This window comes from Hippopotamus amphibius, chromosome 4 (assembly GCF_030028045.1).
Source record: "Hippopotamus amphibius kiboko isolate mHipAmp2 chromosome 4, mHipAmp2.hap2, whole genome shotgun sequence".
In the NCBI taxonomy this organism is placed as follows: domain Eukaryota; kingdom Metazoa; phylum Chordata; class Mammalia; order Artiodactyla; family Hippopotamidae; genus Hippopotamus; species Hippopotamus amphibius.
Window position 1 is genome coordinate 19,553,021 of NC_080189.1, and position 144,179 is coordinate 19,697,199.

At 40.4% G+C, this 144,179-nt stretch overlaps 1 protein-coding gene across 2 annotated transcripts; it reads right to left on the reverse strand.

The window, feature by feature from the left end:
* Window positions 1–16,905: 16,905 nt before the first annotated feature.
* LRGUK (leucine rich repeats and guanylate kinase domain containing) lies at window positions 16,906–118,089 on the reverse strand. Of its 2 annotated transcripts, none has more exons than XM_057733039.1 (20): window positions 117,769–118,089; window positions 110,191–110,298; window positions 107,817–107,898; window positions 103,160–103,260; window positions 99,474–99,555; window positions 89,980–90,104; window positions 85,331–85,474; window positions 80,244–80,324; window positions 78,542–78,628; window positions 77,108–77,214; window positions 72,300–72,419; window positions 64,694–64,790; window positions 60,648–60,761; window positions 58,318–58,519; window positions 57,587–57,682; window positions 38,435–38,574; window positions 30,264–30,352; window positions 28,306–28,413; window positions 22,240–22,385; window positions 16,906–17,135 (listed from the first exon to the last, which is right to left on the reverse strand). In XM_057733039.1, the coding sequence occupies exons 1-20, from the start codon at window positions 118,087–118,089 to the stop codon at window positions 17,005–17,007; spliced, it is 2,481 nt and encodes an 826-aa protein (XP_057589022.1). In that variant the 3' UTR covers window positions 16,906–17,004. The 2 variants fall into 2 exon arrangements, with proteins under 2 accessions (XP_057589022.1, XP_057589021.1); XM_057733038.1 differs by having other exon boundaries at window positions 38,435–38,577.
* Window positions 118,090–144,179: the final 26,090 nt, after the last annotated feature.

Consider the following 144,179-nt stretch of genomic DNA (forward strand, 5'->3'; position numbering starts at 1 on the left):
GTTCTAAACACATAGATATTCTGAGGGAAAGCGTAACAAGGAAGGGAAGGAGGAAAGAGGAAAGGAGAAATATTAAGCTATGAAATAGGACAACATAATTGTCATATATATATCATATATATAGAATTAATATCCAGCATTTATAGAGAACTCCTAAAGTCAATAAGGAAAAGACAAACAACAGAACAACAAGGAAAAAAAGACATGAATACTATTATACAGAATAAAAAATATCCAATGGCCGCTAAGTATGAAAGGATGCTCAATCTCATTAATAATTAGGGAAATACATCCTAAAACCAGAGTGATGTATCATGTTACAGTCATCAGATTGGCCAATATTGAAAAGTCAGAAAATGGCAAGTGTGGGCAAGAAGTGTATCAATAGGAAGTTTTTGTATACTGATGTGAAGTATAAATTGGTACAGCTGAATTGGAAAGGAATTTGATCTTTTAAAGCTGAAAACATGTCTGTTCTGGGACCAGAAATTCCACTCCTGGCTCTACCCAATGAGAAGCTCTTGCACATGTGTACCAGCTGACAAATCAAGACTGTTCATAATAGTGCTATTTGCTTTGCAAAATAAAAATAAATGGAAAGGACCGAAATTGTCATTGACAAGACAATGAAAAAATGGAAAAGTAATGAATGAATGAACTATAGCTTTACCCATCAACAAAGATGAATCTTAAATACATACGGTTGAATGAGAAAAGCAAATCTCAGAAGATGACAAACAGAATGATAGCATGTGCGTAAAGTTCAAAAATTAGCAACATCAAGCAATATGTACTATTGAAAAAAACACAAGGTAATGGTAAATTGAAAATTGAGAACTGTGGTTATCTCTGCCCCCTGGGGCTTACATTTTAATAAGGGAATAAAAAATAAACAAGATAAATAATGAAAATGAATGTTAGATGGTGAGAGTGCCAGGGAGAGAAATGAAGCAGGGAAAGGGGGTGAGGGTTGGGTGGAAGGGATGCGGGCTTTAGACAGAGAGATTTTACATGGGATGATCAGAAAGACCTAAGACAGTGATGTGTAAGCAAAGACCTGGAAAGGTGAGGGAGCAAGGTGTGTGGTTATCTGGCAGAAGAGTGTCCGAGATAGGGTTACAGTGAGTTCTCATCAGTAGCCTAACTTTATGTGTGCATGAGAACCAACCAACATCCTTCACCCTAAAGCTACCTTGCCTTTCCTGTTTTTCCTTCTTTTGTCTTCAGCTTTCTGAATCATATGTTGATTGGGTTTTTAAGGACCCGTCCCCCAAACAAGGAAGTGGAGTTATTATTTAGGTAAAATTAGCGCCCTCCCCCAAAGTCTTTATTTGGCAGATCATAGTTAGATCAGGAATTCTACTACAACTTACAAGTACTGCAATTTCTGGAAAAATAGATTGGATCTCTGTACCTAAGCTCAATGATCCAGTAAAGAAAGAATTTAAATATTCCACAGTGGCAACTGAGAATACTTTTGACTTTACAATTGGGAGAAAGTACTATTTCTTATAGGAGTTAGAGAATTAGAGGTATGCATTAGGATAATAGAATTTTCAAGAGAATCTTATAAACTAGGGTGAAAATTAGATTTAGGGCTTTAATGTCTGGGATTCCAATTTAACATGCTGTGGAATTCACCTCATCAAATTGCTGAACTAATCTCTCATGCCAACAACTGCCTGGGTTAATAAAAAACCTGGAGCTTTTCACATGTTAATAAATAAGAGAAAATATAAAACTGTAGACCTTTCTCCTTTTGAAATGCTAGGAGGAAGTACATGACCTTAGCTGAGCCACTTTAATTGCATGGAGGCATTCTAATTAGTGGATCAAATTGCTCTCATCTTTCATAGTTCTTGTTCAACAAAACTTGCTACATATGCTTTTTAAAAGCAGTGATACCACAGATTCTGTCTGGTATTCAGCTGATTATTATACCGAGGAGCTATTATTTATGTGTTGATTTCATCATCTTTTTAAACAACACCCTTTGCTATCAATACAACTTGGGATTGGAGTGTTTTCATTAATCAGGTACTTTAGGAAAGAGATTTTACACATGACCACTTCTCCAAAAAATATGAACATGATAATATATGATGCTTATGCACTTGGAACTCTGAATGGCAAAAAATGCAGCATCTCACCAACACTGCCATGAGAAGTCTTTGTATAGGGGGTTTGATGTGTTTTGGGAGAAGAGGGTCAGGTCATTTTCTGGGTGTCCTCACACCTCTCTTCCCCACGCGGACCCTGCTTGGGTTCTGCTTGGGTCCCACACTGAGAGAAAGCACCTGAGTGCAGAATTCTAAGTGCTGTTGGTGTTCAATGGCTTTCAGTCACAGCCCAGGTTTCATTTTTTCCCCTCATTTCTCTTTTAATAGTTTTTGGCTTATTTGTTTTATTAAGGAGATAAATATTGTGTATATATAACTATTCTGTAAATATAAGCATATCTGTGTGTATTATATACAGAGATATGTATTATTTCAGTGAGTTTTTCCTCACTATTATTTTGGTTTGGCTTATATTCTTATCCTATTTTACAATTTAATCTCTGTGTTCTCTATTTTGTCTTTTAAAATGTATCATTACACGTCCTAATGTAACACTTTTAACATACTTATTTTGAGCTTTTAATAGTTTAAATAGTTGTTTCACTTTCTCAAATGTTTTTCATTTAATGAGTCCCAAATGGACATTTTTTAACTATGGAAATTTTTTTCTTAGCGTTTTTAATTAATTCTTGACTTCTTGGTTTTTAAGCTTTTATGTATCTCACTAATTCATTGTTTTACTCTTTCTATATTTATGTTGTGTCTCACATTGTATGAATAGGAGTGGAAAGACTGACTCCACATGACCTACACATAGAATGAGTGTAACAATTATAATTTACATTAGGACGCTTTTGAGAGTGAAAGGGAGTCCCGTTAACAATTTTGCTGGGGGCTTCCCTGGTGGCCCAGTGGTTAAGAATCCTCCTTCCAATGCAGGGGACACAGGTTCGACCCCTGCTCCAGGAAGATCCCACATGCCACTGAGCAACTAAGCCCGTGCACCACAACTACTGAGCCTGCGCTCTAGAGCCCGTGAGCCACAACTACTGAAGCCCACGCGCCTAGAGCCTGTGCTCCACAACAAGAGAAGCCACTGCAATGAGAAGCCCTCGCACCACAACGAAGAGTAGCCCTCACTCACCGCAATGATTGCTCAATAGTCCTGGCTGACTTGGTGAAATAATACATGACCATAGGGAAGTGGCATAGGAGGGGGCCCTAGCAGGCTGTCCACTTACTCTCTACCTTTTTCTAATAGCGTATTCTTATGCATCTTTGTAGTCTGATGCTTCTCCCTGTTGACAAAAGGAATTTCCTGGTACATGCAGTTCTTTCCTCTCATTATAAGGGACCTGGGAGAGATGGCTAAGGCAAGAGTTAGCCCTGGTAGGGCTCCTTTTTAAAGTGGGAGAACCGTATTTCTGCTGACCACCTTCTCTGACAGCCCTGACTGGACAGCCATGGCCCTCTTAGGTGGCCAGAAGTTCGGAGGAATCCATCCTACCTCTGCAAACAGAACTTGGCTGCCCCTGAGGAAAAGCTGGTCAGTAATTACCACTATCATATTTTATTGAATCTAAGGTGTTATAAATTGTAACATACACCATCATTTTATATTCCACCAAGAAAGAAAAACAATGCTGCCAATTCAGCTATGGCATGCCATCAATTTTAAAATGTGCCCTGATTTTTTAAATATTAAAATGTGAAAAATGTGTCTCAGGATTGATGAAATACTTGCTTTTTCCTTCAATTTTCTACTGCTTGATTATTAATTCTCCACCAAGACCCACCACAGGGGGTTGGAGACTTGAGGCTGGAGACCTGATTCATTACAACGTGACTCATTACACCTCTACCCCACTCCCAGGTCTGTGAAATGACATCTCCATCAGTCCCTCCATGACTGAGCCTGGCAGTGGAATAAACAGAGACTTGAGTAAGTTACCTACGGTCAGACTCCAAGCTAATGGCTGAATCTGGGTTTGAACTCAAGAACTCTGACAGCAGCCTCACATAGTTAATAACCATTGTCATAGTGTCTCTCTACATATTTAGACAGGGCCTCTCAAAACATTGCTTTTTGGGGGGTGGGGTGAGGTGGGTAGGGATTGTGATTTTATATCCTGTAGTCTACATTGCAGGACATTATAAGAAATGGCTGTGTCAAACTCAAGATTATTCAAGGCCCGTAAGGTATGGAGAATGTTGTCCACATGTTCAGACAGCAACGCTTTTGGGAGAACTAGGAAAGAAATGCCCCCCAATTCTCATTATCAAGAAAGGCTAAGCTGCTCCTGGGCAACTACTTGTCTTTATCTTAAGGTCACCATGAATCTTGAAACTATAGAACTGATCATGCTTCCTTCTTTACTGTGACTACTAGGAAGCTTAATTTTGCAACCCTCCTCTAACAGTTAAGGCTTGCACTTGACATATTAAAGCATCATCTTTTTTCTCTTTGCCTCAATAGCCTTACTTTTTCATGTGTTACCTGACTGAACTGAGTGCACCACTGTACATGTGCTCTAACCTTTTTGGAAAGCAGGGGTAGACCATACATGCATACATAAATACATCTTTATTTTGTGCTTCCTAGAAACTGAAATGTCCATGTCCAGGTTAACATGGCAGCATAGCAGCAGCTACCTGTCCTAAATTCCCATTCAACAAATGATGAAAGACACTCCCTTATAAAATCCAAACAAAATAACAGTAATAAAAGTAACCGGTACTAGGAATGAAATCTAAAGTTAAGTTCATACATAAGGTCTTGGAATATCTATTGAGTGCAGGATCCTGGGAGAGCAGAAAGAAAATGTATCCCGGGAAAAGTAGAATAAATATTTTAAAAATGTAAAAAGAGTTCAGTCAGCTCTCACCTCTTGTTTTTCCTACTAGAATACAGAAGTCAGTTTCCTCCATTACTGTAGAACTATCTTCTGAAATGATTCCTTTCCCTCACTCTCCCTTCACACTTTTAGATTAAGAGTTTGACAATAAGAAAGTAATCATATAAAAGAATTGGTAGTAAACACTAACATTACTGAAAAATTCAGAGAGAAATAAAATAAGTATTGAATATAAAGCCAAAACAACTCTTAAAAATTTAGGTATTTGGGGAAAATAGAAAGAGGGGTGAGGTTCTATAAACTGAGTCTAAAATTCCTAATTAAATTTATAATTGTGGGAATGGGAAAGGCAGGGAAAACTACAAACATTTTAAATTCCATGATATACATCAGAATAGGTGAAAATATACCTTCCAAATTACTATAAATGAAAAGAACAAAATATATAGCAAAAGACACAAACCACTAAGTAAAATGGTCAAAAAAGCTTCAAACTGTCAAAATATAAGATGAAATGATAGTAAAAGGACTGAACTCATCAGTATAAAAAAGAAATAAAAATAATTTTGCTCCACAACTGAAGTAAAAGGCAGAAACTCGGACTGAGTTAAAGAAGAACATCCAACTGCATGTTTCATACAACAGTGAGACCAAAATCAGAACACATAGAAAGAATAAAATTAAGAGGATAGACAAATCAGACAAATAGATATAAGCAGAGATGGTACTGATATTATCAAAGGAAAGTTCAAAGCAAGAAGGATTCAGTGAAACAAAAAGGACGTTTTTAGGACCCCTTCAAATTGAAACAAGGTGAAATCCATAATTATGAAATAATAGTCCTGAGCATTTATGAGCTGATTAACATCAAAATCTGAATAGCAAGAAAACTAAAAAACTATAAAAAAGCAAACAAAATAAAGGAAAAATGTTTATATAGCAAAAACTACTTGATGTATAAGAAGAAAGAGACAGAAACATAACTACAGTGAGATACTATAATGCCAATATTTATGATAGAGCAAGTTGATAAAAAATAAGAGGATATATTTAGGTAGTTTGAATAATGTAATTAGAAAAGTTGAATTAGTAGATGTAGCAAAATTTTATACCATAGACTTTCTTTTCAATCCTATTGATGGTTTTTTAAAATTCAGCACATGCCAAGGCATAAAGAACATGAACAAAGCTTATAAAATATAAATTACAAAAGCCATATTTTCATTTTTTCATTATAATCCACCAAAACTAGAACTTATAAGAAAAAAGAACTCTCAAAATAACTGTCAGGCAAAAAAAAAGAAATCCTAAGACTACAATGATAAACCCTTTAGAATTGTACTGTTTAATGTAGTAGCCACTAGTAACATATAGCTAATTACACCTAAATTAATTAAAAGTAAGTAAAATTAAAAATTCAGTTCCCCAGTCACACTAGCTACATTTTTTAAAGCTCTTTATTGGAATATAATTGCTTTACATTCTTGTACCAGCTTTTGAGGTACACCAAAGAGAATCAGCTGTATTTATACATATATCCCCATATGCCCTCCCTCCCGCAACTCCCCCCTACCCTCCCTGTCCTGGTCCTCTAAGGCATCACCCATCATTGAGTTGATCTCCCTTTGTTATACAGCAACTTCCCACTAGCTATCTATTTTACAGTTGGTAGTGTAAATATGTCTATGCTACTCTCTCACTTCATCCCAGGTTCCCCTTTGCTCCCCACCCCCCAACCCTGTGTCCTCCAGTCCATTCTTTGCATCTGCATCCTTATTCTTGCCCTGTCACTGGGTTCATCAGTACCATTTTTTTTTTTTTTTTTTTTTTTTTTTAGATTCCGTATATATGAGTTAGCATACAGTATTTGTTTTTCTCTTTCTGGCTTACTTCACTCTGTATGACAGACTCTAGGTCTATCCACCTCATTACATATAGCTCCATTTCATTGCTTTTTATGGCTGAGTAATATTCCATTCTATATATGTGCCACATCTTCTTTATCCATTCATCTGTTGATGGGCATTTAGGTTGCTTCCATGTCCTGGCTATTGTAAATAGTGCTGCAGTGAACATTATGGTACATGTTTCTTTTTGGATCATGGTTTTCTCTGGGTATATGCCCAGTAGTGGGATTACTGGATCATATGGTAGTTCTATTTTTAGTTTTTTAAGGAATCTCCAAACTGTTTTCCATTGTGGCTATACCAACTTACAGTCCCACCAACAGTGCAGGAGAGTTCCCTTTTCTCCACACCCTCTCCAACATTTATTGTTTCTAGATTTTTTGATGATGGCCATTCTGACCTGTGTGAGATGATACCTCATTGTACACTAGCCACATTTTAACTGCTCAACAGCCTCACAGAGCTAGTAGCTGCCATACTGGACAATGTAGACATTTTTACATATTTCCACCATCACTCAAAATTTTTTTAAAAAGTTCTATTAAGCACTGCTTTTAGAGAATAGATTATACAAAAGCAAATGCTTTATAAGAAAACACAGAGTTAAAGACTTCTCTACTTAAAATAAATACAGGACTTCCCTGGTGGCACAGTGGTTAAGAATCCACCTGCCAATGCAGGGGACACAGTTTCAAGCCCTGCTCTGGGAAGGTCCCACATGCCGCAGAGCAGCTAAGCCCAGTGAGCCACAACTACTAAGCCTGCGTGCTGCAACTACTGAAGCCCATGCTCTGCAACAAGAGAAGCCACTGCACTGAGAAGCCTGAGCACTGCATTGAAGAGTATTCCCTGCTCGCCACAACTAGAGAAAGCCCTCGAGCAGCAATGAAGACTCAATGCAGCCAATAAATAAATAATTTTTTTAAAAATAATAAAAAATAAATACAGACCAATGACAAATTGGGATGGATATTTAAAACAAATGGGGACCACATAGTTAATATTTAATAGACAAAGCTCTCACAAAAATGTAAAACATTGATATCCCAAGATAAAAATGCAACAAAGATATGAACGAACAATTCACTAGGACAGAAATACTAATAAAAAATAAGCATATGAAAAATATTAAACCTAATCAATAAAATAACATTTTTCAACTATCAAATTAGTAATGATAAACAATTATGTGGGAATATAAATTGCTGCAGCCACTATGGAGAATAGTATGGAGGTTCCTTAAAAAACTAAAAATAGAGTTATCATATGATCCAGAAATCCCACTGGTGGGCATATATAAGGAGAAAACTCTAATTTGAAAAGATACATGTACCCCAATATTCAAAGAAGCACTATTTACAATAGCCAAGACATACATGGAAACAACCTAAATGCCCACTGATGGACGAATGGATAAAGAGGACGTGGTACACACATACAATGCAATATGACTCAGCCATAAAAAAAGAATGAAATACTGCCATTTGCAGCTACATGGATGGATCTAGAGATTATTATACTAAGTGAAGTCAGACAGAGAAAGACAAATATCATATGATATCATTTATGTGTGGAATCTAAAAAAAATGATACAAATGAACTTATTTACAAAACAGAAATAGACTCAGACATAGAAAACAAACCTATGGTTACCAAAGGGGAAAGTGGGGGGAGGGGCAAATTTGGAATTTGGGATTAACAGATACATGCTACTATATATAAAATAAAAAACAAGGACCTACTCTATAGCACAGGGAACTATATTCAATATCTTGTAATAACCTACAACAGAAAAGAACCTGAGAGAGAATACACATATTTTTAATATGTATAACTGAATCACTTTGCTGTATACCTGGAACGTTGTAAATCAACTATACTTCAATAAAATAAAATTTTAAAAACATAAACAGTAAAAAAAATTATAATATAGTTTATGCTAACAAGAGTGTGGTGAGATGGTCAGTGATCTGCTGAAGACAAAAAATAAAAACATTTGATAAAATCATTCTAGAAAAGCCCCGCCTGGCTATCCAATGGAATTTTTAAAAAATAGAATGCCTTATCCCCTGTCCCCACAGATCCATATTTAATTGGCTTGGGATGGAGCCAATGGTGGAATGGACACTGGTGTTTTTTAAACTTGTGAAAAGAATAATTTGTCAATCAAGTTGAGAACCATTACTCCAGGGACAACTCCAAGGTCTCAGATACAATAGAAATCCTATTTGAATGCAGGACTTGAAGAGCAGAGGCCCATTGCTTGGCTTCCCATATGGAGCTCTGCCAGGCAGCCAGCTGACTGAGTTTCCAATATATTCATGTTCTGGGAACTCCGCAAAGAAAGAAAACTGCAAGGGCTTCCAGGCAGAGAGGGCCTAAGACAGACCCCTTGCCCCAGACTGGCCCAGCAGAGCAGTTGGTTTATTATGTGCTTTCACAAAGAGTATCAAAATTACATTAAAAAAAAAGTTGACAGGGGCTTCCTAGGTGGTGCAGTGGTTGAGAATCTGCCTGTCAACGCAGGGGACATGGGTTCGAGCCCTGCCCTGGGAAGATCTCACATGCTGCAGAGCAACTAAGCCCATGCGCCACAACTATTGAGCCTGCACTTTAGAGCCCGTGAGCCACAACTATTGAGCCCATGTGCTGCAACTACTGAAGCCCATGTGCCTAGAGCCCAAGCTCCGCAACAAGAGAAGCCATGGCCATGAGGAGCCCACGCACCACAATGAAGAGTAGCTCCCACTCACTGCAACTAAAGAAAGTCTGCGCACAGCAAAAAAGACCCAACACAGCCAATAAAATAAATATAAATAAATAAATAAACAAAAAAGTTGACATACCTGTAGTGGTCAAAATAATAGGGATGTGTCAGCAGCTACAGGCATGGTCCCTGGAGAGTAGGCAACACCCAGACTTTCTCGTTAATGCAGAAACCATATGCCTCCTGCTGATGCCTTAAAACTCCATAAACCCCTAGAAGTTGGATGAAATCCCAGGTGAAAAGCAAGAGAGAGGCAATAGAATTGATTGAGATTGTCCTGACTTGACAGAGAACAAGATTAAGTTCCCTTCACTTTGGATTTGAACTTAAAATTAAGTTTGTGGCCTGAGGTATTTGTATTCACTACACATGCATCATCTAGCTCAATCATCAAAAAAATTCTAACAGGCAATCCTGTTATAATCCTAGGTTTATGGATGAGAACACTTTGATTTGGATAGAAGGCAATTTACATTTTTTACATTTTTTTTGCTTTATATACTTTGATGTTATATGACTCAATTCCTAAGCCTTTATGACTGATATACCTTAGTAATAGGATGCACCTGTTTTAATGTAAAAGGATGTTTTATGTATCATTTAATGATCTTATCTTTTTTGTGTGTCTGATTATAAAATCACTACCCTGCTTGCTTTTTTATTTGTTTACTTTTGATGCTTCTGTAAGCATGTCTTTTGTGTACCACTAACTTTCCTACAGTCAGCAGGTAATCCAGGAAGGGAGGGAGGGAGGGAAGGAGGAAGGAGAAAGAAGAAAGGAAAGAATGAAGGAGGAAAGGGGAGGAGAGGGAAGGGAAACCCAATCATAGTAAGAGGGTGTTTTTTTTTAATGTTTCAGTATGAGTAAGCAGAAAAAAAAAAAACTAAGAAAATAATCCTTTGAAAAATACACTTAATGTGATTGAATTAATACATACCTCAAATTTTTGTACCCTACAAAGAAAACACGTTCTTTTCAATACTCATTCATGGTAAAACTCACAGTAAGCCATGAATTAAGTGAAAATCCTTTTTCCAAAGAAGATTATCTGCCAAAAATCTACAACAAATTTCACACTTAATAGTGAAACATTAGAAATAGTCTTTTTAAAATCAGAAGTGAGACAAGGATGTCCACTATCATTGTTTCTACTCAACATTGTATTTGAGGTTCTCTCAAGGGAAATTTTTAAAAGAAAAAATAATGAAATGAGATTTTAAAAAGAGAATAATAATAGGAATGTAAAGAAAGGGGAAAATTGTCATTTTTTATGACATCTGCATGGAAATTCTGAAATAATCTGCAAATATATTGTTAGAATAAATAATACACATGATAATTATAGAAATGAATTGCATTCCATACACCAGTCACAGAAAATATAATCTTAAAGACTATGCCACTTAACCAAAATAAAAGGTACCTAGGAATAAACCTCACTAAACATACGTATATCCTTTATGGAGAAAAGTATACAACTTTATTAAAGGAATTAAAGAAAACCTACCAAAGGGAACACGTTTATAGAAAGGGAGATTCAATACCATAAAGAAAACAAGTTTCCCCAAATTTATGAATTAAATGTAATTCTAATTAACTTCAAATAAGGTATTTGCAAGTTTAATAAATTCTAAAATTACTTGGAAAAGCAAAATGTGAAGAATAATCAAGATAATTTTGAAGAAAACCAAAGTGCACAACTTGTCCTGCCAGGTTGTCAGTCTTATTATAAATGTGCAGTAAATAAAACAGTAACACAGAGAACCCAGAAACATACCCGAACATTTATAAAAATAATATTAGAGACATGGTCTTACAGAGTAGAGAGAAAAAGAGGTGGAACAACTGGAAAAAAATTAAGTCCTACCTCACACCATACACAAAAATCCACTGCAGGTAGAGTAGAGACCTAAATAGCAAAGGCCAAACTTTTTTGAAAAAAGCACTCTAAATAATGTCTAAGAGACTCTAGTTATGACTATGGCACAGGGAAGGACCATATAAGATATAAAAAAGCACAAGCTATCAAGAAAAAGGTTGAAAATTCTGGCCATGTTAAAAACTTTTATTCACTAAAATATAACATTGTTAAAAGGCAAAAAGATAAGACAGCCTTTGAAAAGACATGTAATTCATGTAACTAAAGAATTAATAACCAGAATATATAAGTAAATCCTGCATATTGATAAGAAAAAGATAATCCAGCTTAAAACTAGACAAAACATATAAGCAGGCAATTCACAGAAAATGAGCCATAAATGGCCACTAAACTTATAAAAAATGTTCAACTTTGGAGAAAGCCAAAGCACCACAATGAATTTACATTAACATCTATTGGATTAGCAGCGAAAAGACTGTCAATTCTAATTGTTATTGAAGATGTGGAAAAATAAAAACTCTCTTACATAGTTGTGAGGGGGGCGTATTAGAGTAACCAGCGTAGCCATATCTGGTAGAGTTAAAGATTTGTATACCTATAACACTGCAATTCCACTCCTAGAGAAGAATTGTTTCAGGTGCACCTTTATAGTAAGAAAAAAAAAAAGTGAAAACAAATTTACCATTCATCAATAGGAAAGTGAGTACATTGTGGTACATTCTTACAATGGAATATTATATGGCAGTGAGAAAACTTAAAACCAAAGCAACACAATATTCATGGATTAAACCCATAAACATAAGGTTGAGAGAAAGTTAATTGATGAATATATACAGTATAAAATAAAGTTTAAAGTCAGGGTGAACAAAAGTGTGTATTGTTTAGGGATAGAGACGTACCAAATCTTTATCAAATAGAAGAAGGTCTCCTCTATTCCTAGATTTTTATCATGAATGGGTGTTAATCTTTGTTAACTGTTTTTTCTGCATTAATTGATCTGATCATGTAAATTTTTCTTGTGTAGCCTGTTATTATGGTAGATTACATTGGTCGATTTCAACTATTGAATCAGCCTTGCATCCCTGGGTTAAACTCTACTTGGTCGTGGTGTATAATTCTATTTATGCAGTTCTGAATTTTATTTGCTAAAAAAAATATTAAGGATTTTTGCACCTATTCATGAGTGATATTGGTTTGTAGTTTTCTTTTTTGTACCATCCGTCTGACTTTGGCATCAGGGTAATATTTGCCTCAGAAAATAAGTTGGGATTTGTTCCTTCCTTTTTCATTTTCTGAAAGAGATTATGTAGAATTGGTATGAATTCTTTTGTAAACATTTGGTAAAATTCTCCAGTGAAAGCATCTGGGCCTGGAGATTTCTTTTTCATAATTCAATTATCAATTCTTTAATTCAATTTATTCAATTCCTGTAATATATCAATATTTATGGGGTTATTCAAATGACCTAATATTGTGTGAGTTGCGGTAGTTTGTTTTTGAGGAATTGGTCCATTCCAAGTTATCAAATTTATGCATGTAGAATTGTTTGTACTATTTCCTTATTATCCTTTTCATGTCTGCAGAATCTGAAGTTTCATCCCATTTCACTACTAATATTGGCAATCTGTGTCTTTCTCTCTTTTCTGTCAGTTTAACCACATAGAGAGGTTGTCAATTTTACTGATCTTTTCTAAGAACCAGCTTTTTGTTTTATTGCTTTTTCTCTACTATTTTTATGTTTCCATTTTCAATGATTTTTGCTCTTTATTGTTTCTTTCTGCTTATCTTGGGTTTATTTTTATTGTTCTTGAGGTAGGAGCTTATTGATTTAAGAATCCTCCTCTTCTCTAAGGTAATGCTGTAACTTTTCCTTTCAGCATTGTTTTGGCTGCATCCTATAAATTTTGATATGGTATATTTTCATTTTTCTTTCAGTTCCATGTATTTTTTTAATTCCCTTGAGACTTTCTCCTAGGTTCATAGATTATTTAAGACTGTGTTGTTTCATTTCCAGATGTTTGAAGACTTTTCTATTATCCGTTATTAATTTCTAGTTTGACTCCATTGTGGTCAGAGAATATACTTTGTATGACTCGAATTCTTTTAAATTTGTCACGTTTTTTTCAGAGTCCAGGATATGGTCTATCTTGGTAAATGTTCCATGAGAACATTCACGAAACACTCTTGAGAAGAATGTTTATTGGGCTGTCATTGGAATGGAATGTTCTGTAAATGTCAGTTAAATCCTATTCGTTGAGGATGTTGTTGAATTATTATATACTCTTGGTGATTTTGTCTAATTGTTCTATCAATCTCTCCTTTCAGTTCTGTCAGTTTTTGTCTCACATATTCTGTAGCTCTGTTCTTTAGTGTATGCATAGTGAATTATGTTATGTCTTCTTGGTGGACTGACTCTTTTATCCTTATGTAATATATCTCTATGTCTCTGGTAACTTTTTTTTTCTCTGAAGCCTACTTTACCTGCTACAAATATTGACACTCTTCCTTTCTTTTGATAATGGTTGCATGATATATGTAAACTCTTTTTCATTCTTTTATTTTCAACCCGTCTATGTTAAGTTTCAAGTGAATTTCTTGTAGACACAATATAACTCAGTCATGTTTTTTTAATCCATTCTGCTAACCTCTGCCTTTTAATTGGTGTATTTAGACCATTTACTCTAATGTAATTGTTGGCATAATAGGGCTTAAGGCTGCTTTTGGTATTTTGTTTAGTTTTTTGATTCTTTGTTTTCTATTTCCTGACTTCTTATATGTCATTTGAACACTTTCAAAACTCGATTTTTACTTCTTTCAGTTATTGCATTTTCAATTCTAAAAGTTCCATTTGGTTTTTCTTTTTTTTAATTAAATTTTATTTATTTTATTGGCTGCATTGGGTCTTCGTTGCTGTGCACAGACTTTTCTCTAGTTGCGATAAGCAAGGGCTTCTCTTCATTGTGCTGTGCAGGCTTCTCATTGCAGTGGCTTCTCTTGTTGCAGAGCACAGGCTCTAGGTGGGTGGACTTCAATAGTTGCAGCATGTGGGCTCAGTAGTTATGGCTCATGGGCCCTAGAGCACAGGCTCAGTAGTTGTGGTGCACGGGCTTAGTTGCTCCACAGCATGTGGGATCCTCCTGGGCCAGGGATTGAACCCGTGTCTCCTGCATTGGCAGGTGAATTCTCAACCACTGTGCCATCAAGGAAGCCCCCATTTGGTTCTTCTTTATATCTTCTCTTTCTTTGCAAGATTTTCTATTTCTTTGCTAAGATTGTCTCTCTTGTTCAATTGCTTCAGTCATGCGCATAATTGCTTGTTGAAATATTTTTATCATAGCTGCTTTAAAATCCTTGTCAGATAATTCCAAGATCTGTTTCATCTCAGTGTTGGCATATGTTGATTGACTTTTATCATTTAAGTTAAGGTTTTCCTGATTCTTGATGAGTATTTTTTTTATTATTCTATTCTGGACATTTTGGATAGTATGTTGTGAGACTCTGGTTCTTATTTAAATCTTCTGTCTTAGTTGACCCTCTTTGACACCATGCCAGCTGGGGAGAGAGCACTGAGTCATCACTGCCAGGTAGAGGTGGAAGTTTAAGTTCTCCACTTGGCCTCTCTTGACCCTTAGTGGGGGAAAAGTGGGAATGATGCTATATTAATGTTGGATGGGGGTGGACGTTTAGGTCCTCACATTGACACTGCAAGGAAATGGGTCAGTGATGAAGGTGCTGGACCTCCACAAGACCTTCTCTGACACCACTTGATGGGAAGGGGAAAAGGTGCCTCATTACTACAAGGTGAGGAATGGCAGTCTAGGTGGCCTAGTGGCCTTTAATGATACTCTGAGAGGGGGTTCTTATTAACACTGCATGGTGGTAAATGTCCTGGCTCTCCACAAAAATTTTTCCGATACTAGCACAGCAGGGAGGAGAAGGGGAACATTGTTAACCTAGAAAAGGGGTAGAAGCCTTTGCTGACAAGGGTGAGAATAAGGATGGGGCCACAATTTTATTCACAGTGTTTAGCTGGAGTGAAGCAGCCCTTGTCTAAAAGGTTTCTGTGTTGCTAGTCTGCTCCTTTCCTAGTCTTTTAGCTAGAGAGAGCAGGATCTTTGTTGGAAATTTTGTTGTCTGTATTATTAGTGTTTTGGGGTTGTAGCTTCTCCAGCACCCAGTTTAGGATATCTAAAGCAAAAGGAAACCCAGGGAAATTACCACTATGTCATTACTCAGGTCCCAAGGTCCTCAGGTGGTCTGCCCTCTTCCTTCTACCTCTTAATCTTATGTTTGTTTTATATATAGTTTCTATGAGTTTAGTTGTGCTTAGTAGGAGAAATTTTTAAAAAGGCATCTCTCTCTTCCATGTTGTCTGAAATTGAAACTATTATTTTTATATCTTCCAGTGTGTCTAAAATATTTCAAAATAACTTTTAAAAATATTAGATGATGCTGGTGAATCTTATTCTTTAAGATTCTTGGGGCACAGCGACCTACTCTCTGCACCCCTACTTCTCCAAAGAGCATTGCCTCCCTTCTCCAGCTCAGCCTTGTACTCTCCTCCACGTTCCCCCTCCCATCCTCTCCCACCCGCCCCAAGAAAAGAACTTTAACCAGCTCCTGTTGAGAATAGGGCTAGGTGGAAGAGAGGTGGAACAAATCCTGTTACATCCAAATTTGAGTTACGGGAAAGGGGGTTATCCAAGGAGGTCTTGATATTTTTTAAAAAGGAAAGCATTAGAGGATCTTGATATTTAAAATATTTAACAATTAGTACAGTACTGTGTGAAGGATCTTGTTCCCATGAATCATCATGCACAGAGGAGAGAACATTTACCAATCCAAAGGGATGCATTTCAGTGTTTTAACAACCAGGATAGTCTTACTCGCACATATCAGTTGAATACCAGCCTCATCTATAACTACTCACCTTTTTTTCTGCAGATAGCAGGAATTTAAACCACAAAGATGATGAAAATTGCTTATAAACCTATCATAATCAGAGTCCAAAAAAAGGGTGAAATAAAAGAAATACCTGATAATCTTTATTCCTTCATATTGCTAAAGCAAGTTGAGGTATCATGTTGGTCAGAAGTTAAATGAAACTCTATAATTTTTTCATAATGAAAAGAATAAAATATTTCAATCCTGTAAAGTATACACTAATGCTATAAATGGACACACTGAAATTTTAAGAGTACAATCTCCACTGGCTTTACCCCCAAATCACTATGTATGTAGCAAGGCAGAGATCTTGGGAGATTTTGCCATCTGATATTTCGTTGCAGGAAGCAGCTGGAAAATTCATTCATAGCTATGGGAAAAACGCTAAGAATAACTTACATTTTTAAAAAGATAGACACTACTCAGAGAATCACAAAAGAAATTGATGGAGAGAATTAAGGCATATAGAATATTCTTTTGTAGGTAGTTGGTTGAGTGAGAAATAGCCAGGATCCATGGAGAGGTAAGACAAAGGGACTGGACATGATCAGAGCGAGTTTTCCACAATAAGATTAAACGTCAAGTACTAGTCTACTTGCGGCCCTGAGGGATTGGAGGGAGAGTGGGTTTCGTGTTGGAACCTGGGCAGCTGATGCCTGAGATCGTGTGTCTTCTGTGTTGCAGAGCCCCTTTTTCACATGGAAATGCCTGTTTATGTAGTGCTGTAAAACATTAAGAAAAAAAGACACAGTATGTATAGTTAACCCCTTGGTACACTAAACGAAGAAAATAAGCACTGCATGATGTAAGAACCAGGATAATTTTTAGAATTCATTCATAACAAACTATAAGAAATAAATGAGGGACTTCCCTGGTGGTACAGTGGTTAAGGACCCACCTGCCAATGCAGGGGACATGGATTTGAACCCTGGTCTGGGAAGATCCCACCTGCCGTGGAGCAACTAAACTCGTGTGCCACAACTACTGAGCCACCACAACTACTGAAGCCCTGCAATAAGAGAAGCCACTGCAATGAGAAGCCTGCACGCTACAATGAAGAGTAGCCCCCACTCACTGCAACTAGAGAAAGCCCATGTGTAGCAACGAAGACACAATGCAACCAATGAATAAGTAAATAATTTATATAAAAAAAGAAATAAATGACACCCAAATAAGAAAAATAAGGGATGAGACTGAGAATATATCATGTGTGTGGTTGGACAAACCTTGGGCTATGTAGACTTACCCAATGACAGAAGGATGCTACAGCAAACAATTCCTATGCTACTCTTTTACCCTGTTCACATCCTCTGTAATAATGCCCTGCACCATATTCCTTTCCAATTATATGTGAGCAGACTGAGCACGCCTACACACCCTGAAGTCCTTCCTGGAAAAACCTCATGTAACGCCCTTTAAGATTGGATTGTTCACCAAGGATAAAGACACCAAGGATGAACCACAGAGCTAGGTTTCTTTGGGGACCGGGGAAGCAAGAGGAGTTTGGAAGATAGAGACTGTAGGTAGAAGCAGAGTTGTCAGAGTCGAAGCCGGGTTCTCAGTGGGGAGAAGGCAGTGTAGGAGGGATTGAGAGTGAGACAGAGGATTCTACAGGAAGTGAGCAAAATGGAGCGACCTGTAAGATGAGATCGGGAAGACCCAGCTTATTAGACAAACCAATGCAATCCAAAACATTAAAGGCAAAATGGACCTTTCTAAGGGATATGTGGAGCAAGAACGGCATATTCCTTGAGAAGATGATATCGTGTTAACAGAGGACAAAAAAAAGAAAAAAGGGACTTCCCTGGTGGTCCAGTGATTGGAACTCCCCACTTGCACTGCAGGGGGTGCGGGTTCCATCCCGGATTGGGGAACTAAGATCCCACGTGTGGCGCGGCCAAAAAAAGAAAAAGAAAAAGAAAAAAGAAAAGGCTCCTTGTTTTCTTCTCTTTTTTTTTTTCATCATGGAGATATTTTTTTTAAGCTGGAAAGGGTAACAAAAACATCTAAAGCAAACAAAGGCCCCAAAGAAGAAAGAAGACAGTAGAAGAGCAGGCCTCCCTTCTGCGTCAGTTCATTTGTCCACACCCAGGTAAGCTACATCCCAGGGTGCGGAAGTAACTTACAGAAGTAATTTTAGAGTGTCTGGTCTTTGAGAAATCATTGCGATGAGAAAAGTACTGGAGGCAAATAAGATTGCCATTTAAAAAATGGAAATAAAGATCTACAAGCCAGCACAACTGACTTTAAACCTTAGCAAATTCGAGTTTATTAAAGAAATGGTTTGTACATTCAGAAAGTACTGTAGTGAGTGATAAGTGTTGGAAGGGATTTTCAAAGAAAAATTATTTCAAATTAACTTAATTTCCCTTTTACTCAGACAGGGTCAACAACCTATAGCCCCTGGGCCAAATCTGGTCTGCAGCCCCTTTTAGTAAATAAAGTTTAATGGAAATCAGCCCCCACCCATTCATTTACATACTGCTTATGGCTGTACTCACACTGCAATGGTAGGGTTGAGTAGTTGCAAAAAAGTCTTTGTGATCCACAAAGCCAAAAGCATTTACCATCTGGCCCTTTACAGAAAGCTTGCTGACCTCTGAGTCAGAAAATATGACTGATCTAGCATAAGGCACGCATCAAAGTTTCTTGTGTGACTGCACTAGAGAGATGTGAGTGAGAGTTGCAAAGCAGGTAGACACTCCCTGGAAGTCAGTGTCCAGAGAATTGTCACAGGATGTTACTCCTGACCAAGTCCTGGGTCCCAATGACAATGACAAAGGCATAGGTGGCATGCTTGCTGGCTGAATAGAAATCTATAAAGTAGTAAATACGGAAGATGACTCAAGACCCCAAATGATCTAATCAAGTTTGGGAATGTGGGGCTGAAAGCAAAAGGATAAAAAGCTTAAAGTAGAAGTTGCATTTATGTAAAAAAACAAAAATCAACAGCACATATATTGGATGATAAAACCTTGGTTTGGTAGTTTGTGGGGAAAAAAAAAATATATGAGGGTTTAACTGACCCAGAGCCAGGAGTGTGATGTGATTTCTAAGAAAATCACCACAGAGCAATGATGGCAAGATGGCAGGTTAGGAAGCGGCAGGCCCTTGTTCTCCCAGGGAAACATTAAATGAAAAACTAGAGACTAGCTAAAATAACTTCACAGGAGCTCTGGAAATCAGTCAGTGATCTACAGCAACCAAGTGAACGCCCAATCACGAAAAAAACACATTAACGAGGGTAGGAAACTTCATGACGTTTTTACTCACCTTTGCCCCTCTCCCTCCCAGGGGCCTGAAGTACAGTGTGAGGGGAGAGGGGCCTGGCTCCCAGTTCCCTCCTGAGAACCCATCTAGGGGCAGCCTGATTGGTCTCTGGGCCACCTAACTCAGAGCCCAGATGGCCAGAAGCGGCACACCTGGGATCTCAGGTTAGAGGAAGCCACAGGAAGCAGTGGGCAGGGCTCCTGAAAAACCTCGAGGGGAGGGGGCACAGACCCAAAGACGCCTGGGAGAAGAGATTCCTACGTGGAGAACACCATAGAACAAAGAAGGCCCCAAGAAAAAGCAGGCGTAAGACGCTTAGGGAAATTAATACAGTCATTTAAAAGCATCTGTGTATACTGGGGAACTGGAAAAAAGCACACACAGAGGTCAGGGAAAGGGCGTGCCCGGAAAGGGACTGAAAAGATCTTGAGCCTTCACACTGGGCTGATTCTGGGCTCAGAACATGCCCCACCAATTCGCGAAGGGCTTCCCCTGCACAGAGCCAGTCTACGTACTGGGAGAGGTAGCTGCTTTTTCAAATGCCCAATTTTTAACACAAGACCACAATGCACATAAAGAAACAGGAAAACTTGGCCCATTCAAATGAAACAAATCTCCAAAAACCATCCCAGCAGAAAACCACAATCGTCCATGTGTATAAAAATTTACAGTCATAACACCTAGCAGATATCTAGTACTTTACTTCTCACTTACACCATACCCATCTTGCTGGTCCTGTATTATTATATCATGTACTACATTATAATATATGTATATATTACAGTAATACAGGGTATTACTATACTATTGTGGGACAGATATTATTATTCCTAAGGCTCAGACATTAACTGATTTGCCCAACACTGTACACAGCCAGACAATAGTAGAAAGGGAACCAGAACCCAGGTCTTCTGATTCGTGACGCAATATTCTTTCCACAGCTCCACCCCACAGGTAACAGCCTCGCTTTGCTCTGGCCAGACTATGTTTGGAATGTAGTTTTCATTTCTAAGTATCCAACTTATAAGGAAGGATACAGGTAGAGTAGAGAAAATGAGATGGGAAAGGTCTGGGGACAAGTCCTATGGGAAGCCAGAACCATGATGAGCCTTGGTCCAAGGCTTCTGGGTTCCCTCGGGCTCTGAAATAGCAGCTCACAGCCTTTAAGGGGTTCCCAGAACACTTCCTGCATCCTGTGAGATGACATAGTATGTCTACTTGAGAATGTGGGATTATTTCCTGGAACTTGAGTCTTGGGACTTAGAAAAAATTAATAAACAGAAACCTCAGTGAAATGGAGTTGGGAGACCAGAAGGGAGAGCTCTCGTGCCCTGCGACCATAGCAGAGCCCAACAGGAAGAAGAAAGTCTCCTCTTCTTTCCTGGCAAGGACTCAGTCAATGAAAAGCCATGGACTCTTTGTTTACTAAAGCTCTCTCAATTCCTTTCCCTCCCTATAAAAAGCTTTCTCCTTTCTTTGCCTTGGGGGGCTTTGCGTGTGGCTCTCTGTGGTTGTAGACCCCAAACTGCAAATCTCTGCTTGATCCCTAATAAACCCATCTTTGCTGGAGAAATACCTGGCAGTCTATTTGTTTCAGGCCAAAAGATTCTAATTTATTGCTTGTGTCCTCCCTTATGAGTAAAATGCTTGAAAATATCCTATCAGTCAGCTGACCTGAATACAACTACACCTGAAGAGGGAGTCCACCTTTGAAATGGTTAGAAGGTGCCTGATTCAGGACCTTCCTTCTGGAGATGCCACTTACCTAACACATCTGTACTCTCTGGCTTCCATGATCACCTGAGCAAGCAGGGGATCCTCCAGTCTTCTGGGCTCATGCAGACCACCCCACCCCACCTCAGGCTACTAATGGTGGCTCCTCCTAACCCTCAGATCCTAGACCATATCCCCCAATGTATTCATTCCTCTATCAGTTGCTCACAGAGCCCCATACTGGGGTACCCTCTCCCTTTTCTATTTTTCTCTCTGGCCCGTCACTCTCCCCACACCGTTTAAGGTCTTCACTCAATGTCCTTTTGAACACTGCCAGACACAAAAATGCAATGGCCATCCTGTCTGCTCCAGGAGATATGCATTCACAAGTCTGTTGCGGAGCAAGGTGTAAAAAGGAGGTGAAGGGGAGGGGCTGACCTGATCCTTCAAACCCAAAGCCGTCAGGATTCCACTGGACCCCCAGAGTAATGTGAGAGCTTCCCTGCTTTTCTTTACCTTCACTGAATGGAGCCCAAGTTGTTCTCCTTCAGAAAGCACGTGCCGCTCACCCCAGAACACCCCTGCAGGTAGTGTGGCCACATGGGCAGAGTAGTAGAGTCCACTCTAAGTAGCCAAGTAACCTTGGGCACAGTCCTGATCTTTTGGAACTTTGTTTCTTATCTATTACAACAGGGGGGTAAATAACCCATCCTGCCTCAAAGGAGAGATTCTCACTTTAAACACTCATTTAATTTGAAAAAATCAGAAACAGAAAGACAGCGGGAAATAGATATAATTATAATATTCATATTCATATGAGAACCATATGTAAATGACTCATACCTTTTAGGGCCTGATCCTCAATATCACCTATTGATTCTGGGTGTGAATAAATACTGTCTTCTGGAGGCTGAAAAGGCAAATCTTTGGACCATGGACAAGACTCAAATAATGCAGAGCATTTCATGGAATCATTGGAATCCATGCCACTGAAAAATGAAAAAAGAATGATATCTTTGAGTGCAAAACCATTAATGGCCATATGATCATTGAGTTATCTCTGTTAAATTATTCAATAGTTTGCAAACATATCTCTATTGAGCTAAAGTTTTCAATGATACGTAGGTACCAAGACCTATTAGCAGCTGACATATTAAGTACTATATACATTCGCATAAACTTCTCATCCATTATACAAAGCATCACTGAATATTTGCTAAGAGCAAGGCATTGTGAGAGGTGCTGGAGTCTAGTATAAAACAAGATGAGTCAGGCACGGATCCTAATTCCTAGGACTTTAGAATCAAGTGCAATTATATAGGGCAGTCGCTGCTATTTCAAGGACAGAGAAAATGAAAGTGTGTTAGGGCGCCTGATTTGGACCACACAGTGGGCATACCTAGTGCTAGTCTTTTGTCCCCCTTTTAGGACAAGGTTGGGGTGTGATCTGGGAGCCTGAAGCCTCTGCATCTGGGCCAGTGTGCTTCCTACCCGCAGGCTGCTCTCCTCTGGGCTCCACCTGCTTCCTGGCTTCCTCTCAGGGAGGCAGCTCCACCAAAGGGGAGTTCACCCCGCAGAAAGAGCACCACGAACAGCTCAGCTTTGTTCATGTCAGCATTAGAATTATTTCTTGTATTTATTAAATAGCTTTTGTGAACTATTTACCTCTTTTCTTCATTTCTCTTTTGAGGATCTAAATGTTTTCCATATCAATTGATGTGAATATATATGTTATATATTATATATTGAATTGAATATATTTTATACTGAATTGTGTATTATAAATTGAAAATATAACGTTATAGTGAATGTTATATTCAATATTATATGTTAGATGTTACATATGCTGTATAGCACATATATTATACTATATATGTTATTAATATGTTTTATATAGCTTCCTGTTTTCTAATTTTTTTTTGGACCTAGAGCAACTTAATCAAATGTCATCAAAATATAGTCATCTTTTCTTCTGCAATTTTTATCATTTCTTCTTAAACATTTCATTAGCACTCTAATCAGCCTACTAAATACATGTAGTTAAAAGTAAGTCATATTATATAGAAGAGCTTAAAATAGAAAGTAACAGTGACCTAATTTCATTCTCCTGAGATCCAACCACTAACTGTCTGTTTTTAGATATTCTGACAATAATCTTTTTATTTCTAAATAATATGTCACTGACTTTTATTGACTTACCAGTTTTAAATGTATCTTTGATAGAGGTTTCTGCTATGACTAGAAGAGATTTAGCTCACTTAATAACACTGCCCGCATTTTTCTCCCCACAAACAGTTCTATCACTATTTTCAGTTCCTCCATCGGTCAGATCTACACCTTCATGTCTTATATTTAAAATCCCCATTTCTTGTTCCAGCAACAGCATATCATATACACTGACTTGCCATCTCCGCCTCGTAAATTTTGTCATCGGAACTTTTCACTGTCAAAGTTGATTGTATTAAATTTTGTATTTATAGTTATGTCTTTTCATCATTTAGCCAAAGGTTGATTTAAGATGTTGCAAATCGATAATTGTTTACTGCAGAGCCTAGTAGTTGGCTATGATTATGCTTTCTTCTCGGTACTTCCAATGTAACGATTCCCATCTCAGCAAAGAAGTACGAGTCGGATCAAGTTCAAGTTGACCTCCACCTGTTCATACTCCACATTTAACTTCAGTTCATATGCAGCAGTAGCAAAGGCTGATGCAAATTGGGTCTATTCAAGTTAAAGCCTGTTATTTAAATGAGGGTGTCCTCGCTACCACAATGATGTTATGGCCACCAGAGATGTAAAGGGTAGAAGCAAGCCTTTATATATATATATATATTTATTTATTTATTTATTTATTTACTTTTTTATTGGCTCTGGTGGGTCTTTGTTGCTACCTGCAGGCTTTCACTAGTTGCAGCAAGCAGCGGCTACTCTTGGTTGTGGTGCGTGGGCTTCTCATTGCTGTGGCTTCTCTTGTTGCGGAGCACAGGCTCTAGGCCTGCATCATTAGTTGTGGCACATGGGCTCAACACTTGTGGCTCGAGGGCTCTAGAGCGCAGGCTCAGAAGTTGTGGTGCACGGGCTTAGTTGCTCCATGGCATGTGGGATCTTCCTGGACCAGGGCTCGAACCTGTGTCCCCTGCATTGGCAGGCAGATTTTTAACCACTGCGCCACCAGGAAAGTCCCAGAAACAAGTCTTAATGAGGTGTCCCCAGGAGCTCTATCACTGCAAACACAGTCCAATTAGCTCTCTGCCCGTCCTTGACCCAGGATGAAATACTGTGGGTGGTGTAAGCGTATTAAGGGGACACGTCCAATGTGGTTGAATGGCAAGCAGAGGTTGCAGCTCCTGGGTGGTAGTTCGTGGCTGGAATCCAGAACCAGCTCTCCTGGAAGTCTCCCATGCTGCTGAGCATGGACACTGGCCGCTCGCTGGACCAAAGCTTCCTATCAACTACGGCCAGGGCCAGATGGCACCAACATTCCCAGGCAGAGATACTCCAGGATGGGACAATCTCCCTGGGCCTATGGGTTCTGCTGAGAGGTTTTGACTACTTGTTGTCAACTAGAGAAGTCTGACGGCTTGCTGGAAGGCAGGATTCCCTCTTGGTAGGTTGGACGGAGTTCTTGGGTCTGTCTTCTTGTTGCTAGACAACGGCTTTTGGGCCCCCTCACAGAATGCTAGCCAGCCTCCTTCAGGCAGAACACCCACGCTCCTAGAAGATGTTGTTTCCCAATCTTGTGCTCCCACGTGAGGTAAGTGAGCTTGTCCAAGAAGCACTTCCTAGAGAAGTATATAAACTGAGGCCAGTTCTGCCAACATCTGGACTTTCCAGTCACTGAACAACTCTTCCCTCTATCCTTGCAGTGGAAAAGGGCCATGATTAACCCATGCTTGGGATCTTCTCTCTAGAAGTATAACTAAACTGAGTCTTTTTCCCCTGAACACAGCCTTAGATGCATTTACATTTTATGGGCTAGATCTTTTATTCCAAATTATAGAAGCACAAAGATGTTCTTCCTTCTTTTAGTGAAAAACATAATAACCCACAGATTTTATGGCCAAGTCTCTAAAGTGATATAAATAGAGCATGTTGAAGGGAACTTAGAAAGAAAATGGCACTAAAAATTTCACTGGATTTTTAAAATACGTATTGTATTTGTTCGCTATGGTTGCCGTAACAAAGTACTGTGGACTGAATGGTGGAAAGTCATTGTCTCACAGTTCCGGAGTCTAAAAGCCTGAGATCAATGTCAGTACGGTTGGTTCCTTCTGAGACTGTGAGGGAGAGTCTATTCCAGGCCTCTCCACTAGCTTCTGGTGGTTTGCTGGCCATCTCTGCGCATCCTTGGCTTCTGCATCACCCTAAGCTGTGTGTGTGTCTATGTCCAATTTTCAAAGGTTCACCCTTCCCAAGTATGACCTCATCTTAACTAAATATAATACATCTGCAATGACCCTACTTCCAAATAAGGTCACAAACTGAGGTACTGGGGTCAGGACTCCAATATGTACATTTGTGGGGAGTCACAATTCAACCCAAAACACATATGTTTTGGTCTCTTATTAGAAAATAATACTTCTTCATTTAAAATACACACCAAAAAAGGGATCACAGAGCAAGTTCTGCCTTTCAAACAATTACTTTTCCTTTGTATCAAAGGAAGTATTAATAGTAAATGAAAATGCTTTGAAAGTCAGGAGTCAAAAAGTGGCCGGGTTGAAAGGCACATGTGTTACCACATAGGAAGGGTCAGACTTGAGTGAAGCTCTGACCCACCCTTTTCACTGTAGGAACAGATGATAGATAAGCCCATTGCAGCCTAGTAGGCATTTTTTCTTTCTTTCTTTCTTTTTTTTTATTATGCTATGGACTGAATGTTTGTGTTCTTCCCCTGCCCCACCCCACCCAAATTTATATGTTGAAATCCTAACCCCCAATGTGATGGTATAAGGAGGTGAGACCTTTGAGAGGTAATTAGTTCAGGAGGTAAAGCCTTCATGAATGGGATTAGTGCCAGTATAAGAAAAGACAAAAAGACAGCTTGCTTCTTCTCTCTGTTTTCCACCATGTGGGGACACAGCCTGTCTGCAAACCACAAAGAGGACCCGCCTCAGAACCTGGCCATACCGGCCTCCGATCTCAGACGTCTCAGCCTCCAGAAGTGTGAGAAATAACTGTCTGTTGGTTAAGCCACTCAGCCTACAGTAATTTGTTTTAACAGCCTAAACTAAGACATTCTTTCACTATATTCCCATCAAACTACCTAACTGTACTAAAAATTCAGAGTATGAATAAATCCTCAGAGACCTACAGTTTCAACATTGTCACTATAATTAGTCAACTAATTGTAATCTAGAGTCTCTAGTATCCAGTGAGATGTGCAGATTTGGGTGGACCATTTAGCGGAGTCTGTTGTTTTTATCATCAAATTTATGAAAGCAAAGCCAAAGTGTTACAATAATAAAACTCAGAAATAAAAGCATTATTCATTTTTTAAATTGACATTCTCATTATGACACATCACTGTCATAAAACATCCCTTTGCTGTGGCAGACTTTTGAAATGACATTTTAAAGTTATATTAATACTTCAAAAATTATAAAATGCTCATTGTTGAAAATATGGGGAAGAACAAAGAAAATAAAAATTGGCCATAGCCCACAACTAGAAGATAATAACTGATAATATTTTAGTATATATCCTTTTAGTGTTTTTTTTTTTATACATACACATAAATACTTTTAAACCTACATTTTTCTGGATATACATTTGCACCTGACGTTTAACAAACCATTTATATTATAAGCATTGATTTTACTTAACTCTTTATAATTTACCTAAAATTTGTCTTAACATATAGAGTGATACGAGAAACTTAATTGTATCTATAGGACCAATTTTTCCCATTTACTAAATGTTTCATCAAATTCTCATGGAGTTTTAATAGTTTTTTTAGGATATAAAAATAAAACATATATATCCTATGAAGATGATTTAGAAGTTACAGAAAAAAGATAAAGAAGAAAATAAAATTAACTGATAATTCTAGAGGAATACCCACTGCTAATGTTTTAGTGTGCTTGCAAAAAAGAGACACTTCTTGTCTATTTTGTTGCCATGCATTCAGACAGACCAAACTCACTGACCCCTTCCGAAGAGTTCTTCACTTGGTTCTCTGTCACTGCTCTGGCCACAGATGACTGGATAAAGGATGGTTGCTTGACATAAAGGCAACCAACCTAGAGACCAGCTTGTAACCTGCGAGGGCTCTGGCTAGAGATTCTACCCAAGAGTGGCACCCGTAGTAGATGGTGATTGACTCAGATATTTGCTTGGGAAGTGTGGATTCAAGACCTACAGAGAGGTAGTGAATGGTAATGGCAGGCACAGCTGCAGTAGAAATGGAATAGAACAGAATACCCACAAAAGCCAAGCACTAAAATCAGTGGCGGAGGGTCTGATCTAGTCTGTATGGGGCTCTCGACCTAAGCACATTCAGGCTTTGAATCACACTTTGACATATTAAGCCTTGGGACCCAGGAATAATGGCCTTTTGCAATACAGGAAGAGATTGGCAGACGTCACTGCTTGCGCTCCACAATGGATTCTCGATTCTTCCACCAATGGTGACTCGAATGATCTCTAACTGCCCCTGCATCGGTGTGTCACTCCCTCACGTTTCAAAGTCCCAAAGAGAAGCTTCTTAGGTTCCTGTTAACCTAGGTTATAAGCCCGTGCCCCCCCCCCCCACCCCAGAGGGCCAGGATCTATTCTATTCGAATTCCATGGTGGTAGTTGGGGCCTTATTCCCCAGCTTTAGGAATTCTCTGAAATCTAGGAATGAGTGCCACCATTTTAACTAACCAGCAGAAAATAACTTATTCTGCCCAACAAAACTCAACTCACCTCTTTTCAGAAGATCCATAATAATCTCCATAAAGCTGGAAACTTTTCTTTAATTCTAAAGCTGTAAAATAATGTAGACTTTTGATGATGGGTGCTGGTACTAGCCCCCTGAAATCAGAAATAAAAAAAAAATCTACGGGATTTTGTAGTGATACCAAGCATACACACATGTAATATCTAAATTCTGACTTTTACATCCCAAGTAAATGCATATGCCAATAAAATCTATTTGGAGTAATATAATGTATACACTCATAAACATTCACATCAGAGCTTATCTTAGACACTGGCATTATTACATTCTAATTTGTAGATTAAGCAAGTCTGTATTTTTCTGAATAGTCCTTATCCATTAAGACATTAATATAGGCAGGTTATCCTCCTACTGCTTAGTACATATTCTATTGTAAACCCTCATTCATTTGTTATGTGAAGTCCATATATTTATCAACTGTTATAAAAACTGAAACAGATTTTCCAGTTTTGTTTATAATGTACTGCTTTGAAATAATACCAGAATAAAATATTTACAAAAATTCTAATATTGTACTTTCAACTGAACTCTAGTATAAAATATTTTTTTTTCATCTATACTAGCCTATTTCCCCAGAGTGACTTGAAAGAATCATTAACTATTTTTAGTGAATAAAGCCTACTGGTATTCACTCTAGATTTGCTAAAAAGAGTTGCTATGTGCAAAGTAGCCCAATTGCATATAAATGCATGCAAATTCAAAGCATCCTTCTGCCCTAGTATAACCCATTTGGAGCTCAGATTTAAAACGGCTCAGTGTCCACAGTGTTTCAATAAGCATAGCCACTCTTCTGGTCTGAGGTCACACAGGCCCCAGCTTTAGCTGCTCTGGGGTACACTGCCCATCTCCTGGCCACCACCTCCCATTCCCTCACCCCCTCCCTAGAACTCTGTATATTCCACACAGCCTGCCTTTGAATCAAACGATTCAAAGATAGGTTACCAATGTGGAGAAAATTAATCACACTTTTTTGGCTATATAGCAGACAAAGACAAAACTTACATTGGTTAAAGATTTTTAACAGATAGCTTAAAATTACAGACAATAAAGAGAAATGAAATTGAAAAACATTTTTAAATGGCTTTTCTATTCTGCTTCCTTGAATCACTGCACTTTTAAAAAGCTCTTTAAAACACTATAATTAAGGTCTTGCCAGTGCTCTTAGTAACTTTCTGAAAACAAGGACTTCACTTTATGACTCAAATTTTCCAAAAGGTCACACAGAAAAGAGAATTCAGAATACTGAAGCCTATAACATTCATGAGAAAATAAAACACAAACATTTCATAAGCATCATGGTTATTCATTTTTAGTAAATTTTAAGTCTAAATGTGCCTCTTCACATGTAATAATTAATAGTACAATAATTATTATAGCCACTAATATCTATGAAGCCTCTACTAAGTGTCAGGGACTAAGTGAAACATTGCATACTAAGGACTAAGAATTCATGGATTAATAAAGATACAATGATCCCTATTCTCACGGAATTTACACTTTAATGTGGAAAGGAGACATTAAACAAATGATTCCACAAATCATTAACTACTATTGTTTTGAGATTCATGAAGGACAAGTACAGGATATTCAACACGATATAATTAAATACCTTCCATCATCAAAGCCTTCGCAAAGGCTGATACTTATATTCAAACACCACCAGAAATATCATTTTTTGCAATCTTCAAAGACTGCAAAAAATCATCAGCTTCTAGTAGCTGTGAGTATATTGTGCCTTTAAAAATATATATAAATGAAAAGAAAATACAACTTCTAGAACTAGGTTTACTTTTGAATCACTGGGTCTGTTTTAGTACAAAGGTCCCTATTTATGTTCATGATTTAGGATTCATTTGGTATATTTGGATACTGAAAAAATCAATCTAAAAGTGCTCAGGAGTAAATAAATGTGACAAATCACTACCTTTGAAATAGGAATGTGTGATGAGGAGGTGTCTTTCCCATTAGAGCCTGCCGGGCTGTCTCATACTGTCTCGCCATAGACACTCTTTCCTAGGCAAGAAATATGATCTAAAATTATATTGATGTTTTAAAATAGCTATAATCATTCTCTTCTTGCTAGAGATGGCCAAATGTGAAGAAAGAAAAAGGAAGAAAAGATAGGCCTACAACCTAATATTTGTTCAGTGGAAAGAAAGAAAACTTTATAAATAAAATAAAAATATTTTTATGAAGACAGCAATTTAATATGTAAACTTTGACATCTAAATAATAATGTGGCAATTTTTTATTAAGATATCATGTTTATATACATTTTTTACCTTTCTAACGAGATTCTCTCTCCAGGATACAGACTATTATTGTCTTTTTAGTTTTACCAGATCTTAGCACACATAGTAACTAGCTGATTGAATAGATCCAATGATGTTAAGTGAGATCCTGAAATAGGACAGATTGGGAGGTCACCCTCCTGTGTTTCACCAACACCCCATCACCATCACTAAATACTTGGTGAGCATTTGATGATGTACAAAGATACCAAAAACTCTGCATTCAAAAGATTTATAATCTGGTGGCAAAAGGCAATTAAAAAGAAGAAAAAAGGGACGTCCCTGGTTGTGCAGTGGTTAAAAATTCACCTGCCAAAGCAGGGGACATGGGTTCAATCCCTGGTCTGGGAAGATCCCACATGCTGCAGAGCAGCTAAGCGCGTGCGTCACAACTGCTGAAGCCTGCACGCCTAGGGCCTGTGCTCTGCAACAAGAGCAGCCACCGCAAAGAGAAGCCTGCTCGCCACAATGAAGAGTAGCCCCCTGCTTGCCCAGCTAGAGAAAGCCCGCATATAGCAATGAAGACCCAATGCAGCCAAAAAAAAAATAAATATTTTTTAAAAAAAGAAGAAAAATACAAGATAGCACATGCTGTTTTATAACTATACATGCGGTTAAGAAATTCTAGGTCAAGCTTTCAAAATTGTTCCTACATGATACGAGAGCTAACATGTGGACTCACGGAACACAGCCTCTCAGGTGGATATGCAGCTGTCAAAACCACTTTACTGTTCCTCTGCCCCTTAGCTCTGTGGTTCTGTGTAAGCCTAATGAGGAGAAAATATCTGCTGGGTGGGAGGGAGGGGATTTATAACGGGACAAGGAAGGAAGAAACAAACTCTACTTAAATTTTACCACTTAAAAACTGTATAACTTCATAAACACATTTAAATCATCTCATATTACTATAAGAGTACTAAGTATCAGCTAAATCTGCTGTCTTATTCTCATGTTGATTTGTTATTATTTTCCCCCAAATCTCTCTATACTAGTATATACATTCTCTATTGTGATTTTACTTTATTATCCTTATTTTTTTCCTATATTTATCCTTGATTTAAATTATATCATGACTGGAAAGATGACACTGGTAGTGGAAGCATAGTTTTTGGACCTTCCAGAATTTCCACATGAAAATAGATATAGTGACTAAATAGCAAAATGAAAACATATCAAATATTTACAAGAAAACTACCTGACAAATTCCCCTCAAACCCCCCAATGCAGATGGTAATAGCCACAACACCTTCATGGTATTGGTGTCTATGCAAGAGGAAGCCAAAGAAAGCAACAGGGTGACTAAAAGACCTGAGAACAGGAGAACCCCAAGATAGCTAAAAAGTATTCACTGGAAAGCATAGCAGGACAATCTGGGAACCACAGCTGAAATGTAGGAGGGGTTATTTCCATTCTAACAGAAGGTAAAAATAAGGGGTCCACAGTAAGTCCTGAGGGAGCTGGATCAACTGTGAATTCCTGAAACTGATCCACTAGGGCCCCCTTCTAAGATGGGGTTTTACACCAAAAAAAAAAAAAAAAAAAAGCTGATGGGAGTGGAATAAAAATTAATTAGGAAAGAGCAAACAGAGTCATAGGAAAGAGAAAATCTAGACCAAAGTGGGAGAGGGAAATAGCCAGGAAATCTTAGGAAGGAAATTGCCGTATATTCTAATACTATTTGGGGAAAAAAATCTTCCTTCTAAATGTTTGAGAAAATGAATTTCACATAAAAATGAGATATTTTCTAGTCAAATCCCATACAAAGTTATCATAAGAAATAAAAGGAAAAGGAGAATAACACTTCTATATACAATGAAGGGAAAACAGATAAAATCTGTAATCTACTATTTCAAAATGAACTAAAAGACATTAAGAAAATGACACAAAGCATTGAGGAACAAATAAATTACAATTTTTACAAACTCACAAATCAGGTGATGAGGAAAGAATTAGAATATAAGGGGGAAAGTCACTGAGGAAATGAAAACTAAACTGGAATAAATACAGGAGTGAATAAACACAACAAATAATGACCCAAGAGAAATAGAAAATGAAGGAAAAACTTTAACCTCAAAAAGAAATGAAGAAGTAAAGAGATTCAAGAGAAAGTGATAAATATTTACGATAGACAAAGAAGATCCAACATATCAACAATAAGAAATCTTGATAAACCAAAACAAAGAAACAGGATAGATGATAAAAACTACAATTCAAGTGTAAAGTGTATCGACAGAAACAAACGCAGGGAATATTTTTCCCACAGCCCTTTCTGTATCTAGTAGACAATAAGCTTAGGCAGTACAACAACTAGAGAGACACTGACCTGAGCTCTAATGATGAGTGTGAAGTATGAACATATTTGATAACTAAGAAAAAATGAGAGTTAAAAGGAAGAGAGTATCTGTGGGCATGCTCTGATAGTATAGCTATGACACAATCATAAACAATGGCAGGGGAACATTTGTGGAAAAAAAATAACCTTTTTTAAACTGTTTTCAGTTTTTATAATGGATGCTGCTAGTATTTAGTACTGTTATGCTGAGTCTCTTCTTTATGTAATGTGGTTAAAACAAATGAGAAATTTAGGGAGATATTATCATTCTATCATCACTTATGTCTTTGAGAAGCAGGACTCTCAGTGTGGAGAAAAGAAAAATATGTAATAGGGAAGTTAAGTGAAAATCTTGAAGTTTTGAATCTGAATTGGAAATATTAACTTGAACTCATGAAATATTTTATCCATCCACAGAATTGGCCTAGAAACAATACCTCGCACCCCCTTATCCCCAACAGCAATGAGCATTCCTAGCAACCATGATGTGTTCTTGTACAACCATCTCCAACTTAAAGAAACCAAGACTTCTTGGAGAAAGGACTGATTCCAGGTCTAGGAGAGGTAATGAACGAAAGAGCGTAGAATATCTTGTCACACCAACTAGCAAGAGGGCTACAAAGAGTATATGGGCCATGTCAAAAGGACACAGGTGCCAACCTGCAGAGGCTCTAGCTGGCCAAAGGTAGAATAATTTGAGTTTCAATAAGGATAAAAAAATGCAGTGGGTGCGGCTTCCCTGGTGGCGCAGTGGTTAAGAATCCGCCTGCCAGTGCAGGGGACACAGGTTCGATCCCTGGTCCAGGAAGATCCCACATGCTGCGGAGCAACTAAGCCTGTGCACCACAACTACTGAGCCCGCGAGCCACAACTACTGAAGCCTGCACGCCTAGAGCCAGTGCTCCGCAATGAGAAGCCACTGCAATAAGAAGCCTGCACACTGCAACGAAGAGTAGCCTCCGCTCTCCAGACCTACAGAAAGCCTGTGTGTGCAGCAAGGAAGACCCAACGCAGCCAATAAATAAAAATAAATAAATAAATAAAAATTTTTAAAAATGCAGTGGGTGGATACTCTTCAATATGCATACATCAAAATCATAATGATTATAAACGATATTTAAAAATTAGTTGGTCACCTTCAGAGAATAATAGGAAACCAAATCACTATCTTAAAAAAGGCACTTAGACTGCTGATCCTACATGAACTGTACCACTTGGAAACTAGGTGGCAGATACGCAAAGTATCTCTTTATAGGGTTATTGCAGCTAATAAATACGGGGTTGAACACCATGCCCTGAAAAAGGTACTGGGTAGAAGAAAGCACTTTTCTTTTGGAGTCAAAATAGACACGGCTAAGCTGCATAGTCTTAGACAAGCCTCCTAAGCCTCCTGCACTGACCTGCCTCACAGTATTGAAAGAAAACAGTGCTTAGTAGGTAGAGGGCCCAATATTTTGCCATGACAGGTCCACGTTCTCACTGGCCTTCGTATCTCTGGGTGCTTTTCTGGATTGTCCTGGCCTCGTCTGTCACATACATACATTTACTACATTGGCTTTGAATGACGTGGTCGTTCAGCAATTTTTTTTTCTAGAGAAATGGCTTTCAGTAATTTGGCCTGCCTCAGGAGGAAGGCTGTCCCCCAGGGAGGTCAGAGGAGCTGCTTGGAGAAACAGAGACAACTGAAGTTCTGAAAATCAAGCTTCTCCTCGGAAGGCAAAGATCTAGTCCCCATAATTCCAGAGCAAGAAATCTTCACATAAACACACACATAAACATACACTTACCCAACTGGTTATGACATGTGGATAGGCGACTAGCCAGGAATAGGACTGGTTTCCAGAAGACACACACAAAACCAGCTCCTTTATTTTGTAATCACACCTTGACGCGCACGTCGTTACAAACCACACCCAAGGAAAGAGTGGAATATCAGAATAGAGGGGTTAAACTGAAAGATCTCCCACATGCAGTGAGCTTAAGGTAGGTTTGAGGAGAATGTAGTGGTCAGTCAACAGAAGCGGAAAAGGAGCTTTTGAAAGAAAGAGAACCAAAAAAGCATTGACAATGGGAATCCCTATTTAGTCCGTCACTGTTAAATGGCTCTCTTGCTAGTTTCTACAGGTAAATATGAACACATTAAATCTATAGTTAAAACACCAAAAAAGCACAAACATTTCTTTCTTTCTTTTTTTTTTTTGGAAGATTTATGATATAGGTTTTTGACAGAGAAAGCTGCAATTACTTTCCTCAATCCATTAAAAAGTTCCAAAAATACACAGGGATTTATGTTGGGAAAGTAAAATGAGTAAAAACATCTTCTCCTAAGGGTTGCGATGAGTGGTCCATGAGATAATTTACATGAAATTATAAGTGACATATAAAGGCTCTTTTTGGTCTCCAATATAACATCATAATATCTCATTAAAGCTTCCTTTGTGATGATCTTAAAAAGTTTGTTGCTCATTTTGCAGCATTATAACAGCTGTGCAAAAGGTTAGTAACATGAAATATCTTAAAATTTGATAAATACTTAAAATTTCAAAATAGCATTGAATTCATGATCTTTACAGGAAAACAAGGCACTAAAAATAATCTTCGGCAAGTTCACCCCATAGATATGACAGTGGCAATTAAGTAGTACCTTTGCTCTAATTTCTGAGGAGTGAATCTGTTGGTTCTTGGGGGATTTGATTTGCTTTTCTATGAAATGACTCTGTTACATTGTATCTCCACCAGCAGCAGGCAGGCAAAATTATCAGAACCCCAGGCTGCAAGAGGTTTGAGCAGGGCTGACAACCTGGATGAGAAACTGCCCACCCTCTAACACAGGACACAGGAGATTTCTACACTAGGCTCTAGCTGCCCTGGACTACGGGGGCCGAAGAGTTTCTCAGGGAGGTGACTGCAGATAAGGAGGGACACTGGGTATGTCCAAAGTTCATGAGAATTTTTGACACCACGTGGTCTGCATACCTGCTCCCCTCGGGCCACCAAGGTGGCCCCTCTACTCTCACATTTCCTTTTTCTCATACCCTCCACTCTCCAGTTCCTCCATACTGTTCATTAGTCTCATATTGAGATGTTGGAGATGAATTACAGCTGAGAATCCATTGTGCCCGCCCGCGTGTTTCGTCTCTGTTCCTCTATTCTCACTCCTGGGTACCTGAATGCCCTTGACCAGAGAAAAACGATCTTTACGGACACCTTCCAATGAAGTCGGTTCAAGAGCAATCCCTGGTTGCGGGAACTAAGATCTCACATGTGCTTCGCAGCCAAAAAACCAAAACACAAAACAGAAGCAATATTGTAACAAATTCAATAAAGACTTAAAAAAAAAAAATGGTACACATTAAAAAAAAATCTTGAAAAAGAAAAGCCATCTTTAATTAGGCCTGAAATTTTTCTAACAGGTAATATTCAGATTGGTCATATTTAAATAAATCATGGATAATAATAGGCAGAAGGTGTGAATTAATGGTGTTTCTCATTGGTATGTATGAGGTTATGTAGCAGGACAATCTAACTGGGACATGAGCTGGTTCTAGTTGTTAAGACACAGACCTATCATTAAGGAATAAAGGTGGCCAAGGAAGTGTGTTCTGGAGTTTACAGTCTGCTTATGCTATGTCCTGGGAGATTAAAAAAAGAACTTATATTTGAAAGTCTAAGCTCCAAGAAGCATAAAGCTGTACGGGACAGCAGGTGCAGGGAGAAAGTGGTAGACTGACCTGAAAAGAGCTGGGTTTCCCAGGACTGCAAGGACAGAGGCTGATGGGCTCCTTGTGTCGAGGGTGCTCCCAGGGTGTGGCAAGATCTTGGGGTCGGCACTGGGCAAAGTTTCTAGTAGGAGAGGATCTAGAGGATACCAGAGCCACTGGCTCAGAATGGAACTCGGTTTCAGCCGAGAAGCAGCTCCGTGGTAACCATGACAGTCTAGAGACCAGAGGCCCTCCCCTAAGTTTCTAGGATGGTGTAAACCTCAGGATTCTTGAACTAAATTCAAAGAATGGGAGTGGTCCCCACTCCTCATGACTGATACTTGATTTCCCACAGATCCTGGTAGGTGGGAACAATTCCAGGTTTAATTTATTTTGGATAAATAGGACATTTCCTGTACTCCAGTATCATGATACAGATTTATATTATTTTTAGATGTTTAGAGGGCACACATCCGCTGCTCCTTCTAAGAAGCTAGAATCTATACCAAGTGGCCCTGCCCTTCACCCTGCCATAGGTGACTGGACAAGCAGTCTAATTTGATCTGCGTGGTATGGCTTAAAAAGTCCAGCCATGCTGATTAGATTGCTTTGCCTTCTTTAGTATGAATTAAAGACAGAGAGAACTGGCCAAGAATTGCGGGCACAGAGCCACGGGGTCATGGTGAGTCAGGACTGGCACGCGTGTGAATGAGTTCAAATTATGTGGGAGGGAAGCTGAGGGAGTGGAGGAGGCCAGCCAGGAAAAGCAGAAGCAGAGGTGAGAGGAACTTGACGCCTCTGAGATGCACTTTTCAATCCTATTTCCGGTTCCTGTGAGATCTGTACTTCATCCCTGCACCCAATTCACTGTGAATCCATTCATCATGTTTTTTTAATAATGGAACTACCTCTTACTTAAGCTGCCTTTAATGGGTATCTGTTCCTTGTACCTCAAACACCCCATTCTTATGACTTAATCAGAGCAGAATGTATAGCTATGCCCGTGTACACCACGGCCCTAGACTTTTGCTCTGAAAGTAACCAGTCTGATTCTTGTGACCACTGCCTATAGTTCTGACGTTAGAAGATAAAGTGATTATTTGCTTGGAACAGGCAAGGCTTAGGGAAACACGACCAAGGAGTGGACAACCAAATTGGAAGTTCTGTTGCTTTGGTGGCAATGGCAACGATTTAGGTCTCTGTATTCCCAGACCATCACAGAGACCCCATCACAAACAGGAAAAGAGAATGACCTAATAAGAGTGCAGGGCCAACTCCCACACATCCTGACTTCTCTGAGCTCTCGAAGAACGGGATCAGAAATACGTTATAGGATGATGGTCTAAGTGCTGCAAGGTTATGAGACATGGACTCCGAGTGGATTTGCTTTGAAGGCGCAGTACAAGATACTCAAAATTATGTCCCAACAGCAAAGCAAGCTTTCCCTTGAAAACATATTCTACAGTATTCATTCTATGTAGTGCTTTCCTATGCTTGTTAAATAGAAGAACTGAGTGTCAGAGTTTTGACTAGGAGCCTGGGGGAAAGGTACTCAAAAAAAAAAATCTACACTGAATATTCTATGTTTAGAACCCATGTCTATTCTTAGAGGTGTAGAAAGAGGGGAGAGAAACTTGTCTTCAGCTGACAGCCACCAGAGGACAGTTTTGGTGAAACTCATTGGTCTTGAGATATGCAGTGCCCTTTTTGTCTGAATTGTGTAATACTTAGCTGCAGCTCCCTGCCCCCACCCCCGCCTATCCCTTCTTACCACTGGCATTTTTTTGCCTGAAAGTTTGGCCCATAATTTCACAAAGTAGTTTCTGTCTGCAAAATCCAGGGACTCAGACTCACTCGGAGCGCTAAACTTCCTAGAAGTTTTTTCAGGTTTCAGCTGAGGCTTCTTAATATCTGCTAGGGAGAAAAAATAAAGTTTAAAAATAAAAGGCATAAAATAGGATAAAGTAACTTTCTGAAGTGAAAGAAATGTTTTACATCTGGATTTGCCCAAACACGACAAAGGGTATACTTAAAGTCTGTGCATTTCACCTTGAAAGTAAGATAACTAAAAATATGTCTTAGACTACGATAATAATAATTATCATTGAAAATTATAACGTCAGCCTGCAGTACCTAGTAGACACATCCTGGGAGTATACTTAATGCTCAATCAATACAGACTTATGAATGGAATTAAAGGAAGTAAAACTTGGCAAAAACAATGGCTTCCAGATACTTAACTGAAAAGTCCCCTTTACAATTACTTTCCATTTGACAGAATTGTCCTAAAAGGCTAAAGTAATAATAATAATAATAATAAAAAACATGTAATGCTAAGAAAAAACTTTTAAAAAGCACAGAGTGGGTGATGAGGTCACTATTTAACAGAATTTATACATAAATAATGTCTAATGGTCCTTGTAAAACATTAGAATGTCCAGAGACCTAGAATATAAAGAATCTAAATTTCTATCACTGCTCACGTATAGCGGACCCAGGTGTACATACCTTTGGATATATTAAGAACATCAATACTTTCAGTATTCCTATAAAAATGCCAAAATAAATAATCTCCACATGTATGCTAGCCAATATGGCTGACTGAGCAGATGTGGGAAGCTATCCCCACCCAAGACAAAATAAATAGTGGATAATATATAATAGAAGTTTGTTTTTATCACACAGCAAAACTGAAACCAAGAAAGAAAATTTTCCAGGTGCTGGAAGTGAAGATTCCAAGTCAGAGGAGTGGAAATTGATGCCAAGAGGTGAGAGTGTCTCAGGGGCTAAGGTTTCTGGACTGAGAGGCAAGGCCAGTCCCTGTGCGCTTAATGTATGAGACCTGCGCTCTTTATTAGGTGAGAAGTTGGAAAGGGAGTGTCTGGAAACCTCAGCCAACAGACCTCAGAACTTAGCCTGGGAAATCAGACCTCTACTCCTGTGCTGTGTGTTGGTATGGCATCTGAAATTGAACTCCTACCAAATTGTGTGGCAATTCCCAGCTGATAAAAAGAAGGTAAATGCTGTTGCAGACAAGTACAAGTATTTAACCATGGTATGGAAGCCTAAGACTGCACAACCCAGCACCTGTCTTGAGAAAGGGCGAGAAACTCAAAAGATGCAACAAATGGGCAAATCCACACCCAAGGAATTCCAGGTGATAGAGCATTCTGGAAAGGAACATTGAAGTAATTATGTTTATAACAACCACAGAGGTAAAAGGAGACAATTGTTATGTGGAAACATCCTCTGTTAAATCTTCATACTGGAAAAGCCATTCAACCCATATTGGTTGAGCACCTACTATGTGCCCAACAGTGCTCTGGGTTTTGGGATAGAGAAGTCAATAAAACATCCTTGATCTGTGGAACTCACATTCTAATGTTGGAGACAGGCAGATAACACCAGATAATGTCAGGTAGTAGAGATAAATGCGATGAAGGACCAGGAAGGCAGATAAGGAGACAGAGTCCGACAGACAGCATGATGGTCAAAGGATGTCCTCCCTAAAGTGGTGATATCTGCACAGTGATCTAAAGTCATAAAGAAGGAAGGCACTTGAATATTTGGCAAAAAAGCACATCGGGCAGAGAGAGTGGCTTTGTGTAAAGACCCAGAAGCATGCTTAACACAACTGAATGACAGTAAAGAATTCAGCATGACTGAAGCAAGGCCCACAAACAAACAAAAAAGAGATGGAAGGGCTGAATCCTATGCTCATTAAAAAACAAACAAAATCAGTCCTCCTGATGGGACTCTTAAGAACACAGTACTGTGAAAAAGACCAGATGAAGTTGAAAAAAAAGATAAAATTTAAAGAAATAGAAGCTATATTTATATAATTTCCATAAAAATGACCATCTCTATATATAAAAGCTTATTTAAAATATGGTATATATTTGTGTCAGAGTTCCTTCTTCCAGCTTTCTCAGACATAAGCCAATTGTACTATGATGTAAACAAACCAAGTTCTGTCTGATGATACAATGCAGCTGTAATTCAACAGTTTAATGTCTTAATGTTTTCTCGGCAACAAAATATTTTGGGTAAAAATAATGTGTTTAGATTCCTGTTAAACTACATTGTAATGCCACCACTGTAGGGACTTGGACTCCTATAATAAAGAGTTTCATACAGTGCTTAATAGAGTTTCAAATGTCTTAATGTGTTAATGGATAAGAGATCTTACTTCTCAATTAACAAAAAAACATAATTACCAAGGCTATAATACCCTGCAACAAAGTTTCTTAAAGTGATCTTATTCAAAGTATCTAAATTAAAGTCAACCTTGAGGCAACATTAAATTAGATATATAAATTACTGTACAGTCCACAAAAATTACCAAGTTCTTCAGTATATAAGCTAGTTACCTTCACTTAAACACCTATGATGAAGCTTAAATGAATTTAATGATGCGTGACAGGTTTCAGGTTACTTCATGGCTTGGTAAGCCTCCCAAATGTAGGAAACTACAAGTGAAATATCTGGAACAACCAGAAATACATCTCCAATTCATTCAAAATAACTTAGATCTCTCATTTAAAATTATATCCCTTTGCAGTCAAGTGAATTAAAATAATATTCATATAAAACATTTTAAAAGAATAAGCACAGAATCCAACCAAAACTACAAATGCAGTAGAAGCCATGTACCTAAGATAAAACATTTGTGTGTCTTTCGTAACACATTATCACACAGACTAAATGGGGCCCTTCACTGCAAAAAAGAAAGGAGAAAAGCTGTTGATAATCTGATATTATAGGCACACAGCCATTTCAATAACTAGTAATAAAATTAGAATTTGGGGGTCAGATTGTGACTATTTTGAAAAATAAAAATCCCTATTTTGATAACCAATTTTTCTACAGCAGGAAGATTACTTGTATAGCAAAGCAACTAAGTCAATCTCCTGTCTAAAAACATGAGACCAAACACCTTTAAGTATTTTTTTTAACATTTAAATAAAATTTTGCCAAAAAAAAAAAAAAAAAAAAAGAATCAGCACCAGAATTTGTCCCTCTTTGAAAACACTTGGAAACATACAACTTGGAAGCTTGGAAGTAGGCTTTAATTTTCACACAACAGTTCTCAGACAGCCAGAGTCATTCATTTTTTCCCCACTCAAATGGGGCTTAAAAACACGTTTATTTTGGTAGTAGTGAGATTTTTATAAATTAGCAACAGTAATTTATACCTACCATGATTAAATACATATACATATATAAAACGTAAATAGTTATAAAAATCCTTGTAAAAGTCTCATTGCTGAAACATGTAACCATAAAAAGGACCAAAAGCAAATTAAAGCACAATAATCTGCTACACAATTTAAAATATTTATTTATTTTTAACAGGATAGCTACATAATTTGCAGTGGAAAATTAAGGGAAACGCTCAGTTCATTAAAAAGTATTATCACAAAACTGAAGGTGCCAAAAGAAGCCATTTTTTTTCCAGGACAGAATTAAATCTTAGAAGTCTTAACTATCTGTGCTTCTGAGAAAGGAATAATAGCAACCAGAAAAATAATCATTTCACATAATATCCACTGTAATTTTCCATAGCAAAATAACCTTTTATAGCAGAAAGCTATCATGAGTCCAAAAATATAGTAATAATGTTCATGCTATACATGATAAAAATGAAAGTACACACTAGACTATTCTAACAGTTAAGTGCTAAATTCTTGAGTGCCCGGTCAAAGGAATAATCAGTTACTTAAACAGAGAACAGATTCTATATCAGGACAAAGGAAGCATGTGAATGTGTCTTCTCACACAGAAAGAATGAGGTATAAAAAGAGTGCTTCTTTCCAATGAACTTCATACTTGGAAATGTCTTCAGTAGAGTGGAATTCATGGGTTAACTATTTGGACACTGTATCCAGGATGTCCTAAATAAAACATGTAACAATAGTACCCTGAATTTCAGTTTTTTTTTTAAACGGATGAGTTTATCATGAAGTCGTTAACTGACACTTTGAAGGAGAGAGGATGTAGGACAGATAAATTTTAAGAGTGGAAACAATGCATAAGATCTGGATGTGCACAGAATCTGGGATAGGGAGAGAAGAAAAGGGTAGCTATGGCTGGCAAGAAATAGGATAGGAACCCCCAGGGAGTTTGAACACAAACTCTTTCCCCTTCTTTGAGTGATATGTTTGATAACTAAATTTCTGATGTGATTTCCACCCAACCCTACACCCCCACGTCTGCTAAGTGTGCTCTTTGCTTGCAGGAGCTCATCCTTCAAGAACAACATTTTCAAAGATGTTGTTTCATTAGTCACTTCTCAAGCAAAGACATCTTTTGTATTTCTTCCCTTTGCTATCTTTGTCCTTGGAAACCAAGTCTTTAGATCTGGTAGCACAGTAGAAGCCAGTCTTTGTTTCAACCTACCACAAAGAGAAAACAAAAATGCCAGGTATCTGGTAGTTTATTCCTAAGTAATAGGAATTTACCACTTAACCAGCCTGAAACACAGAATGTAAATGCCTTTGATATTTGACACAATAACAATACAAATAATAGATAACATTTATTGAGCATACTATGTGCCAGGTGCTATTACAAGTCTCTTCCCTGTGCATCATATGTCAATTTCATAACAACCTCAGAACTGATGTCTCCCCACTCAATTCTCCAAGCAGCAATGCTACCTGTGAATGTGCATGGAAGAATCTCTTGATCTCAGTAACGTTTTCCTGAACTGCAATTTCTTTCCCACATTATTCTATTTCAGTTGAGGCCCCTTTATTCAATTCAGGTTGTCAAAATTTTTTAAAGGATTTTCAGAGAAGACCACATCACTTGCCAAATATTTCCACCTACTTCAAACAGTGTTGTCCTTTCCAATTAAGGATAAAATGCTATTGGGACTTCCCTCGAGGTCCAGTGGTTAGGACTTCGCCTTCCAATGTAGGGGTGGTGGGGGATGGGGATGCGGAGCTTGGTCGGGGAACTGAGATCCCATATGCCTCATGGCCAAAGAACCAAGACATAAAGCAGAAGCAATGTTGTAACAAATTCAATAAAGCCTTTAAAAATGGTCCACATCAAAAACAAACAAAAAAAATTAAAAAAAAAAAAAAGGATAAAATGCTATTTAAAAAAATTTTTTTGCTGCTTACATGTTAATGCTAACAAACACATATCAGTACTTAATGTGTGCCAGACATTGTTCTGGGTATTTTTCAATATATTGACTCATTTAATCCTCACAATAATCTTGAGACAGGTACTACCATTATCTCCATTTTATACAACATGAGAACTTTGTAACCTGCCCAAGGTCACACAGCTAGATTGTACCGGAATTGGAATTTCCAGTGATAATTTTGACTCTTAAGTTTACATCAGGACTGCTCTCTCATCATCACCTTTGAGATGAAAGATTTAGTGGTCTAACATTATTTATCACCAACACAAAGAAATAATCTCTTCTTATTCTCTTTTCTGAATGCCTGGTCAATAAAGAAATGTGATTTCTAGAATGATCTCTTGAAATTCATTTATGGGCAGACTGTGATTTGGAGGAAGCTTTATAGTAACAAGGTGAGTCTCGGTGTTGTCATGGAGCAAAAGGAAAGGGAACCAGCTAAGGACTTAGTGGTTAAAACACTATCGATCAGGATTGGTGTTTTTAGCTTTATGTAAGAACTATGCATAAAAATTTTCAATATACCTTATCCAGAGCCCTAACACTGCCAGAGAGCATAACTGCCAGTACAGTGAATCCTTCTATTGGCACCGAAAATAATTCTGTATAAACTGTGCCAATCCATCCCACCTCACTTGAAGGCAACCCGAGCAGGGAAGCATCTGGTCAGTAGGCCTCTAAGAGCAGAACCACAGCAAAGCTCCAGAGCACCCAGTGCAGGGTTTTCCAAAAACTGCAGGCTGCAGACTAAACTGTGAATCCGATTTAATAGGTCACGATCAGCATGTTAAAAAAGAAAGACTGAGTAGAATAGAAAGTATCAGAGTTTATCACCACAGTGAAGGCCTTTCACTATACCTTTGTTTCCTATGTGTGTCTGTGTGTAGGTCATGATAGTATGAGCTGTAACCCTAGTTACAGGTTTTGGACTGGAAAGTGTGAAAGCCACTGATTTGATGCGTACTAACTCTGCAATTTTCTAGCACTAAGCTCTCTATTTAATAAAACAGGCTGCCGGGTTCTTCAGAGGCAGCAAGTAGAGCTAGCTGTAGTGAACAGATTATACCTTAAATTACACCTTAAATTTCAGCCAGTCCAACTAATCACCCAACCTAAGGAGGCTTTCTATGAGATTCCCATCACAGAGCGACTAAGGACTGGAGAGAGCCTGTCTGTTCCTCAGTACGTGACTCTGACTCCTAGAAAGTTCTCACTAAGCCAAATTGAAGTAGAACGTTAGGGTGCTGCTTTTACAGGACAGGTTTCGTGTGTGGGAATTCAATTCTATATAATTTTTTCTGAGTAAACACAGATTTGCTGTAGAAAATTTACAAAACATTAAAAAGCATATGGGACTTCCCTGGTGGCGTAGTGGATAAGACTCTGCACTCCCACTGTAGGGGGCCCAGGTTCGATCCCTGCTCAGGGAACTAGATCCCACATGCGTGCCGCAACTAAGAATTCGCGTGCTACAACTAAGGTGCTGGCAAGCCGCAACGAAAGAGCCCACCTGCTGCCACTAAGACCCCATGCAACCAAATAAATAAATAAATATTAAAAAAAAATAAAAACCATAAAAGCGAAAATAAAATACTACCCATAATCTAACAAGCCAGAGCTCACACCTAGAACCATACTAGCTGTATCTCCTTAACCTGCTTTCTTCTTAATAAGTAACAAATAATTTCCTCTTCCACAATTCTATAACATGATTATAATGGCAACATACAGCTGAACCAGAACTTTTTGCCCATAACGTATTTTTGAAATCCCATTAGAAGGCTAAATTATTTCCAGGTTTTATCACAGAGACATTAATGTGGACATCCTTGTACATATATTATTTCCTTATAATTCTTGGATTAGAATTGCTAGGTTAAAGATATGCAATATTTGAAGGCTTTGACAGATACTGTAAAGCTGTCCTGAGAAAAGTTATGCCAATTTACTTTCTCAGGAATTACACAGAAAATGCATTTACCATCAGCCTCACCAAGAACAGGCATTGATTTTTTTCCCATCTTTGCCATTTTGGTACCCAAAGAAAGTCTATTCTGTTCTGACCTACAGTGACAGTGAAAGTTAAATACTTTTTGACATATTTTTTGGCCATTTTTATTTCCTCTTTTGTAAATTACCAAATTACCCTTTGTCCAGTTATCTAAGGAGGTTTGAAAAGAACTGATTTAGCGCTTTAAATATTTGAAGAAGCCTCTTGCATCCAGTGAAACTATTATCTCTGTTGATTTGAATACTAGGTGCCAAACTTCTTTTAAAAAGCTGAAGATTGTGTCAGCTAATAGAGTGGCTCATGTTCTTTTCTTTTTCCCCCAAAAGATTACATTGTTGAGGAAGATAGCAAATGAAAGGGAAATGAACTTTGTTTGTAAATAGAGATGGAAAATGACAATTTTTAAATATTTATATTCTACAATTAAAAAGCATAAGTTTCCCTTATACCAAGAAAATCAATAACAGCCATTAAAAACCTCTCATCAAGGGAGGAGTTAGTAATCTTTTCTACTCCTGTCTGCAAATCACAAACACAAGGTCCAGCTGCACTGAATTGGAGACATTTACATGACCAAAACACAAACACAAACCTGACACCATCAAGGACCCCAGGAAAGGGCACTAGAACTTCTTCCAAGTCAAAAGAAAGGAAATTTGGCATCTCACTTGGCATTAGAACCCTAACGAAAAATGTGGTCCCAAATGCCTAAAGGAGCCTCAGAAACAGTTGCCCAAGGAAGAAAGCATGTACATTTCTAAACTTTTTCACCTAAGTAAGGTATTTGTGCCTCTAAAATGCCCATAATAGAGGTCCTAAAAATGGGTGGTTATCCTGATTTTCTTCCTCCCTTTCAATCTGCACTCCCCCTGCATCCAGTCCAAATATCCTGAACCTGCCCATTCCTGCCACAATGCCTTATTTCGGGCCCTTACCATCTGGTCAAGACTAATGCAGTAGCTTCCCAGCCATTCTTCCTGCCATCTGTACTGCCCTCCTTAATGGGATCCTCTATGCTGACTTGAAGACAGATGCCTCTAAGATGAAAAAATTTAACCATTCAATGGCTCCCCATTGTTAGAAGACCAAGTCTCCAAGCTCATTAGCATAGCACAAAGTGCTCTTTGGATCTACATATACCTATTGCTCTCCTTTGGGTCCTTAGAAGATGCTATGCTTGCTCTTGCCTCCATGCTTAGACATATGCTGTTCCTTCTTCTGAAACCTTCCTTTCTCTCCCATCAGTCTGCTGACTACTCTGCAACCTTGAGGACTTAGCCAAAGGATGACTTCCTCTTGGAAGTGTTTTTTGACCCAGTTCTCACACCCCAGGCTGAATTCAGTGTCCTTCCTTAGCATTCTTATGACATTCTGGGAAAGTTAATAAATGAGTTTTCTTCTCTATTTGATGCTAAACCTATCCTAGCATGCTGTAGGGCCTCCAGGTGCCCTAATCAGATGGTGTTGTAATGAACCCTCTTATTCGTCTCCCTTGATAAGAGAGAGAGCTCCTTGAAGTGTCCTCATCATCTCACTCTATGTAGAAACTATCGGAGGGTCTGGCATATACGAAGTACGCAATCAACGCTTATTGGAGGACTTGAACTAACTTAATAAAAATAAGATATGTTTAAAATTCACCTTATTAATTTTGTCTTGGACAAACCAGATAAATCAGAGGGTAATTATTCGTATAACATAGGCTCTTCATTATACAAGAAGAGTCTTGCATCCTGGATTGTAAAAATATCAATTTCTTCTACTGCACTTGAAATAACACTTGACATACACACAATTTTTGTGGACACATGCCCTTTGTGTAAGTTAAAACACATTTATACAAGCATGGAGTCATCAGTTACATTTTTAAAATACAGGATGCCAAACGCAGCTTAGCATGTACACATAGTAAGTGCTCAATATGTCTCTTGTAAATTCTTAAGAGTCAAACATTAAATTGGCTGCTCTACTTACAGCTATTCACTTTTATGTGAATGCTAGGGTTTGCAAGATTGTACCCAATGAGTATATCTAAATGTGCTCCCATCTCCAGCCAGAGTAGATTGGCGGAAGAATGAGCATCTGACCCATGCTGGGCCAATCAGAGTCTTTCCCTGAAAATAATGTCTTAAATCTTAGAACCAAGGAGCATGTGAGTTAATCCCTTTCTAGTAGTGAGAGCTGCCAGATGTAAAACCAAATGTAAAATTTAAGAGCTGTTGATGGTCATAATCCTTGCCATGTGCAGAAACTGATACACAGTCATTTACATCATAGAGATGAAGCCAGCACGGAGAAAAAACAGAGACAAGAAATGATGAGAGTCCTGGAGATGACAAGAGTCCAGTAGATGACGAAAATACTGGCGATGATAATTCTTATTATGTTCAGAGATGGTCCCCAATCTCTCTGAGGTTTTGCTGCCCCTTTGCACTCCCCAGAGTTTGGTTGTGTGAGATATTCCCCTCGCTTCTAATAGATTCACATAAGCTGGCTCGGGTTGGATTCCTGTCACTTGCCAGCAAAAGAATCCGGATGGTATGAACAGATAAATAAAAAACTGATTTGCCTCAATTTTCTCCCTACTAATTCTTTTAACCAGCTGGTTTGGCAGAATAAAGGCATGAGTTAATTTACATGAGGTTCCTGCTCAAAGAGAGAAGAAAGGTGTTCATTTCAAACAAAGTAAATTTCATGCAGTATACGCCAACGCAAATTTGAAGCACTCCATCACCATGTCATGGGCATAAAAAGTGTCCTCTTCCCACAACTTAACTGTAGGTGTGGAATGTTCGTGGGAGAGACCAAGACCCAGAAACTCAGAGCTCTTTTTTTTGCCTCTGGACCCCTAGATATTACAAGAAGCATGAGAGAATTTTCTAATCGAGACGTGAATTTTCCTAATGAATAAAACAAAGCAGGGGCAATTCAGCACTGCTTCAGCCAGAGCCTGAAATCACATTGGAATTCACCTAAGTCTGGACACAAAGCCTCCTTGCTGGCACCGACCTTTCAGACCAGCTCTCTCTGCTGAAAGCAGGGGCACCACTTGCTCATGTACCCCACCACAGGGCTGCCCTCCCAGGCTGCGAGGGCGAGCTGCAAAAGAGGCAGAGACGGGCAGAGCAGCTGCCTGCTAAGAATCCAACGGCGGGCCTCCCATCTACGCGGACCAGGGGGTGCAGAGGGAAGCCGGTGTGCAGACCGCAGCGCCCTGGCCATAGCTTCCCATCCTAAACAGCGCTGCTTTAGGGGGCGCAGACATTTATGACCTGGTGGCCCCAGGATGGCTTACACCTTGGTGCTCTGACTGCCCCGCGCGCGCAGCCTCCCCTTCCACTTGCCCTGCTCCTCAGCAGAAGCCTGATTCTGGGGTGCAGCTGCACTGCTGTCCTCCAGTGCTCCCCCGTGTCTCTGGATGCCTCTCCCTTTGGCTTGCTGTCTGGAAGCACTGTCCCTCTGGACAGAGCTCTCTCTGGCCTGACTGGTCCCCTGATGGGCTGGAGCCTCTTTGACAGGCTGCTGGGTGGGGGCCACACCACCCTCCTCCAGGGGAGCCGAAGCAGTCTCTCCCTTCTGAGACCGTCCCCTTCCATGAACCTCTTTTTCTCTCCTTGGGTGCTCCTGGGCAGCAGACGCGTCCGGTGTTGACTCTGCAGAGGCCTCCTCACTCTGGGGAGGTCTCCCGTGCGGGGGCTGGCCCCCCGGAGTCGGTTGATCACTGCTGAGGGGAGTTGTATTTTCTTGAGATAATCCTCCAGAATTCCCACTTTTCAAAGATTGTCCTTTCTTGGACACAGTTACCTTCTGAACCAGGTCCTTTGCGGGGAGGTTGGCATGGGCCTTTTTTCTGGAATAATGTACTTTTCCCCTTTTCTCTTCCTGTACCTGGGCATCTTTAGGCAATGGTTCCGTGTGGGATGGTTCAGGAATGTCTGGTGTCTGGACTTTTCCTCTCCAGTTCCCCTGAGGGCGCCGAGGAGGGCTGGGGTTAGGGTGGCTGGGGGCCGCTGGCGGAGTCGGCTTCGTCTGGGATTCTGGCTGCAAGGATGGCTGGAGGCCCCCAGGTGGCGCCCTTCTCAGATGTACGGGCTGTTCAGCTGTCTCTCTCTGGACTGGGAGTTTTTTTTTTCTAGCTCCTGTCTGCTGTACCTGCTCTTGGTTTGGGGGCAAGGCCTGCACGCCTGGAAACTTCTTGCTGGAGGAGGGGCCTACCCTGGGAGCTTGCCTTTCCTTCGCAGGCCCTGCAGCATGAGGAGCTGCCCCCGGGTGCTGAGGCAGCTGTTCTGAGAAAGGAGTGGGAATCTGAGGGAGTTTGACCACCTGAGCATCCCCTTCCTGGGGCGGACCGGGGGCGGCCTGTGCTGCCTGCTCCTGCACCGGGGGACGGATGAGGGGGAGTTTCACCTCCCTGCCTTTCTCTTCCTGGACTTGCTGGGGACTGTGGCCCGGATGGGGGCTCAGGTTGTGAGGCTGTTTGGAATTGGGGGAGCGGATGGAAGGAAGTTTACTAGGATCTCCTTCCTGAGCCAGCAGGGGCCTGGGAGAGGGAGTCATGGTTTGATCTGAGGCTGTTCCAAGAGCCTCCTGCCTGCTGGATGAGGGGAGTTTGGGTGTGGGCCTCCGACTCTGGAGGGGAGCGAGGACCTGGGGCTGGGGCAGCCTGGTGGGAGCCAGCCGGCTTCTGGGAGGCAAAGTCACCGGGTCTTCCCTGTCCTGGATCTGTTTGGTATTTGTTGAGTCCTGGGGATGTGGCAATTCTGGGTAAGGAGTGTTGACCCGGACAACTTCTGCTTTGGGGATTCCCTCCTCCAGAGGTTGCTGAGAATCTCCCAGAGGTGGGCCAAGCTTCTTGGTCTCATCAGGGATGGAAAGGTCTTTTGGAGGATCACAATGGGAGCTGCTGGGTGGCAGACTGGCTGATCCGGTTTCCTCATCCTGGGTTCTTTGGGGGCTGAGGGATGTTGGGTCAGATCCCTGTGGAAGTTCAGAGCGGGGAGGGCCAGTGGGGGTTACCTTGGCCTCCCCTGATTCTTCATCCTGGTCTGGCTGAGGGCCGTGGGCTGGTGGTGGGTCCGGGTGCTGAGGAGGCCCTGGGGAAGGAGTGGCGGGGGGCTGCCCCCCTTCACCTGCCTGCACCTGGGATGTCTGGGCCGCACGCTCAGGGAGATCAGTAGTTACTGTCTGTGAAGAAAGATCTGATTGTTGAGTATCCCCTTCTTTCTGGTTTGGGGATGAGTCCTGGGCCTGCTGGGGAAACCCAAGCACTGGTGAGCTGGGCTGCGGAGGAGGCTCGGTGCTGGCCTGGCTATCGGGAGAAAGCTCTTTTTGATGGGTTGCTCCCTCCTGAGTCAGCTCCTGGTTCTGGGCGGGAGCTAGGCTCTGATTTTCAGAGGCCTTTGCAGGAATCTGCATTCCAGAGAGATGCTCTGTTATCTGACCATCTGCTTGCAGTTTTGCCAAGCGCCTTGGGGATGGAACCAGGTGTGCTGGCACCCCAGAGGCAGTCTTCTTGCTAGAGGGAGCTCCTGCTTTAATATAAAAAGAAGTTAGCTAAAAACATCTTAACAAATATGATGATGTAACTTTAGAAATTAATAACCAAAAATATCTTTCCTTTTTTTTGATGCGCCTAGGATATTGAAAAGAATAAAATTATACGTATCGAAGAATTTAACCGTCCCTTCTCCTTGGGGCAACTAAGTGCCCATAATTCTCTTACTTAGTGGAATTAGAGCAATTTTTAGTCAACTGAAAACATAAACTTTTATGAATAAACATAAAGAGGCTTCTTCACAGAACTAAAATTTATATTCAGGTCTGAGAGTGACCGGAAAATTATCTAAGTGAATGAGATTTTAAATTTCACCACCTTAGAGGTCAATTCTGTTTTTCATGGTAGAAATTAGAGGATGGACAGCTAAGTCAGATGAAGTCCCATTTGTTTCCTTGTTTAATAGCCTTTCTCCTTGTCCCATAAAGAAATTGCGAGTTCTGTGAGGAGGCGTGCAGGTTTACCAGTTCATACCTAGCCAGGTGCAGGAGCTCAGCAGGCACTTGGTAAATAAGTGATGAATGGAGGAAGGAAGGAAGAACAGATCTGATGGAATCACAAGGTCCATGGCTCAGGGAAGCTGCTCTTGGGGATCCGCCATCCAAGCTGCTACCCCACCCCCACCCCACCCCCACTCCCAGGGCAACCTCGTCCCTTCAAGTCTACCCTGGCTGCAAAAATGGCTCTCAGAGGCCACTAGCAATGCCAATGTCGCAGAGGGGGTTGCTTCCATTAGTCACTGCTATGAGAGCACGTTCTCAGAGTGTTTCTGGTCTCCTGGACACAATTGCCCCAGCAGGCATTTCTTTACCATAGAAGCCCTGGTATATTCTGGTGGCCCATAGATCACTGTAACCCACTCCTTAGGGCACAGCTCTGAAATGCTAGTGGTCAGAGGCAGCTCACCAGTCTGAAACAGCCTTGAAGAAACTAGTTTCAGCTTACTTTGGGGGAGACCTGGTACTCAGAGAGTTCAAACCAAATCAGACTTCTGAGGTGAGCCCAGGGTGGTCCAGGCCCAGGAGACAGCCAGGCTCCTGGCCACCAGCCCTTCTCTCCCCACAAAGCAGGAGGCACTCAGACTACTTTGGGTTCTCTCTGAACCTCCTAGTCTGGGCAGGTACCCTGTGCATCCAGTCAAGCCAGATGTCTCCTCTGGGAGAAGACGGGGAAAAGGAAAATCTTGCCTCTTGGCAGGCTTCCTGAGGGGCTGCCCTGTTCATCCTTCTTATCACCCTAGTTTATAACAGTTATAAATTAAAATACAAATGTAACCAAGAAACAAGGTTAAGATAAAATATAAGAACAGTAAAACATCTCTAATAGGCAAGTTCATAGAGACAGAAAGTAGATTAGAGGTTACCAGGGGCTGTGGGGGGAGGGTGTTGGCTATTGCTTAATGGGTACAAAGTTTCTATTCAGGGTGATGAAAAATATTTAAAATAGGTAGTGGTGATGGCTATGCAACATTGTGAATATAACTAATGCCATTAAGGTGTACACTTAAAATGGTTAAAATGGCAAATTTCATGTTATTTTTTACCACAATAAAAAAACTATTAAAAAAATAGAAAAATGGGCTTCCTAGGTGGTGCAGTGGTTAAGAATCCGCCTGCCAATGCAGAGGTCACGGGTTCGATCCTAGCTCCAGGAAGATCCCACATGCCACGGAGCAACTAAAGCCCGTGTGCCAAAAAAAAAAAAAAGAAAAGAAAAGAAAAGAAAAATATACGAATAGTGAAACCCAATGCTTCAAGTTCTTTCCATCTTTAAGCCCTCCTGGTTTCCTATAATTAGACACACAAGGATTTCCCCCTACTTTCACAATCTAACAATTCACATAATTTGGCAAGTGATGCCATGCCCTTTATTAGAGATAAAGGCACCGCTTTACGGACTAGTAAATTGCCCAGTTTCCCCGTCTGACTCACCATCACCGTCACCACTTTTCTCTACCATTAGTCAGAATTCTGAATAATTAATTTCAAATAAAATTTTATTTTATGACCTCTATAGCAAGAACTCAGGGTGGTGGTTGGATCAGCTTTTTAAAAGCTTTACAGGCAGTACTGACTATTCCAGAAATCAATTGTAAAGAGACAAATGGAGAGTAAAGACATCCCATATACTGGATTGTGAATATATTCAGTTTTCCCTTATTTTATAGACATAATATTGTTTACTCAGGATTTTTTTTAATCTTCCTGCTTTTGAAATGAATATTACCTGCATTGTTATAGAGGGAAAAAAAGACAATTCTGTACCTTGATTGATATACATTTTTAATTAATGGTACCTCTAAAGATCTGTAGCCAAAGTTACTATTTTATACATGTATCAAAAGAAAATTTAATTAGTCTCTCCTCTGGTAAAGGTTTGCACTTCTGGGTCCAGGCTGATGGGCCACTCTACTCGGAACAGATAAACATTGGGCTTTCTTCACTTTATCCCACGCTCATCCTTAAAGAGTAGAATTTAACATTGCATGCTCAGTTATGAATCAGTAACATGAAATTACTAAAGATAAAGCTATGTATTGATATTATTACTTCAAATGTTTGGCAATCATTTTCAGTTTGCATTGACACAGGATTACTGCTTCTATGAAAACAGCGCCATTGGCCATCAGATTTCTCTTTGTACTGAAACTGAACATATAGATGGATGGTCTAATCCAATTGGGGAAAACCTCAGCTCTGGAAGATCAGAAGCTAAAACATTCCATAATATTATATATAGTTGTTTTGGGTTTTGTGTCTTAGAAATGGGAGTTCAAGTGATTTCTCTAATCAAAGAATGATTATTGATGAAAGTCAGAATGCAAAACTAAGGCTTCCTATTTCCAGTCCAGTTTTTTTAATTGCGCAGACAAAACTGGCTTTCATAGAATCTTAAGTATATTTTATTTCAATTTCTTACCTTTGACAGCTCAATTATACATAAAAATTATTCCAGTATACTAAAATTATGGATTTTTGCTTCTAGGGATCCCATTTACATTTATGTAAGTTATGTAAGTCTTTATATAGATATACTAAACCACAGAACCTAAAATCAGACTGACCCAGCTCAGAGGGGAGGCAAAGAGATGAGAGCCAGCTGCGCCTGTGGCAGTGACCCTTCTGGGGCTCTAGGCCATTCTCGGGGATTCACGAGCTTCATTTTGAGGTGATTATGGTTGGGTCTTGCTCTCCTACAGTGAACCTGTTAACACCTGGCCCAGGCTCCCTGGTGTGTACCTCACAGCCCTGAGATGCAGAGAGGTTGCTGGCTCTACACATGGGCCACTAGAGACACTTACAAGCTTATTAATAAGGACTATGTTCATTAGAATTTTTAAATACTTGAATAATATCTGGCCACCACAAAATCACTTTATGTGCAAATTCATCCTTAAACCATCAACTGAAAAAAGTAACTTCCTCCACAGATGAACTGTATAAATAAATAAAGTGTTTGGCTTCTTAAGAAAACACATTAGTTTCCAAATAGTAAACCTGTCAGAAAAACTGGGGTCTATGGAGGCCAATGATTTGCTATGGTAGGTACAAACCCTCCCATCTACTTGTAAAAGCTGGGGTTCTGTTAGTCAATAACTGGATGGCCCAGTTTCAGGTATGACGTGTATCTGAGAGTGTGAACACTTTTACAAATTCCATAATTCATACTTTCCATTAAATCAGACAGGTCTAACCTAATTAGTCCAAATAAATGAAGTTTCATAAAACCCTTTAAAATGGGAATCTACTTTCCTATGCATACATCATCTGGTCTATTAATTTGCCAAATGGCAACTACAGCCAATAGTCAGAGTCCCTGATGGTTGCAGAGTAAGACAGGCGGGGCGTGGGGAGGGCTGCACCCCACCACCGTGGAGGCTGTCTTGCTCAGCGGCCACAGTCCAGAGGTGCCCTCGGCGCTGCTGACGGAGACCCACCTGTACCTCGGTTGCTCGGAACGGCTCAGGCTCAGGGGACCGACTCATGTTTCTCCAAACCCACGGGGGGCTGATTTAAAAACCAGAACACCAACGTATTAGTTTACAACGAGAGATGGGCCTGGTGCAGGGATGGGGCAGGGTGCTCTCACCTAGGGGACAGCCCCACAGGGACAGGTCTACGCAGGGGACCAAATGAAACATCAGAGGCTGCTGCGCTAGCAAAGATTTAAAGCAAAGGGAGCCAGCTTTTCTCAAGAGAAACTTCCACGGAGCTTCCTTGGAAGCCCCATTAGACACACTGCACAGCTGGACAGATGCAGCTCTCTAAAGAACGCAGCTTGATGCGGAGGAGGGGCCCATGCGGGATGAACACCGCTTGCTCTCACTGGACGTGCCCCTCTGTGGACAGAGCACAGCCCTCCCTCCACCGGGGGGCCCACTGTCACAGTGTGTACTTTCTTCTGCTGCTGTCCAGTCACTTGTCTCCTATGAGACACACCTAGAAGGAAAACTTTGGTCATCATGTTTTGGTTGCTACCGTTTTCACACTGACCTCATTCCAGAATTCCAGGGGCACCTGACCCGGAGAAAGTGTGTACAGTTGTGAAATAGCCAATTAGTCTGACCAGCAGAACCGTGACCCGGGCTGCTTCTGCCTGGCCAGGATGCAACCCGGCCAGCAAGATCCTACTTGGGCAGAGTCACACGTACACACAAAGCTGCGGAACACATGCACAGCATCTGCATAGCAGCAGGAGTCTCACATTACAGTCTACAACATGTGATACATGAGTGCAGTTCAGTCCACTGGGAGGACATTCTATTATTATTATCATTATTATTATTATTATTATGGTGGTGGTGGTAAAATACAGGTAACATAAAATTTGCCATCTTAACCATTTTTAAGTGTATGGTTCAAGAGCATTAAGTACACTCACATGGTGCTGCAACCAACGCCCAGAACTCTTTCCATATTGCAAAACTGAAACTCTGTCACCATTAAAGAACACCCCTGCTCCTCTCTCCCCCAGGCCCTGGCAAACACCCTCCTTCTTTCTGTCTCTATGAATTTGTCTACTCTGGGTACCTCATATAATTGGAATCATCCAGTATATGTGTTTTTGTGGCTGGCTTATTTCACTTAACAGAATGTTCTCAAGGTTTATCCATGTTGCAGCAGGTGTCAGAATTTCCTTCTTTTTTAAGGCTGAATAATATTCCCTTGTACATGCAAATCAGACTTTGTTTACCCATTCATTTGTCGATGAACGCCTGGGTTGCTTCCACCTTTTGGCTATTGTAAATAATGCTGCTATGAATACGGGTGTACAAATAACTGCAAGACCTTGCTTTCAGTTCTTTCAGGTATATACCCAGCAGTGGAATCACTGGATCATACAGTAATTCTATTTTTAATTTTTTTGAGGAACCACCATACTGTTTTCTGTAGCAGATACACCATTTTACATTTCTAATTTCTCCATATCCTTGCCTACACATTTTCTATTTTTTGTATTGTTTTGTTTTGTCACAGTAGCCATCCTAATGGGTGTGAGGTGGATTTGGGGGGAAGCTGTTAAACACATTTCAAAATACTCATATACTAAAATTCTAAGTTAGGGCTTTAGAATTCCAGGACCCCAAGGAGATGCTCTCGTACATCCCACGTCATTTGCTGTGCATGATCCATGAGGCAGGTGGGGGTCATTAGCTCCATCTAACGAGACAGCAAACTGCAGCTCAGAACAGCTCAGCAGCCTGTCCCGGGGGCAGCAGGGCCAGAACCAGGCTCACATCCCCTGCCCGGTGCTCTTCCATCATACTCTGTAGTACAACATTTTGAAGACTATGGCGATGCAAAGAAAGGGGGAAAGAATCTCTTGGATTGGAACAATTCTGTCGAGCAGAGCACCACCTCAGCCCCCTGAGGAGCCAAACTTCCAGAAGGTGGAGCTCTGAACCTCGGGCCTGATCCATATCTACTATGAGCCTCCAAAGGACTGCCCACCATGTCCTTAAAGGACAGTCCTCCGAGGTCCATTATGGTCACCTTGACAAGCAGAGGGACAGGTCCAGAGGGCTGATTCACGCAGCTAGTTGTGGGGACAATCACACCAGAGGAAGTACAGGAATTAAAGAGTAAGAACCAGCTTTAGCCTGGTTGACGAGTCCCCAAATAACAACCCACAGATCTGTTTTCCCTTCCATGCAAAAAAAAAAAAAAAAAATTCTGACACAAAAGGGATAGGATGGTACCTGTGGTTGGAGCCAAACTCTTGGCAGCTACCTCAGACAATCCAAGGTATTCTCTAATGAGCTGACTCAGCTTTTGGTAGGCAACATCCAGATCATCTACAGTAAAGGAGAGAATGTACTTTAAAGCAACAGAATTTTATCAAAATAGAGCCAACGTATGGTAATGATTTTTTATCCAGATCTGATTTTGTGAATACTGTGGTCGGCAGAATTCTAAGACCCAATGACACGTCACCCTTGTTTAATCACTCCCCGCCCCCCACCGCCCCCGTTGAGTGTGGGCAGAACCTGTGAACATGATGAGCTATGACTCCCGTGATTATGTTAGATTATATGGCAAAAGGGATTTTTGCGAATGTAATTAAGGTTACTTATCAGTTGAGTTTGGGCTAATCAAAAAGGAAATTATCCAGGTGAGCCTACTCTAATCACATGATCCCCATAAAAGGAGGTTTTCTGGTCATAGAAGAGGAAGGCAGAGACAGAAAGCATGAGTAGGATTTGATGGGCTATTGCTGGCCTGAAGATGGAGGGGACCATGTGGATAGGACCTGGGAGCAGCCTCTAAAAACTTAGGATCACCCTTGGAAGATAGCCAGCCAGCAATCGGGGACCTCAGTCCTATAACCACAAGAAACTGCATTTGGTCAACAATAAGAACGTACTTTGGAGCAGATTTTTCCCCAGTGACCTTACACTTCAAAAATAAAACTCTGCTGAAAGTTACTGACCTGCATTGATTACTGCATCAAAATATCCTGGATATTTCTGATTAATTTTAATATAAAGGTCCACTCTGGAGACAGCAAATTCAATCTCTAAACGACTGAATAATCCTTTTCTCCTCAAATAGCCCTCATATTTTTTCTTGTCCATGGGTACCACCAGGATATATCGAGGCTCAAAATAGGAATGTTTTAAACTTCTTACACCCTATGCGTTTAAAGAAAAGATAATGAATTAGAAACAGAGACACGATTTAGAAATTATTTGGGAGATATGTGACAACATAGGTAAAATAAGTAGTGTTGTACTGAAGAATTTATCTGTATAATTAGCTATTATTTTCCTACAAATATCTCAGGATTGGATTACTTCTCTCTGCTCATCAAATATTATGTTATCATTGGAAAAATAAGAATTTGTCTCACCTGGTTATCCTCTAACTAATCATTCTAATGCATATGACTGTTAAAAGAGAAAACTGCTAGAGACAAAGAGGTATGCTTACAGCACACTGCATCTTTATTACTGAAAAGTAATTTCAATTCTATATTTCAAAAGGCATCCTTGCAGCTCCAGGAGATAGAGCTCTTACCAGACAGAAAGGCTCCTGTGTTATCCCTTTGTCATCAACTTGGGCCCTTCCTGTTCCTAAACCAGCAGCCCGGTTGGCTGGTTCCTACTCATCTCGTGGCCTGTATCCAGAGCCTGGGAAGGCCAAGTTCATGATACCCTGCTAACCAGGAGCCCACATAACCAGGGAAGCAGTGGCAGGGAGTGCCCTGAGGACCTGGAGGGCTGGGTCAGGACTGCAGCTCTCCAGCTACTATGACTCTGTGCAAGTCCCTCAAGCTCCCTGAGCATCAGTGTCCTCTTCCGTGAAATGGAGGAGTTACTCTGAATGGACTCTAAAGTTTCTTCCCTCTCAATTCTACCATCAATATTTTAACTCAAAGTTCAAAATCTTTGCTTTTAAAAATTCGGGGAGAAGAAATACAGGCTCTTTTTAAAAACGATGTCTGAAAGGGTCGATGGCAAGAACAGCTGGGAAAACTGGTTTAGCTGAAGGGAATCAGGAACAAAGCCTCGTTTAGGGACTCAACTTCTCGGAAATGAGTAGGAGAAAGCTCTCAGGGAGGGAAAAAGTAAAACAGGAGCCAGGACTCAGAACTGTTGAACCAGAAAAAGGTAGACACAAGAGCTGGGGAGTTTCTGCACTCAAAGTTGTGTTACTTTTTGTCCTTCCTTGTCCAAGGAAGACATTTTAGGGAAAAGTTTTTTGGTTTTGTTTTTCTCTAATTAGCACAGAAACAAAGTAAACCTTCTAAAGGATGTACAACCAATAAATTGCATAATGATAAGAACTGCAGGATTTTGAAGGTAGGAAAATTAATGAGCTGGAAGAATCGTGACCAATTTCACTGAAGTGAGGCAACACTTAGAAGGGGCCGAAAAGGAATCACGGTCTCCTGCTCTTCGAAGTCAGAGAGGAAAAATGTCTTAAGGGAGATTCAAGTTGATATTAAAGAAATACCAGACTTATCTAGGTTTTGTTTTCTGTATGTTTGGTCTCATGGGATCCTTTTTAACACTTTTTTTTCTGACTACAAAAATGTTACACTGCTCAGAGAAGGTAACTGGAAGAAAACCAATCAACTATCTTTAAAGATCTCAAATATTTAATAAAGCGACATATCTTTAAAACAAATGAGTAGGATATTCCTGGTTTTACTCTAGAGTTGATTTGACAGAGACTTCTGTAGATTCTCATTACAGAAGATCACTGCGGGAAGATGGGATCCTGGGAAAGAGAGAAAGATCTCCTGAAATCTGCAAGTCTAAATTGCCAAAAATATGAGAAGATAGTAACCAGTGAGCAGCTGGAATCAATGCCAGCATGGCCCATGCGTCTCCCCTGGAGAAGGAGGGGACAAGGTGAGTGGCAGGGCCCTGCCACTGTCCTGAGATGAACAGGGAACTAGTTCTGCACCCTGCAGGAAACACTTTATCTGACAGCACTCATAGAAACTGAGACCAGTGCTCTGAAAAGAAAATGGGATAATTTAGTGAGGAAATAACTTAGGAAATAAATCTTGAGTCTCAGGTTTATTCCCTAGCGTTTGGGCAATGTCCAGTATGGTAATCTAACTCCTGTCATGAGAATTACTTATATGTTGCCTCCTCTGAGCTAATTACAAACTTAAAATCTCACACTCTTGTACACATTCCTCTTGGGCCTAGCAGCGTGCTGCCTGCACACTGCACCCCCTTTCCCAATCCCAAATATACATACATATTTACACATTAAAAATAAGTCCGCTGAATGGAAAGTACTTACTTCTATTTCCATGTGGACACAGCTTGCTAAACCATCTCTTGCGATACCTTCTATGGTGTCCCTACTTAATCCATACTTGTGATTACCATAATTAAAGGTCAGAATGAATTTCCCCTGCAATGTAAGAAGTACAAAGATTTTCCTATACCTGGAATTTAACACACATAAAACGATTTGATGTCTTAATTTTATGATTCCATAAAATGTACAAATATTAGCAATTGTTTAAGGATGACAATGGGTTTATGAAACTTAATATCAAACTGGGATAGAGAAATTCATTCACAGTTCCCAGCTGGCAAAAAAAAATTAGGCTTTTGACAATAATCTGCTGAGCAAATGTTAGAGCAGAGTGAAGGCAATGAAGCTTATGGTAAATGGATTGTTTTACTTACCCACTTCCTGCCAAACCTGCACTATAAACCTTCATTACTGAGAAAGCAAAACTAATAGTTTAACCTTTGCCTCAGCCATTTTGCCTATTGCCAGTGCACCAGGTCTCCCCCAAAGCTTCCATTCTCAAATGCCTTGCACTCCCAGATAAGCCTTACCGCGTGAATTACAGAGACATCCTAAAACCTTTGCATCCTGAGATAAGTCATGAAAAACAGACCCATACTGCTTTTCCTTATAAACATATCTTATTGAAACTGCCCCAAATGTATTCAGCAGCATTGTTTTGTGCCCTCTAGTCATTTGAGGTATAAATACGGCCTTCTCTCTATATTTTGGAAGCCCAGTTCTTTCCGAAGCTGTAGTCCCAGGCAAAAAAACAAACACCAACCAACAACAACAACAAAAAGTAGAAACACATCTCTCAAAATTGTCTGACTTTTCCTTTGGTGATATTATATGTATTAGACCACAAGGTTTAATCTAAACTGGGATGCTGATGACAACAGAAGGAGTAAAAATGTGCACGTCCTTGGCCATGGTGACTCCTCAGGTACATGATTTTGAAATAAATAATGAAATGAAAACTCCCAAGGCTGAATCCCATCAATTGGAGTCCAGCAAAAGGCAGCACCATCATTAAAAACAGTAACAGTTATGGGTCTTTGATGCTACCCTGTGCCTCCTGGCCCAGAGGTTCTGGAGATCTGCGGGGATGGGGGGGGGGGGGGGCGGCTTTCTGTCACCGGGTGGTGTTGGAAGGCCAGGAGACACAGGGTGTCCCTCAGGTGGGTGGTCTCTGGGGCACGTGTCTACGGCAGGCGATGAGGAAAACCCGCACACGCCATAATTAAAAGAAATGTGCAGCATAGAGTCTCGAAGTTAACGACTCAACAGTAAACATCCTTTATACTTTACTCCCTTAATGTCATATGGTCTCCGTTCTTTGGATCAAATACAGTGACTCCCTTCCTTTTCCTATCTATATTATATCTATATAGATAAATAGACACCTGAATCTCCCGTCAGGAACAAGGTACTTTATCTTGTTGACTGTGACCTGCTCTGTTTTCATGGTGTATATTTGAATCACTTTGCAGATATATACTATGAGTTTGTTTACTTGTGTGTACAAAGGCCTCCCTCTGTGGCTCCCCAGAACATTTTCTGGAAAGATGTAGGGTTGGGGGAAATCTTGCATTGTACTTGTGTATATCAAACACGCCTCGCTCAACTGGTCTGTTAAGAATTGAGATGAGTGGTCCCCCGGCTTCTGCAGGCTGATCCTCCTTTCACTGCTTCCTGCCTGTGGATTTCTTAATAAACAGTAATAATCATATCTCAGAAACCTCCAGATCTGTGGTCTTACTTCCACAAGAGAAGAGTCTCTGCAGGTAAGTGACTGTGTATATGGCCTTAAGAAGGGTTTGTGTGTCTGCGGGCACATGGGGGATGGTCTGTTTTGGGGGGGTGTGGAATGTATTTGGAAAGGGCGTGTGCTGGTCTATGCGCACCTGTCAGAGTGGGTAGGTGTGACTGTCCACAGCAGGCGTGCAGGGGTGGGGTGCACCAGGGCTGTCTGTCAAGGGGGGACTGTGCCTTGGGAGGGGGACAGGCTGGCTGGGGGAGTGTTCCGTGGGGGCGGGGGGGTCTGTGTAGTGAGGCTGAGTGTGGGTGTGACAGGAGCAGCTGACAATGTGTCACGAGTTTCTAACCTCGGGGTTTGTCTCTCTTCACGAAACAGCCTCAAGCTCGCTTGAAAGGAAAGAAGATCTGAAGCAAAATTCAAGTTGAAAATGATGATGACATCATAGTGAAGTGATATATGTTAGCAGAAGCAGGAAAAATGAGTAGTTCTTAAACACACAAGCGCTCCTATAGAGGGAGTAAAACTAGAAGACTAAATATTGTACAAAAATACAGTGATTTCTTGGACTAGGAACTGAACTAGACTTACTTGATTACAGATACGATAAGGTATGAAACATCAGGGGAGCACATGGGGCACTGAGAACAGTGGAACTAAATCAGGAAAAAATGCCCCAGACTCTAACAAGACAAATTGACATCAATTTTGGGAACTAGTTGTCTTTCAATCCAAAGAGTCCTAAGAGAATGCATCTTATTAATATCAAGATAACTCCTCAGACTTCTATTACGGCTTTTAGAAATAGAAAGTCTCAGAGTACCCTTGGCACACGAAACCGAACTTCTAAAAGATAGCCCTAGGAGAGAAAATCATAAAGAATTTCCAAGATGTTCTCTTGACAAGATTAGAGGGAAAACGGCCTAGGGATTCTAGGGCTTCTTCACTTGGGTTTCTCTGTGAATGCAAGAGAAAATATGTACCATGTGTAAAGCTGGTCACTCAAAATTAAACTCATGGCAACTGCAGAGCCTATGTTTAAACGCTCCGCAATTATGTGCATTAAGGTAAGCCAGGCCCAATATGTGGGGATGGGACAGAGAAAGGACGGAGGAAGGAGAAGGCGGGAGCGGAATGTAGCTGTAAGAGCATCACTGGTTGGAGGGTAATCTTTCAAAAGCAGAAACATACACTGGTCCTTAATCCTGTGTTTCAGTAAGCTTCGGGGGAAAAAAAAAAGAGTGGTGTAGGATTTGTTTGGTGACAGAAAAGACGACAACATAAACAAAATTAAGGCCCATGGTGAAGAGAAAATAAAAGGCTTATAGATTCATAGGTAGTGATGAAGATATGAGAAACTCTTTCTGTTTAAGTGAAGTCATGGGTGGATATGTAGTGACATTAGCACTTACTGCTGATGGATAAAACACACTAGAATTGTGCGGGTTCCCTTTGTATGTGAAGGCCAAGAAAGAACAAATAAATTGTTTTTAAGGAAATGAACTCAGAGACAAGGGTGTTGTGAATTATTACCAATGACTAGATGATCAGGGCTTCAGGGGGAAAAAAAATCTTAAATTGAATAAGATTGCCCAGAGCTCCTATGAAATAGACTAAGGCAGGGTAGTTACCCTTACCTAGTAAAGACACAGACCTCAAAGAAATGAGGACTCCTCTCCCGTTTAACAGTAAGGACTTCCATTGGCATTAGTGACCTGCCTGTCCTCCAGGACTGAGGACATCTCACACAGGGATGTTACGGTGGAAGGTCAAGGCTGCGTACGTGTCCAGGGAGGACCAACTGGCTGGGACACACCAGCGTGAAATGGTGTTTAGGGTCACAACAATGAAAAAGCACCAGTGATAACAGAGAGAGCGGTCTCTGGACAGAACACGCCAATCCACCGGACATCACAGCTTGTTCCATCACATCAGGTCTGTGGAAATTGTTTATCTTGAGTAAAATCTGATCAATAAGAGCAGCACCTGATAAACACAGATCTCAAGAACTTTTTGCAGTGCTCTTTCTTCTATTTTCTTAAAACGTCTATTTATTCCATTTCATTGCAAATTTACACTATTTTTGCCAAGATCATAAACTAAAGGAACAATGAGGTATCAAATGGTTTAAGAAAAAACAACTCAGTAAGAACACATCTCTCAGGAAAAAAACAAATATAATTGTTCTCTTTCTTGTCACTATTTCCTAATATTTCTACCAGAGAACGTCTTTTTTTTAAATCAGAGAACGTATTTCTTGTGTATTAAATATAAAGAGCATCCTTACCATGGTTAGCATTTCATCAAAAACTTCTTGAGAGATAAAATGATAATCAACCCGGTCTCCTTCTCCAAAGTAAGGCAGTCTTGTGGTGTGACAGGCCCTGAAAACACAAAACAGATAACCTTGTCGCTTTCTATTAATTTGAAGTTCCAAATGGAAAAGTTTTTGATATAAAGTATGTTTCAAAAAATTAAAATTGATCCACAAATCATAAATCATACAGTACTGTTATTCTGAAAACGCTGAGGTTTGGCAGTGCTAGACTACATTCACTTGCTATACTCCACAGGGATGATACAAATTTGGGATTATCGACACCAAATTTTCACTCATTGTTCTTTATCACCTTCTAAATCACCACCTCTGACATCACATCATAACACCTTAAGAAGTGTAACAATATTTATCACCCATAGACTTTCCACCCAAGCGCTTTCACGCTACGGGCATTTCCTGGAATGCTTCTGTCCCCATTCCTCCGCCAGGTGAGCCCACCTGTCTTTCAGGACTCAGTTTAAGCGTCACCCCCAAAAGGCCTTTCCTGACAGCCTGAGGCTGAGTTATGCACCTCTTCTCTATCCACCAGGAGCCTCAGTCCCTGCCTCCAACTCCTCCCAGCCCCTTGTTCAGGACCCCATCGCCTCCACTGCTTGAGGGCGGGGACCAGCTCATTCCAGCCACACTTACCATACTGTGGATGAACCTCCCATGGGAATCCATGATGCCAATGCTGAATGGCATTCTCAGCTCAACCAGAGAGGCCTTTTCTGCCCACTATCTGAAACAGCATCCCACCCCAGCCCACCATGCCCCCAATTACTCTCCATCACCCAAACTGCCTTCTCTTATCTGTTTTTTCCCCATCTTCCCCAGCAGGACATACAAATCACGAGGGGAGGACTTTATCTTGTGCATCTTATCTGCCACTGCATCCCCAATGCCTGGCCCATAGTAGGCATTTACTAAATATTTGTAACGTGACTGAATGGATCAAATCTGTGAAGTGGATGGCAGCTGTGATGAGCTCCATTTTAAGACGACTTGTCCGAGGCCGCAGAGCAGGCCAGTACCAGCCCCAGGACTAGACTGTGAGGCTCTCATGGGCCTAGGACTCTTCATTTCAGACCCTGCCAACTTTCCGATGTTAAGTTCTGGGAATGCAAACTGATGTTTAGGTGACCCTATGGTTTTAAAACAGGAGATGCAAACAGCATGTCAAACACTTCTTTTCACTTATTTCTCACAAAAAGACGTGAGGTAGGTGTTACTGTTTTTATTTTACAGACGATGAAACTGAGGCACAGCAGTAAAGTCACATGACTAAGTAACAACCCCAGGATGACAGCAGAGTCAAGTCCTTTCAGTATTACACTAAGAGGGTAAAGTCACAACCTCAAAATCTTCTCCATTTCAGCCAAAGACAAACACACTTTTATAACTCACACCATTGTTTCCCTTCCTTATAATCAAGAATTAGCTATGCTATACATTTAAAGGTCTTAACATTACATTTAAATTATATACACAGGGAAGCACACATTTTAAGAGAATGCTGTCAAAACACCACAACGGTTGTTGTGCTGTTTGCGTGCACTGGCATTTCTTCACACCCTTTGCAGGGATCTGGGATCTTCTGTCTACTGGTGTCCTTGACAGTCAGGACAGATAACTCAGTGACTTGGCATCTTGTACCACACATCCTTAGCATAGCCTTTACACAGTGCGCTGAATTTGCATTTTCCAACAAAGGAATTGAGTGGCAGGGATTTTTTTCAGAATTTCTAAAAGAAAGACAAAGCAAAGAAGCGATCCGAAGCTTCTAGGCAGGTAAATAAAGCGACGTTTTCACTGATGTGGAGAGTGCTGATGACAGAACCAGCATCCACTGCGGAACTTTCTATTAAGAAGGACCTACGATGACCTGCAGTTTTTTGAATCTGTCATCCAGTTTTCACGTATAGAAATGTTCGCAGTAAACCTGTAGCATAATGTTCATTGCAGCACTATTTACAATAGCCAGGACATGGAAGCAACCTAAATGCCCATCAACAGATGAATGGATAAAGAAGATGTGGCACATATGCACAATGGAATATTACTCAGCCATAAAAAGCAATGAAATGGAGCTATACGTAATGAGGTGGATAGACCTAGAGACTGTCATACAGAGCAAAGTAAGCCAGAAAGAGAAAAACAAATACTGTATGCTAACTCATATATATGGAATCTAAAAAAATGGTACTGATGAACCCAGTAACAGGGCAAGAATAAGGATGCAGACGCAGAGAATGGACTGGAGGACACAGGGTTGGGGGGCAAGGGGCGAAGGGGAAGCTGGGACGAAGTGAGAGAGTAGCATAGACATATATACACTACCAGCTGTAAAATAGATAGCTAGTGGGAAGTTGCTGTATAACAAAGGGAGATCAACTCGATGATGCGTGATGCCTTAGAGGGCCAGGACAGGGAGGGTGGGAGGGAGTCACGGGAGGGAGGGGATATGGGGATATGTGTATAAATACAGCTGATTCACTCTGGTGTACCTCAAAAAGTGGTACAAGAGTGTAAAGCGATTATATTCCTATGAAGAGCTTAAAAAATTTTTAAAAATTAAAAAAAAAAAAGAAATGTTCAAAAAAAAAAAAGAAAAGAAAATGTTCACTGTGCAGTATGCCACCCAAATAAGAATGTCTTAAAAAGGAAATATTTTGTAGTGAAAGCAATGTTTTATTAAACTTAGAAAAACATGATGCCAGATTTTAAACAAAGAAATCTGCTGGGGCCATCACCTTCAATATCTTTCCTCTCCCCTGTCTGAATATAATTTCAATTGTAATTTACATTTCCATGAGTTTATTATTTACTAATTAATTTAGAAGTTAAGTCATGGTAAATTAGTTAAATCATGGTTCGTAATGGGAGCCATACTCCTTGTCAGTTTCATTTATCAGACAAAAGAGCTGAGTTAGGATTCACGCTGGAATACAACACTGTTGCTGAAAGTCTAGGGTGAGTTAGACATTCTTAAAGGCCAATTCACTGGCCAGCTGTCACTGAGGATCCAAACAAACCAAGTCCACAGGGAGGAGATGAGCAGGAGGGAAAGGAATCTGGAAGGCCAGGCCAAATAATGAAAGGTTACTACCTCCAGGAAAATGCAAGAGGAGGAAGAAAAGATGTCTAAGAAGAGCTAGTAGGCGGCTGAAAAAGTGGAAATTTTTTCAGTGTGATTCATAACCATACAGATTTAGAATCTCAATTCTGGACCAGATTGCCTCAAGAAATAATGAACTTGTTACTGCAAATATTTAGGCAGAGGTTTGGCTGTGAGCACATCCAAATTCAAGCACTTTTATAGCATGCCATATTGTTAGTAGGGGAACTCTTTCCCTGAGGGTCCACAAAAGCCCAGGTATTCCTAGGGTGTTTGGTAGGCATATTAAATTGGTCCCAAGGCCCAATGCAAATATATATCAATAAATGGCTGGACACAATTTAAGAGATCACACATACGGAAGAGTCCAGCACATACTGTGTCTGAGTATCAAATTCCAGGAAGCCACTACTCTGTCTTCTTTTCAGTGACTACATGCCACTTTCTAATTCACGCCATCATCACCTGTCACTATATCCTAACCAGTCTCCTCGTCTCCAGCTTTCCCTCCCCAAGCCCTCTCCCAAACTGCCCACCGCGGGGCATTTTCTAAAATGCAGCTGTGATCATGACATTCCCCTGCTTAGAGACCCTTTATGATCAGACCCCTGTCTATTTTTCTGGTCTTCTCTTCTGCCATCTTCCTCCATACCTCAGGCTTAGCCGTACTACAGTGTACCTTCAGTGAATCGAGTGTGCCTGTTGTCCTTTCTGTCTGGACGGCACCCTCCCCCCACCCACCGCTCAAGTCTCACATTCCACTCAGCTTTTATTTCTTTTGTCACAGAGGAGCTTTACTTCCCTCGTCATAGCACCCATCAAACTAACTTGTTAGACAGCATTTACTTTTCTAAATCTCACACTAGATTGTAAGCTGCTAGGAGGACAAGACCCATGTCTGCTTGTTTTACAGGTTTATCACTGATAAAAGGCACAGGGATGGTGCTCAGGAAACAATGACTTAAGGAATAAATAAACCATTCTACCAGCCTGTCACACCTGTATGAAGAGACATTAGCTTAGATGGCACTAGGGGAGCTATAGCTTATACCACCTCATTTAGCTAAATAGCTGTGGGCTTTTACGTCACCATATTACAGGGCTAAAAGTAAAATATATTTAGTAATCAACATCATTAAAAAGGTTATAAAAATAGAGATTGCCATAAAATAGAGATCTAAGGAAGAAGTAGACAGTTTTGCTTTCATGACTATTCCGATCACTTTCAAGGCCTTAAATCTGGAAGACGAACGGGTGTGCTGGTATTGTTTTATGTTTCTCTCATTATGCAGCACTTTCCCAGGAAGCCACTGATTTGTGTGGTAATAGTAAGACCGGAAATAAATGGAGAGACTCTGAAGGCAGTACATGCCTAACTCCAGGTCACTTACAACTAATACAGGTAAAGAAAGAACATCCAACCTATTTCTAAAACCAAGAACAAACAGTAAAATCAGATCCTTAGAAAAGAGCACAATCTCTCAGCCACATCAATATTTGTTATACCACGGAGCTATGTTTTCAATATCTATACATCTGGATGAGCAACTTAGCATGTGAAAATTTCACTGAATGTCTTGGTCTTGGGTCAATGCAATTTAAAAAGGAAGACAAAATGCCAGGAGAAAGTGAGATAAATAGGAAGGAAAGAAAAAATTCAAGCAAATGGCAGAGAAAGCCGTTTGTAAATATTTGTGTTTCACAATGAGACTATGTTCAGGCCTTTTTTTTCTTTCCATTTAATTAAAAATCAATACAATGTATGTTGGATAAAGAATAAAATAAAAGAAACCCTAAACAAGAGCAATGACTTGCCTCTGAGGATGTGCTTTGGTTTTATCATGTGTTTTAATCAGAAAGCTGCTGCATACACCAGTAGTACTATCTGACTTTCTCCACGCATGAAACTACTAGCTCCCTAAAACCCTCCTGATCCAGTGATATGCTCTTTGATCCACACCTTGGTGAAATTCTTAGAATGACTTGCTGTTGAACAAGCCCTGACCTCTGCCTCCGTGAGGATGCCAGTGCGTGGTTGGACGAGGCTTCTGAGCCTGTGAGGGAGGCAGGTGCGTGAGTGTGGGGTACTCACGGGTGTCTTTCCACTTGCCACTCATCCCATCCAGAGGAGAAAAACAGCAGCGGCAACAGTCACAGTATTGGAGCAGGAAGCTAATTTTAGGATTTTGTTTTGCCATCTTGTGCCGCCACACAAACTGCATGTGATGCTAACTTTTTAAGGCCTCAGTCCCCTACCAGACTACAAGTTTCATTAAGGCAAGGGCCTCACCAATCTTATTCCCGCTGTATCTTCAGGGCCTAACACATGGGAAGAATGGATGAACAAATGAATGAATTCTTTCATCTCTCCATGTATGCATCAGGGAAGGCTGGGAAAAACCACCTATGCTTCTTATGACAGTAATGTGCCACTAAATTGTTACTGAACAATACCATTAATTCATTCATCCATCCATTCACCCAATCACTTAGTCATTCATTTAACAAATATTTCTCATGCATTTGTTAAGTGTCTGGCCTCCTGCTGAACAATGAGAACTCAGTGGTCAGCAAAGCTGACACTGGTCCCCACCCTCACTGGACTTACGGTTGAGCAGGGGAAACAGGCATTAAACACATCACCACAAGCATGAAAGATAGACATTCTAATTGGGGAAAAGCAGGATTTAATGAAAGTGAACATTGGGGGTGCCTATCCAGGAGAGAACGTGGAGGCCGACTGGATCAGAATCTTGAGGATGAGTTAATAAAGGCCTCCAAGAACACATCTGGCCCAGCGTGGCTCAGAGCACACATCACAAACCACGATGGACGGGCTACGAACCGTATGCAACAGAATTGGAGTCAGAGGTGCGAAAGGACTTCTAACTGGGGAAAACCTTGGTTCATGTAAGTCACTTTGGTTTGCTGAAAGGTTCCAGGCTTACACATTAGCACTGTAGTCAGGATACACCTTTTTGCCCTAATTCAGTCATCCATTCTTTGTGCTCCACTTATCTTTTGAAACAGGTTCAGTACCGCTGTATAAGCATAACGACACTCTGTACTTTTTTATTCTGATATAAAGTTTTAATTTATTTTGGTTGCTTCGGGGTGTTTAGAATGTATTAATGAGTAAATTATTCTACGGTATTTGTATCCTAGAGTTGCTCAAATGAGGGATGTAATTTTAGATCTCAAAATAACTGGACCTGTTTAAAATAGTATTTACGTTATTTGAACATGTGTAGCTTAAGGGAAGGGGCTTGTCTGTAACAGCACTAGAAAATAACTTGCATTTCTTTTTCTTGCTGTCCTATATATCTTTGCAGTCACATTCTCAGCTCACTGACAAACATCACTAATCCAACAGTAATGTCTTTGCCATACATAAAAAATAAAAGAGGAAACCAGTTTAAAAGGCCACAGCAATAACTCTAAATATGAGCCCCAGAAACCTTTAAAAACTCTATAAATCCAGCTGAAGATTTTCTCAGATGGTTCTAGTTTTTTGGATATATTCTGCTATTATAACGGAGTCATTAGGGAATCACAGAGCAAAATATCTTCTCCAGAAAACTGAAAGTGTATTGAATGCTAACCTGAAGGAAAGGAAAAGGAAATCTTTTGCTGCCACTTCTCTTTCCTTCCTCCTGAAATATGCCTCAAAAGAGGAGGAACTGTGTGGAAATAAAGCAGCCGACTGTGTTGGCAGCGTGAGCTCCAACAGAGACTAGGAGAGGCTGTCGCCGGTGCGCAGACCCACCCACCACCCATCACAACATTGTGATTCATGTTGTCACACTGCTTGGCAACAGGAGGGGCCCGTGTTCCAACGCCGCAATGCTTAATTAAAACCACGTGTATTTCCAAACCTTGGAGCATGATTTTGGCTGTTGCTGAATTAAGTAAAACATTTGGAGGATTAAAGTTAAAAAAAAAACAAACAAACAAAAAACAAAACAAATACAGTGAATATCACAGTGTAATAACTGGCAAAGAAGTTCATAAGCCTTCTACGTACATTTTTTTTAACTTACTTAAAATCAATAGCCAGGGGACTTCCCTGGTGGTGTAGTGGTTAAGAATCCACCTGCCAATGCAGAGGACATGGGTTCGATCCCTGGTCCTGGAAGATCCCACATACCTCAGAGCAACTAAGCCCACAAGCCACAACTACTGAGCCTGGGTGCTGCAACTATTGAAGCCTACACACCTAGAGCCTGTGCTCCACAAGAGAAGCCACCACACTGAGAAGCCCATGCACCGCAATGAAGAGTAGCCCCCGCTCACAGCAACTAGAGAAAGCCTGCGCGCAGCAACAAAGACCCAAAGTAGCCAAAAATAAAAAGCAAATAAATATAGAAATGATTTTTTAAAAAGTTAATAAAATTAATACCCAACATTAGCAATATCTGACATTTTACAGCCTTACCAGCCAATAAAGAAACTTACCCGTATCTGAAGTAAGTGCTGAACTGTCTGCAGAGGCGGTGAGCAAGCTCTCGTTTACCACACGCTTGAGGACCAGCTAATACCAACATGGGATAAGGGGCATCCAGACTAGGAAGGGTGCTGCAACAGGGCAGGGCAGACACGTGTGTCAATGCATCCAGCGTGTAAAGTGTCCATGTCACAATCACGATTAATCCAGTCATCCTGCACTTGCTATATGCAGACCCTGTATGGAAGGATGGTCCTACTTTCCAGAAAGCAAGTTGATTACAAAATAGCAAAAAAAAATTCACTTTAACAACATTTTTCAAGGAAAAATATGGTTAAGAGATATTAATTCTTGGTTGATAAAGTATTCCGCCAAAAACTTCAAAATGAAAGAAATAAGACTGCCCTCTGAGAGGTAAGCTTTAATATCCGTATCTATTGAATGAGAACACAGAAGTGCAAAGAAAACACGAATCACTGAAATTTACTTGAGCAATTACTATGTGCCAGGCACTAGTCGAGGTGTCTTACATGCATTATGTCATTTAATCATCACAGGAAGCTAATGAAGATGATTCTATCATTATCCCCACTTAACACATGAAGAAACTGAACTACAGAGAGGTTGACTAACTTGCTCAAAGTAACAGCTAATAAGTAAGAACTGATGTATGAATCTAGGCATGACTTCCGGGTCTAAAAGACCAAAAGATTAATTTATATAAAATCTCTTGCAACACGCAGAACTGAAGTGTTTGGGTTCCATTCATGACACACATTCTAGAAATACGGAATAAAATATAGTATTTTGAAAAAAATTATGGCTGAGATGTAGATTCTGTGAAGAATGCGGGCAGTGCAGCATAATTTTTCAATCTCTCTGAATACTCACAGGAAAACAGAAAAACTTGAGAACAAAGGCCCATGGGAAACGTGGACAACAAAACCAGATGAAAAGCCACAAACCCACAAGACTTTTATGGCTCTGGAATCTGTGCAGGAGGAAGAAGGAGGAACAGATGGGCAGCATCTGAGAACCAGGGAATCCCCAAACAACGGATATCCAGCGGAAGCAGGCAGGCTGAGACAATACATGTCCAAAAGCCTACATGTGAATGCTCATAACAGCTGTATTTGTAGTAGCCCCAAACTGGAATCAACCCAGATGTCCTCTGAGAGATGGTTGGTTAAACTAACTGTGGTATATTCATACCAAGGAATACTACTCAGCAATGCAAAGAATGAACCATTGAGGCGGTTAACAGAGGCTAAGTTAAAAAAAAAAAAAGTCAATCCCCAAAGTTTATATATACACTATATGATTCCATTTATATGGCCTTCTTGAAATGACATTACAGAGACGGGGAACAGATTCTTGGTTACCAAACATCAGGGAAGATGAGAAGGAAGGGAGGTGGCTGTAGCTATCAAAGGGAAGCACAGGGATCCATGCGGCAAAACTCCTGTGTCTTGACTGGAGTGATGCTCACGTGGATCTACACGTGATAAAATCGCATAGAACTAAATGCACACATGAGTACCTGTGAAACTGGTGAAATCTGATAAGGTTGGTGGGTGGTATCAGTGTCAGCTTCCTGGTTTTGATATTCTACTATAGCTAAGCAAGATATTACCACTGGGGGAAACTGGGTGAAAGATATTCAGAATTTCTCTGTATTATTTCTTACAACCACATGTGAATCTAAAATTACCTCAAAATATTTTTTTAAGTGATTAAAGAGAAAAATTTTTGAGCGAAAGCGATGAAAATTGAGGATAGGCAAAGGAGATCTTCTTCCTGAAGGAGAAAACCAAAGCTAAGGAACAGAACAAATATTAAAGACTGTCATCCAAGAAAACTTTCCTGAAATAAAAAAAAAATAACACTATACAACATACCTGAGAATATTAGACCAGAACAACCAGGCTACAAATGCTGTATCAATAATACCAAGACATAGTCTAGTACAATTATTGGACTTAAAGTGGGGCGGGGGGGATTATTGAGTTAGAAAAAGAGAACATACGATTTATAAGGGAAAGAAAATTAAATTGTCATCAGACTTTTGATGGCAATGTTTTGCACCAAAAGAAAATAGAGAAACACTTCTAATAATATTCAAGGAAAAAAAGTGTGAGCCATGGACTTTACATACAGCAAAAATGACTTTCAAGTGTTAAGGGCAGAGAATATTATCAACATGCAAGGTTTCAAGAGATACTGATTTCACAGCCCTTCCTAAGGAATCTGCTAGAGAACAAGCTTCATACAACCAAAATGACTCAAGGGGCATCAGTGTAAAGCTGGCAGTGAGCAATAAATATGCAGTTACCCAGAGAACTAAGACTAAATGACAGCAAAGGACAAAGTACAGTGTGTGATGGATATATGTTCTGACAATATAAATATAGTACACTATTTTTTAAAATGGTGTGATTGACATATAAAATATATACAGTAGGCAAATTCATAGAGATAAAGTACATTAGAAGTTACCAGGGACTGGCAGTAGCAGGAAATGGGGAGTTATGGCCTAATAGTTATAGAGCTTCTGTTTGGGGTAACGAAAAAGTTTTGGAAACATATGCTGGTGATAGTTGCACATGTGAGTATAATTAATGCCACTGAACTGTACAGTTTCAAACGGTTAAAATGGCAAATTTTATGTCATATACATATATATGTACATAAAACTACATATATATGTACTTTTTCTTACCACAATAAAAAACAATGGGGGAATGGTTAATGGGAAGAACATAGGTAAAATATGCTTTTAATGTTTTCAGTAATTATTAGTACTAGTATTCTGATACTGTTGTGGTGTAACATGGGGCTTTATAAAAAGAGCAATTATGGGATATTCTAATTCCATCTTCCTCTGTGTCTTTGGTGAGGAAGAAAAGGAGATACAGATATAACAGAGATGAGATTAAGCAAAAGCTCAACTGCAGTCTTGATATTAAATTGTACCAATATGAATTTAGGAGGTATTTTACCATCTACCTATAGATAGATCTATCTAGATACAGATTAGACAGATAGAAAAGATTGAATAGATATAGTAGATGGGTACAAATAGGCAAGATGGGTGGGTAGATGGGTGGGTGGATGGGTGGATAGATAGATAGAAAGGATAGATGGATCAATGAATGGAAGGAAAGAAGGAAGGCAGGAGGGAAGGGAACGAGGGTGGGAGGGAGGGAAGGAAATATATTCCTGTCCCTGTGCACTAAAAGACCTAGAAACAATGACCAACCCAGTAGCCATGATTATCTCTACTACACGGACTGTGGTTGGGAAATACCATTTCTCACTAAAACAAACCAGGGCTTCCTGGAGAAATGGCTCATTTCAGAGTTCAGACAGGGTTTATACAAGTTCAGACAGGGTTTATACAAGATCAGCTTGGAGAACCTTGTCGCAGGAGAGAGCAAGAAAGCTATCACTGACTACCAGGCCAGAGTCAAGGTTCTGCTGTGTCATTTTCATATTGGATCCTTACCCCAGTCCCGCCAGGAATGGGGACAGTGATTCCCCAATATCACAGCCTTAAAGTCCCAAGATCAACAGTCGGGGTTCCTCTCCTGGAGCCTGACTTTTGGGGCTGCCAGGGAGCTGTGTCCTGACCCAGAGTGGGAAGGGCATGGCACACCAGCTCCTGCCTCCATGAGTTTTTCATAATGAACACTGCTCTGTCCTGGAGCATCCAGGGCTGCTTGGCCGTTTGCTATTCTCTGCCTGACAGCCAGAAATGATCAAGAAATATGTGTTTATCAGACACTGCTGTAAATTTCTTTGATACATATTTTTATATAAATGTACCCTAAAGCATGAAACAACTAGCAATCTCATAAACTAGAAAAGAAATACAATGAGGACATAAATGCCCTTCTTTTAAATCAAATGTGCTTTTCCAGATGTATGCAAATAAATGATAAATCATTTCACCTAGAGGGCTACCATAAATATATAAAACTGTCAACGTCTACATTATTAAATTACACGTAAAAAATCATGTCCTGGATGCAAAATAAAACATTTTCTCTCTGTGGGAAACCAACTGTGTGAAGTACAGGAGCAGACCACATGAAGAAGAGAAGCCATTTATAACCAAGAGATTTTACAAGTATTTTTAAAATGCCTTTGGGTATTGATACAATTTCTGTATTATACTTATAGCATAAATGGCCATCTGCTCCAACAGATTGTTTAAAAAGAGATGGAGAAATCGTGGCAAATCTGTCTTCGAACTTAGAGGTGAGAGACTCTATTCCTGTGTTCAGTCACGCTGGGTGACTCCTCCCTGCTGGGCTGATTGCAGATCAGGGCAATCACTGTAAAGGCTGTTTTGGGTTTCCCTTAGGCGAGTCCCTTCTAGGGACCCTCTAATATAAAACCTGCGCTCATGGGTGTTCTTTGGCAGGGGTATCTAGCATTCACTCCCAGCTAAGGGAAAACTGACAGTGGATAGAGATCACAATTCTCTATTACCGAAGCTAAGGTCTGTGGTTCTCTCCTACATCAGGAAAGTTGGCAAACTTTTTTTCTTTTCCATTTCACCATCCTAGGTCACAGGCTAGCCGCCATTCAAGGGTCCGGATGAAAGAGGGAAGTTGAACCCACACTTGGGAAAATGCCAACATGTGAGCCCCATATTTAAACATGTGATGATAATACGCTATATCAAATAAAGACCCAACCCCTTTCCTCAGAGAGGTGAGAAAGGAATGGGTCACAAAATAGAGGGCTAGGGAAATGATGAGGTTGTCCTGTGCCGGCCGCCCTGAGTTCTACCCAAGGGGTCCCTGAGGAATACCTGTCAAAGATCCTCTGTGGCTGCATCACGCTGTTGACAACGTGGGTCATGTGATCTTGGGCTGCAACCACTTCCGGGGGAGGGTTGTATTTATTCACTGCTGCCACCTTTTCCAGAATTAGAAATGCAAAGGGGGAAAATTTTTGTTTTAAGAGGAAGACAAGGCCTAGATTTTCTTTAATGAAATGTTCTAGACATGCGACCAGGAATCTGTGTTCCATCTTCATGTCTACTCTAACTTTCCTAAAACCTAAAGAATAATAATTATTTTAACATATTGAGCTGGAGCCCCCTGGTCACCTATTTCTTCATACTCCCTGGTTTGGGAGAGAAAAAGCAAAAACAAAAACAAAACCTCAGGGTCTAAGATTACCTTTAATATAGTAAACATTTCAACTTTTATTATGAGGAGGAATAAAATTCATAGTTCTAGATGCCAGGTAGCTGTTACTGCAGAATCATTCCTCATGCCAAGAACTATTCCTGTGATCTCAAATTCCACTAAACCTCCTCCTCTTTTAGTATACGTTTCTCTTTTCAAAGATATGGGCCTTTTCCTCACGACGGACAGTTCTCTGCCCGCCATCTTTGTCATCCCTCTAAATACACTATCCTTGTCTACCACACCTTTACCTAATGTGTGGTTTTAAATGTTATTCCCTTCGTAAAACGTTAAAGGGAAAGAGAAATCTAATAAGTGCTTTTGAGTGTGAGAATAATAACAGACTAGCCTCTGTAACTATTTTTAACCAAGATTTCAGGAAGGCATTTATGAACTGGAATACCTGCCCCTCTGCATATTGATACGTGCTTTTTCATTCCCATCTCAAATTTGCATCCGGTATAAGAAACCCCTCATTAGTGGAGATTTCAGCTGACAGCAGTCATGAAAGCATGACAAAGCAGCTGCCACAGGTATGGTGGGGGGAGGCAGGTGCTAGCATTTGAGGTCTTCTTACTCTCAAGTTGTGTGTCCAGGAGAATCGTTATCTTAGAGTTGAATAAAGGATCTAAAGTATCAGAATAGTGATTTATTTGAGTCTTTTTCGATGATGTGGTAGAATGACAGTATAATTCATTTCATTATTAAGTGATCTTTTAGAGAAAGACAGATAGAATTACACTCCCTCCAAATACGATGTTATCCAAACTAAGTCAGCTGTGCTGCTGCCGGCCTGTGTACAGCGGGCTGCTTCTGTCGCCCACGGCCGGTCTCGTAGCTGTACCAAGAGCAGGGCTTTCGCTTCACTTGTGTGGATGCTCAGCTCTGCAGAGGGTTAAACAGACAGATCCTAGGACAGGAAACGCCCCCTAAATAAGTAATGAGCGTATACTGTTATGTGATCCTTTATGGGTTGTATTGGTCCCGCAGCAGGCAGCATGAGCTTTTGAGCCTATCGCCTCATAAACACGTGAAAGGATATGATTACATACCTTCTCTTCCACTTTAATCTTCTTCTGATCTAATTCTGTTAATCGAAGTAGCATAAAAATTACGAAGGACCAATAGTCAGATTTTTCCTGTTTAAAATTTCAAGAGGGTTATTCAGTTACCTTCCTTTTCCCAAATTAATAAGCACTAGCAGTCTGCTTTCACGAGCTTAGGCGTGTCATCTACGAACACTCTTATTCTCACACTCACTCCCACATACCCTCATAGATCTTTACATTCTCACATTTACCAGTCCCCTTATGTTACCAGTCCCCCAACTCAGATGCAGACTGTGCCTTGTAACTTATAAAGCTTTTCAAATGTGCGATCCTGTTAACCTCCCTGTGAGATAAACAGGACAGGTCTGATTACCTTCGTTTCTAAAGAGAAAAACAACGAAGGCCCAGAGAGGTGACATATTTCATCTAAGGTTCCATGGCCAGAGATCCAAACCCTATTTTCTAACTCCAAAGAGTTTCATTATTACAAATAATGAAACATTATTTGTTATTCATTTCTCATTATTTATTACTTTGTATTGTTTTATATCAACTTATATCATTAACTATGAATATGTTTTACAATAATAAAATGATATTCATTTATAGAACAATCCCCTTATTACTCCCTACCATTTGCTTATTAGGATTACCTGCCTCTTAGAAATATAATTATAGTTATTTTGTATTAAGAAGCTGCATCTCTTTGAAGGGAAAGATATTAAAATGGGTGATGCATTTCATAGATGAAAATACACATGAAATGAATACACGACGGTAACTCTTGCGTACTTCAAAGTGCAAATGTGGGAGGAGTTTATACATAAATGAGTTGACGTGTGTGAAAGGGTTTGTGCTATTTATTAATGCAAACACCTAGACACTCTGGACCTGGAACTGGGAGTGATGGCCACTTTAAACCCCCTCGTTCCCAAGGATGCTTTTAAATTGCCTGCCATTATTCCCATACCAAGCATTGTTTTTATTTTTAGATCTTATTTTTCATTTTTTTATTTTGATTTTCTGCCTGCCCAGATATGTTTCTCAAGACACACACAAAAAGAAAGGTACTCAGAGATACATACAAATTCAAGAGTCTATGGAAAGGCGAGTGAAGGATACATATGGATAGGGGAATGAATGACACATGCACAAAGAGGGAGGGACAGAGTCGAGGAGAAAGGATCTATCACTGGGGAGAAAAAAAGAGAGGATCCTGAAAAAGTCTGGATGTTTGCTATCTAGAGGTGAAGAATCAGTAGGAAATATGTGATTTTTTTTCTATAATCATTTTACAATGCCAATTTTACAGCAATCCCCAGGCGAATTTCTTTAGGTGTCTAATCTTAGACTTTCCCCTGCTATAAAATAGGAACCACATTCTGTCTACATCTCCGGCATCATGCATTCTTTCATGTAAAAGGACATTGCTCTATAATCTCAATAGTTCACACCTGATAATCTTTATTACCACCCGGATGAGTCACAAATGCCCACATGGAGTAGGCAACCAATACTCAATTTCAGGCTTTACGTACACTAATGGTGGTGCATAGGTGTGACTTTGGTTACCCTTCTAATAGAGAACAAAGATAAACACATCTTATTCACATTCCTGATGTTCTACCAAAAGTACTTCATAAAGAAGAATTCCAAGAAAGTCTTCATCCCTCTCCCCTCCCCTCAATAAAAAAGGATGTCTCACCCGAATTGGATTTCTTAGAAGATTGAGAACTCGAAGGAGAGGTAGGTTTTCAATGTATTCTATTTCACCCAGCTCAGCAATCTGTTTAATCAAAACACACACACACACACATACACAATATTATCAATAGACCAAATGCACCAAGACAACAGAGAACATAATACAAGAGAAGCTACTTTGGATCCTTTAAACTCAAGTTATTTTAAAAATTGCTCTTGGGACTATCCAGCTTTTTAATGAAAATTCCACAAAGTTACGCAGAACAAGGGAATTATTACAGATCCCTTCAATAAATGCAAACTCACAGCCACATTTTCTTTTTCCCTCTCTGAATACAGAACAGTGAGGCAGATGTTCCTCATCTAATCCATGTTTATTTTAAGGCACAAATAAAATAGTACACAGAATCAGAGAAACTGCAAAAAACACATGCAAGGGCTACGTGGTTCTCCCCGTCACTAATCCTGCCCAGCCTCTGGTTCCCCAACCTCCCTCCCCAACACTGCTTCTGCTGGTTATTGTAGTTATTTGTGACTGAGGAAGCCCTCTTTACTGCATGTACATGTGTAGCTCCATCATTTTTTCAATGAGATAATTGTTTTAAGAAAAGATAAGCATGGGAAAGTGTATGACGTATTTCTTAATGTGAATGCTACATGACAGTTCACCTTCAAATTCTTTGCTAAACTGTACATTTATGTGTTATACACTTTTTTTGTATAGGTTATGTTTCATGACTTTAAAAAGTAAGGGGAGAAAAGGGTTGCTTGATAGTTCCTTAATTTAACCAGGGATAGAGCTTGGGTGGTAACAGGCCTGAATTCTCCACTAAAGACAAATGGTTTTCCCTAAATGTTCTGTAATTAGCATAATTTTAATCTTATTTCAGATGCAGATGCTGAACTTTTGCAAAAAATTAATCACTTTTTCATTTCTATTTCTCCCCAGGTCATATCTGCATGCATGGTAAAATCACCCCAGAGTCACTAATAATTCCTGAGGTATCCAACCACAAAATGCAGTTGACATGTAAGCTCTTCCCAAAGTTAAATCAGGGAAAGAACACATGTGCCATGTTCAAAGGATGTCATTTTCAAAGACATAATATGAAAGGCCAATTCTGAGTTACAACATACAATCTGCCCACATTAATCTGGTTACAGTAACGTTATGCTTTTTCCATAAGATGACCAGTCTCCATTAAACTGCCATTTGGGTTATCTACAAGATAAAATGATCAATTTTTCAATTTTGTGTTATTCGGGAAGGTGGATGGGTCACCTTGGTTCACACTGCTCGAATCAATCCATAGATTGATTCCCTTCTAGCATACAGCTCTTGTGGTTGGACCTAACGTAAATATTAGGAGGAGATGTTTCCCCACGGTCAATACGCCTCACCAACACATCCTGGCCACGTGCACTTGCAACATTGCTGGTGGAAGTAGAAATTGGCAATGTGATGTGTTACATATGCAGAAGCTATAAACCAGCTATCACACTTCAAGAGGTTTATACTGAAGTGATCCGCAGGCAAAAATTAGATAACGTGAACGTTCGGTCTAACGTTTTTGGTAAAAGTTTAAAAGTTTCTAAATTCCAAAAAGCTCCATCATTATGTGATTAAGTGAGTCAGGGCATGGTCCCATAATAGGAACACTATGCACCCATTTCAGAAGATGGTGACATCAGTGGTGCTTGACATGGAAAGGTCTCCTCGAGAATGCTGCGAACACTGTGGACAGAATGATCACAGACTGTAAAGCGTTATCACTACGATCGCAGCTGGGATCAGCCAGTCTTTTGAGAGTCAAATGAGAGGGATCCAGCTCCCCTCCCAGTTCTTTCAAAGGCAGGATGAAGCGGGTAAGGGCAGAGGGGAACACATGTGGAGGCCCCTGGCTTCCAGCTCCTATGTCTGCTGAATGGGTGATGAGCACCAGGCCATCCTGCGCACGGCACCCACCTCGTCCTTTCAACCTCATCCCTCAGCAGACCCCCTGCACATCTTCTCTCTGCAAATGCCAAGACCCAAGGCTGTGCGTGTCACAGGCAATCACAAAAGGTGTAGAGACACAGCACCCTAAACCACCTAAAGCGAAGCATTGCCAGCAAGGTTATATTCTGAAAGGAACTTCAGCCATCTGATGCCAAGAATGTCACACGAGCAGGGCTGATCCCCAGATTCCAGTCCAACCCTCTGCCCCAGCCTCTTCTGCCCCCATTGGTTACTTCCCACCATGCAGAAGCCTATCAACTTCCACTACGTAGGGAGAGCAGCTTAGTTGACTCCTCCTTTTTGCCATTTCCTATTAGGCCATGCTCTCCGAGCCTCACCACCTAAAAGCCTGTTAAGGCTTTTTCTTAAAATATACGATAGATAGATAGATAGATAGATAGATAGATAGATAGATAGATAGATAGATAGGTCGATCGATCGAAGGAGGCGGGGAGGGAGGAAGGAAGGAAAGAAGGAAGGAAAGAAGGAAGGAAGGAAGGAAGGAAGGAAGGAAGGAAGGAAGGAAGGAAGGGAAAGGAAGAAATAATGACACTAAGTAAGACTCAGAGAAGTAAAACAGCATTCTCTAAGTAACTCCCAGACCAATATTTTGCTTCTAGAAGAAAAGACTGAGATTATAATAGAACTAACATTTGGGCAATAAGTTTTAGATGCTAGAAATGACATATAATCTAACAAGGACTGCAAAACGGAGAGTGACAAAGTCCCCCAAATAGCCCACTGATGGTGAATTTGCAAAGGAACTTAAAAGAGATGTTCAAATGGTCATGTGAAGGTACGGCAATGTTTCAACAGCTAAAACCAACGAAATAATACTGATAAAAGTGCTCCCAATAAAACAATATTCCTAACATCAAGTTAACCATATGAGAAGCAATAGCTATGTTATGTTTCTTTTAAATGATAAATTTTCCATCCCTGATACACAGTATTCTCAGTAGCGCTGGAGAAATCTCTGAGGAAATCTTTGCATGGCTCATAAAGTATTTCAAAGTACTGTTGGTTGTTCCCCAAGCTGCCCAGTGGGGAGTGAGGGAATCATGTTATTGTTACGGACCCAGTTGTTGCCAAAGGATCCTTCCTTTGGGACATGTGGCCACTATTTTTTTAATGGACTCTCTTAGACATTTGAAAACTATAAACTTTGTTCTTCTCTTAATGATCTCTCTTTTTTTTTCTTCAACTATTTCAAATGTAATTTGAAAAGTCTGCTGGAATGGAAGAGAACACTGTACCATTCATGAGGTCTTTCTAGACCTGTACTATCCAATACGGTAGTTACTAGTGGCTACTCACCACTGGGAATGTTGTCAGGATCAATGCAAAGGTACCATAAGTGCAAAATACACAACAGATGTGCAAAATACACAATGGATGTCCAAAGCGCAGTATGAAACAAGAGTATAAAATATCTCATCAATAATTTTTATATAGATTACATGTTGAAATGATAATATTTTGGATATACTGAGCTAAATAAAGCAAAAACTTAATTTCATCTATTTCTTTTTACTTTTTTATTGTGGCTACTAGAAAATTTACACTTATACATGTGGCTCACATTATATTTAAAACAGAAAGCACTCTTCTAGATGAGGACACCACACACTTTTCTGGAGGGAGGGCCATTAGCGTTGCGTTTACTGTACTACCCTGCAGGGTTAAGAACACTGAATCTGGAGGCCAATCACTCTGTATTTGAATCCTGGCTCTGCAATTCGCTGGATATAGTATAACTGTGGACAAGTTACTTAACCTCTCTTTGCTGCAGTTTCTTCATCTGTAAAACAGTGATCATAGCAGGTCATGAGGAGGATGAAGTGAGATGATCTCTGCACAGTGCTTAAAACAGTGCCTTGTACATAAATACACAGTGAAAATCTCTGCACTATTTTATGACTGTAATTGTTATTACCATTACAGCTTTTCCTAAATCCTGAGATACACTGAATTGAAATGTAATGAGGGCGTTCCGCCTTTTGAACACCCCCGTATGTATGTGCAAACCATTTTAATGGCCATTTCATGGAAAAGACACTAAAACCATATGAAACAGAGATTGTGCTGACTTCATAAGACACGTGGGGCAGTGAACAAGTCACCCACTAGAATTAATCTTAGAAGTTGACAAACAATTTAATATGCAAGTCAAGTGAAAATGAGGAGGAACAGTTTTGCCTGTGATTAAAAACCCTCTTCTTCCCAGACTTTTCTTGATTTTTGGAAATCCAACAGCTCATGGAACTCAATGGAGAAACAGTCATCAGACCCAGTGGACAAGCACCAGCACAGCTGAACTGAGAAATATCTCCACAGAAACGCATCTCACCCCAGCGAGGATCTACGTGTCTCTCAGGGGCCAAAATTTTCATTTTCAAGAAGAAATGAAAATTCAACTTCTTTATGAAATCTTTCCCCAAAACAGGAAAAAATACTCGAGATGAATAAAAATCACAGTGTAGAGCTGATTGCTTAAGAGGTGAGTTATAGGTACCAACTTAATATACCATGATTAGAAGCATGAATGCTTTATTGAAAATAAAATGTAATTAAGAGTGAAAGCCAATTGATACAATTGGTGAAGTCATGTGTGCATTAAGCCAGATAGGGAAATTTGAGTAAGTCCAATCCCCAACTCATAGGGGTTGGGAATGTACTCTATTGTTACAAATAGAATACAAAAAATTCACTTCCTGTGTCCCTTCTCATTAATTGTGGGCATGGGCAACACCAGCCTGAGGCTATTCTCTTGTCTCCAGATTCCCTGCTCTGACATGTCAGACATTCCCAATGCATGTTTCTACCCCAAATTTCACACAAATATATCTACTTCACAAAGTCATGTGCACCTGGTTGCAGTTTAAACCTTCAAAACAATGTAATTAGGAATCTTCAAATTTTCAAAAATTAAGAATTATTACTTATTAAAAAAACAGTCCTTTAAGTCTTGCTCCAGGAGGTTTTCTAGAGTAACATTGCTGAGCTGGCATTGAATGTGACAGCACTTGGGTCCTAATGTGTCCTCTTATGTAGACAATGAAACCAAGACACATAAAGTATGACATTACCTTATTATCCTCGAGGTTGATCACTTCCAAGAAGTCATGACTCTCTAAGCCTTGGAGGCTACTGATCTGATTGTGGCTCAGATCCAGGATCTGCAGGACTCTGAGGTCATCTAAACCAGTGATCTTCTCAATCTGGTTATTGCTCTAAAATTGATAAAATACACTTAATGTCCTAAAGGGAAAAGGGTAATGACAAGTTTTCATTCTAGATACTGCCTCAAACCTCTTAAAATCAGTAAGACATTCTTGTCCCCCCCTCCCATTCCCATCATTCGCCTCCCCAAACACATGTACATACACCCCAGAAAGAAACCCCAGTCTCTCAGTTGGAAGACACAGAACATGATATTTTTGCTAGAGGTAAAGCAGATGAATGTTCAAATCAATAGGAAAGACAAAAGCTAGGTAGTATAAGCTTTTGACATTGCTAACCTCAAGCCTAACAGCAGCATAGCTCCATGCTTCTCTTTAGAAATATAAACTTACCCAGTGACAGGACAAGAATAAGGATGCAGATGCAGAGAATGGACTGGAGGACATGGGGTTGGGGGGGCAGGGGGGCGAAGGGGAAGCTGGGACGAAGTGAGAGAGTAGCATAGACATATATATACTACCAACTGTAAAACAGATAGCTAGTGGGAAGTTGCTGTATAACAAAGGGAGATCAACTCAATGATGGGTGATGCCTTAGAGGGCCAGGACAGGGAGGATGGGAGGGAGTCGTGGGAGGGAGGGGATATGGGGATATGTGTATAAATACAGCTGATTCACTTTGGTGTACCTCATAAGCTGGTACAAGAGTGTAAAGCAATTATATTCTAATAAAGAGCTTAAACAAAAAGAAATATAAACAATGCAGTTTTTTCATCACCATCACAATAAACCACTTGAATACTGTAACTCCCACATCCACTCTGTTTTCAGAAATATTCTGCATATCGCCACCCCATATCATGAGGGCTGTGGCAGTCTGACACGTGCCTCCACTTATTCGTGCTCCTGTACAGTTCCCTCCCCTTGAATCCAGGCTGGACCTATGACCTGCCTTAACCAAAAAAAATATGGCAGAAGTGTCCCAGTTCCAAATCTAAGACTTAAGAGTAAGGCCTGGCAGCGGCTCCTTTCGTGTCTTGGAGCCCTGACCTGCCATATAAGAACTCTAGCTGCTCTGTTGGAGAGAATTTGTAAACAGGAGAGCAGAAATCCAGCATCCTGGCTGAACCCAGCCCCCAGCCAATCTGCTAGCTGGACGTGACAAGACCAGCAGAACTACCAAGCTGAGCATAGCTCAGGTTATAGAACTGCTAGCTAATAAAATGGTTAAGTAACAGAATTTCTCCACAGCACTACACTTGGGGTGGCATGTTTTACACCAATAGATATACAAACTAAGTTCTAAAGTAATTCACACATAAGCATCTCATTAGACAGTACCGCGAAACACAGAAAGACTTAAGACTTAAACACTGTTTTTTCCCAACCCCCATGTACCCATAACAACAAATTATAGTGATAACAATAATTTGTATTTTCTTGTATATTTCCCAACATACTCAAAATTCCTTGGGTTCATTAGCCTTTGAGGTATAAGAATATGACACAGTAAAAAACTTTGAATTGAGAATCACAGTAAAGAGTAATTTTGAGGTTTCAATTAATGCCATGTTATATCCATCCTTAAACTTTTTTTTTTTGGCCACACGGTGTGGCATGTGGGATCCTAGTTCCCCAACCAGGGATCAAACCTGTGCCCCTTGCAGTGGAAGCGTGGAGTCCTAATCACTGGACAGCCAGAGAATTCCCCCCATCCTTAAACTTTTAAAACTTTTACTGAGCACTTCAGAACTAAAAAATTATAGTATTCTCTACCACTTATGATATTTTTCCTGGTACATGTTTCCCAACATATTTAATAGTAAGAATTCATTTTCACCCAATTTGTCATAAGATTTCACTTCAATAATGAGCAAGATTTATGTTCATTAGTATAATTCTATGGCTTTTTAAAATATATTAATAGAATGTTGATAATCTATAAAGCTGGATGATAGTACATGGGGGTTCATTAAACTATTCCTTTTATTTTTATATATATCTGAAAAACTCCATAATAAGAAGGAAAAATATTCATAACCCCATTTGCCTAAGTTAAGTAAAATTTTCTACTGTTCAAAAAAGTTCTAGAAAGTGTAACAGAAAAGGGAAAGAAAAAAACTATACTAAACTGAACATAATATCCATATTAATTTAACTTATTGAAATAAGACCTCAATATCCTATTTAAAATATGCCCATATATCAAATTTATGTATAACACACTTCTTTCCCAAAGACCTTTGAAGTACCATAGATGTGGAAGATAAACTGTAATTCTTCTTTAGAGTGTCTCTGATGGCTTTCAAAGTGTTAGATGCACAAGAGCAGAGTGAGGCATAGAAAAGTTTAATTAGATAGCCTATGGTCATAAAAGAAAGCAGAACTGAGAAATATCCTGAATCAGAATTTGAGTCAAAGTCATCTAGTCAAACCCTTTATCCAATGATGAAACACTGATACATCTCTCCTCAAAGTGCACGTCTAGTGCCTGCGTGAACAGTTCTTCTCGCTTGTTTTATCATTAGTAGGGAAAAGGGGGTCTTTAGAAAGAAACTATTTTATTAAATAAATGAAATGAGAAATATTCTCAATCTCCCAAGCTGGGAGGGGAAAAAACACATGGCTTTTACTAAATCAGAATGATTTTTAAAGTTTGGAATGTATTGTCCTTACTTGCTAAAGGAGGTGGTTGACAGAACAGACCATAAGTGAACCACATTTTCCCCTAATATTTATTGTAAAAGTTGATGGTAGAGAATTAACAATCAGTTTGTAGAATGAATTGTTCTTTTTTCTCTAAATTGTAAAGTGAATTACTTTCGATAGTAAATCAATTGGTTTACTGATACCACAATTTTTTTAAAGCACTAAAAACTATTGAAATAAATATCATTTTATTTTATGTATTTTGTTAATATATGGAAAAGATAACCTTCCTAGTCTCAAAAACTTTAAGGAAAATGAATGATGGCATATTCTGCATTTTCTAGTTCATCTTGGGTTCTGGGGATGAGGGAGGGCTGGGAAAGATCCACCCAATCTACTCGTAGGAAAACTAAGTCTTTTATGCTTCTCCTAAAAGCTACTTGAGATGAAATTATCAACATGGATTACTTATTTAGTTATTGAAACAAAGTCTTAGGATGAAAGTGCTATGTGTTGTTATTCTTAATAATGAGTTCAATCCTCATTTCCTTAAGCACACCCCCAATCTCTTTCCACATATCATGCTCCACTTAAAGTTAACAGGAATGCCAGCGCGAAAACATATGTAAATAAAAGGATAAGATTCTAAAAAGCTGCAAGTTGAATAGAATCTTCTGCCAATAATCCTTCCAATTATTGTAATTTTAAAATGTGATTTTCTTTTATAATTTTTAAATTTGCAATTCAACTTACCAAATTCATTTTCATTTATGCTTTGCTTACATGCTTTAGTGGACAGAAAACAGGAAAACTCAGTGAAATTATCAAACCTTTCCATGCCTCATTTCCAACCTTGGTACTGGGAACCAGTATTTTACCCTCACCTAACTCACTGTAAGGAGTGAAAGGTCCTGAAAACGCCTTTCGGGCTCCAAGCTCAGGGAAAGAAAAATTAACACACAGCCAACCTTCAGCTGTCTGTGGTTAAACAAAACAAGAATAGTGCATTGTGTATGTCAAAAATCTGTAGATAACCCGAGATGTCATTCCAAACAATAGTTCAACACTCTCCTGTGGGATAGTCCACATAAGAAACTAATAAGCTACTAGCCTCATGGCTTCCAATCCCCTGTCCACCTCGTGGCAGATATAACAAAGAACAGCAAAGCCATCCAAGGGTAAGAAGTGCGAGGGAGCAAGAATCTACAAACTATATTATCAGCCCCCAAATCAGTGAGGAGACTGTTATTTCAGAAATACTGTATCTATCTTTGAAACTACTATGATCCCGCTGATTTTAAAATAAACTGTATTTTCATTCATAGTCACAAAGTCATATAGCTTAAGAAACGTGCCGTCTATGGGGAAAAAATTAAAAATTTTAACTTCCTAATGGGAATTGTTCACTTATTCTCAGCACTAATTCTGGTTTTCTAGAATGGGAGGCTAGCATATAGTGATACACAAGGACTGCCAAAATTCAGTGCCCAGTGGCTCATTTGAGAGCAGTGAAGTTGTAACTGCAATAAATATTATACTTAAATATGTTTAAATGGTATTTCATCATTAAAACATTATAAATATATTCTTAATAGTTGCTAAAAGTATGCCTTTCTTTCTCGGCGTTAAAGTCAATCTTTTAAAAAATGGAATTTGTATACCAAATTAAAAAATCAGTTTACTTTAGCATGAAATATTCATCTCTCTCTCTCTCTCTCTCTCTCTCTCTCTCACACACACACACACACACACACACCCCAGATATGGAAAGAAGCAAACAAAACTGAAGACAATGACATTTAATGAAGGAATTGGCTCTTTATAAAACAGAAAAATCCTATCATTCATATATTTACTAAGACATTAACTAGTACTTCTATAAAGAATAACACGTTTGTTAGACTCACCAGACAGAGTACTTTGATGGGTAACATGCCTAAGCCATTAATGGTTGTGATCTTGTTCTTGGCCAGACTAAGGTGGGTGAGACTGCTACAGAGCTCCAGGCCATTGACTTCGCCTATCTCATTGCCTGTGCACCACGGCTATGTTTAAGGAAAATGTTACCAGAAACACTTGGAAGGAAAAAATGAATCAGTGTCAAATCATCATTAGAAAAATCAGACAACAGCATAAATAAAATGGCAATATAGGATGAATGCTAAATCTTAAAATTATATTTTTTATATAGAAGTTAATAACGCACCACTTAAAATTAGTTGTTGTTTGTTTTTTAAAGGCATGGCTTTTAAGCATGCTCAGTTGCATCTGCCTTCATATGTGACTCATTTAATTGGTGAGGAAAAACATTTCAGAGTGGCTCAAAGCTGCCTCCTTGGCAGTGTTTTTTCCTTGGTTCCTTAATGGTCTCCATGAGAAACTCATGTGCTTTCCCATAGGCACAACTTCTGAATCCAGGGCCGCCCCGGAGAGGCACATGCACTTTATCATCCCCATAACCATGGAAACAGCCTGGGAGTCGTCATCTGCGGAGAATGGGTGACATCAAGAGGAACAGCCTTTTCTTCTATCTATATTGGCTTCTCTTCTCTTTAAGATAAAGGAGACCTATAATCAGCCTTCATTTCCTCACCTGTTGATTCAGTTTCTAGTTATTTTAAAATTTAACCTCTTAACCTTTCGTGTTCCACCCTTATAGTCACCTAAAATTGCAATCTCAAAGTCACCAATCCTACTTACCTCTCTCTGTCCTCAATCTTTTTGGCAAACTTCTAGGATTTAATGTCATGTCTCCACCCAAGCTCAGTTTTCCCTCCCAAGTAGCCTAAGACATCACCATCTTCTCAGCCACTTGTAATCTTCAGGGCATCCGATCATCACCAAACCTGGCATTTTTGCTTTAAAACATCTCTTCGAATAGGCCCTTCCTTTTCATTTACTCCCCTGCCACTTTAATTCACTTTTAGCACCAATGGGTACATCTAACATCCATTGCTTCCTGCCCTTGAGTCACCTTACACACTGTAGTCAGGTTGATTTTTTCCAACATATATCATGACAGGATATCATGCTGCAATTAAAAACTTCTCACAGGACAAATTCCAAATTCTTCACTCTGGCATTTAAGGCCCCTTACTTTAAGCAAAACCTATTTATCGAATTTCATCCCCATTATAATCCAGTGAGAATCCCCCAAATCTGCCAGGTCGATCTTCTCAATAGTTCTGGAATATACCACTGACTTTCTTCCTTTTTTTATACTGCTCTCCTACTTATTTCTAAACCCTGCCCAATCTTCAGGACTTAATTTAAAATTCCACTTAAAAAATTTTTCTTTTTCTTTTTTTAACACTTGCATTAAACCAACATCTTAAGTATTTCTTTTTGACAACCTCATTTCCCTATTTCTATTACTCTTTAATTACATAAGTAAGTACAAGCGACGAACTGGGAGAATATACTCACAATATGCATAGTATACAAAGAGTTACTATCTAGAAAACATAAAGAATGACAATAGCCCAATAGAAAATGGGGAAAGAATATATCCAAGAAATTCCCAGAAGAGCAAACCCAAGTGGCTACCATAATAAACACATGAAAAGACACTCTGCTGCACCTGTAGTTGGGAGAAAGCAAATTAAGATGCTATTAATCGCCTATCAGTTGGCAAACAGCTTTTGAAGAACGGTTCTTTCATATTACTGGGTGAGAGGGTTCTTTATGGTACAGCCTCTCTGGAGGCAATTTGGCAGTGTCTATTATAGTTGTAAATATCCAAGCAATTCCAATTCTTGGTATCCATTCCAGACAAACTATTGCTTCCTCAAAGTCCTTTCTGGTCAACTTCTAACACCCCACCTATGCAGATTAATCACAGAATCAACAAACTTTTTAAAGAGAAAGAAAGGGACCTTTGTGTGTGTGTAAGGATCACAAAAACACACATTTTGCCTCATAATTATTTGCACTTATCCGAACTCTACTACTTACTAGTAACATGACGTCATTTCTCCCTGCTCAGATTTTTCATCTGTAAAATGGAAACGACACCAGGCTGCCGTGAAGGCCCAAAGTTAGATCGTGAGAAAAAATTTACAAAATGGGTGTGAGTTGCACAAACCATCAAGTACCTCACAATCCTAAGGCACTGCTATCATTACTAAATTACAAGCACATGAGGCCAAGGACTCACATCCTCTGCCTCCTGGCCAACAGCACAAAAAGGAGGATTCAGGCCAGGATTGATTTTGAAAGAATGAGGCCAGAGACAGAGGTTAATTAAGAAACTAAACGCAATGATAAGAAAATATTGCCAAATGAACCAGAAATTCCTCGATTTTCCTCACTGGTTCCAGACTCAAGCCTTGAGCTGAAGCACAGCTCTGCTCGTTCGTTGTCCATATGCATTTCAAAACCACTTTCATAGAGCTTCCTGCCAGATTCCCTCTACGAATAGACATTTTGGCTCACAAACATGATCCTTCTTTCTGCTTCCATTTTCTTTGGGCTATTTAAACAATCATTCTATAGATGAAATAAAATATCCTCAGAGTAGCAATCTTTGATAAGAAAAATTAAGCACGGAAAACTTCAAAGAGCCATCTGTCTCAATCTAGCAGAGGAAGCAACAGTCTTCACGTCTTATTTCAGGAGCACTAATGTCTTGGTAGTTCAGCTGCAACAGAAATGAAGATACTCTGAATTATGACAGAATAAAACAAACGCTTGAGAGTGGCTGAGTCAGGAAGCATTCCCATGGGAAGCAGGCAGGGATTAGAAAACTAGAAAACAGGAATCCAGAAACTGTCAACAGATAATGGGGATTGAAAAGGAAAGCTTGTTGACTGTGCGTATAGTAATTTTCCGAGATGTTAGAGGCCCTTTTCTTGCTGCATCCAGCTTACTCTCTAGCTTTGACTAGTAGGCAAGTCATGTTTTATGAAATTAGTATTGCAAGGGCCAAAAGGAGGAAGAGTGCAGATGGCCCCCTGCAGTCACAGCCACAGCTTCTGCACTGGCCACCGCCGTCACCCACAGCACTGGGGCAAAGGGTGAGGAGTTCACTTAGCATCTCTGTTGAGAAACATGTTCATTTCACTGAAATTGTCTCCTACTTCCCAACTCTTCACTCCCCTTTAAATTTCAAACACTATAAATTACAGTTGACCCTTGAAAAACAGGTTTGAAATCTACGGGTCCACTTATACACGGAGTTTTTTTTACTAAATACGTACTACAGTGGTACACCATTTGAGGTTGGTTGAATCCACTGATGCAGAACTGTGGATACAAAGGGCTTACTAATGTAAGTTACGCTCTGGGGTCGGTCCCCTAACCCCTACCATTATTCAAGGGGCAACTGCAATCAGGTTCTTAAGTAAAGAGTACTTTTAACAGTGGTGCAACAGCGTCCCCCTAATGACTCCCACAGTCATATCACGTGTGACTGCCAGCAATGACAACAGCCAGTACGCAGGACTGGTCCGTCCAGAGCTCTGAGTTCAGGAGTACCGTTCCCTCTCCCATCTCCTGTTTTCTTAAGAGCCTTCATGCAATGGTACTTGCCCTTCCTCCTGACATTATTCCTTCATGTTCTCTCATAGGTCTAGGGGCGTCCCAATAAGAAGAAATACAATCAGATCAGTCACTAAACCAGCACAATGAATTAGCTTACTGGGTTAATCCTCTTAGGTATATTTTAATTTTAAAAGGCCACTATCCGGAGAAAGAGACTCTAAGAAAACAAACCCATCATACTGCATTCCAGCTCTAAAGTTTTATGATCCTATGAATAAATCTTTTACAGTGGAATGTTAGATCCTCGTGGAAACTGAGTGAAGGAACTCAAAGGCACAAAAGCATAACTTTACAGCTGGGGAAAAACCCAACAATATATTTTTACATTTTGGCGATGCTGTCAGCAGTTCACAGGGCTTGACATGAATTATTCACTAGTTCAGCATTTGCTCTTATTCATTTGTCTACAACCATAAAATATGGTCCAGGTGTATAGAAAACAGTTACTAGGAAATAAGTAGGAAATCCATCACAATTCTCTTAGTGGAAAGAACCACAATGATGGCTTTAATCAAAACCAATCCTGAAGGATCTGTATCACCTTACCAGTGAAAAATGTTCTTCACTACGGGAGTGAATCTCTTTAAGAAATGAAACATGCATGCACTTTAAATGGCTATGTGATAAAAGTAGTAATTATTCAGAGAATTGCAGCATGGGAAGAACAACGGAATTCAGAAGACTAGTCTCGGTTCAACCATTTACCAAATAATCTTGGATGTGTCCCTGGGTCTTGGGCTCCTCTCTCATAAAATAACAGCACTAGGTGATCCCTAAAGTCCTGTCTGGATTTAAAAATTCTATGAATCACTTCTTTAAAATTTCATGATTCTATAATCATAGAATAAATTCCAATGATCGATTAATATTTATAGGTAAAGAACAAACTGTATCTTAAGACTAAATAAATATACTTATCCTCGGCAAAATTCACCATCTTTCGATTTGGGGTGATTAATAATTAATCATCAGTTGCCCACCTACAGAAGGACAAAATAGCATAATAAGGTTAATTAAAAAGTTGATATAGTTAGCAATTCGTTCTGAGGTATTAATGTAATCTACTATTATCACATTGTCAGCACTACTAGCTTGATTAACTGATTGGTTTTTATTTTAAATAACTGCTTTTACTATTGATAATTATACTTCTATTTTAATTTTATTTTAAACAAAAGTGCACTTTTTTCCTCAAACAGAAGACACAGATGCTCACTAACGAAAGCCTGAACAAATATAAAAAGTTTAAAAAAGATAACTGCCAAATTTCTAAAGCTTTTTAAAAAGGACAAATGGAAAGGCATCAGATTAGAAAAGCATGACATTCAAGGTATAACAGAGGACTGACTAGCTTAGAGCTGTGGCTCTCAAAGTGTGGTCCTGAAACCAGCAATATCAGCATCTCCTAGGAACTTGCTAGACATGCATGTTCTCAGGTACCGCCCCAGACCTACTTAATCAAAAGCTCTGGAGGGTGGAGACCAGCAGTAGGTGTTTGGGTTTTCTGGGGGTTTTTTTTGGTCTTTTTTTTTTTTTATTTTAATTTTTTCATCTTTATTGGAGTAACATTGCTTTACAGTATTGTGTTCATTTCTGCTGTACAACAAAGTGAATCAGCTCTATGTATACATATATTCCCCATATCCCCTCCCTCTCGAGCCTCCCTCCCATGCTCCCTATCCCACCCCTTTAGGTCTTCCAAAGCATCAAGCTGATCTCCCTGTGCTCTGCAGCAGCTTCCCACTAGCTATCTCTTTTACATTTGGTCGTGTGTATGTGTCAGTGCTACTCTCTCACTACGTCCCAGCTTCCCCACCGCCCCAACCCCATCCTCAAGTCCGTTCTCTACGTAGTACATAGCAGTAGATATTTCAACAAGCCCTCCAAGGAATTTTGATTGAACTGAAGTTTGAAGTTTGGTAAATAATTGTTTTCAAGGAAATTAATTTCTAATTTTCAAATTAAAAAAATTTTTAATGGACACAGGCACATCATTGGCCATATATGGCCTGCTTTTATTTACTTTTAAAAGTTTGATGAATATGCTTGAAACCACCACCATTCCCAGACCATGAAGTAGAACATTAGCAATAACTTACATCTACCTCTGCACACTTCTCCTGTCACATCTTGACGTCTCACTCTCAGAGATAACCCCTAGGCTGAATTGCCTATTTCTTCTTCCCTTTCCCCTTTGGTTTTATACCTAAATTACATTTGGTTTTATTAACAGTCAACTTTACTGGTGCATGGAGATATAGTTCACTCATTCTCACTACTGTATAATTTATGCCCTCTTATCAAGGAACATTTGGACTATTTCAATATTTTGCTATTATAAGCAATGTTGCTATGAACATTCTTATACAAGCCTCCAGGTACACATATGCTAAACTTCCTTTCTATAGGAATGAAAGTGCTAGGTCATAGAAAATGTGGATGTTCAACCTTACAAGACTGCACAAAATTGTCTTCCAGAGTGGCTGAACTACTTTCACACCCATGAGGAAGAAAAATAGAGGTCCTCTTGACCTATGTGTTCTCCAACATGTGGCATTTTTAGATGTTTTACATTCTGTCAATTGAATGGATATGATATAGTATCTCGTGGTCTTGAGTTGTATTTCTCTGAATACAAATGAGGTTGACACGTCTTCATATGTTTATTAACCTTTCTGATTCATTTTCTATAAAATTATTTTTACACATCTCCCATCTTTAAATCCAGGAACATGGTGTAATGTATTTCCCTTGCATTAGGTCTTTAATACCTTTCAATAAAGTTTTATTATGTTACCCACAGATCTTATTCATCTTTAATAAGATACATATTCTTGTAAATGGTGTTTCTTTTTAAGGCTGTGTTTTCTAGTTACTTGTTTGTGGTGTAGAGTAATGCAATCGCTTTCTGTTTATTGAAGTCATACCCAACTACCTTGTTGAACTCTCAAAACTATTATTTCTAGTTTACTGCAAGTTTTTTTCTATTCTCTGTAGACAATATCATTTGCAAAATGACTTTTTCTCCTTATCGATCTTTATACTTTCCTTTCATATCTTTCTCTTGTCTCACGGTGCTAAGAGCTCTAAAACAATGACAGAAGTGGCAAAGGTGGTCATTTTGTGTTGTAGCCTTGATTTTAAAGAGTGCTTAGAACATGTCCCCAGTTAGGATGAAGTTTGTTGCAAATATTTTTGTTGACATTCTTATCAAGTTGAGGAAATTCCCTATTACTAGTTTATTAAGAGTTTCTATTGTGAATGAAGAATGGAGTCCATTAAATTTTCTGTATTTAATGAGTTTCTGTATCTATTGATCATATGATTTATTTCCCTTAATCTGTTCATGTCATTAATGACATTTTAAAATTTTCTAATGTGAAACTAGCCTTACATGCATGAGGTAAACCTGGCTTGGTCATGGTATATTATATTTTTCATATACGGTCAGATTCAGTTTGCTAATATTTTGTTTCGGATTTTTACATCTATATCACAAGTGAAATAAGCCTGTCATTTTCCTTTCTCTTACTTTTCCTTATCTGGTATGGGTATCAAAGTAACCTATTTAGAATGAATTGTGAATATGCCTTCTATTTTAAATCTTTGAAAGAATTTGTTCATTTTTGAAAGATTTGTTCTTGAAAGTTTGGTCTGGTGGGGTTTTTTTGGATGACGATTTTTAATTTAATTCATTTTAATTTGTAATGAACTGCTTTTATAGTTATAGGACTACTCAGGGTTTCCACCTCCAAGTCAGTGCTTTGGTGTATAACATTTTTCTAGGGATGTATCCATTTCATCTAAGTTTTTAAATGTTCTGGCATTAAGCAGTTGTTTAGAAATTCTTTTTTTTCTCAAAGCTTTTTAGTCTTTACAAAACTCTAATCTAATTACATAATAATACACAAAATGATATGCCTGAACAGAACAAAAGAAAGAGGCATAGTTAGTACTGTTTAAAAACTAGCCTACTCTCTTTTCAAAATTGTAAGCTATCTAAGAAGCAGTTTATGAAGGGTAGCTTGTTCTGGGTACTTGTCTTTGCATTTTTAAAAACACAGGTGAGGAATGGCTGGTGCCATGGTATTTACATTCTAATTATGTGTCCATGTTCTGAATTCCAGTCGGTTCTGACGTAATAAAGCTTTTTACACTTTGGAGATAAGACTTCATTGTTACACCTAAAAATAAGTTTAAAAAACCCTGATCCCTTCCTCCGTTGACATTTACAAAGTCACAAAAGTTTAGCTTTTTACATGGAAAGATAAATTTATGTAGAAATTAAGACTTTCATGATAGAAATGTTTTAAAGTGCATCCTCCGTTTTCAATCCAAAATATTGTGGAGTTGTTTTCCCTGGCAATTCCATGCTTACACACAAAAGAATATTTTCCGGGAGACAGAACTCCAGACTGTTGTATCACCATTCTCACTCAGGGTACCCTGAAAAATAGAAGGGGCTCTGGATGCGCAATCCCTTCTGGCTGGTTGGAGTTTAGGGGGACAGCTGCCTTCTAGACCAGTGCTTCTCAAGCTTCAATATGAACTTCCATCACCTGGGGGTCTTGTTAAAAATGCAGAGTCTGATTTCAGAGGTCTGAGGTAGCGTCCAAGAGTGTGCATTCCTAAGAAGTTCCAGGCAATGCTGACTCTGCTGGTGGTCCTTGAGGAACATTCTTCTAGAGGGCCTGAGATGAGCAGATCTCTGAGTCAGACGGCTTCTGGGCTGTCAGACTCTCTCTCTTTCCAAATGCAACATATACAACAAGCAAGCATAAAGTGAAGACGGACGGGTGCCGCTGCTGTGCACTACTTTTAGTTTGTCATCAAAACATTTCATTTTGATCATTTTCTCATTCGGCTATATTCAGGAAAACTTGTTCATTTCAAGAGCATGATCTAAATGTCCACTAATTGCTCATTTTCTCACGCAAGTTCTAAAGAGAGGGATGCAGTGTTTTAAGCTTTCCATCATATACGAATAAAGGGTTTTTCCTACAAAATATGTCTTCAAGAAAACATACCTTCCGTTCTCCCCACATCCCAGCCTCATTACAAGTGTAGTGTGTACTAGCTGCTGTCACATCCCTGGAATGAGGCACTCGAGGGCAATCGATTCATTCTGTACCCTGCCCGGAAAAATCCTCAGGTGGGTAGAAAGATACTTACTGAGAAAGAGAAGGCGCTGCTCCCTTATCACCCAGAGAGCATCGGTCCCTGGTGTAAAGAAGAGATTCAAGCTCATTAAACTCACAGATCCCCAGTCAGCCCCTTAGGGTCCAGATGCTGGAGTGTGTCTCTGTTTGCACAGGAACCTGGCTCATGCAACAGATATGTTCTTAAAGTTGGCCGCACATCAAAAATTGTTGGCTTTACTTTTTTAAACTTTTTATGAAAGCATCATTTGCAATACACTAGAGAAGACTGCTAGTTAAAGGGAGCTTAGTATGAACTCTTCTGTAAAATAAATAATCACTAATTTTGGCCATATCTGGATTTTCAGATACTGAATTTACATAAAATAGGGCACTAGTTTAAATTTGAAGAAAAGAGTCAGGTAAAACAGAATTTCTTATCTGGTTGTAGAATTAAAAGTAAGCCTATGTTTATCAGAAGAATGACTGTCTTCTTAGCTTTTCAGGTGTAAGATGTTCTTGGCAAGCTTTGATTTGCACTCTTACTCTACGGTCAGTAAAACATCTTTCCTGATTTTGTGAATATCAATCCTTAACCATTTAAATGAGTCACACATCTCTAGTAAATTGCTTATCCGGCACTATTCCATGTCATCTGGTATTAACACATGTATTAACCGGCCTATTAACCAAACTTTCCCGTTTACCCATTCAAAGGATACTGTCCAAAATTAGTTTTGTGAGAGATTCATATGCCGACAAATCACACATTTCTGAAATTTGGTTGTAGGAAAAATCCACCTTCTGATGAGAGAAAGAGAGCAGAATGTTATACTTTACTTCTCATTCATCTTAACCACACAATTACTTGAACAAGAAGAATGTATTTTCTGATGAGGGGTTACAATTCATAGCTGAAAATACACTCAGGCTAACATACTTCTCCTGTGTTTAATCGTTTCTTAGCTGAGACCTTTGTCTGCCCACCTTGAGTGGGACTAAGGGGGAAACCCTTCCCTGCGGCCGGTGCAGACACCTCCACAACAGAAACTCTCTCCGTTTCTGCAGTTATTCTCCTCATTTTCAGCAGTTATTCTCCTCATTTTCAGCATTTACTTTAAACTTTCTTGATTTTCCTTCAGAACTTATCCTCAATTTCACCCTTACAACCACCACACCTTCGTTTTCTCTGACGCCCAATAGCTTGTATTCACACCTTGCTTCTGGTTTCTTTGCCTTCTCTGTTTCTATCTCAATTTATTCTCCCCCTAAATGCCAGGAAAGTCTTTCTTATTCATCCCTCAAGCCATACCTCTTCCACTCAGCACTCTTTCTCAAAACTGACTATTTTAGGAAAGCATTTTCAACAATATTAGTTGTTCCTACTCAAAAATATGATAAAGAGAAACAACATTAAATAACTGTTTAATTATTCACCTACTGGCAAAAGATAAAAAAAATTTTTTTTAAAACACTGCACTGATAACTTGCTAGGCACACTGTATCATTTTCTAGAAAACTATCAAGCAATTACTATTCTTATCCTCTTGTGCCCTTTAAAACAGTAATTTTACCCCCACCTCAAATGCACTAAGATTATTTTTATCAGTGTATTAAATACTGAATACTTTAAATATTAAAAACTTTAAATACTCAACACTAAAAAAAATTTTTTTGGAAACAGCTCAAGTGGCAAGAGTAGAAAATCGGTTAAGTTGATTACAATACAGTAACAAGACTGCATAGTCAGTAAAATACAAGTATGTGAATCATGTGAAGAAAGAAATGTGCAAACAAAATACTGTTAGTTAAAAAAAATCAGAAACAAAATTTTATGCATATACAAATTGCAACTACATAAAGTGCAATCCATGACTGAATTAAAGTCAGTCTGACATGACGAAATGAAACTTCATATTCACTTTTTTCTTCTATATAATAACGATGGGCTAGCAATAAACGTCTAATTTTCTAGGCTTACTTATAAGTGATATCTTTCCATCAACACCTTTCATTCTTGTGCCACTGCTTGTGTGTGCTCCTGATACCTACCTAACTACACCCCTGTCAGGACGATATGCAATACTGTGCCCTCCACACACTTATGATACTGGGTTTGTTGAGAGACCTTAAAAGGGTTATGATACTGTAGCCCACTCCCACTGGGAGGTCCACTGGAACCCAGAGCTTGTAAGAAGTGCCCATCAATCAAATGAACCTCCTTCACCTACTAAGAGCAAAATCATTCTAAGAAATACAAAAAGGGTAGGGGTATAAGCTCCTGCTCTTTGGGACATGCATGCTTTCTCTGGTTGGTGGCACAAGGCACACAGATAATAAACGAAAAAGAAGCAGAGCTTTCCAAAAGGGCGAGACATTACATACAAGCCTGATTTACTGGGAAAATGGGCGTTGGGTCTCAGACATGGGGTTCAATGCCAGCCGTGCTACCTCCTAGCAAAGGTTAAGTAAGTTATTTAACCTTTCTGTGCTTCTGCAGACTCATCTATAAAATGGGACCATCCCAGTTGTCTCACAGTTCTATTGGGAGGATTTAGTAAGATCCTGCATTGAAAGCACTGGAAGGCCTCAATCATTCCCCTCCCAGGCTCACAAAGGGTTCACTTAGGGTTCACATAGGGTTCAAGCACCTCATCAGGGGCACTCTGGCACTTTACAAGCACCTTCCTAAAGTTACCAATATGTTTGCTCTTAATTATCTAGGAACCTTACACACTGAGGTACCTGCCATAATGATGGAAACATGTCATTACATATTCGCCCAAACCCACAGAACTTACAACACCAAGAGTGACTCCTAATGTAAACTGCGGACTTGGGGGGATTACGATGTGTTTGCGTGTCACAAATGCACCACTCCAGCAGGGCGTGTTGATAATGGGGAGGCTATGCCTGTGTCTGGGCAGGAGACATAAGGGAAATCTCTGCACCTCCTCCTCAGTTTTGCTATGAACCTAAAACTGCTCTCAGAAATGGGGTATCTGATTTGCTTTTGTTTACTTGTGCAGTCTTTTGGGGAAGGGGGTGACACAAGGTTGTGAATGAAAGAAACTCCAGGGAAGTTTTTCCCCAAGGCAGGGGTCACGCTGTTGCCATGGCTGAGTTCCCTGGGGCTTACGGCAAGCCAGAAGAGACGGCAAAGGAGAGAGAGTCACGACAGCTCTGCAAGAACAATTCCTGACGACCTGGAGAGCACAAAGCCCCACACTGAGGACAAGCAGGCCCCTCGTGTGGCCTATTTGGATAAAGGAATGTCACCCCAGCAATAACTGTAATTTCAAAGGGAAAAAACTCACTACTGATAAAAATGTAGCACTGTGAAACAGCAGAAGAAAAATTAAGAAAGGCGTCTCACTGACAGCATGGAGGATGTCAGATGCTTGATTTCAAACAGACTCATATTTGTGCAAGCCTCAGCAGAATACTTTGGATCTATGTTAATTTGGTTTGTAAATAAAATAAACCTAATAGGTAATAAAAGGCAATCGTTACTGTCCATTCCTTAAAATAACCTTTTAATGAAATATTTGATTCCAATAGAAAAACACTTGTCCCAAGCTGTGGCAATGGTTCCCAAATTTGTGAGCATATTAGAGCCACCTGGGTGGGGTCTTTTAGAATTTCACACACGCAGGCCTTACCTTGGACCACTTGAACCAGAATCTCTGGCAGTGGGATCCAGGCATCAGTAGTCTTTAAAACTCCCCAGGCAATTCCAATGTGCAGAAAATTAGGGTACCATCAATTTCTGACCTCTCTGCTTTAGTGTGGTCCATGGACCAGCAGCAATGGCTCACCAGGAAGGTTGTTGGAAAGCAGAGCCTCAGGCCCACCCCAGACCTACTGGATCAGAATCTCATTTTCACAAGAACACCACATGACCTATGTACACGTTAAAGAGTGAAACACAGCACTCCACAGCAGAGCAAGCTGCTTCATCGGCCACCATTCACAGTTTCATTCTGCCTCAGAAATGCAAAAGCAAGTGCAGAGAAGCAAGAATGAAGATCTGAAATCACTGCTTTCTAAACGAAAGTAAAGGTTGGATCAATAAAGAAGGCAAAATTTAAGCCCCCAGGAATTTTTTTTGTAGATTTTTCAGGTATAAAATTGTTTTGCTATAATAAAAATACACAAACAATAACTAGCATTTAAATGAAGCAGAGAAAAAGGAAGAAAGTTAGTTCTTTGGTTTAACAAAGCTTCCGAAAAAGATGATCTCTTGAAAGACTATCTCCCTTTTCTAAAATAAATGATACACAAATCCTTCTCCTTTTTTATTTCATTTCTCCTCATTCTCTCTGAATTCTCTTTTAGTGCTATTTTGCTTGTTAATGTACTTCACAAACCAGTCAACACATGTAATTAGTGTACTAATAAAATCTACCTTGAGATTTTTGGGTGGCTTGAAATTGAAGAACGTCGTCAGTTTATTCTGAGAAGCATTAAGTTCTAGAAGATAAGGCATACAGCTCACACAAGACAAATCTGGGAGGAAAAATGAATACAGAATAAGGTAAGCCGATAAAAGAAAAATTAGACAAAGTCATTAAAAATAGCATACATTATATCAGAACATTTAAAAATTATGCCAGTTGCAAGCACATCTTAATTATTCCAGATGAGTGAAATGAATAAAAATGGGAATACGTGAATCACACACACACAGAGTGTGGAAAGTGTGGAAAACGCACCATAAGCCCACAATTTAATCTTCTTCTCCTGGCCCCCCCACCCATCCCATCCCATCCCCATCTTTCAGCACAACCAGGAAAGAAGTGACAGAGGCCTCCTCGTGTCCCAGCTCACTGCCCTCCCCCCCACCCCGAACTGCTGACAGTCAATGCTTTAAAAATGCCAGCCTTGGAGGAATTAAAGCCTTAGATAATCCCCTTGATAATTAGCCCCTAAATAACTGCATTAGGTCTTTTCAGAAAGACTAAAAATGCCACAATTAGTTCTTTGTTACAAATTAAATTTTGTTTTAGATGGACTCAATCTTAAATCTCATTAATGATTTGAAGTGATTTATTTAAATTGTTGCTGTTATTTTACTTTGATTCTGGGCTGCTTCAAAAGTATGTCTGAGTTGTGCGTTTTATTCCAAGCCAATATTCTGAACCTAGAATACTAAGTAAAGGACTATTGTGCTAATACTCACTCATATTGTGGATGAAGTTACATCCACAACCTAAAAATAGTGAAGCACGATAAAGAGCTAAAAAAAAAAAAAAAAAAAAAACACAGTGACGCACGGTGTTGCTTTTTCCTGCCACTTTACAGCAGACAGACGCGGGGCAGCAGGAGCATTAGAGACAGGCTCAGGAAGAATCACACGACGAGGATTTCCAGCCCCATCCCTACCAGTAACTTGCTTCTCCACCAGTCTTTTTAATTTTAGATCTTACAACCAGCGATCAAAGCCCCTCCGAAGGTGGTCTCTGGAGGTGAACGGAGCCTCCACACCTGAAGCCAAGCAAAGTGCTTCTACCTTTCACCAGGTGACAAGGTCACCCCCAGGCCAGAAGAAGGAAGCACAGCTGAGCGCTGGGGCCCTGCCCTGGAGCAGGGGGAGCCGGCAAAGTGAGGGCACCCTCCCTCCAACATCTTTCCTTCTCAGGGTCTCGGAAGCCAGAAGATCCCCACTAATTTCTATTTCATTTCTCTGGTCAAAACCACAGTTTTCTTCAGCCTGTCTTTTTTATGAAATTGTTCTAGGAGGGACAAAACATTGAGACATCGACACTTTGGTGGGAATTCATGAGCAAATCCAGAAAGGCTGCCTGTGAGAGGAAAGCTAAGGAGAAACTGTAATTGCTTTACAAGTTTTGCCTATTTGTCCCATTCAAGCTCAGCTCTATGTCTGTCACCAGTGGTCTCGACCCTCTTCATTTCCATGGGTCCCCATATCAGAGCTGATCCTTCTGTGGGCAAGTAAGCACTGTACCATGGAGCTCTGTCTTGAAGCAAAACCAGCAGCTATCACTTGGATGTTGACTACATTTCACACTTTGCAGACACCCAATGCTTTCGAATCTCTTTGATAGGAAAAATCCACTTTCTGGGCTGCTGGGCTTCTCTCTCCCTACTCAATGTAGGGACCTCCGTGTCCACCAGATGGCAGGAGCTCCTCACGTCTACAACTGTGGTTCTCAAAGTGTGGTCCTGTATAGGTTTCCAGGGGAACTAACTAGAAATGCAAATTTTCAAGTCCCACCCCAGATCCACAGAATCAGAAAGTCTGAGGGTGGGGCACAGGCACCTATGTTTTAACAGGCCCCCTCCAGGAGATTCTGTTGCAAGTTGAAATCTGGTCTGTAACAGGTCATCAATAAAGCTTTCTCTTGAAAAGAAAAATATACTGTGTGCCTTACACACAGTAGGTTCTCCAACACTTGATGAGTAAATACAGGGGACATAAAAGACTGAAGGAGACTGATCTGAAGAGGAAAACTTCACTTGCTACAGGGGACTGCTTGCTCAAGGGGCAAGGGTCTGAAGCCACATCTGTCTCCTTCGCCGAGCACAAAAGATTGTTGGAATCTCCCCAACACTGTAATCCTGTACCCAGTAAATGAAACCAATCTTGGAGGTGTGGGGTGTGGGGAGAGCGCCTGCCAGTAACACTAAAAAGTCTTTCCGATGATATGATATCTGGGATTTGCCTTAAATAACCCTGGGAAGCGGGGCAGGGAAGGATGGATGAAGCAAGATGGGCTGATCATTGTTGAACCTGAATATTCATTACAAACCTCTCTACTTGTGCACGTTTGTCATTTCCCATAAAAAAGCTTTATGAAACTAGAAAAAATAATAATAAAAAGTCTTTCAAAACAGCAGCATTTTAAGAATTAAAATATGCTAGGATGCAACATGTAAAAGAATGAAATTAGAACACTTCCTAACACCATACACAAAAATAAACTCCAGATGGATTAAAGACCTACATGTAAGGCCAGACACTATAAAACTCCTAGAGGAAAACATAGGCAGAACACTCTATGACATACATCAAAGCAAGATCCTTTTGGACCCACCTCCTAGAATCATGGAAATAAAATCAAGAATAAACAAATGGGACCTCATGAAACTTAAAAGCTTTTGCACAGCAAAAGAAACCATAAACAAGACTAAAAGGCATCCCTCAGAATGGGAAAAAATAATTGCCTATGAAACAACGGACAAAGGATTAACCTCCAAAATATACAAGCAGCTCATGCAGCTTAATGCCAAAAAAGCAAATAACCCAATCCACAAACGGGCAGAAGACCTAAATAGACATTTCTCCAAAGAAGACATACAGATGGCCAACAAACACATGAAAAGATGCTCAACATCACTCATCATCAGAGAAATGCAAGTCAAAGCCACAATGAGGTATCACCTCACACCAGTCAGAATGGCCATCATCACAAAATCTGGAAACAACAAATGTTGGAGAGGGTGTGGAGAAAAGGGAACTCTCCTGCACTGTTGGTGGGACTGTAAGTTGGTACAGCCACTATGGAAAACAATTTGGAGGTTCCTTAAAAAACTACACATAGAACTACCATATGATCCAGTAATCCCACTACTGGGCATATACCCAAAGAAAACCATAATCCCAAAAGAAACTTGTACCATAATGTTTATTGCAGCACTATTTACAATAGCCAGGACATGGAAGCAACCGAAATGCCCATCAACAAATGAATGGATACAGAAGATGTGGCATATATATACAATGGAATATTACTCAGCTATAAAAAGGGATGAGATGGAGCTATATGTAATGAGGTGGATAGAACTACAATCTGTCATACAGAGTGAAGTAAGTCAGAAAGAGAAGGACAAATATTGTATGCTAACTCACATATACGGAATCTAAAAATGGTACTGATGAACTCAGTGACAAGAACAAGGATGCAGATACAGAGAATGGACTGGAGAACTCGAGGTATGGGAGGGGGCGGGGGGTGAAGGGGAAACTGAGACGAAGCGAGAGAGTAGCACAGACATAGATATACTACCAACTGTAAAATAGTCAGTGGGAAGTTGTTGTATAACAAAGGGAGTCCAACTCAAGGATGGAAGATGCCTTAGAGGACTGGGGCGGGGAGGGTGGGGGGGACTTGGGGGGGGGGGAGTCAAGGAAGGGAGGGAATACGGGGATATGTATATAAAAACAGATGATTGAACCCGTGGAGCCCCCCAAAAAAAATATGCTAGGATGCTTCTTAAACACTGAAAAGAGTGAATTTTAATAATTGCAGTCAGGTGAGAGGAAGAAATCAGAAAATGAATCAGAGGAGACCTATATCAGCAATACTTAATTGTCTTAAAAAAAGCTAAAGAAGCGAACAGAAAGGTGATCGGTAAAGAAAGAAGCAGGTCAGAAATTTCAAATAAGATCAGAAAAGCAGAAACAAGAATCAAGCTTTGAAGAAAAAGCGATTAATTTCATTAAATGTGAGCAAGGTATCACAACAGATACTTTATATGAAACTACAAATGGTGGAGTTAGACTTGTAAGAACCCACTAACTATATACAGACAGCAAAGAGAGGGGGAAAATAATAAATTTCTGAATTCCTGGTGCTCAAATAAGAACAGAAGTAGCTAGCCAGGATTAAGATGTAGATGCAAATGCAAAGTAAAGAAAAGCATCCATTAAAGGCGGAAAAAAAGGACTAATTCATCTACACTGAATAAACTAATAGAGAAAAAGAAATGGGAATCATCAAATATTCGGGAAGCATTAAAGAAGTAATGATCCACCTCCTGAAAGGAAAAAGCAAAGCAAACATTCCATCTGATGTTCTTCAGTATCACTGAGTGGGTCTCAACCATCGCATAATGTAGCATGTTTGCTGACCTCTGCCTTTTTCTTTTCTCATCAGTCGTAGGTGCTTTTTCCCCATGGAAAACAGAGGATCAGTGTGTAAATTGATCCACAATAGCACTTATATCAAGTTTGGTAGTATTAAAGTACATTACATTCTGCAAAACTTAAAGTTTGAAATAATTTAGTGATCCATTGATTTATTAGAATGACGATTACATACCTTCAATTTTATTTACTGAAAGATCCAACTTCTGTAGGTGAACGTATCCAGAGAGGATGCTAACGTCAACTAAACCAAGATCCTGAGAAAATAAAAGGTAAAAGACTTTAATGTTGCTTTAACAGATGAGTACTCAGGCTTCTCAAGACATCCAGAAATAAAAGTTGACAGAAAGAAATCCAGAATTTCCTTTGAAAGTACAGTAGAAGCGAGAAAATAAAATCTGAAGGCTACTACCAATAGGCTCTCGAAACAGACTACAGATGCCATCAAAAATGCATTCCTCTGAAGGAAATAATAGCTTGGAAAATTAGTGTTGTTAGCAAGAACAAATACAACATGAAAAGGCAAATTAAAGCAGCGTTCATGAAGACCTCTGGAGCAGTGTTATATTTAAACACACACACACGCATAAAAGCAATAAAGCCAAAGCCTTTATCTAGTAGAAGAAAAGAAAAATGCCTAGTATTCAAATGAAATGTTAGAAGAGTTCACCCCTAATCGAGTGATCATTAATAGCAATACTTCTTACACTTTCTGAGGCTTCTTTTTCAAAGCTCTCCCAATAATCTCATCTGATCAAACAAACCTGTGAGATCTGTAGGGCAGATTACCCCCAATGTAGGGAGGAGGAATGTGAGGGACAGAGAGGTATGTAAATAGCCTAAAATCACTTAGGGAGTTAGCAATAGAGAAGCAGCTCCAAGTCTTCTGAATCCGTGTCCGAGATCCTTCCCATGAAATCTTGCATGTAGTGAACTTCATGAGGCGTTGGCGGTGAATTTGGTCCCTTGGAACAAAGACTCATGTCATTGGTTTATGTTGTGATGTCAGAGTCAGAAAAAGCCAACCAATAAAGTGTCATTATACGCAAGTTCTCAAATATAAGAATGATAAGAATGTTTAATGAAGGCCTCTAGAACAGTTATAAGTAAATTACTGAAGACCTACTATGTGCAAAGCATTAAGCTTGGCAGGATTAGAAACACGCACAATGATGGACTAGAGCTGTACTGCCTTTAAGAAACTTACGACTTTGGGGAGGAGAGAAACTGTACATAAGTAATAAGAGAAAGTTAAAAAATTACGTGTAACATAAGTAAGATATAAAGGGGGAAAATCACTAACCTGGCCAACCCTAAGAAAGTGTATTCGGTAAGACAAGTTATTAGGGCAAAGTAATTCAGCATTTAATATCTCAAATGTAAGGAGGTTGGTGGCAAAGTAAGTTAAACTTCGGTCGATCTAGCTGAAATAAGACTTAAAGGATTGTGCTTTTTTGTAGATCAATTTAAGGTCTGGCACTACGTACATAAGTACAGTATTGATTGAAAGGGACTTGTGTGCTGATGTACCGCTACTGGAATTATCTTCCATTCCAAAGCCTAACGTAGTGCAATGCACACAGGATGCTCCCTGTACGTTATTGCTTCACCAGCTGAGTCATCCATAAAATGTTGTAAAGTGAAAACAGTAAAAGATTAGAGCCTTCATATGCTGTTCTCAAAGGACATGCTCTGAAGCCAGCATGGGTGAAAAGGGCTTAACCTTTCTTGGACAGTTTACTAGTTCAAATCCAAGATAAACAGCCTTGCCATGAACTATATATTCTTGAACCAAATTAGGGTGCTGTAGCTAAATTTCAGTGTGCTTTTTTTCGCCTACATATCTGCATTTACTCTGTGGACCTCCAAGGAGTAGTTAATGCTTTACAATATAAGGAAGCAAAAAAGAGATAAATTATTTTTCTAGAACTATAAAGAAACAAAATGAGGAAAGAAGCTGAAATACTCTGAGTACTCTGCTCTTACAGCTTCTCTTATGATAAATTTACAGCCAAAATTCTGTGCTGGTATTGAAATCTTGAAAATTGATGAATAAACCATACGTTTTTTTCTTGCATAATAGGTGTCTTTTGGAAAGTGAGCTATAGCTCACAGCAACTTATTTCTTGACGTACTTAGGAGGGGAAAAGTCAATACCAAAATACTTTGCTCCCTTGGATTCAGATATAAACTGTAGTGCTGGCACTGATCAGAAAGAAAATTCTTAAAGAGTTTTTAATTGGTTTTACAGAATCAAATTCAACCTTCTAGGAGGAAAGCATTGATTACTATAAAATAGACAGCTTAAGATGAAAGAAATAGAGTGAAGGAAATGAAAACAAAGGAATTTGGTGGGGGTGGGGGGGAGGGCTGACTTCTGGACTGGCCAGGGCTCTTTAATGTCAAACATAAATAACTCATCACCATTCTCCATCAAATGCAAGACTCTGAGACTTGAGGCCACCAAAAAGCTATGAGTACCAGAGAAAATGGATGTGGTCCAACCAGTGTCAAGATGTAGCGGCCAGTGGTGACCCTGTCATACTCACGGATAAAGTCAGGCTGAGGTAGACCTGCTCAGTCCCAGAGCCTGAGCGTCCCAGTTCGTAGAGTTTCTCAGCCACAACCTCCTCTCTCAGGACCCCATCAAATTCTCCCTGCAGAAAAACCAGAGAGGTGGACAAAGAAAGGACTTCCATTAGAAAAGAAATAATCCACCTCATCATATCCAGCACTTATTTAGTATATTACATATCTGAGAGCTGAGCCATCCAAAATCTACCGGTCCCACAGAAAATTGTGTTGAAGACCCATACATATTACATATGATTTTTTAAGATATCAATCAAATCAATGTATTGCCACTGAACTTGCAGGTGATTGTTTGTATTAGGTATTCAAAGCGGAATGAACACAGGAGCAGTAGAAGTGTCGATATTAGTGATGATAGCTATGTTGATTCAGTGCTTCTCTTTTCTGGGCACTTTGCTAAGAGCTCTCAGTGGGTCTACTCTTTTAATCCTCCTGACAATCCTGAGGTAGGTACTCTTAGCTCCATTTTACAGATGAAGAAACTAAGGCTCACAGAAGTTAACTTGCCTGAAACCACACAGCTCGTATGTGACAGAGCCAGAATACAAAACCGAATCTGTCTGGGCCCAGGGCAATTCTAACTACTACACTTGACTGCATGTCCATATGCCAAAGGATGGTTACATCAAATTAAGGCAATTGCTCCTCTACATCTGGTATTCTTGTTGGAGAAAACAGGTCCTCAGTTCACTTTGTATTGGCTTATTTTGCTGGATTCATACAATTTACAAGATTAATCAAAAGGGTAATAATCGGGACTTCCCTGGTGGTGCAGTGGTTAAGAATCCGCCTGCCAATGCAGGGGACACGGGTTCAAGCCCTGGTCCAGGAAGATCCCACATGCCAAGAAGCAACTAAGGCTGCGTGCCACAACTACTGAGACTGGGCTCTGGAGCCCTTGAGCCACAACTACTGAAGTCTGTGTGCCTAGAGCCTGTGCTCCGCTACAAGAGAAGCCACTGCAATGAGAAGCCCGTGCACCACAATGAAGAATAGCCCCTGCTCACTGCAACTAGAGAAAACCCATGCACAGCAATGAAAACCCAACACAGCCAAAAATAAATTTATTTTTAAAAAAGTGGAATAATCATTTCTAGAAGGAGGTTGGCTTTTAGTCTATAGTTAGACCAGTGGTGGTCCAACACGCCCCTTCCCCAATGACAGATAGAACAGTATAGAAGAGATAATAGATGGACTAGTGCTGTGTTTGTACTGCCTTCAACTCCATAATGACCAACACAGTAACAGTAACATCAGCATGAGGACACAAAATACAGTAACCACATCAGTCAAATTCACATACAATGTAACTGGTATATGGACTATGATGGCAAATACTCTTTCAGGTCTTCTATATTAATTCAGGAACCAACAATGCTGCTCAGGTTTCTAGTACTAAGGACATAAGTATGCAGGTTTGTGCTATTGTAAAGAGTCTTCTTTCCTCCCAAATTTCTACTATCCCAGAGAAGCAAATATCACTCACAAGGAGATACTGCAGAGCTGGTTTGAACACCAGATCGCCATTTTGGATATATGACTTTGGGAGATAAAGTTTTCTTTGAGCCTCATATTTTTTTCATCTATAAATAGGATAGGTTATGACTTTTTTTTTAATATTTTAGAGAGAATGAAAAATAATTGTGACCATAAAGCTCTTAGCACAGTGCCTAGAACACAGCAAGTGTTCCCAACAAATGGCAGTTGTTAGTAGAAATTGATGAATTTAGAAATTCCAGATCTTAATGTTTCATTCATCCACACCAATCAACCTGTTCCCCAAAAAGGGGGAAAAATATCTACTTTTAACAAAGTTGCAATTTTTTATAGAAGGCCTGGGAAGGAACAGAGGTGAGAGAGTGTTACCTTCTCTCCCAAACTCTCCATGCAGCCTACCCCCTCCATTTCCTGGAAACAAGAAGCTACAGCATCCCTTACTTAAAGTAGGTGACACCTGTTTTTCAACATAGCCATTGATAACGGAGACTGGCCACACTGTCAGCACTGTCCCAAAGCCCCAAGGCAAGACTACCCACGGCCAGCCCCTCATGCCTCCTTTGAGGTTCCTGCCATTTGTCAGTGTCATATCTCTCCCTTCCGGTCTTTGGTCATTTTCAGACCTTGACCAGCCCTATCTGTATCTTGGGTGGCTTCGGAATCCCTAAGGAGGGCCACTCAACACCCCAACCACTCCAAGCATATCCACACACACACACGTTCCTTTACTTTCTCAACTCCAGGAACCTTAAAATTGACCTTCAGCCAACCTTAGCCACTTACTCCCCTGGGCATGCCCTGGACTTGGTCATCATGCTAAACTGCTCCACCCTAGAAACCTCAGACCTCACGGCTTCCATTGCTCTCGGCTCCCACAACTGCCCAACCTTCAACCTATCCGACGCCTACTGAACTTTGTCTCTGACCACAACAAAATCTCTGGTCTGTTCATCCTTCCCTTTACCTCAGAGCCATCTGTCCCCTCCTGACTATACTTCCTTCTCTACTGGTTCTCCCATGGGCGATGTCCATGTCTCTCTACCCTCAAGTCTCTGACTCCTCGGCCCCTGATTGCAACTGCCCCATCTGTACCCAAACCTGCGCTGAGGCAGGGATTGCGTCATGTTCATCAGCCACCTGGGATGAGAATCTTCCCAGCAGGCCCAGCACACGTCAGGCAAGTACACAAGCAATTTCAAGAATCTGATAAACTACAAGAGAGGTAGGCAGGGTGCTTTCGCTAGGAGCAGGGCACCCATCTTACGGCTGTTCTAGTGGGGAGTAGGGGGTTAGCAAAGACTTCCTTGGTGAGAGAGCCATTGAAACCCACAGTTGTGAGTTATTCTGGCAAAGGGGAAGGAAAGGCAGAAGAGGGCCAAGAAGGGTACTGCAGGCATAAGGGACAACATGCACAAAATCCCAAAGGCAAAGGCGAGTATCGCCCACTGGGGAAACTACAAAGAGTTCAAATAGAGAAAGTGTAAGGTGGGAAGGAGAAATACAGTACCTAGTGCATGTTTGGTGCTAAAACATGGGCTGAATGAATAACAAAGCTACTCCTTCCCCTGAATGTCTGGCATGCATTCTGGTGCCAGGCTCAAGTCAGCTTTTAGCTGGGCCTTGGTGCTATGATGCTATTAGGGTCCTCTTCTTCCTCAGCTGCCTTTCAAGTCCCCACCTTGCTAGTGAGATCTCCAGCCCTCTCCTCAAGCTATCAGGTACCTCTACTCCCTTGCCCTCATGCTCAGCAGAGGACCCTCTCAGTCCTTCTCTTCCACTTCTAAGCCAAAGTAGGAACGATCGGATGGCGGCCCCTCCACGACCTGTGCCTGTCCTGATGCTTCTTGCTGGGGTCTCAGAGGGTGGTGGCTCCTTCTCCACACTCGGGGTCCAGCTCCCTCTGTCTCCCCAGAGAGCGTGTTCAGGGATCATCAGTGTTGCCCTCTTTTGCTTGTGGTTTCAACTAGTCACTCTCCACTGCCATTCTCCAAGCTGTCACTTCTCCAGCTCTACGAGCCTGTGAGTCCCTTCTGTCCTACAAGGGCTCTCTTCGGCCCTGTCTATTCCTTTAGCTATAGCTATAATTTCCCTTAACAGCCAAGCTAGTTTCCCCCTTGTTCACCTCCCATTCACGCCTCAACTCGCTTCAGTTAGGCTGCTGCCTTCACCACATCACAAAACCCACGGAGGTCTCCAGTGACCGCCAAAGAGGCAGTAAATCAGCCCTTTTTGAGTCTCCTGCCACTCAACTCTTGGCGGCATAACCCACTCCCACGTTCTCAAGACTCTTTCTTGCCCTGGCTTCCCTCCCATTCAGCTCTTCTTCCTTCTCCTTTTTCTCTTACCAGTCCTTTCCAGTTTCCTCCCCCGAATCCTCTTCATCTGCCTGCCTCTGGAATACCTGTACCCCCAGGGCTTTTCCCTTGGCCTTCCCCTTCTCTTCTTTCTTTTCCTCCTGAATGATCTCGCAGACTCCAATGCCGATGAATCCCAGGTCTCCAAGCCTGAGCCCTCCTCTCCTGATTTCCAGGGGCCTATGATTGACATACCCAACTCCTGAATGCACAGCTCCACCTGTCCCTGTCCTCCACAGTGGTTAGTGGCCTTCACATTCCCCTCGGAACAAGCCACAGACCTAGCAGTAAACCTAGACGTCCAAAATTCAATTAGTGTCTCATCTTACATATGTATATATGTATTTATCTCTAGCTTCCTTTTGCATTCCCACTGCTTTAATCCAGACTCCTGTCTCTCCCCGTGGATCCTGCTCCTCTGTGCACCGATCTCCCTGCCTCCAGGCAGGCTTACCATCTTCTTATCTAACCCCACGCGGCCACAAGAGCAGTTCCCTGCTGCTCCAAGTCAAGTCCACAGTCCCCAACGACAGCACAGAGCTCTCCACCATCTGGCCCCCACCTCATCTGCCTTTTCTGCTCTCACCTATAACCCAACACTTGGAAAAGCTGCCGTGTGCCTGCCCACACACCACCTCTGCACCCAAATAAGGGTTTACCTCCCTTCTAGTCTTCCGCCATCCCTGCAAGCCGGCTATGGTCTGTACACATCTCTTCACAGGATGAACAGCTATGATTTACCCACCCTCTTAGCTCACCTTGAGAGCCGGGACCACGTATGTCCCCATCACATGTGCATCTTTTTCTATCATTACTGTAGCTATCATGCATTACATCTCCAATTTTTTGAGAGCCTGCACTGTATCAGACACCATGTTAAGAACTTTAACACAGACTTTCCCATTAAATTTGATGTTCATAACTATCCAATGAGTAGGCATTATTACCCACATAAAGTTATCGGCAAAGAGTGGTTTTCACGCAGCAGAAACATATCACGAGCCCATACATTTCTTCTGCCCTATATAGTCAGAATATTGGGTTGGCCAAAAAGGTCATTTGGGTTTTTCAGTAACACCTTATGGAAAAACCCAAATGACCACTTTGGCCAACCCAATACTTCCTATATAACAATCATTTGTGAATGTTTGTCTAATGAAGGCTAAATTAATGAAGTCACTTGATGGGCTGCAGTTAGTAGATAAGAATAGGTAAGTTATTACTTGTATTAGTAACAGTATAAATAATATATTGTGTTAAGTAGTTTACACATAGGATCTCATTTAATTTTCACATTTCTCCATAAGGTAGATAATATTATAATTCCCATATTTCAGATAAGACATAGAAAATATGAGTAACTTGCTCAAAATCTCACAACAAACAAAAGGCTTTATATGAATCTTTGAATTCCAAAGGCAATATTCTGAACAGCTGGTCTGCCCTACCTCCCTCAAGTTCATTGAGGCTAATTACATTACGGGCACTTAATAATCATTTTGACGGTCATAGCATTATAAATCTTAATCAGGCTAGGATATGGAAAATAAATCATTGAACATAAAAGTCCAAATGTTCCCTGTTAAAACTTTTTGGTTTATTCAGCATATCAAAACATATGAGACATTATAAAAAGGTGAAACAGAATGTGAGAACACAAAACAAATATTAATATTTATACTATAAATGGAAGAAATAACTTTTTCCACACACAGCCTACAAGCCAAAAAGGATTAACAAGTTCAAGTCAATCCCCTCCCTCTAAGGTTTGTTAATGGCATTCTGAAGACAGATTAACCATGGTACTAATGAACCCCATTGCCGAAGGACGCGCGTTAATTAGAATAATAAACTGGTGATTTATTTGTTAATTCCTCTGGGGTGGAAGCCAGTGGAAACCATACAAACATCTCAAAGTTGTAAAGACATTGCTACAGTTTTGCAAAGTAAATCAACAAAAGATCAACAAAATAAGTAATAATTTTCTATAGTCCACTTTAAGCAAAATTGATGTGTAACTAGGCCATGTAGAAGGAGGCAGAAGAAGAGGAAAGACAAAATGGGGGATGAGGGTGGAAAAAAATGGGTCGAATGTGGAAAGTGAACAAAAGGACATTACAAAAGAAGGGAACCCAAGTGGGGACACAGTGTAAGGAGTTGATGGCAGAATCAGAGTAACAGAAGACACTGCAAGTTACAGAGGGGAGAACAAGAAAAAAATAAGACAAATGAGGAAAGGAGATAGTGAAAGAGAACAGGCATGACAAAAAGAAAGCTGTTTGACCTCAAGGGGGAAAGAAAGGTGACTAGGAAAAGGTGCAATAATGCAGAAGGGATGCCAGAAGAATATCACAGAATGGGATGTTGAAAACATTCCATTTCTCTGTGTTATACCTACTTTTGAAAAGAATTTGAAGCAATGTATGAAGGAGGAGGAAAGGGAAGAGAAAAACTTAGTCTAAAGAAAAACTATTGGTACTTCCCTGGTGGTGCAGTGGTTAAGACTCCAAGCTCTCAATGCAGGGGGCCTAGGTTCCACTCCTGGTCAGGGAACTAGATCCCACATGTATGCCGCAACTAAGAGTTCACATGCCACAACTAAGGAGCAGGTGAGCTGCAACTAAGGAGTCTGCAAGCTGCAACTAAGACCTAGCACAACCAAATAAATAAATAAATTTTTTAAAAAAATAAACAAAAACTACTGAAATTTTAAAAAATATTGAATTAAGAAAAAAAGTTATGTTTCCTGTCAACCAAGACAAAGAGGAAAACCTAACAGTTTATCAAAAAAAAAGCAAATCAAAAGAGTGGGTATATGTATTTGTATAACTGATTCACTTTGCTGTACACCTGAAACTAACACAACATTGTAAATCAAGTACACGCCAATAAAAATTAAAAAAAAAAGCAAATGATATATTAGAAAGTCAAGAGAAGGAAGTGACATGATGTGAAGTGGAAAAGCACAAGAAGGCAGGCAATGGGCTAAGGAAGGAACAGGGTGATAATAAGCATAAGAAGTGGAATTGGGTGGTGTTTAGAAGAGGTATTGTAGAAAAGAGGGAATTTGTATTAGTGTGAAAGGCCAAGCTGCCAATGAGGCATTACAGCTGGGAATGTTGGAAATATTCCCCACATCCTAAAAATACTCCCACAGTGAGCAATGTGTGTTATTTGTATAATGCATCATATACCCCTGGCAGAATATATAAAACTTTCGAGTCACCTGGTCTTCGAGGAAGCACTTAGATTATTCCAAGAGAGTAATTTTTTTTTTTCCTAGAGGAAGGAGGATGAAGGGACTAGAGGTTGGGGAGAGTGTTGGAGTATTTCACAATCATGAGGGAAAGGTGCAGGGGGTGCAAAAGTAGAACTCTATTTACAACACTGTCAGGCCATAACTCCCATACAAATAAATACTTTTCCGTAACGATGCTGTGTAACTTGACTCAAGAAATCAAATGTGCTAACGAAAAATAAAAGAGATACTTGGAGATATTTCAGGCAAAGGGTGAGGAAACGGGGTAACAGAAACGGGAAAGGGAGAGGGGGGAGTCTCAGAGCTGTAATTAAGAGGCGCTCCTGAAGGCAAGGAGCCCTAGGAAGGGGCTCAGCCGCAGGCTGGTGAGGGGTCCGACAGCTGGAGAAGGAAGTGAGGGAGTAAGGGGAGGGGGGGAGGCACACCTCAAAATGCTGCATTTCGGACTCTGAAGACTCCTCGGACTCCACTTCACCCTCGCCCTCTCCCTCGTCCGCTTCCTGGTCTTCGAAATCTCTGTCCACGTCCGACTCCTGACAGCGGTGAATGAGCTGCTGGAGCAGGTAGGAGGAGGCTTTGCGGAGAGTGTTTTTCGGTCTCTGCCCCATGGGAAAAGGAGACCAGCAAGACTGACGTTCCTTTTCTGAGTGTAACAGTTTCGACTGGGCTCCAGTTCGTGAACTGCTCACACCTCCCTGGAGGCCAGAAGGCTTCGGCAACAGGGGATCGCTCCCGGAGGTCGCCATCTTGTTTACTAGGGTTGCCTAGGAGACTGACGCCCGAGGAGGAGGCGCCGCGAGGGATTTTGGGGGCTGTAGTCTCCGCCCCTCTGTGAGTCCTCGCTTTCAGCTTGTGCTGCCATTGGTGCACTTTTCTTTTTGTCCTCGTATGCACGTGTGTGTGTGTGTGTGTGTGTGTGTGTGTGTGTGTGTGTGTGTGCACCCCCTTTTCTGTATTCAACTGTTTTCTCTGACCTCGTGGCCCCTCAAAGATTTTTCATCCCACCCTGAGATCACCGTGGAGCACCCGATCCTGCTTCATTCACGAAGGCTCTTTAAGCAGAGTTAGTGTTAGGTGTCTCTAAAGCTGTCTGTCGGAAAGCTAATAACACTGAAATTTTACTCTATGCAGAGTGTAGTGCGCATAAATGACATAGAAGGCATGGCTCCTGTCCTTATGATTTAATTGCGGATAATAAAGAGAAACTACCAGATGACGACTGAGAGCTGGTAGGCAATTAATTTACATTCTTACCCCCAAAAGATAAGCCATGTCCCTAGGGGGAAAAACTGGCAGTGGTCTAACAACCCAAACAGAGGGGGGGAAAAAAACCCCCAAAACAAAAAAAAAACCCGACTATCAAACTGACACTGTATCTGAAAGTCTCTGTAAAGCTATTAGCATCGCATAAATAATTGTATTAGTCAATGACCTGCATTGGTAGTTATTTTTATCTTGTTGCATAGTTTCTCTTTGCTGTTTTCTGAAATACTCTTGCAAGATTTAAAAGCATGATTTTATGCGTGTGATTTCATGTGACCCAAATCCCATAGCCTTGAGCTCCACAAAGCAGACACTGTATAGAAAAGCAGAATGAAAATTATAGTAACTATTATTGCCGTAGTGATGACAATAGAGATCCTTGCGGGGAAGTCACCCTCATCATCCTGGCCTTACAGGGCCTTTTCTCCATGCTTCAGTGATAGCAGTTGCAAATACAAAATGATCCTGTCAATGGCTGTCAGGGGAGAAGGAGGGGAAAAAATCCTTATGGACACCATCCATTGACTATTATCTTTCTCGGTGCTTGAGGGCCCATTAAAACTGACAGAAAGCTTTCAGAATTACCTTCCTTCATTATCTCACTAGTCATAAATGTAAAGGCCATAATGAAAGTATCTCTTTCCATTAGGCTCATCTTACTGCTTGCTTGCTTCTTTTTCCAGCGGATAAAAACTCCTCCAAGGGATTTTTCTCCACCCTCACCCCCAGAGAACCTGGATAGCTAACTGACATAAGGACGAAGGGGACAGAAAGTATAAAAATGGAAACCCAGCATGTTTTTTGTAGTTTTCAATAACTTAATCAGCATTTCCAGCAAAGCAAGATTTGCCAATGTGGATCTATTGAGAAAAGTGTCTTAAGGCAGAGTTACTTAGGACCTGTCAAAAAGTAAATTTCAAAAAGTTAAAACAATGATTATCATACAAAAATAGAAACACGTGTGAAAGATTTCATTCAACTCATTAATTTATGAGGGAACCATTAAGATGATAACAGGGTATTCAGAGTCTACAATGAAAGACATTCTGAAATAAGTTCACTAGGTTAGAAATAAAATTGATTTATGCCCTACATGACATTAAACTATAGTTTTTGGAGTTATATATTTCTATATGTTTCTCTCTTTTCATCTTCACATCTACTCTCTATCCCCATTCAACAGATGAGGTAACTGAGGCCCACAGAATTTAAATATCTGGCCCAAGGACAAGCATTGGTGCTGAAATCCAAACCCAGAATGACCAACTCCACTGTCTACCTTCAACTACTGCTTTTGCATGTGGAAAATGTGAGGCAAGATAAAGGTACACAAGATGTCTCAGAAGGAAAAAAAAAAACATGTTATCAGTTAATGTTCTTAAACATAAATAAAAGAACTCACTTAGAAAATAACCCTTTCATATAGAATCATAGCACTTCAGAACCAGAACTTAAAAGCCCATCTTATCCCAACTCTCCCTTTTATAGAAGAAGAAATTGATGGCCCTCCAGGGATAACGACTTGCCCAAGCTCACCTGGCTTGTTAGCAGCCAAGCAGGAACTAAAGTCGACACCTCTCCTTGTTCAATCTTTGCTCTTGCTAGTTCACCAAAATGCCCCCCTATGCTGGAACTGTATGAATAGAATCCCTAATTTGGGATTCTGGGCATCAAAATAGAAGGCATTCTCTCTATAAAAGTTATTTTACCAGGTAGAGAAGACAGACTTAGGCAGAGGGAGGGAGGTGAGAGGAGGGAATATTTTGTCAAAAGTCTTCCTATTAGCATAAGACATCAGTAACTGCTTCTATTTACTCATTGCTTACTGTAAACCAGACCTGTGCTACATGCTGTAGATATGTCTCACTTAATTATTCCAACTGCTCTCTGAAATAGGAATTGATAACCCCATTTTACAAAGGAGAAGAATGATGCTCAAAAATGCTAAGCAAGTTACTCAGTCACACAATTTGTATCCAAGCCAAAATTCCAACTCGAGTCTTCCTGGATCCAGAGCCCCTGGATCTTAACCATTAATACTCTGCTTTCTCCAGAAGTATGAATTAGTTTCTCAGGAAGTACATTGTGAGGCACAGAGAGTCTGGCCCTGGTGAGGTACTGAAAATGTGTGTGTGTGTGTGTGTGTGTGTGTGTGTCGGGGGTCAGGCAGGAAATCCCAAAGTTTATGAAGCTAGGGAAGTTCAATGGGGTGGGCAAAGGCAGTGGGATATGATAATCTAGGAGAGCAGGGTTTTCTGTGATAGCCCTGGATTCTTCCCCACTCGGGTGAGAGGAAGGAGAAAGTGGAGGTGTCACCATGACGCTCATGAGCTCCTCTCTCGAGAGGACATCCAGGACAGGTTATTGAAAGGGGAGAATGAAAGGGGTAAAAAGGTGAAGGTTAAAGGAGGGTGCTAAGTACCAGCTTCAGCTACTTGGTAGCTTTGCCTTGGTAGTATTATTTACCCTAACCTCTAATTTTTCCGTGTAGAACAAGGCTCTCCCCCAGTCTGGAGCCAACACCCTGATCTAAGACCTTATTTTGTTGAGAATGGAAAGAAAAGGCAGGGATGAACCCTTTGTTTCCTGTATTTGGGAAGAGAATCTTCCCAGGAGTGTAGACCATGGGCAAAGCAAATAATGTATACCCCTCCTCAATTTTGTGAGAAGACAAATAGGCTGAACAGTGCTTCTCAGGTAAGTTGGGATGGCAGCACCTTGAACTCATGGTGTTTTTGATAGAACACTTAAATTTTCATAGACTATCATGAAACAGGGAGAGCAGATAGGTCATAGAAGATACCACTGATATAATAACAACCATGGGGACTTCCATGGTGGTCCAGTGGGTAAGACTCCGAGCTCCCAATGAGGAAGGCCTGGGTTCAATCCCTGGTTGGGGAACTAGATCCCACATGTATGCCACAACTAAGACTTAGCATGCGCCGCAACTAAGAAGTCCGAATGACACAACAAAGATCCTATATGCCACAATGAAGACCTGGCACAGACTAAATAAATACATAACTTAAAAAACAACAACAACAATGAAAATAGAACCACAACTAATATTTATGAATAATAACTATGTGCTGGGCACACTTAAAATTACTTTACATATATTAACTCAGTTTATGCCTACAAGGACCCTACAAGGTAGAGGTTAATATTATCCCCATATTATAGATGAGGAAAGATAGGCAGAGAGAGGTTATGCAAACCATTCAACCCACTTTGTCACACAGTGACAAAGCTAGAACTCAAATGGAGAGAATCTGGTTTCCCAGCCCACAACCTTAATCAAAACACTGTACTTCACTTTAGTCAAATTTTATGGGGGACATTACGGACTGGATTTTTGTGTCCCCCTCCACCAAAAGTCATACATTGAAATCCAATCCCCAATGTGATAATATGAGGACGTGGGGCCTCCGGGAGGTGATTGGGTCATGACGATAGAGCTCTCATCAATGGGATAAGAAGAGGCCAGAGAGATAGCTCCCTCTTTCCACCATGTGTGGATACAAGGAGAAGGTGGCTTCTGCAACCTGGAAGAAGGTTCTCACCAGAACGTGAACCTGGTACCCTGACCTTGGACTTCCAGCCTCTAGAACTGTGAGAAGTAAAGTTCTGGTGTCTGTAAGTCTGTCCATATACTCTGTTAGAGCAGCCAAAACTGACAAAGACAAGGGAGAACCTTACATTTGATGCATTAATGTCATATCCTTTTATGTTTTGTTATTCCTCTCCATGAAGAAGGGGTGATTATCATAGGAAGGAAGTTTATTATTTAATAATAGCTTAGTGAGTCTACAGACATCAGGCAGATAATTATATAAATAATCATTTATTTCAATTGCCATAAGGGCTAAGAAGGGAAAATATAGGAGTCATGAGAGCATCACCTGTGGCCGCCTTGACTCAATATGGTGTGGAAGGATCCTTCAGACTGTCACATAGACACTTAGAACCTGGTGATGATTATCAGAAAAGTTGGGGAAAGACTGCAACAATTGAGAGACTTCATTTGTTATCTTTGCAGAAATCAGCTGTCTTCAGATTACGATGATAGTAACGAACTGGACTGGTAAGGCTTGATGAAGTCCAGGCAGGACTAGACTGAACCAAATAATATCTGTTCTAAGCAAATGTCAAAAACATCTCGGGGGGTGTCCCACCAATAGATACCCTGGATCAGATACTCATGTTGAGATCAAAGACAAAAATTGCAGTCTAGGAAGAGATAATCTTAAAAGCTCATAGACAAAGGCAGAAAAATCAAGTCAATGAAATATTCTTTGCAAAGGAATTGCAAGCATCCGGTTATGAATAAAATCTGAACAGAGGACTAGATAAGGATTACCGAGAATTGCTAGCTCAGATTACATTTGCAGACAGAAAGGTGGATTTCATCAGGGAAGTCACAACAACTTAAGGTCAAAATGATTAAAATGTTAAAATGATGACCAGAAGGGACTATATGAAATCTTTTGGAAGAAGATATGAGGATGTGAGGATGTTATGCGAAGACATTCAGAAGACGATCCAAGAAGACCAGAAGGAATTCAGGGAGAAATCATCACAGAAGGGATAGAAAGGAAAGGGCATTTGAGAGACATGAGGTTTAATAACCAAAGCATCCCAGTGGTACTAAATAATAAAAACAGAAGGAAGAGCAAACAGAAGTCAGGGGAATGAACTGTGCAAGAAATCCCACCATAGCCATGCACTTCAGAAAAAGCACAATATACTTCATGTAATTAAGAGCAAGTTTGCAGCGGTGGTGCTTTGTGGAAAAGCAAACCATGTGGGCTGTGATGTAAAACACAAGAAACATCCAGACCATTATTATCAGCAATTAATTACACAACCTATGCAAGAGGGGTCTGTTTCAGGTGCTGGGGATATAAAAGTTAAAGTCTGGGTCTCTTTAATCAAGAGAGTTGCATTATGGTTGGGGCAGCAGGATACAGAGATTTTCTAAATGAATTAAAAGTACACAGGAGAAGGTAAATCCCACCTGATTGATTTCTAGTTAATGTTACAGACCTTCAGGGAGGAACTGAGTTGGAGGCAACATGACCGCCACTTTCCCTTTACCACCCTTGGCAGACAGGACTCCCTCCTTGAGGTGGATAAAGCAGGGCCCTAGGCTGGTCCATGGGAACTGTCCGTTGAGATCAAATCTGTATCCCAAGACAGGGATGCTCAGAAGTTTCATAGATGAGGTAAGAGTTGAGTTAGGCCTTCAAAAAAGGAAGAGACACACAGGAAGAGGTGCTGGACAGTCCCGAAGTGGGAAGTGGCATAAATAGAGGCAAAGAGCCTGGCCTGGATGGTTCAGGAAGAATCTCTGGGAACTCACTGATATTGAAATAAAACCTGCTCACAGGAAATTGGGAAGAAGGGGGAGGGTGCTGCCTTCCTGGGAGAAACTGGACGTGAGTGAAGAAGTGGATGAAACTGCCTCATGTGTCAAAATGTCTTAGCAGAACCTAGGGGATGAGACTTTAAAAGAGGGGGAGAAAAGATGGGCCTGGTGAGAGATCCTGACAGCCATGAGGGGAAGGCAGGAACCTTGTCATTCTTATAATGGACAAAGTCCATTCCACGTAGATGCTGCTTTCCCATGAGATTAATAGGAGACTCTGCTGGTCTCTGATATACTGAATACTCTGGGCACTTTACACAACTTACATCTACACCTTATGGTCAAACTTCCTTAGTTACCTCTCTTCACTGAGGGTCCCACCTTTCCTTGCAAAAAGTGCCTTGTACATAGTAAATGCTTTATAAACATATATTAATAGACTACACAAAAGGTTGGCTTTACAGTGATAATTCTGAATGTAGCTGCCACTTCATTCCTCCTGGGTGAAATCACATCTGTGCAGATGAGTGTTTGGAATTAAAATAGCAGGATGCTTGTCTCAGAACAGAATATCTGGGCTCTGAAGCTGCCAAAGAAATAAAAAGACACACACCGACATTCAAAGGGTCTAATAGGACTTCTAATCCAAGCCGGCCCTCATGCCTGCCTCCCAAGGTTACAGGGAGAGTTAAATGAGGTGGCTGTGAACTGGCTGACTCAGGGTGGTAGACGGCAAATATGGCCACCAATTCTTCTTATCCCTGTACATATCCCTTGCAATGTGACTTTAGCCCCTCCCATCAGGGAGGGAGTCTACTTCTCCACTCCTAAAGTCTGGCCATGTAATTTGCTTTGGCCAACAGAACAGCAGCAAATTTGGCACCCACAGAGACTTGAAAGTGCTTGGGCTTTGGGACACTGTGATCACCCTGTGAAGAATCCAGGGCCAGCCTAGTGGATAATGAGAAACAATGGCTTAGTTCTCTGGGACCTTGGCCAGCTCCTCCCATTGTCAGACATGCAAATGAAGCCAGCCTCCATCACCCAGTACCAGCCGCGGACCTGCTAACCAATCCAAGATTCCTGAGGGAACCCAGCAAAAACCAGGCCACAACCACTCAGTCAACTCAAAAAATCATGAACTAAATAAATGGTCATTTTAAGCCGCTAAGATCTGGGATGGTCTGAAAAGGCAGCAAAAGTTAACATACAGTACATGAATTGCCTACAGTCTCAAGCAAATGGCTAGTTACAGATTGAGTTTAGAATCTTTATCTTTGACTCTCATTCAAGTGATTATTTTCACATTGGCTTTTGCTGCTATAAAAGCCAAAAGAGAAGCTGCAATTCTTTCCAACAATGCAGGTATATATTGGTCAGGATTCTCCAGAGAAACAAAACCAATAGGATATATATAATATTTACAAGAAGGAATTGCCTCAAGTGATTATAGAGGCCAGAAGTCCCAAGACCTGAAGTTGGCAAGCTGGAGACTCAGAAGAGCTGATGATATAAATTCCAGTCCAAGAGCAGAAGACATATGTCTCAGTCAGACGAGCAGAGTTCCCTCTCATTCAGTCTCTTTGTCCTGTTCAGGTTTTTAATTGACTGAATGAAGCTCACCCACATTAGGGAAGGCAATGTGCTTTACCCAGTCCACTGATTCAGCTGTTAATCTCAACCAGAAACACTCTCACAACTGTACCCAGAATAATGTTTGACCAAATGTCTGGGCACCCCATGGCCCAGTCACGTTGACGTGTAAAATTAACCATCACAGAAGGTGACACTTATGAGTGGTTTCTAAGTAATGTATGGAAAGAAAGTCCTTTGGAGTCCGTGAAAAAGAACAAATCTCACATCTCTTACTGTCATTGTACCAACCACCCTGTCCAGCCAAGTGGGCTTGAACACTGGCCTCCATTTCATGCCCCACTGTCTGGGGAGCGCTCTTGCTTTCCTTAAGATCTGTGATGTTGCAAATCACTAAGAGTATTAAAAAGTCTAGGATGCACAAAGAAATAACAACAACAATAAGAAAGCCACACTTGCCTGAAAAAGTACAAGCAGATTAAGAGGTAGCTTTGGAATACTTTTCCCTTCGAGTGAAACATTATATATTCAAAAGCAGAAAGAAGATCGTAAAGAGAACCCACACCTTGAGTCATGCCACAGGGCCTTTTAGTGAGTCACAGGACACTGGCAACGTATATTTCTGGAGCACAGAAATCAGTAACCACCAGAAGACCAGGACAGGATCCTGACCTTTGGCATCTCACTGCCCTTAGGGACCCAGGTAAGCAAATTTGTGTTTGAATTATTTATCTGCTTTGTAAAGAGTCCTGCAGATACAAACAGCTCTGAATATGCATAGTATATTCATGATAAATCAATGGAGGCTGAGGGCATTTTTCAAAGTTCATTAATTATTGAGGGCCCCTCGTGCAGCTCTCGCTCTGTCATGTTTTGATTTTTCGTTCTGGACCAAGTCAAGTTACTGAAGAGTCCGTCTTGACTGCGAATTCATTCAGAAAGTGATTTATGGCTTTTATAAAATTCTTTGGCATAAAAATCATCTTGGAGAAATTCGATTTTAACTATTTAGGTACCGAGTTGCTCTTTATACTATGCTTTTTAAAAAACTGTGGTAAAATACACATAACAAAATTCACAGTCATAGCCATTGTTAAGTGTACGGTTCAGTAGTCTTAAATATATTTGCATTCTTGTGCAATCATGACCATCATCCATCCCCAGAATTCTTTTCATTGTGCAAAACTGAAACTCTATACCCATCAAACAATAACTCCCTATTTGCCCCTTACTTCAGCCCCTGGAGATCACCATTCTACTGTCTGTCTCTATGAATTTGACTAGTCTAGGTACCTCTTGTTAAGTACAATCACACAGTATACGTCTTTTTGTGACCGGCTTATTTCCCATAGCATAATGTCCTAAAGGTTTCCCCACGTTGTAGCATGTGTCAAAATTTTCTCCCTCTTTAAGACTGAATCATATTTCACTGCATGTATAGGCCACATTTGCTATTGTGAATAACGCTGTTATGAACATGGGTGTGCAGAGACCCTGCACCCAACTCTTCTGGGTATACACCTAGAAGTGAAATTGCTGGATCACAAGATAATTCTATTTTAAGCTTTTTAATGAACTGCCAGACTGTTTTCCATAGGAGCTACACATTTTACATTCCCACCAACAGAGCACAGGCTTTCCAATTTCTCCACATCCTCGTCAACACTTGTTATTTTCTGGTTTTGTGTTTGTTTGTTTTGTTTTGTGTGATAGTAGCCACCCTAATTGGTGTGAAATTGTATCTCCTTGGGCTTTGGTTTGCATTTTTCTAATGATTAGTGATGTAGAGCATCTTTTCATGTGATTATTGGTCATTTGTATATCTTCTCTGGAGAAATACCTATTCAAGTCCTCTGCCCATTTTAAAATCAGGTTGCTTGTTTTTCTGTTGAGTTGTAGGAGTTCTTCATATATTCTGGATACTAATCTTTCATCAGATAGAGAATTTGCAAATGTTTTCAATATTTTCTCCCATTCTAAGAACTGCATTTTCACTCTTGATTATACCCTTTGATGCACAGTTTTTTAAAATTTTGATTTAGTCCAATTTCTCTATTTTTACTTTTGTTACTTGTGTTTTTGGTGTTATATCTGAGAAATCACTGCCAAATCCAATGTCATGAAGCTTTTGTCCTGTTTTCTTCTAACAGTTTTATAGTTTTAGCTCTTATGTTTTGGTCTTTGGTTCATTTTGAGTTAATTTTTATATATGGTGTAAGACAAGGGTTCAGCTTCATTCTTTTGCATGTGGACATCCAGTTTTCCCAATATCATTTGCTGAAAAGACACTACTACTTTTTAAAATATTTTCATTCTTAAAAAAACAAAACAAATGAAAAAAGATTCTCTCTTCAGACAGAGAGCACTGACGCTATACAAGATGGGACTAACTATAGGGTAGGCATTACTGAGCACCTGATCAGTATTAATTTAATAATCTGTATGACACAGACACTGGTTATAGTCTCCCTTTCTCCCTGCCCCTTCTGTTTCCTCCCAGTCTCTGTATCCCTGGAGGGGCTGACTCCTGCAGACTGCATCACCTGGATCTCTTGCCCTTTGTCTTTTAATTGATTTTGGCCAATGGAAGGTAGAGGATGGGGTGGGGGAGGGGGGCAGGCAAGAGAATGATCAGAATTTCCCTCACACCTGCATCTCTCTGTGACTGTGGTTCCTGTCTGAAGGTCCCCTTCCATAGCTTCAACTAAGGCACTGTTTATATACCATTCAGCCATAGAGCTATATTTACAATTTGGGTATAAGAAGTAAACTCAGGGTTGGATTATATTAAGCAATAATTTATACCAGAGGCTAATGAGAGATGGCATTGGGGACTACCCAAGCATTCTATTCCTTTTAATCTTGCTCCTTTAAGTCATCTCTCAAAGGAATTGCATCTTCCCTTGTCTCATTTCTCTTCTATGTATTTGAATCTAACTATTAATGGGCAAACTCGATCCATACCCAAGCCTGCCTCAGCTATTGAATTAATCTGATTGTGTCTGGAAGGGACCTGTACTATCTAGCTATCTGCTTGAGTTAAACCATTCTGTAAACTACACCTAGAATTTTGTACCTTAGGGGTGAATCTTAGGCACATGTAGTCAGAATTACAGCACTTCCCACACCTACCATCTACCATTACTGTTGATTCAGTTCATAAGACAATGCTTCTGCACTCACAAATATCTCCAACTACCTGCAGGCAGCAGCTATCAGGTTTACATCTCAGGAGAATAATCAGTGCACTACTGGTGGGATGCTTTGTAAACCCAACCTATTCCAAGGATGACGATCTTCACAACTTACCAGGTTACATGGCTAATTCTTAATACTTTGCCATCCCCAAAATTACCCTTTATCTTAACATTTTAAAGAAATAAGTGGCTATGGATCCTAGTTATAAATGTAGGTGGAGAGATCTTCTCCATGCCCAATCAGTTCATACGTATTCAAATAACAAGGAAGCTAGGAGAGAGGACTTCCAAACTTGATTCATATCTCCGCATCCAACCATTTCTCAAAGAAGCTGCCAAGTCTTCTTAGATAAATCCCAAGCAATATTTTATATTTTCATTATGCTTGTTTTAAAAAATGAAACTAAGAAGACAAAGTATTTTTCACCCTGGCAATAAACCTGCACAGGCCGAGAACTGGATGTCAGAATCTTTAGTAGCAGCCACATTATTTAGCTGATGAATTAACAGGAATTTGTAGAGGGGAAGGTAGGATTTAAAGTTAGAGCTGAATAACAATTAGGTTTCAGTGTCATTTAAATTCTACTTTCAGCTGCTACTAATTTTCTTTTTGACTACAAAAGATATGTTTTTCTGAGTAAAGAGGAAAAAAAAATCTATATTGTTTTACAACACTACCCACTGAAGAGGCTGCCACTGTAGTAAGAGGCAGTCATTTGAACTGTGTAGATAGGAATAGATGAACAGAAGAGAGGGAGGCTGAGAAAGAAAAGGATGCACTGGGGTGCTTGAGAATTTAGAAAGCATGAGCAAACTCAGAATGGAGCAGTAGGAAAAATCAGATGGAGAGTAAGAGGAAATAGCACCTGGATGCCTACCTTGACATAGGGGGCAGAGAATACTGGATACCAAGGTGTCCATTATTGAGAAAAAGATCAGGTGCTTGGAAAGTGAAGGTTGTCATGTGAGGCCAAAGACAAGTCCAGTTAATGCCAAATTACAGTGTGGCTATTGGTTTTAAGCCTTAAGTAAATTTCCATCATTGAGATACTGGCTGGTGTTTGGAACTTACTTGGGGAGAAGGACTTGGATTTATAGCTTGGTTATGTTTTACCACACTTCCTTTGCCTCCCCCAAACAAGTGCTGGTCTATTATTCATATCACCAGGACTATGCACCCATCTAACTCCTGATTAGCAATATTAAATATGGAAATGATATACATTTCATTGTTAAGCAGGTCCATTAATGTATTAATTGAGAGCAAAATAGCATAAACATTTTAATTATGTGACTGCAGAATCTGAGCTGTGGGCTGTCAAAGTTACAATTCTGAGCTCAACCATTCAAAAACTGAGCCATCTAAAGAGAGGGAACATCACAGCATGAGTAATGTATGGAAATCCCCAAATGGGACTAGGTGACTGCCAAACCTCAATCAGGACTGTTTAAAAAAAATAGACATTCTTCTTGAAGGAAGTCTGGTAAACATACAGCTCCTGGAGAAAAGCAGCAAAGTGAAAAGAGCTGATTCCATAAATTTTGATCCACTCTACTAGAAAAGAGGAACAAGAACTACCTCTCAAGGAGCAGCAGTTAAAAAGAGAGCTGCTGAGAGAGGCTGAGATAAGAAAGGGATGACTCAGCAAGAAGATAGAAGCCCCTTCAAAATGAAATGTGGGTCAGAGCCTCAGCCCTTCCTAGCCTTCCTAATGGCTCCTCTGAGGGCTGTTCTGTTAGCTTTGCAGTCATCCCTTAAAGACAAAAATGAACATCCCATGACCCCCATCAGAGCACTAAAAGGGGTCACAGTTTAGTTAGCAAATGGCAGTCTCTCTTTAGAATTTACATACTAAACAGAAGCTTCTGTTCCTGGAATTTCTCTTAGGGAGACAAGATAAAGAAGAAAAGGTGCCTATGTTAACCCTTGGTCTAGTAGGAGAAATTGAACTAAGTACAGATGATTCATCAAGATGGGTGGGTTTTGTAATACAATGTGAGAGACGCTAACGATGGAGCTATGGACCAAGAGCTAAGGGAAAGCAGAGGGGACTGTGACTACCTGAGCCCTTTTAGAACCCAGCCATTCTCACTGTTGTAGGCTAGCGAACAAGCACCAGTGTCAAGTCCTAGTGAGGAGAGAAAGGGCATGCCAATGTTTTCCCTTTTGTTTGGGTCCCCTAATTTGCTAGACTGACTCTAGATGCCTCCCTTCCTCAGCATTTATGAAAAATACCTCATTGTCCCTGTTTCTCAGAAGACTCTATGGAACTGTAAATTATATCATGTGTATCCCCTGAAAACAAATCTAGGATATCAACCCCCTAGCAAATTAATAGCCAGCTGGCCCACCAAATATTGCCACCATCTTTTTTTTTTTTTTTTTTGGCAGTGCTGCGTGGCTTGTGGCATCTTAGTTCCCCGACCAGGGATCAAACCCGGACCTTTGGCAGTGAAAGTGCCGAGTCCTAACCACTGGACCACCAGGGAATTCCCTTGCCACAATTTCTAACATAGACAAAGGGATTTCACAATAAGGGCACCTGGTGTATGGCAGACATTGTGCTAGGTTCTTTACATGCTTTCTGTCTCTTAGTATTTACAACAATGGGAATTATTATCCCCATTTTACACACCAGAAGACAGAGTTTAAGAAGTCAGGTGACTTGCCTAAGCATTCATACTGCCAGTAGGTGGTACAGCAAAAAACATAAACCTAGGTCTTCGGACTTCAAAGCCCATGTTCTTTCTACCACATTCTGTGCATCCCATGGAAAACTAAAATATAATCATGTGTCACTGAAATCTCTTAGAGGAAAAAAGCTGAGGTTTCATTAGTTTAACAAGTAGAATTAAAAACTGATACCCAGGACAGAGCATTGCCTGCTATTTGCAGACCTAGCATCTATTATCCCCAACCTCCACTGCACCTCTCCTTCCTATTAGAACTTCCAACCCCTCCAGGAAGCCTGCTTTCCAGAAGCCAAGTGCTGCTTCCAGGAGGCTGGCCCCATCCAGCAGCAGCCCCTGCTGAGGGCCTTGATTCAGGCCAATCAGAGTGTCCTGTTCCTTGCTGGTGATTGGTTTAGGATGATCACATGGCACTTGTCTGGCCAATGGTATGTCTCCACTGGAGGGGCTTCTGGGTTTCCTTTAAAAAAATTGGTTCAGAGGCAGAGATGGTCTCTTCTTCCATGGATTGGTGACACTCCTACATAGGGCTCTTGTAAATATGTTAGTATGAAATCACCAACCTTGGAAGTGGCAGGACGGGGTCAGAAGGCGCTTGGGTTTCCTCAGATGGCCACCGTCTGCACAGGCCAAGGACCACCTTGTATCTTTCATGATTTCCCTTGATGATGGAACTCACTCTTGAATGTTTCCAATGGTTAACCGGTTACTTGAGCTTTTTAGCACTTTTTTTTTCTTTTGGTAGAATCTGGGGCAGTTAATCACTTCACATTCATTTCTGTTTTGTAATTTAGAGCGCTTTCTCTGTGAAATGCAGAGCAATTTTGCAGAAGCCATGGGAAACTTCTCTCCCTACGTTCTGTTCTTTTATAAGATCAAACAGGTATCTATCAACAAAGGGCAGTCAACTCGAGCTTGAGCTCTTTAATGTGATAATGAGATAATGCTGGGTCTCTGATTTCTCTGGGGCTCTTCAAGGGTCTGCTGACTGCACCCGGCGTGCACCTCTTCTCCCAATTTGGTCCCCTGTCAGCTTCCTCCTCCCATTTCTCTCTCTCTCAAATCCAAGTGAATGTCTCAATATTCTGTGTTCTTTATATACTCAACCTTTTCACAGTACAACTTGATGCTCACAGGGCACCCCAGATTTTTATCTGTAAATTCAATTCAACAAATGCTTATGGAGGACCTATTATGTGCAAAGCACTATGATAAGGACAGTGCAAGACACAAGCCTGAGGGTAGTCTCTGCCCCCACGTACTAAGCTCCATAAACTACCTCAAAATTTTAAAAATATTAATTATATGTTGAAATGGTAATATTTTGGACATATTGACAAATAAGATATTTTATTAAAATATTAAATTTTATTAACATGAATTTCTCCTGTTTTTTACCTTTTTAAATGTGGCTACTAGAAATTATTTGTGGGTTCACTGTTGTGTATTGGTTTGATATGAGTTCAAATCCACTTAAGACCAAAAATAAAGTGTTTTTAAAAGTTTTTTTAAATTAATTAATTAATTTATTGACTATGTTGGGTCTTTGTTTCTGTGTGTGGGCTTTCTCTAGTTGCGGCGAGCAGGGGCTACTCTTCATTGCAGTGCATGGGCTTCTAATTGCAGTGGCTTCTCTTGTTGTGGAGCACAAGCTCTAGGCACATGGGCTTCAGTAGTTGCAGCACGACAGCTCAGTAGTTGTGGCACACAGGCTTAGGTGTTCCACGGCATGTGGGATCTTTCCAGACCAGGGATCGAACCCATGTCCCCTGCACTGGCAGGCAGATTCTTAACCACTGTGCCACCAGTGGTTAAGATATAAGAATGAAGTAAGTGGTTTTGATATAAGAATGAAGTAAGCTGTGTCAAGAGGTCATGGTCTCATCTGTTGCTGCTGATAAGCACTTGGAGCTCAGCTCCCAGGGGCCCTGCTGGGGGCTTATCAATCAAAACATATGAAGAAATGGTGAGGGGACATTTAGACTATAATACCCAGAGTTTGTGAGGACTACCCCAGAGTTTTGGTCTGGGCAAGGCCACTCTTCGCTGACCTAAATATCCCTCCAAATACTCTTGAGGCCATGGTAAAGGCGATGCTTAGTGGCAGTGGCAAAAGCCATGCAGCTGCTCCTGGAGATTACCTTGCCCACCAACACAGGGGCCATATTCCTGAGCAATGTGCTTATACCACAAGGGACTCTGCCTTTTCCTCTGGTGGCTGGACGTCAGCTCTTGGTTGGTCAAGCCATCTCTCCTGAGTACCAACTCATATAAAGGCACTGGGTTGGCCAAAAAAGTTCGTTTTTCCGTAACATCGTAGGAAAAACCCGAACGAGTTTTTTGGTCAACCCAATATATCTTGAACTAAATTTGGACTTTATTCCTTTCATTTCCCCTTGCCTGGAGAAATAGTGTGATTAACCTATCCTTGGATTGGAGTATGTTATTTCTTCATTGGCTTATTAAGAGACATTATCCTGTATGCTATTGGCTTGTGAAGTTATTATAATTCCTGCAGTGAACCTGTGTTAAATAAAATATTGGCAAAGACAACCTCAGTCTCTGAGCATAATTTGCCCCCAAAAACAAAACACTCACATTATATTTTTATTGATAAGGCAATGAGGTAGTGAGTAGTTTGGGTGACACGCCACCATGGGAGCTCTTACCCATTTTTATTTTGCTTAAGTATTGGTGATGAGATCATAATGAGCTTTCTTTACTCTTACCTGGCTTCCTGATCACTTAAGCAAACAAGAAGTTAAGTATGGTCAGGCATGAGTTAAGTATATTCTTTTACTACACTTCACTGTTGAACTTAACCAAGGCTTTTCTTACTCTGCTTTAAAGAAAGTACTTATTCTGGTGCTAAAAGCCTCCAAGGTCTTCTTCCCAGATGCTGATTCTTTTGTCTCTTTCTCCCGATACATCAATTAAGAATACTTTGATGACCAGAGCTTTCTGTCAGAGAGCTCAGTACTCACCAACTAATTAACTCTCCATAGAAAGCTAGCTGCTATGTCTGTCTTTGCTTTCTTACTCTCAGTGGCTGTACTTCTGCTTCCAGGTATGGCCCAGAAAGCAAAGCGGGGAGATCACCCTCGGGGGCTGCAGGGCCTCAGGCTTGAGCTCATGCTTTTGTTTTTCCAGTTGGGAGAGAAATTCTTTGATAAACAGCTATTCATCTCATTACTTCAGCTTTCCACAGAGAGGGATGACTTTGCTAAAAGCAAGGTTCAAGTAGTTTTCTCCACTAAGTCTTTTCTTTGTTAATAGTACTTTAAAGAAAAACAACTCATATTTGAATAGATAAGAACAACCTTCAAATGGATTTAACAGTGTTCCTCCCCCCGCCCCCACCCCCCACCCCCCCCATTTCATTTCTTGACTAGTAGAACTGAAACAGAAGAGAAGGGGGCAGGCACCACTTTTGACAGAATGACATCGCCCGAGGACATGACATGAACTGATCAGAACCAAATGGGTTCAAGATGGTGGACAAGTCAACTTCCAGGCACCATGACAGTTCCAAGGTTGACCACAGAGATCAAAAAGTGGGCAGTGGCCCAATTCCTGGAAATCCCTGCCCTTTCCTAAAATAGCTGGAATACTCCACCCACTCACTAGCCTATGAAATTACCCGCCCTTACAAAAACAGACAACCCCCATACCCTGGTGCCTTTCTCACCTTCTGAGATGGCCCACACTCTGTTTGCAGAGTGTGTTTCTCTCTAAGTAAATCTCTAAATAAATTTCTTACCTACCATTTTGTCTCTCACTGAATTCTTTCTGTGATGAGACATCAGGAACCTGAACTTCATTAAGTCCTAAAACCAGGTGTGTGATCTCAGTTGGAAGATCTTGGGTTTGAGTCCTGGCAGTGTGGGTTCAAGTCCCAATCTGAGTTTTAGCTGGGTTCGATTCCTGGCACTTGGGTTCAAGTCCCAATCTGAGGTGCATGGTTTCAGAACTGTTACTTTTCAGCTGTCTCCAGAATTTCAATTCTCTTATCTAGGTAAATGATGCCGTATTTTCTTTCAAGTTCAACTGCCTGCTGGAGTCCTCTGTTTCAGGTTCTCATAGATACCCCAAAGTCGGTGTGTGCAAAGGAACTGAAACTGAACAGGATCCTGTGGGGCTCCTGGGCACGGAAGCCTTTCTGCCCCCCCATTCTTGACTCCATCCTCCATGACCTTCCTAGAGTTCCAAAGGGCAGATTGAACAGTTGCTAATCCGGGAAGGGAAGAGATGCAGAGACAAGGGAGAAGCAGCCAGGAAACAATAGTGCAGCCTTGGGGCAGGGTCCTGATTCCCTCAAGGGATACACACAACAATGTCTTTAAGCCCTTTATAGAATTAAAACCCAGAAAATGGAAGATGTCAGCATTCTCCATACCAGAGAAGACTACCTGAGGCCAGACTAAAGGAACCAGAGAAGCTCATCAAGAAGATTACCTGAGATGAGATTAAAGGAGTACAGGCCCTGCACACACCTTAATCTTATCAGCAACCCCACCCTTGAACCATTGCCATAAAACTCCTCACCAAACTGCCCTGGATTGGGACACAGTTTTCGAGGGTAGGAGCCTGCTGTTTCCCCCTCTGCCTGGCAAAGCAATAAAGCTATTCCTTTGTACTTCACCCAAACTCTGTCTCTGAAATTCAATTCGGTACCAGTGTACAGAGGCTGAGCTTTCAGCATCAGAACCCCTCAACTCCCCCCACACTGGAAGGAGTTCCTCACTGAATGTGTTAATGGCACTACTCTCCTCCCAGTCACCAGGCTAAAATATTGACAACATTATGGTCAATTCCTCCCTCTCCTTTCCTTTCCACTCATGACCACTTGCCAGGTCAACAAAGACTTTTACCTTTTGTCTTCATCCCTTCTTCTCTGTTCTGCTGCCACTTACCTGTTTCAGTCCTTCTTTGCTTTTTTTTCAGATGATTGTTGCAGCCTCTTACCTAGGCTGCTGCTTACCTCTCATTTCCCTAAGGAGGTGTGTCCAAGTTCATTTTCCTGTGGAGGATCTGATCAAGTCACTTCCAGCACCCAACCTGGTTCCCCATGATCTACAAACTAAAGGCAGACACCTCAAATCACTTCCTGCCCAAGTAGGTGTAAAATAAATATAAACACAACACAAATCAGTTGAGAAGCAAACTCCCCCAGATAACAAGTTTCCTGGCCTTCAAAACTCTCTATGCCTGACTCTAATATACTCTCCCCCAGCTCCTCCTCAGACTCTTGGTTCCACTAGAACTGAACTGTAGGACATTCCTGAGATGTGAGCACATTCTCAACTGAATAAGCTTGTGTTCTTCTCCCATGTAAAAATACAGTCCTATAAGTCTGTACTACTTTGCTAGGGCTGCTGTAACAAAGTGCCACAATCTAGGTGACTTCTTAAAATAACAAATTTATTGTGTCACAGTTCTGGAGGCCAGTCCGAAGTCAAGGTGTCAGCAGGGCCATGTTGCCTCTGAAGGCACTAGGGAAGGGTTTGTTCCAGGGCTCTCTCTTAGCTTCTGGTTAAGTTCCTTGGCTTGTGGCAGCATAATTCCAATCTTCATACGGTATCTCCATGTGTGTGTGTGTGTACATGTCCAAATTTCCCCTTCTTTAAGGACACCACTCACATTGGATTAAGGACTCACCAGTATGACCTTATCTTAACTATTTATATCTACAATGACCCTTTTCCAAATAACGTCACATTCTGTAATACTGGGGGTTTAGGTCTTCATTATATGTATTTTGAGGTGATACAATTCAGCCCATAACATATCCTTATAGCCAAGCTCAGATGTCACCTCCTTATGAAACATCCCAGATGTACTCTCCATCTCCCTACTCCAAGTTTGACATAATCTCTATCCCTCTTTGATGGCCTTTGGCCTAAGTGACCCCTATAACTTTTCTGTGCTGTATGACACAAGCACTGATTTTGCATCTCGTTCTGGTACTTGAATGGGCTCCAAGCTATTGTCTGAAGGGAATGCTGACCCTGCTTGCAGGATCTCTAATTCCCATGTCCGTCTCTCATCTTCCTCAGAAGGTGCAAGAAAAGCGTATGTGCTTCAAAGAGGGCTGACCTTGGCCCTGGAAACCTGCTGTGTGTGATGAGGGGGTGTCCTAGTGGCAATTCCCTGCCATGATAGGTGTCCCCAGAACCAGTTCTGGAGTTCTGAAGGCAGTTCTGAGGCCTCCTTCACTTCCGACTAGCTGCTCAAGGCTGTACTTCCAACTGTTCCCACGAAAAACTGAGCTTGCTCTAAGCCACGCCCATCCACCAGCAGCTCTCCCAAGGAGAGCAGTTAATCTGCTATTTGAGATGCAGATCTTGATTTCTCTCCACAGCCTGCCCAGCCACATTTTGCAGTTTTGATTAGGAGATAGCGCCCTGTGTGCAAGAATTGGGTCAGGTCACACCATTTAATAAAGCTATCATGACTGATGTGAGCACTACACACAAAAAGGAACAGGAGTCACATGGCTGTACTCTGTGTGGCATGAAATCATGCGGCTTCCACTTGGGTGGAGGGATTAAGGGTGAGGGATTAAGTCATAATTATGTAGATCTGAATTACCTTCCAGCAAACCCACTGGCGCTTCTTCATTAACATCCCAGCAGGCTTTAATTCCAGCATAAGACTGATCACCCTTCAGCTGCCCAACATCCAGCCTGCAGAATATGTTCGGAATTAAGCAGGGACTTTCCTTGAAAAGAACATCAGGTGCCGTTTCTCTACTTCTGTCTCAGACTTGATTTTGATTAATAAGTGTGCATCCTCCTTTCATGACAGTGCTGGAGATGCACGTTTGCCGGGTTCTACACATTTGACTTCACTGCCCAAAGCTCACAGCACTGGATACTGAGAATGCAGTAGTTATTAGGACCTTGGATATCACAGATCATCTGAATTTTCATCAGAAGGCCATACAATTCCAAGTCAGATTTCTTCCAGAACCTTTGATGACTAAGGTGCCCAACTGATATGATCATGAACATTTTCTAGGCCAAGTCAGACTCAGAATCAGAGCTGTAACATCTTAGTGTCTTTTTCAGGGGTACTTAATCAGGAGGAGAGGCTTAGGGATTAGAAGGATCTGCTAGGAACTTGGATGTTTCCATCTCCTATCAGGTTGTGGCTCTTGATCCCTGGTCAAAGCGCAGGATACCTTGGGATTGGTGAGTTGACCCTTGTTTTAGGTCACCCAGGAGCTTGTTTCAGTAAGGACAGTCTATGAATCAAAACCACCTCTACCATCTTCCATTGAGGTGAACCAAGGAAGGAGGCATTGGTACCTCCCAATGTTAGCAAGATTAGATAGCCTTGTTTTAGGAGACTTCAAAGTGGTCCCTGGAAATATGGACAGTGAGATAGATCTGCTTTTCTCCATTAAGGAGGGAGCTAGGCTTTCGCATACTCACCTTAAGAGATCAGTTACAGATCAGTTACAGTGCAACACCTTAAGGTGTTACAGATACCTTTTTTTTTCTATCTGTAACAGAGAATATTCTTCAGTTTACCTTAAATTGGATAACATTTAACCCCTAAGAAAAGCATAAAGGAGATAACAGATCTGGGAGGAACATTCCGGGCCGGTAGATCCTCCAACCAGAATTAGCTAGTGGGCTTAAAAAAGGAACATACTGCCAGGTCCTACTCTACGCCTACTGAGTCAACATCTCCAGGGGTTGAGAGTTGGATTTTTTCTTCTTTAAGCTTCTATCAGGGTTAATTTTTGATTGCAATAATTTTCCTCATTCTTCTATGTGGTTTCTGATCTCTGCTTTTTGTTTTTATCTTAGCTTGTTTATGCATGTGTGTCATAATTCCAGAGTATGTCAAATTCTTTCTGGAAAACGGAAATGGTTGTGGTGGGTGCCAATTTATAAGTAAAATTGAAAACAGAGGTCATTCACAAAAATCATCTACCCACTACAGAAGGGAACCACATTCATCACCTGTGGTAAGTGGTCATCTATCCTTGGTTGAAACCTTTAAGTGACAAGGAGCTCACTACTTTAAAACGTGACCTGTTCCACTGAGGGCTGCTCTCACTATAGAAAGTTCTTCCCTGTTTCAAAACAAAATTAGCTCCCTGGTAACATTACTGTAATGATCTTAATCCTTTATTTTTCATTAATTAATTTGTTGGCTGCATTGGGTCTTCGTTGCTGCATGTGGGCTTTCTCTAGTTGCAGTGAGTGGGGGCACTCTTCATTGCAGTGCTCAGGCTTCTCATTGTGGTGGCTTCTCTTGTGGCGGAGGATGGCCTCTAGGCATGCAGGCTTCAGTAGTTGCAGCATGCGGGCTCAGTAGTTGTGGCTCGAGGGCTCTAGAGCACAGGCTCAGTAGTGGAGCACGGGCTTAGTTGCTCTGCGGCATGTGGGATCCTCCTGGACTAGGGATCAAACCTGTGTCCCCTGCATTGGCAGGTGGATTTTTAACCATTGTGCCACCAGGGAAGTCCCCTTAATCCTTTTCTTTCATTATTTCAGAGGATTTTTCCTCTCAGCATGTATCAGTTACTATTTGCTGCATAAACAAATTATTCCCAAACTTAACTATTTAGACAACAATTTGTGTGAGATACAACAGTTTCTGAGGGTCAGGAATCCAAGAGCAAATTACGTGGATGGTTCTTGCTCAGGATCTCTCATGAGTTATTAAGGTGTCAGTTGGTGTGCTTACAGTCACCTCAAGGCTTGACTGGAGCTGGAAGATTTGCTTCCAAGGTGACCCACTCACATGGTTGTTGGCAGGAGGCCTCAGTTCCTTGCCATGTGGCTCTCCCTATAGGGTTGTGTGAGTGTCCTCATAATATGGCAGTTGGCTTCACCCAGAGCAAGTGATCCAAGAGAGCAAATCAGAGCCTCAGTATTTATAGGACCTAATATGGTCACACACACCATCATGTCTGCCATATTCTACTCAGCAGAACTGAGTTGCTTACTGCAGCCAGCTCAAGGGGAGTGGAATTAAACTCTGCCTCTTTAAAAAAAACACAACAACAATTTTTCTTTCTTGATGTTCTCTTTTTGGTGAGACATTATTCTTATTCTTCCCTTTAATTGTTTACACATGGTTTTCTTTAGTTCTTTGAACATATAGCTGATTGAAAGTCTTTATATAGTAAGTCCAACATCCATGCTTCCTCAGGGATAATTTCTATTGACTACTTCTTTTCCAGTGCATGGGTCACACTTTCCTGTTTCTTTGTGCGTCTCAAAATTTCTTTGTTGAAAAGTGGACACTTTTGTCTTAAAAATTTTTTTTTATTGGACATATACCATAATATTCACATGTTTAAAGTGTACAATTTCAATGGATTTTGGTTTACAGGCATTCCTGGGTGATATTGTGGGTTCAGTTCCAGACCACTGCAATAAAGTGAATATAAGCAATAAAGTGAGTCACACAACTTTTTTGGTTTTCCAGTGCATATAAATGTTCATACTATACCATAGTCTATTAAGTATGCAATAGCATTATGTTTAAAAAATGTTCATAACAATTAAAAAATACTGCTAAAAAATGTTAACCATCACCTGAGCCTTCAACGAGTCGTAGTAGTAAAATCAAAGATAATTGATCACAGACCATTAAAACATAATAATAATGAAAAAGTTTGAAATATTTGAGAATTACCAAAATGTGACACAGAGACATGAGGTGAGCAAATGCTGTTGAAAAAAAAAATGGCGCTTGCCAAGACCAGCTCGGTGACTCGAGGTGAGTGACGGGTGCTGCAAGCTTGAAGAAGACACAGACACAGACTGAAGAGAAAAGTGGGACCGGGGGGGCTCAAGACCTCTCGGATCAAGAGCCCTGCTGACTTATCCCAGGTTGCTTTTATTGAGTTCGTGGGCTAACATTCTCAAGTTACACTCATAAACAATCAAAGGCCTCACATGACTGAGGCAATTATCTTTGTTTACTTCCTGGGTCTGAGTTGAGCAGGTGTGGATTTGAGCTGGGGGTGGAGAGCAAAACAGCCCTGGGGGTAGGAGACCTCTCTCAGATATTGGGGGTCTGTGCCCCACCCCTGTTGGCCCCTCTGCGACTGTGCCTGTCTTAGGTTGTTCCTCCCTTGAGGAATCTTACCCGTCTCTGGCTAACCAGTCATCCTCCAGGGCCAAACACGGTGATATAAGGATGCACCACCCCTGTTGGCCCCTCTGCGGCTGTGCCTGTCTTAGGTTGTTCCTCCTCTGAGGAATCTTACCCATCTTTGGCTAACCAGCCATCCCTCAGGACCAAACAGGGTGATATTAGTCTCCACGCCCCGCACCCTCAGCTCCTCCACTGCTCAAGCAGGACATTCTGAATCCCATCGCTCGGCCCACATACTTCAACACTTTAAATGCTTCAAAAAGGTTCCAGAATGTCTTCCCACAGGCGCTGATAGACTTTGACACAGGGTTGCCACAAACCTTCAATTTGTAAAAAACGCAGTATCTGTGAAGAGCGATAAAGCGGAGCATCATCTTCCTCCTGGATTACATTAGTCTCCCTGTCATCCACCTTCCAATTCATTATTCATCTTCTTCCAGGGTAATATTTCTCAAGTCAAAACCTGATCCCACTCTATTGCTTAAAATCCCTTAGTGGTTACACCGCACTCAAGGTAAACACTAAAAACTCATTAATATCTCCTACGAGTCCCCAAGTCTCTGCTGACAGCTACAGCTACTTCTCGTTCCTTCAATAAGCACGGCGCCGAACTTCTTAAAACCTTCTTAAGCTCCTCTCTTCTCATTCCACAAAGAAAATAACGGGGTTTTATTTCTGTTGTTGGTTCCTTTTTATTTGGATTTGAGATGCATTTTAGAGAACTTGGCTTCTTTTAAGAAAGCCATTCATTCAGAAACGGTTGGTTTGGGGACAGGATGAAACTTTCTAATCAGTAAGGTAAGAGCTAATCATGCAAATGAGGGACCTCTGTAGCTTAACTAATAAGTCAGAGGCTGCAGCTTTAATTATTAATAAGCTACGGGCTGGTGGGATGGCCCTGGAAATTAACAGGATAAGTTAGATGGACTCTACATTTTGGCGTGATAAGGGAACAAAGCTCTGCACCCTTGGACAGGGAGCCAGTCTGCACCAGCAGTAGGGGTTAGGTTTGGGGGCTCTCTCTACTAGTTCATGGGGTCTCTGAGTCAGGCTTCCTGATTGTAGGTGGCTAGAGTGGAGCGCTTACTGGGTCAGAGAAGCATTATATCACCGGGGCTGAGCCCAGCCTTGTTTCCAGTGGACCTAGTTAGTGTCCTTGTGCTCTGAGGCAGGTTGGCACTAAAGCCTGGGTCCTGCCTTGCAAATTCGAGTCCTAAAGTCACATGGACTGCTCAGTGCAAAGTCATATCCACAGCTAGGAAAATGACCATCAGTAGATGTCCTATTGTGGGGGATTAGAAACTGACATTAACACAGTGTCTGAGGAGCGGGATATTAATGAGGGGAAGGATAGCCCAAGCAGGTGGCTCCCTGAGGAATGCTGTCCCCAAAGACCAGACTCAGGGGCATCCTTTCAGAAGCTGTTCTCCAGAGGTGGCTGTGGCGAACTTTTTAAGTCCTGCCATCTAAATCTGACCAGTACCAGAGGGTTGGTTAATTACCATGAGAGAGGCTAGAAATGAATGGTGAGATGTGTTCAAGACATGAGCTTGGCTGATAAGACTTTACCACCTTCTCATGAATGAGTTTAAGAATAAGTAAACCCAGTACTTGACAGCTATAGGGTTTGGACCCAGTACTCTGGGTCCTTGATTCCCCTTAATTATGGAGAACTCTGCCTCCAGATCTGACTAGAAGGTGAGATCCTTCTCTCAAAACACTGTTGTGCTTGCCTTAAAGTGAACATCCCAATAATGGTGGTGGTTGGAGAGGAGGGACAGAGAGTGGGGACTTTGCTGAACTTACAGAGCATGTTAAAAGACGACTTTTGTCCTTGATCGCTAAATGTTGTCTGTGGCCTGCTTACTTTGTAGCGCACCACCTGCTAGCAAAGCCATGGGGAGGAGGTATGTTGCTCCTACTTACTTCTTAGAGTTGAAGGCTACTAGTGTTTACCAAAGGAACCTGACAAATAGAAATACCAAATTGGTTTAGATCTATGCCATGGCCTGAATGTTTGTGTTCTCCCAAAATTTATATATTAAAATCCCAATCTCTAAGTGATGGTATTAGGAGGTGCTTAGGTCATGAGGGTGGAGCCCTCATAAATAGGATCAGTGTCCTTATAAAGGAGACCTCACAGAGTTCCCTAGCCCCTTTCACCATGTGAGGACACGGCAAGAAGGTGCCATCCATGAGCCAGAAAGTGGGCCCTCACTAGACACCAAATCTGCTGGTGCCTTGATCTTGGACTTCAGCAGCCTCCAGAACTGTGAAAACTAAATTTCTGTTGCTTATAACCTACCTAGTCTCTGGTATTTTGTTAGAGCAGCCAGAAGAGACTAGGACAATCAGTCTTCAATCGAGGGGTGGAAGGTGGGGGAGTTACTTACTCTTTCTTGCCTTCTGAGCTCTGAATAGGGTTTGGGACAGTGTATAACCATCTCAGGGGTCTGCTGGGGCATGACCTGCACCACAACTAACTATATCTAGGAAACACGGAAATGAAAATCTAAGAAAATTATAACAGCTAATAAAATCGCAAAACTTAAGGATTTCTATAACCCCCATGAAAATACTTTAACGTTTGCTATAT

What these genes read in the sequence shown, in the direction of transcription:
- LRGUK (XM_057733038.1), bottom strand. Translation starts at nt 118,089, where the DNA reads ATGGCGACCTCCGGGAGCGATCCCCTGTTGCCGAAGCCTTCTGGCCTC. An exon ending in GTGTCCACATGGAAATAGAA is followed by an intron (nt 58,520 to 60,647) that starts GTAAGTACTTTC and finishes TTAAACGCATAG; the next exon opens with GGTGTAAGAAGTTTAAAACA. An exon ending in CACACATTCCTATTTCAAAG is followed by an intron (nt 28,414 to 30,263) that starts GTAGTGATTTGT and finishes TTCTGATTTCAG; the next exon opens with GGGGCTAGTACCAGCACCCA.